We start from the raw sequence: 144,179 nt of genomic DNA on the forward strand, positions 1-144,179 counted from the left end.
GGGGTGGGGTGAATGTTCCGGGAGAATGATGTTCATTGCTAGCGATCCGGCAGGGAATGGATGTCAGGTCAGAGCTTATGAAGTGGAGAGATGATGATCAGGACCAGGTCTGCAGATAGCTGATGAGATGCAGGTGCGGGTAATCGAGAGATCTCCTGCCTAGCTTCGTCGCCCGGCAACAAGACAGGGTGCGTTCAGGAACCTCAGGAAACAGACTCCAAGACAGAAAACAGGCAACTCAGGCAGAAAACAGACTCAGGAAGTGGGATTCATGACAATTATAGACTGATCATTTCTTTGTAAGTGGGCAAACGTACAAAATCAGCAGGGGATCAAATACTTTTTTCCCCACTGTATATTTAGAACCAAATACTTTAAGTATCAAAAGTACATGTAATTGCTACAATATACTTAAGTATCAAAAGTAAAAGTATAAATAATTTCAAATTCCTTATATTAAGCAAAGCAGATGGCACCATTTTCTTGTTTTTAAAATGTATGGACAGCCAGGGGTACACTCCAACAGTCAAACATAATTTATAAAGAATGCATTTGTGTTTAGTGAGTCTGCCAGCTCAAAGGCCTTAGGGATGACCATGTGTTATCTTGATAAGTGCGTGAATTGGACCCTTTTCCTGTCCTGCTAAGCATTCAAAATGTAACGAGTACTGTTGGGTGTCAAGGAAAATATATGGAGTAAAAAGTACATCATTTTCTTTAGGAATGTAGTGAGGTAAAAGTAAAAGTTTTCACATTTGGAAATGGTAAAGTACAGATACCCCAAAAAACTACTTACGTAGTACTTTAAAGTATTTTTTACTTAATTACTTTACACCACTGCCTAATGAATATGACCCAGGGGCAAGGAGATGCTTCTAATCATATTTTCTTCGTGCCCAACACACACACACAGAACTCTTGTCGTTGTATGTTTTAATCACGGCAGGTTCACACACCCATATCTCCTCTCTCCCTCCACGTATTCATTTTTGTTTGCGAAAAAATCACTTCACTGAACAACCATAAATCGGGTTGTATGGACGTGGTCACGCAGGAAACTACAGCTTCTTGAACAACACAAACACACACACATCAGTGACAAAGGACCCTAAACTCTCCCTCCTTTGTCTGAAAGAGAGACACCACTTGGCCTGTTTTCACTAACTGTGTTTGAACAGCAATTAGACACGGTCATTTACACCCGTACAGCAGCTCTGTCAGAAAGAGATTAAAGAGGCTCCTTGGGGTCCTCAGAGGGTTCGGAGGGGGGTGAACTAGTGCCCATTCTCCAAACTTTAACAGACAAGTTTTGGCATTGGGACATTAAATGGAGGGAGAACAGAGTGGAATGGAGTTCCATAACCTTGTGGTTTGGCTTAGTATTAGTAGTCATTACATGATGCTGCAAGACACATTGTTGCATGGAGTATTTCTCGTCCGCTACTTCCCTGATGCCAACATGGTGGCCATCACAATTCTAAAATCTCGGCTCCATATGGCCAAAGTCTGCCTATCTTTGGCTCTGGTTATTGCTATTGACAGGTAGCAATTATCAGGGTTGGGCTAGTCTGTGAGCCATAAGGGATATGAGTGTGAGCAAAATGGACGAGTGGGACAGGGGGGCAGGGGTGTTGATTGGTAGAAGGGTGAGTGAAGGATTTGGGGAGGGTGAGGGGTTTATGGGGGAGAGTGTGGATAGGATTGGCAAGGGTTGCATGACGGTTCTATCTGCCAGCTTCATCAGTCAGCCCCCCCCCCCCCCCCCCCCCCAATCTTGTAGTGATTACAGTGAATTAACAGCTTTAGAGACATTAGAGACACACCAGCAGACAGCAGGGCCAGCCATGCCAAAGCAAGACCCAGTGTGGTGTGGTGTGTGTGTGTGTGTGCGTGCGTGCGTGTTTAACTATACTTCTGGGGACATTTTGTTAGTCCCCACAAGGTCAAATGCTATTTCTAGGGGGTTTAGGGTTAAGGTTAGAATTAGGGTTAGAATTAGGGTTAGGGTTAGGAGCTAGGGTTAGGAGCTAGGGTTAGGATAAGGTTAGGTTTTTGGGTTAGAGTTAGGCTTAAGGTTAGGGTTAGGGTAAGGGTACAGTTTAGGTTTAGGTTTAGGGTTAGGGGTTAGGGAAACTGTGTGTGTGTGTGTGTGTATGCGTGCACGTTCGTGTGTGCATGCACTAAACTGAGACCTTCCTTGCCTCTAGGGCCCAGGAGTTAAACAGACTCCAGTCATGCCAGAACCAGGACTAAATAAAAGGGGCTTGATGCCAAAGTAAACAACGGCCGACACACCTCTTGATGCCACAGGGATGAGGGGAAAGATGTGGGGGATGGAGGGAGACCCACCTCCCTAACCTAGCCAGAGGATGGTTGTGGGGGGAGATGGATAGACAGAAGAGGAAAGGTTAAAGAGATAAAATTAGTGAGGATCGGGAAGATGGGAGAGATTGAAAGAGGGAGGGAAGGGACCAAGATGGTGTCCTTTTTTCTGGACATCTGTTAGAACTTCAGAATTAACGCTGATTCGTTCTGTCTGACCAAGTAGCTGTATGTCCCACAAAAGTCTGTAGTTAAAAATAATCTCTTCAAAGTTTGATTGAATTAGCACATTTAGGTCACATTTAGTGCCATGTGCTTTGAAAAATGTAATTAGTAACCTAAAATATGCTCTTAAATTGACAGGAAATGTCAAACTCGCAAACAGAATTCACTTTAAAGCATGTTTGCATAAGTGACTTGGACAGACTCTCAGTACCCTTATTCACATTCCAACACTATTTTTGTTTCTCACTTGAAAGGCACAAACAGTACCCAGCTAGCACAGTGGATCTGGGCCGATTCTGGCTGAGAGTCGGGGCACTCGGCTGAGAGTAAGACTCAGCAGACGTCATGTGGCCCGAGAGTATGTGACACGGTCACCAGGTATATGGTGTTTCCTCCAACACAAAATGTTTTTTTGTGGATGGGTATAATTTGCATGTATAAAATGTATAATAGTAATATTTAAAATAACTAAATCGGGTAATTTTGTGTGCATTTATTAAAATTTGCATCGGGCTGCTTCTGGGGGGATTCTGGTAAGATGCCGGCAAAGTCAGCTGAATTCCGGTAGACGGAAACAGCCTGATGTAGTTGGGCCAATTCTGGGCAAACATTCATTTTGATTCCGGGCCGAGTCCGACACCCGATTCCGGGACGATTCAATCAGTTACGGCCCCCCAGAAGAGGGCCGCTCCTGGGCCGATTCCTCATCGCTAGCTGGGTAGTGAACAAAAGCTATTAGCTGAATTAGTCTAGCAAAATGTTTCACATCTCATTTGCATTACACACACATCACAACACATTTATCTGCCCTTGAAGAGATTACACAGCAATTTTACACTCACCAACGCTATTAACTCAATTACTGGGCTACATATTTCCCATTCTGTTGGGGGTTTTAATGTGGGGAACAGTTTGGTTTGACTTGTTTTTCACGTCTCTCTCGCCTTCTTTTTCTCACTCGTTCTCTCTCTCTCTCTCTCTCAATCTCTCACACTCTCTCTCACTCACACCCTTGTCAGTGTGTGAGTTGTAGACTTGGTTCCTTACCAGAAATGAAAGAGGCTGTCTATCCTACCGCAAGTGGAGTGGGGCTAGGAGCTGAGACTGTGGCGGTAAATACACAGTTAAAACACATGTGCAGAGGACATCTTCTCTTTCTGTGGCGGCAGGCCAATGGGCTGCTACATTTAGAAGTAAACCAAGACCCCTTCATGTCACAGACTCTGGTCACTGATGTAAAATGCAAAACATGAGACGCCGACGAATGGTTAAAAGCAGTGGGTGGTCGTGGTGTGTTAGCGATCACCTGCTGGGTGTAGGCGAACAGTGCTGATTCAACATGTATAGTTGTCTCTTTCTGCCTCTCTTTGTCTCAATCTAATCTCTCTCTCCCTCTTTCTCTTAGGTAAGCATCGGCTAAAGGGGCTTATCTCTAGTCTCAGTTCTCGGGACTCACAGTTGCATCCCTTCTTTCACTGTTATAGAGCTCAGCTCCTGTAACCCATCTAAACAATGCATTAAAACAATATGACCTCACTCCTCTAATCTATTCTAACTCCCATAGCCCAGGTTTGTGGCACTAGTGTTAAGTAGACAGAGTAGGACCAGGCCTATCTCCAAGTCAAGGCACTGAGATATCGAGTGATGCAGAGAGAGATCGATGGTTGGAGAGGTGGACATCCTCTATACAGCAGGCAGCAGAAGCAACAGATGGAATCCCGACAGTCTTAGCTGACAATAGAAGAGGAGTGGTCACCACTGCATAGACCCATCTGGGATAATGATGTGATGCTTACAGTCTTCATAACTGTCTTTCTCCCAGGCCTGAGAAGCTGGAGATAGATAAAAGCTGTACGAATATATGAATATAGATGAATATATGAATATAGATAGGGAGAATACACTATTGCCATACATTTGGCTGGGAAACTAGTCTGAAGATTTGGCCCCTGTCCCCCTGTGCTGGCCTGGCCTTTTTGTGTGAGAGGTCATTAATGACACTGGGGCTCCGATGGGAGAGGAAGGGGGATACAACCACAATGGCAGAACTGAAGGAAGAGGAAGGGCCGAAGTCTAGGTGTCCCATCACTTTAAATCACTGTGCCCAAGCTGTGTGGCCTGAGGGAAGCATTCGATACCATACCAACACACACGCGCGGTACGGCCGCACGGTACGCCCACACACGGCCGCACGGTACGCCCACACACGGCCGCACGGTACGCCCACACACACGCACGGTACGCCCGCACGGTACGCCCACACACACACACACACACACACACACACACACACACACACACACACACACACACACACACACACACACACACACACACACACACACACACAGACACACACACACACACACACACACACACACACACACACACACACACACACACACACACACACACACGCAGGCAAACAGGCACGCACAGACGTACCACCATAATTGAGTCAGACATGTGGAGAGAATTATTTTCACATCAGTGTCGTACACATCAGAATGGTGAATATGTCTGACAACAGAGTCTGAAATTATTTTTTTCACCAATGTAGTCCTAGAGCCATTCTGAATTTGCCTTTTCAGCAAATTCATACCTACACATCACACTGTATATCTTTATTGAAAAGAGAGGGAGAGGGAACTATCTTTACTTTACTATAAATCAGGTTGATATATCAACTGTTAGTGTCTGAAATTCTGTTTTTTTTCTCTGCCAGTGCGGCACCAGGGTCTTGGCCATTTCAGCAAAATAACTTTGATACACCTGCTGACCTGCAACAATTTGAGACTAGCAGGTGACACATGATAAAGGCTAAGCTGAAACATTAACCATATAGGTCAATGTTTGTATGGTTGTTAAGGAAGATATTCATGTCACCTTTATTTAACAAGGAAATAACCTTGAGGTTAAAAACATATTTTACGAGGCCGACCTGGCAAGAGGTCAGCAGGAAAAATAGACACCAGGACGGATACTGTATGTGTGTATATATAAAGTTTACATCTTTTATTGTCACGTGCACTAGTACAGTGAAATGCCTTTCTTGCTTGCTCTTTCCTAACAATGCACTAATCGATATCAGTAGTTGTATGAAAAAAGTCAAGTAGAACAAAAACACATGAGAAATATATTGAACAAAAACATAAATGCAACATGCAACAGTTTTAAATATTTTACTGAGTTACAGTTCATATAAGGAAATCAGTCAATTTAAATAAATCATTAGGCTCTAATCTATGGATTAGATTAGTCAGCATAGCTAATAGAACTAACAACTTAGTAAACCCGCTACAATTATGCAGTAATGTTAGTGAACAGACAGTAATTAGTTACACCGGCGGGCCTCGGTGGCAATAAATTAGTAATTAGTAATACCAAAAGCTTACCTTGTCCTACCTTGTCTTCCAGTGATGTGTTGGAAAGTCATAGCCAGATAGCTAACATAGCATCCCTCTGTTTGAGCAGGGTGTTTCAGTAGGCTGAACTAGCTACAGTGCCCTCCATTAATATTGGCACCCTTGGTAAAAATGTCTTTATTGTTTATCTTCTTGGTCTTTCATACAAAATATTCACAAAAATCGAACCTTTAATTAAAGTCAAAGAAATGAAATAAAAAATACATTCTTATCATAAAACAAATATTTTTCTCAAATATATGTGTGCCAAAATTATTGGCACCCCTTATAGATAACAGCTCTGAGTCTTCTCCTATAATGCGTAATGAGGTTGGAGAACACATGGCAAGGGATCTGAGACCATTCCTCCATAGATAATCTCTCCAGATCCTTCAGATTCTGAGGTCCACGCTTGTGCACTATCCTCTTCAGCTCATCCCACAGGTGTTCTATGAGGTTTGGTTCAGGGGACTGGGATAGCCATGGCAAAACCTTGATTCTTTGGTCAGTGAAACATTTTTGTGTTGATTTTGGGGTGTGCTTCGGATCATTGTCAGCTGTCAGAGCAGCTCACAGATCACTGCATCTGTACATAGCCCATCTATAATTTAGCCCAAACTACTACCTCTTCCCCTACTATATTTATTTATTTTGCTCCTTTGCACCATATTATTTATATTTTATCTCTGAACTTTCTTCAAACTACAAATCTACCATTCCAGTGTTTTTCTTGCTATACTTTATTTACTTTGCCACCATGGCATTTTTTTGCCTTTACCTCCCTTATCTCACATAATTTGCTCACATTGTATATAATCTTTTTTTTTTTTCTTATTATTTTTTTTTTCTACTGCATCATTGATTGTATGTTGTTTTACTCCATGTGTAACTCTGTGTTTTTGTATGTTGTCAAACTGCTTTGCTTTATCTTGGCCAGGTCGCAATTGTAAATGAGAACTTGTTCTCAACTTGCCTACCTGGTTAAATAAAGGTGAAATAAAATAAAATAAATAAAAATAAATAAATTGTCCTGCAGGAAGATCCAACCACGGCCCAATTTAAGCTTCCTAGCAGAGGCAGTCCGATTTTGATTTAATATCTGCTGGTACTTGACGGAGTCAATGATACCGTGTATCCAAGGAAGTTATCCAGGGCCTTTGGAAGAAAAACAGCCCCACAACATCAAAGATCCACCACCATACTTCACAGTGGGGATGAGGTACTTTTCTGCATGGATATCTTTCTGTCTACGCCAAACCCACCTCTGGTGTTTGTTTCCAAAAAGCTCTATTTTGGTCTCACCTGACCATAGAAACCATTCCCATTGAAAGTTCCAGTAACATTTGGCAAACTGTAGGCACTTGAGTTTATTGTTTGATGACAGCAAAGGCTTTTTTATGGCAACCCTCCCAAACAACTTGTGGTTATGTATATGGCTTCTGATTGTAGTTTTGGAGACCTTCTGACCCCAAGACCCAACTAACATCTGCAATTCTCCAGCTGTGATCCTTGTAGATTTTTTGGCCACTCAAACCATCCTCCTCACTGTGTGTGGGGTCAATATAGACACACATCCTCTTCCAGGCTGATTGTTAACATCTCCAATTGCATTAGACTTCTTAATTATTGCCCTGATAGTGGAAATGGGCATTTTCAACCGTTGAGCTATTCTCTTATGGCCATTTCCTGATGTGTGCAGCTCAACAACCTTTTGCCGCACATCATTACAGTATTCTCGGGTCTTTCCCATAGTGATGGAAGACTATGTGAACTTGGCCTGTGTGTGACCTCATATTTCTACCCCAGTGAAACAGGAAGTAATGGCTTACCACTTAAATGTTCCTAATCACTCAGGTGAACTTAAAAACATAAAATATGAATGGGAATATACTTAAGTTAGATTTTACTCATAAGAATTTCTAGGGGTGCCAATAATTGTGGCACATATTTTTGGGAGAAAAAAATGTATTTCATTTTTTTCACATTTATTTTTTTCAATAATTTTACTTCAATTAAATGTTTGATTTTTGTGAATATTTTGAATGAAAGACCAAGAGGATAAACAGCAAATACATTTTTTTTGTCAAGGGTGCCAATATTAGTGGAGGGCACTGTTGCTGCATTTGCTAGCTAAGTAAGTGAAAGTGAAAAAAATGACAATCTCTCTCTCCCTATTTCTGTGTGCCAGATGTGTTGTTACCTACCCTTACCACCTGGGGGGCGGCCCGTCAGGAAGTCCAGGATCCAGTTGCAGAGGGAGGTGTTTAGTCCCAGGGTCCTTAGCTTAGTGATGAGCTTTGAGGGCACTATGGTGTTGAATGCTGAGCTGAAGTCAATGAATAGCATTCTCATGTAGGTGTTCCTTTTGTCCAAGTGGGAAAGGGCAGTGGGGAGTGCAATAGAGATTGCATCATCTGTGGATCTGTTGGGTTGTTCATTCAACATGCTGCAATAGAAATAAGGCCATGCTCATAAAAATGTCATGCTCATACATTTTTATCAAATAATCCTCCCGCATCTTAAATGGCACTGAGTACCAAAAGTCCTCACAAGAATAGTAAACCAACTAAACATCTGAAAAGTGAGGACATTTTGCAGGTTATCACTTGTAAAAAGGCTATTTTAAGCTTAGGGGTTAGGTTTAGGGTTAGAATTAGGGTTAGGGATTAGTGGGTAAGAGTTAGGTTTAGGTTCAGGGGTTAGAATTAGAATTAGGGTTAGGGGTTAGTGGGTAAGAATTGGGTTTAGGTTTAGGGTCAGGGGTTAGGTTTAGTGTTAGAGGTTAAGGAAAATAGGATTTTGAATGAGAATCAATTGTTGGTCCCCAAAAATTCCTCACAAGTATAGTAAGACGTGTGTGTGTTTTTGTGTGTGTGTGTGTGTGTGTGTGTGTGTGTGTGTGTGTGTGTGTGTGTGTGTGTGTGCGTGTGGGAGGTCATGGGAGTCTTGGGGTTGTGTGAAATCAGTTTGGAGATGTGGGTGGGTTCCCTTCATTGGAGTATTCTCCATCTCTTGCCATGCTGACTAATACCCATTCGTAGACAAATATGAGGTGAATCTTTGGCTAATTGTCCATTTTAGACAAAGCATAGCAGTAGTTGTCTGCATCATCATTTCCTCATAGCAGAATGAGTCAGGATAGTCACACAGATGTCTTGTTAGGTCATAGGTCTGTCAAATTGATTTAAAAGAACATGTCTTCATCATAATGAATGTGAAACTTGAGAAACTACACAGTAGGACACGGTAACTGAATAACTGTAGAAAGAACTGCTTTGCATCTGTAGAAATGTTGTTGCAGTTTTTCTTGATCGCATACAAGCATTTCTTTGAGCAATGTTTTCGATTTTCAAAACAGTGTTCTCAAGACACAGAACTGTGGCCTTTTGCAAAACAGTAAATGCATTTTCAAAATGTAGTTGCCATCTCAAAACATAAATACATTCATCAAAACTGTATGATACTGTCAAAAATACGTTCATCACAAGAACACGGCGATCTGCAAAAAGATTAACACAAACATACATTTCTCTCAAGTCCAAGCAGGCAAAACAGAAAGTTCTATTTCATTTTTTTTCATCCAGTAGATCATTAGATTTTCTTTGCAGTCACTAAATCATGATGATCAAATTGGGAATACAATCAAAAGGTGCAGAATTATGTGAAATTACTCTCATTTTATGCATTTTTCACCAAACAATTTCCTACATCAAATCAAATATAATTCCTGGTCAAAAAGAAAATGGAAAATAAACACATTGTGTGCAGGAATCATTCATCGGTAAAATCACACTCCAATTACATGTATTCATTACAAAGACTGGTCTCATAGGTTAGTAGACTTTCATCAGCAAGCAGAAACACAATCCCCAATAGAAATAAGGAAAGGTGAATACAGTGAAGGAACACAATATGATATGAATGTACAGTCGTGGCCAAAAGTTTTGAGAATGACACAAATATTAATTTTCACAAAGTCTGCTGCCTCAGTTTGTATGATGGCAATTTGCATATACTCCAGAATGTTATGAAGAGTGATCAGATGAATTGCAGTTAATTGCAAAGTCCCTCTTTGCCATGCAAATGAACTGAATCCCCCAAAAACATTTCCACTGCATTTCAGCCCTGCCACAAAAGGACCAGCTGACATCATGTCAGTGATTCTCTCGTTAACACAGGTGTGAGTGTTGATGAGGACAAGGCTGGAGATCACTCTGTCATGCTGATTGAGTTCGAATAACAGACTGGAAGCTTCAAAAGGAGGGTGGTGCTTGGAATCATTGTTCTTCCTCTGTCAACCTTGGTTACCTGCAAGGAAACACGTGCCGTCATCATTGTGTTGCACAAAAAGGGCTTCACAGGCAAGAATATTGCTGCCAGTAAGATTGCACCTAAATCAACCATTTATCAGATCATCAAGAACTTCAAGGAGAACAGTTCAATTGTTGTGAAGATGGCTTCAGGACGCCCAAGAAAGTCCAGCAAGCGCCAGGACCGTCTCCTAAAGTTGATTCAGCTGCGGGATCGGGGCACCACCAGTACAGAGCTTGCTCAGGAATGGTAGCAGGCAGGTGTGAGTGCATCTGCACGCACAGTGAGGCCAAGACTTTTGGAGGATGGCCTGGTGTCAAGAAGGGCAGCAAAGAAGCCACTTCTCCCCAGGAAAAACATCAGGGACAGACTGATATTCTGCAAAAGGTGCAGGGATTGGACTGCTGAGGACTGGGGTAAAGTAATTTTCTCTGATGAATACCCTTTCCGATTGTTTGGGGCATCCGGAAAAAAGCTTGTCCGGTTAAGACAAGGTGAGCGCTACCATCAGTCCTGTGTCATGCCAACAGTAAAGCATCCTGAGACCATTCATGTGTGGGGTTACTTCTCAGCCAAGGGAGTGGGCTCACTCACAATTTTGCCTAAGAACACAGCCATGAATAAAGAATGGTACCAACACATCCTCCGAGAGCAACTTCTCCCAACCATCCAGGAACAGTTTGGTGACAAACAATGCCTTTTTCCAGCATGATGAAGCACCTTGCTATAAGGCAAGAGTGATAACTAAGTGGCTCGGGGAACAAAACATTGATATTTTGGGTCCATGGCCAGGAAACCATGGCCAGACCTTAATCCCATTGAGAACATGTGGTCAAGCCTCAAGAGGCGGGTGGACAAACAAAAACCCACAAATTCTGACAAACTCCAAGCATTGATTATGCAAGAATGGGCTGCCATCAGTCAGGATGTGGCCCAGAAGTTAATTGACAGCATGCCAGGGCGGATTGCGGAGGTCTTGAAAAAGGAAGGGTCAACACTGCAAATATTGACTCTTTGCATCAACTTCATATAATTGTCAATAAAAGCCTTTGACACTTCTGAAATACTTGTAATTATACTTCAGTATTCCATAGTAACATCTGCCAAAAATATATAAAGACACTGAAGCAGCAAACTTTGTGAAAATTTATATTTGTGTCATTCTCAAAACTTTTGGCCACGATTGTATAGGCCTCAATGCACACCAAAGGAAAGCTCTATAATGGAAGGTCACAATGTTGGATATGATGACTTAGGAGTAACCCAAAGTTACTCAGAAGTAACCCAACTTCATTCTCTGCATCTCTGCATGCCCGAATGTTGTCAAAAATCATAAAGATTTGACAGTCTCTGTTGCCTAGATCTTTCCCTATATTGTACCTGATTGACTACAGATAAAGCTACTATATACAATTTGATTGCCGGAAACATTGAACACATTTGCAACCTCTTCTCTTCTGATGAAAACAACGTGTGTGTGTATGTGCGTGCATATTCATAGTGAAACATCTATGACCAAACTGGCTTTGACAGGTGCATTGAAAACACTACCATTGCATAATCATAAGGTGAATGGTATAGACTTCTCAGTTCAGTCCAAACCAACTGACGCTTCCCCATGCATCATTATCTCTGTAGGAACTGTAAGAGTCTAAATATTGCCATCTCCTCCTCCTACCTATTTCATCACCATCCCACATTGAATAACCCTCCGAGACCTCTACCCAACTAATACCCCTGCTTGCCCAACGTCCACACCCTGCCATCTACCCCACTGCCCCCTTACCTGATCCATCTCCCTCGTCTTTCCCACACTTCCAGCCCAGTGCCCCTGGATGCGGCTGGCATCTCTCTGGGATCTAGAGGCTGGGTCTCCACTGCCAACTGCCAAGCCCATGCAGCGCCATGCCCAACGTGCTAGCAGTGCCAAAAAGGCGCCCGGCCCTGCCGACAGGGTGCGTTGTTTTAGAAGCCAAGGGACCATCGGGCCCCGAGGGATCATGTGCTGTGTCAACATGTCTGCCTGGACCCAGTTTCTCCCTGGCACAGGACAATACCAACAGGTGGACTGCGGCTGGGCTGTAGTGGGCTCTGTTTTGCCCTGTGCCAACTGTACTAAAGAAACAAAATGGAGGGTGGGTCTCTGCCAGCTTCCTGCTCCCATGGTTGCAGCAACACAGACTGGCAGATATCTGGCTGCTTCAGTCACATGCAGATAGGGATGGCAGTCAGAGGAGAGTCTCCAAAGTCTTTAACTCTGGTCTTTCTTGAGTCATTTTATATAAAAACAAAATGAGCCAAAATATCCCAGTAGAAAGAGGTGAAGTCCTCATCATCGCTAGCTGTAATGTTACTGTGGAGCCGCTGGGGGGAAGTCTGTCTTCTCTCAACGACCTGTGACCGCGACCAACAGGACATCCCTTCTAGACACCTCCTAACCCCACCTGCCCTTCACCAACCTCAGTCTATAAATAGCCATAGTTTCATAACCACTAGCTTTGTTGAAGGGTTGAGTAATGATCACAAGAGCCCTGGGAATTGGAATGTCTATTTCAATATGTCTGTCTACGCCCCACAGAGCTGTGTACAGAGCTGCACAGACACCAACAGCAGGTCACTGACTACCACTCATAGAAGTCATAGAGACAGGGACACAGAGGGACACAGTCCTTCAGTGCCAAGGCGGTGGCCAGTGACCAGCTGTCACTCAAACTCAAACTCCCCCCAATATAGCCTTGTTAAAAGGGAGACCAATAAAGCAAGCAGGGGGTAAAAACGAGAAGAGATATTTTAAAACAACAATATTTCATTTTAATATTCTCTGGTAGGCAATTGATATTAGCTGTATTCAATACATTGTGTTGCATTCCAGTTTTTCAGAGTTAATCCAGATTTTAGTTTGCATTCGTTAGAAGCATCAAACATCTCAACTTCAGTCAACGTGTGCCAAACCTTAAACTTATCATACGCTTTTTAATACCAAGGCAATAGAATTTGAAACAATTATTATTTACACAGATACAAAAATATATTTCACAAAAAAGTATTATTGATACATTTACAATGACCAGCTCTATACAATTACAAATATACTTATATAGTAAAAAGCAATTTCTTAAATACTCTTCCAGCTCAAGTTTTGTATAAAGGACGCACAGCCTGTCCCGTGTATGTGAGATGGTGTTTGTCTGTCTAACAGTGTTCCAATACTTTTACAAAGCTTCCTTTCCTTGTCTCCTTCCTAATCTCCTAGTCTCCTCTAGTCTCCTCTCTTCCATGACTGCTAATAGTTTATAAACTGGGGCTGCGTACGAAATATCACTCTATGCCAAATAGTGCAATAGAACATGAGGTTCCATTTCAGATTTGCCCATTCTTACCGTGCAAACCTAGAAAAAACAATCCAGTCCAATCAGCTCAGATCAAGAGGGAAATGAGACGAGGAGAAGGAAAGGAGACAAGGAGATGACGCTGTCTTATAATATTGGGACACAGCCTTGAGATGAAGTTGTTCAGCAAGTCTGACGGTCACTGTGACTGTCCCTGTGCTATGTTCACAGCACTCCTGGTGTGTGTGTGTTCTGGGGTGCTGGACAGGGAGTCCCCTCCTCGCGATGGCTACTCTCCTAAAAAGGTTCTCTGCCACTTCTCTCCGGCTCCGTGTCACATGCCTAAGGAGAGACAGACAGACGTTTGATTAGTAATGGACTGTAGACTCCTCTACGTGCCTCAGGACAGACGGACAGACAAATTCCCACACACACAGTGCTTAGCAGTAGCCTCTCTGGCTCCTTGGCAGTCCAACACTATTCTTAGTTAGGAGATGTGGTCAGTTTTACTTGGCAGCCATCATTAACACTGCAGTCCCTAATAAAAATGTCAGGCTCTGCTTAACCTGAATGACAAATAACTGACTGTCCCTTTACTTTATGTGGCTTGCTGTCCCATCGCGAAATGTGACTGAATGACTAACCGTCCCATTGGTTTGAATGAGGAACATTCAGTACTCTAACCGCCTGGTTAAGAAAAGCACCGGAACACTTCCATTGGTAATTCCAATTCCGAAGCTAACGTTTACAGTTGATATTCCAGCCCAGGTTTTACGTGGGCACATTCCAATGTAACCGCCCTGATGCAAGTTCCAACACTCTGGACTACTGTAGTAAAGGATCGGTCCAAAACAAATAAACTGAGCTATGTTGGTCTGTACCCGCCACATAAACTAGGCTCTCTCTCTGGTTACATTCTTACATAGGCTGCTGCGTGTGTGTGTGTGTCAAGACATAATGACATGAGTGACAGCTGAAAGGGATATCTTCCCTTTCCCTCGAGGCCTTACATGGTCTATCCATACATCCTCATACATCCCCATACCCCAACCCTGTTTAGAGCTGACAGCTAAGAGCTCATTGTTTCGGAGAAACAGCAAGGCGTGACAATCATGTATTGGTGGTTAGCATATCTAACATAGTTAGCATAGAGAACACACTCCCTTGATTGAGTACATTGTAAAATAAGTCATTTGTTCTGCTACCATTTTTGTTTTGTGGAAACCCGTTGCCTAAAACCAACTCAAAATATTTCAGTGTTCAATACTTAAAGTAATAAAGTCACATCATCACCACCCATATTGTTATCTTTTGAAGTTGTAAATACTTAACTGGTTTGTGTTTTATGAGCTTTTTGGCATTAAATTGTATTATGTATTCTGAACTATAATGCTTGAAGTTACTTGAACATGAATATTTGTTGTAGTAAACATTAAATTGTAGGGTCCCCTTTACTTAAATGATTAACCTTCGTTACAATTTTTGTTCAAGGTTAAGTAGTAAGTCGTTCTGATGAGTCATTTTCAGTGATCGTGTCTTAATGTTTAACATTGTTTTATGTCTTTGACGATTTGTCATTTTAACTCACCTTAGCCAGCATTGTTGAGCACAGTACTCATATCAGTAACTGGATATAGAGCTTTAAGCTCTGTCATTAAGACCGGCGCACATGACCTTGTTAATGGTGGGAATGGCTTGTCTCATTATTGAACATCAATTTGTCCGACGGTTTTGATATCTGTTCATCATGATCAATTACATCTCATAGCACCATAAACTGCTTAATACTATATACTAGAAATTTATTTTTATTTCTTCGAACGTGCCTACAGCATTGTGTACAAGTATCATAAATCCTCTAAAATCAAAGCCAAGTGGCACTATAAAGTATTCATAACGTGCAAAAACGTAATAATTCTATATCAGCACAACACAGATAAATCATGTTTTTTACTGAAATATCAATGTGTCTGACTATTACTTCATTATTTTAAGTAAAGACGTAAAACACAATAGAATCAAGTAAGATCAACTTAGTTTTTAATAAATGTTATACTGACTTTAAAATATTAAATCACAATAACTTCTAGAAATGGAATAACTAGATTAGCGGAACATAAATAAATACAGTTATATTTTTTCAATCACCTAATATTTGTTAACAGTACTCAAAAACATTAAGTGATAAGAAATCTTATTGACATCTGAGTTAGTACTACTTTTATGATTTGAGTTCTACTGACCATTGGAGATGTTTGAGTTGCCACTACTTAATGTCTTTAATGAGTTAGGCAGTTACTTTCTACAGTGTACTGTGAATGGTGTAAGCTATTAGAGCTTACTTGCTAACGTCTTGTCAAGGTCAGCAATGAAGTCCTCCAGTTCTTTAGTGTCTCCCAGTTTGGCTGTAAACAACATAGAGAGAGGGTCAGATGATAGAGTAGAACTGTATTGTCCACCTGCAATTGCATAACCTCAAATGAACATGCATCATGTATTATGTGAATTGAACATTACATGGCATTATCTACTACAAATATACACACACCTACTACAATACTAAATAAGAAGAATGAGTCACTTGAACGCTAATAGGTTAATAGGTGGCCTATTGGAATAGCTGAGGATAGCTGAGGTGCTCTAAGCCTAAGGCAATAGGGCTGCCTATTGTAACATTTGACTTGAATCCTGCATCTATCCTTCTGTCTAAACAGGAGTGATACTGAGCTGCATTTTGGCAAATGCTTCCTATTGTCAAACTGGGACAAGACTTTGCATACAGTATAGAAAAGTTGTAGGCAGAATGACGTGTGTGTGTGTGTGGAAAGGTGAGAATGCTGACGGTTGTGTGTGTTGCGCGCTTGCATTTTTGTGTCTGCGAGTGTGTGCGCGTGCATACGTGTGTGGGTCGAGGCTCACCTTTGGGTGATGTGAGAGGTGGGGGGGAGGTGGGAGAGGGAGAGAAGACATTGGGAGAGTTCAGTCTCTCATCGCTGATACTGAAGCTGTTCCTGTTGAGCGACTCAGCACCTGAGAGAGAGAGAGGAAGAGAGGAAGAGAGAGGGGGAGAAGGGGGAGAGAGAGAGAGAAAGAGAGGAAGAGAGGGGGAGAAGGGGGAGAGAGAGAAAGGGAGAGATTAAAAGACTGATCACCTTTCTGTATGGCCGAAGCAGCTGTAGGGCCTATTGCCACATCCATATGTTTTGCACACACACACACTTGCTCACACACACACACACACACACACACTAGCAGACTGACTGTGGGTTCCCTAACTCATAAGTTGACAGAAGTCATCTGGTTAGTGTGAAAGGGTCAGAGCAGGGACATGAGTAGAGGGTGGTGGGAAGTCAATGAGGGCCCCTCAAACAGGGCCAAAACAAAATACCGCTGTTTAACAGCGGTATTTTAACAGCGGTATTCTATCTATCTATGTCTCTTTCTCTAGCTCTCTCTTTAACTATTGAGATGTAGCCCTAACCCTAACTCAGAGAGGGACATATTTCTCCTGTGTGATAAATAGTGTGTGCTTGATTTAACTCTGCCACGTCTAGTACACACACACGTTACCCCTCTCCCTCCTGCATTCCCCACAGTGGTAAAACTGGGTAAGTCAGGCCCTATGTGGTCAAAGCGTTGACTATGTGATTGCATAAGTGACATAATGAACACTTTGATTCCGCCAGTAGATATTTCAGCCGGCCACAGAACACGACAGATCTGTATCACTGTTTGTTTTTTTTCCAGGAAAGGAATGGTGTTGGGAGAAGGAGAGAGTAAGAGAACAGTTGTTTCTCCTCCGTACAATATAGAAATGGGCAGTATAGTGGAATTCATTTCAATTCTACACAGCTCAGTTTTGTCCGACTATAAAGTATGTTATAAAGTCAGGGTGGGTACTGTAGATGGATAGACGTCCCAAAAACGAGTTGTTTTACTATGGTCATTTTCAACAGAAATGCATTCAGTTCCCTGTGCTGTCTCCAATCCAAAGGTAATCCAAAGGAACTCCTTTCTCAAGTCCTGCTTAGATTGAGGTCTGCTGGTCTGCTACTTAATCCTTGTATTAACACTCTTGACAGGTCTGACTAGGAGTATGAGGCTAACTACTACAGCATAAGCAGCTTAACCGGCAAACCTCAAAATATCTTTCTCTCTCTCTCTCTCTCTCTCTCTCTCTCTCTCTCTCTCTTTCTCTCCTCACTCAAGAGTTCCACTGGACCCTGACAGAGTGGCTCTGATGTACAGCACATACCTAGAGTAACCCCTGACCTCCACCTCTCAGCACCACATGCAAGTACACACACACACACACACACACACACACACACACACACACACACACACACACACACACCCACACACACACACACACACACACACACACACACACACACACACACACAAAAAAAAAACCTTGATCTAGGTCCAGAGATCTTGGATTTAGATTGAGCTACTGCTGCATATTTGGCACACAAGCCCCCATATTCCAAGCCAGCCATGTCTCTGTGATAGCCTATACGCGCTTAGATTTCATTGTCATAAGCAGCTATGAAGTCTCCCAGACGTCAAGCAGTGCATTACCATACGGGGTGTTTGTGTGTGTGTGTGTGTGTGCTACGCCTCGGGCCCTAACCCAAATGTGATAACCTCACACAGTTACACATAGACAGAAATATGCTCCCGCTCCCCAAGCGAACACTGATTTCATTTCCCAACCACATGTGAGTGGGTTGGGATTTCTGTAGGAAGATGTGAAAGGATAACTTCATGGTGCTCTGTAGTGTGTTCTACAAACTCCACGTCTGCAGAACGAGTTAGGAAGGATGGTGTCCAGTTTTGCATGTTTAAGACCGGGGCCTGGCATTCACAGAGAGAGTTACTATTTCATTTATCTGTTTTAGTAATAACTCAAAGAGTACGTAATAATAGGTTCAGTTAACGTTTTTAACTTGAGTAATTACAGAATAACTATCGCATAACTCCTGCACACAGATTTTCAGAGGAACCTAATGTGAAGAGTTACCAGAACATGTTATCTACAGACGAGTGTAAAAACGTTAGGTCTAGGATTCCTGTGTTGGGTCCTGTCCTCCCCATGGTAGTGCATTGAAGAGTGACCTGTCTCACGCAGGGGAGAGCTATTGTGTGTTAGGACTGATGGATGCATGGCTGAAAGAGAGCTGCACCTCAGAGTGGGAAACAATAACAGAACTGTCAGTCTGTGATGTAGGTTAGTGAGAAGGCATTCTGAACATGAGGAGAGGCTGGCAGATACTCTGATCTGGGGAGGGAGGGAGGGAGGGAGAGAGAGAGAGAGAGAGAGAGAGAGAGAGAGAGAGAGACCACTCATTCAGTTGCACTGAGTGAGGATGGTTAGGGTTAGAGAAAGCATTTCCAGAGGCATCCACCGAGGCATGGTCTGTCTGAGAAATTGAAAGTTTCCAGTTCCAAGTCAAACACTGATGCTTATCAGGGAGTGTGTGGCTGTAGGGAGTGTGTGTGTGTCTGTCTGCCTGCTATAGGTTTTCAGCAGACCGGGAAGAGCACTTGTGGGACACATGACAATGTATAATCTAGCACGAATGGCAATTCAGTCTGGCACTATACGGAGTAAAGGGAATTGTGAGCCTCAAAGTGCAAACAGTAACATATCTAGGCTTCTGATAGGTCCTGTCACTGCTTGAGAATGTTTCTACTGCTACTGTTGCCGCCTTGTAGGCTATGTAATTGCAGTCTCTGTCAGGCCTTGTAGCTGAAAGGTCGTTGGTTCAAACCCTGTTGCAGGCATTCCAGCACAATTGCTACACTGTCTTTCGGGGGTACTAGGAGAACTGTGTGTGTGTCTGTGCGTGCAAGGTTCACTTACTTTCTGAGTCGCTGATGCCACTGTCACTGACGCTGGCACTGCTCCGTCTCTTCACCGTCTTCAGGTGCTCGTCGTACTGGAAGTGTCTCTTCTCCATCGGGGAAGTGAAATCCTCGATCACCGCGTCGAACTCACACAGCACGTCAGACAGATCATCCTCCTCAAGGAATTTAGCTGAAATAACGGAGGGAATAAGCATGCGTTACTATACTGGACTGATTAATAAAATAAATAGCTCGCTATTAATTTAGCCTATCCCATGCAACCTATCGACAGTCTATGTTTTTGTGTCATTGAAATATGTGCAACACACATGTTAGATTGAAACATTGTTACATTGTAACAGCTGTTGAATAAGAACCACACTTGCACGGTTTCACATAACTTCATGGCTCCCTTTCTGAAAGGTCCAATAACGCCGTGCCTGGTCAGTGTGCAGTGCATTGTCCAGTGGAAGTCGACAGAACAACATATGAGATGGTCTAACTTACATTTGCCTTGAGACTTCAACTTTGGAGACTTCATTTTTCTTGTCTTTTGAATCTCAAAAGTATCCAGTATAATGAACTTGTTCGGAACGAAGTAAACTCCGCGGGTATTTCCAATAACAACGTGTTTGCACTCTGTGTGCTCCTGTCCACTACTGGTCCGCTAAAGCAAAGCGCTGTCCCTCTGACAAAGTGTCCTGCGTCTCAAGACTGGTTTTAAACTCTCCCCTTACCCACATCAGGGGGGGTGACTCCGAGGAGGCGGGAGAGAGAGAGGTGGGAGAGAGAAATTCTTATTCTTTTGGAATTTCTGTGTGAGTGTAATGTTTACTGTTCATTTTTATTGTTTATTTCACTTTGGTATATTATCTAATTCACTTGCTTTGGCAATGTTAACATATGTTTCCCATGTCAATAAAGCACCTTGAATTGAATTGAGAAAACGCAACATGCATGATTTTACGGTATAGGCCTATCAGTGACCGTTTTCTATTCCTATGGTGATGTTCCGCTCTCTCGCGTCATCCCCGGTAACTGTGTTTGTAAACAACTTGTGTGTCACTAAGCGGTCAAAGATGTAATGCTTACCGGGCGTACAGTACGTGCAATACTTTCAGGTTTTATTTATATCCCTGACCCTGAGATTTCCGTCTTCTATCACTGGGCAGTTTTTGAACAGAATGTGGTAAAACACTGTTAACTAATTAAACTAATGAACAATTTATTTAACAATGTATTATTTGAAATGTGGACAATGCCGATCTTATTCAAGATTTGTTTATAGTCTCATTCATAAGTACAAAAAAGTTTAATCTTGTGGCCTATCATAGCATGAAATGTATTCCTAAAATAGACTCCGGTCTCTGTGCGGTATCCCCTTTCAATATCTTTGTGTGGTCTTTGTCAGAACGGACTGGAACTGGAATTACACATAAATCCGGCAACCTAATTGAGTTTCTGGTAGTAGGCTAATAATAATTTGGAGCGACACCATGTGGTGTGAAGTAGAGTTGCAGCCCCTGAAGCTGGCCCCTCTAATAAAATACAGTACATCAAGAATCTGACTGAATATTCATATCCTATGGTATCTGATGTGAAATACGGTGTGATAAGTAGGATAAACAGTATTTCTGATATTCTGTGTTTGTTCTAGGGTAAGATTTCTTGCCCCTCATTTGTAATTAACCAAACTCATGATGATTTTTGATGGATCTTTAATGCAGTACAAAACACTTTTTTTACATATCAAATCAATACATACATCATAGCACTGTCAGTACACATTTTCGGATCGCTTATGCACCACTGCATCATAAAAATACTTGTCTTCATTAAGCTATATACTGTATAACATAGATCAACCTACATTGTATTGGCTTTTCACTTTGAAGTCTTTGCATGAGTGGCAGCAGCAAATATATCAGGTCTCAGAATGTGAAGATAGGCTAATTTGCTCAGCCACTTGGGCATCATTTGCGTTGGAGAGCTGTGACAATGTCTGGGAGCCAGCCGTGTTTCTCCTCCTTACACAAACGAAAATGCTGAGTAGAATAATTATGGCCACCGTGGCCAGTGGAGCTGACTTGACATAAAGACCCACTCTGTCCATCCCAGACTCAGGTATCCAGCTGACATCCAGCTTGTTGTCCAGACTGAGGTGGGAGGTGGTGCAGGTGTAGTTGTGTCTCTCTCTCAGCTCCTCTGTGTTGACCTCCAGACTCTTTCTCATCTGGTAGGTCCCGTCTCCATTGGGCAGCAACTGGCCCCCAGTCATCTCCTGTTCTACTATTGGCTGGCCGTCTCTCAGCAGGGTCAGGTTGATGTGTCGGGGGTAAAAACCAAACGCCAGACAACTCACACAGGCACCTCCTGACATGGCTTTCTGTATGAGCCTGACTCTGGGACGCACTTTACGCATCACAAAGTTCTTCAATCTCTCCAGAAATCTCTTCAATGTTTTTATGCAAACGGGTAGGTAAATGGTCTGATAATGCCATTTTGTATATGTTTGATGCACCTCACTCCATGGCGACAGTAGGTTTCCAGAATTGTATGAATAATGTGTCATGTTGTAATATATTAAATCAGCTAAAATTGCATTGAAAGCATCTGTGGACAGAATAAGGCCGGGTTCACCAGTATCCAACATCTCACAGCCAGCCATTCTCTGCTGAACATCTATATTCCCTGTGGAATTAAAGCGATACCTCAGGTCTGACAGTCGCCTTTTCATGCTGAGGAACATGTGTCCAAACACATAAGCTGCATCTTGGGCTTCTTCAACCTCCGTTTCGTCTGGGGCGTAAGGTCCCTTGTGGATAAACTGCTCCTTGTTGGAGTCAAAGTAGCCAACTTGAATGTCATCCTGCATCAACACAACACTACACTCAGGGAAAGGTGCTTCTCCTGAGATACAAGTTGCGAATGCCCACAGAGAATGAGATCCTGAATGTGAATGAAGGTGAAAACAAGATCCGTGAATATTTTTACAATGTCTGAAAAGCTCCTGAAAATATTTTACTCGGTTTTCCTAAGAGTTTTGGGTGCACTCTCTACAGTATGGTACTAAACACCACCTAGGCTGGTGCTCACACTGCTCCTAGAATCAAGATGTATACTAAATGAGATATGACAGAGAATAAAAAGTACATTTTACCTGCGTTTACGATGGTGTAAAGTGAAAGCAAAATCAAAAAGAAACACAGTTTTGCCATGGTTCTGAATGTGTTCAATACTTTTCTGTACGCTCATATGCTTCTAGGGCAGCTCTCAAATAATTTGGCACACTTTCACTTTCACTAAGCCTTACACACTTTCACTTTCTTGGCAAACACCTAGTATATGCTGTCATTGGACAAATCTGCAATAAACTGTTTCTCAAACAGAATTAGGGATTTAAATAATGATAATTTAGGAGAAAAAACATGTTCGGTCTGCCTATTAAAGTATTTTGTGTGTTCCAAGCTATTCTTTTGTTAAATTAGGCTCTCATTTTACAAAAACTCTCCTGTGTGGATTCTTATGTTTTGTATCACTGTTTGATTTGATCCAATTGCCATTTCATGTCAAATGATTTCTGAGAGCTTGCCTAAGGAAATTATTTCACAATCTGGCCTTGTGTCCAGAGCCCAAGCCATGAAAACTAGACAGCTGCGCTATAGTAACTCCCTGTCATCTCCAGGCTGACCAGGGGCGGACTGCCATCTGGCATTTCGGGCAAATGCTAGATGAGCTGGTCCATTTCTAGCCAAGTGGGCCTGTCTTACTTAGATTTTTTTTTCAAAATGATAATTATCTCGCTAATAATGGGGGCCTTAACAAATAAAATTGGCTGGTGTGGGGGCCTTGAGAACAATATGGGCCATTGTGGGGCCTCAAGGAAATAAATTGTCCGGTGTAATAAAAATGCCAGAGCCGATTTCTGGTCACAGTCCGCCCCTGAGGCTTGTCTATAGAATGATGCTGCAATGGATAGCTGCTATTTTGTGTATTTTTTTGCGCTTATCTTAACTTTTTTTGTACATAATGTTCTACTTCAGTGAGTCGGCAGCATTGGATACACTGCTCACAACAGACCAGGTCCTAATCCCCAAAACTCGTAAAAGGAAAATACGGCATAAGAGAGGCCGACGTGTGGGCAACCTGACAAAATAACTTTTAGTGAATAAATAATCCACCTCTACCCTCCACTCTATTGTCGAACGTACAATCACTGGAGAACAATCTGGATGAGCTCTGTTCGAGACTATTATATCAACGGGACCTGAAAAACTGTAATATGTTTCTCTGAGTCGTGGCTGAACAAGGACATGGATAATATACAGTTGAAGTCGGAAGTTTTACATACCACTCCACAAATGTCTTGCTAACAAACTATAGTTTTGGCAAGTCGGGTAGGACATCTACTTTGTGCACGCCACAAGTAATTTTTCCAACAATTGTTTACAGACAGATTATTTCACATACAATTCACTGTATCACAATTCCAGTGGGTCAGAAGTTTACATACACTAAGTTGACTGTGCCTTTAAACAGCTTGGAAAATTCTAGAAAATTATGTAATGGCTTTAGAAATTTCTTGACATCATTTGAGTCAATTGGAGGTGTACCTGTGGATGTATTTCAAGGCCTACCTTCAAACTCAGTGCCTCTTTGCTTGACATCATGGGAAAATCTAAAGAAATCAGCCAAGACCTCAGAAAAAAATTGTAGACCTCCACAAGTCGGGTTCATCCTTGGGACAATTTTCAAATGCCTGAAGGTACCACGTTCATCTGTACAAACAATAGTACGCAAGTATAAACACCATGGGACCACGCAGCCATCATACCGCTCAGGAAGGAGACGCGTTCTGTCTCCTAGAGATTAATGTACTTTGGTGTGAAAAGTGCAAATCAATCCCAGAACAACAGCAAAGGAACTTGTGAAGATGCTGGAGGAAACAGGTACAAAAGTATCTATATCCAGAGTAAAACGAGTCCTATATCGACATAACCTGAAAGGCCGCTCAGCAAGGAAGAAGCCACTGCTCCAAAACCGGCATAAAAAAGCCAGACTACGGTTTGCAACTGCACATGGGAACAAAGATTGTACTTTTTGGAGAAATGTCCTCTGGTCTGATGAAACAAAAATAAACTGTTTGGCCATAATGACCATGGTTATGTTTGGAGGAAAAAGGGGGAGGCTTGCAAGCCGAAGAACACCATTTCAACCATAAAGCACTGGGGTGGCAGCATCATGTTGTGGGGGTGCTTTGCTGCAGGAGGGACTGGTGCACTTCACAAAATAGATGGCATCATGAGGAGGAAAATTGTGTGGATATATTGAAGCAACATCTCAAGACATCAGTCAGGAAGTTAAAGCTTGGTTGCAAATGGGTCTTCCAAATGGACAATGACCCCAAGCATACTTCCAAAGTTGTGGCAAAATGGCTTAACTTCTTCGGGATAGGGGGCAGTATTCGGAAGTTTGGATGACTGAGGTGCCCAAAGTAAACTGCCTGTTACTCAGGCCCAGAAGCTAGGATATGCATATAATTGGTACTATTGGATAGAAAACAATGTGATGTTTCTAAAACTGTTAAAATAATGTCTTTGAGTATAACATAACTGATATGGCAGGCGAAAATCCGAGGAGGATCCATCTGGAATATATATTTTTTGAGGTGTCTGCCCATTCAAATGCTTGTTTATTGGAAAATCAAAGGAATACCTCCCAGATTGCTGTTCCTAGGGCTTCCACTAGATGTCAACAGTCTTTAGAAAGAGTTTCAGGCTTGTTTTTTAAAAAATTTGCTAGAATTTGTAGTTTTTCTAGGTGGCTCTCATTTTGACTGTAGTCTTGTGGCGCGCGTGGATGAGGGCGCACACTTCGTTATTTATCTCCGGTAATAAACATACTATTCTCTGTTTTAAATTGTATCGTTTATTTACATATTAGGGTACCTGAGGATTGATTAGAAACATAGTTTGACTTTTTTGGATGAAGTTTATTGGTAACTTTTGGGATTCCTTTGTATGCATTTTGAACGAGGGGAACAGGTGGATTACTGAATCAAGCGCGCCAACTAAACTTTTTTGGGGTATAAAGGAGGACTTTATCGAACAGAATGACCATTTGTTATGTAGCTGGGACCCTTGAGATTGCAAACAGAGGAAGATCTTCAAAGGTAAGTGATTTAATTTAAAGCTATTTCTGACTTTTGTGACGCCTCTGCCTGTTTGGAACATGTTTTTAATGCTTTTGTACACAAGGCACTGTCCTCAGATAATCGCATGGTATGCTTTCGCCGTAAAGCCTTCTGGAAATCTGACAAAGCGGTTGGACTAACAAGATGTTAAGCTTTTAAACGATGTAAGATACTTGTATTTTCATAAATGTTTAATATTACCATTTTATATTTTGAATTTCACCGGATGTTGTCGAGATGGGGCGCTAGCGCCCCACCTTTCCCAAAGAGGTTTTAAGGACAACAAAGTCAAGGTATTGGAGTGGCCATCACAAAGCCCTGACCTCAAGCCTAAGACAATTTGTGGGCAGAACTGAAAAAGGGTGTGCGAGCAAGGAGGCCTACAAACCTGACTCAGTTACACTAGCTCTGTCAGCAGGAATGGGCCAAAATTTACCCAACTTATTGTGGGAAGCTTGTGGAAGGTTACCCGAAACGTTTGACCCAAGTTAGGCAATGCTAGCAAATACCAATTGAGTGTATATAAACTTCTGACCCACTGGGATTGGGATTTTAGCACTAACTGCTAAACAGAAGTTGATGTGCTTTATCCGGGTAGCCAGAAAGTAGAGCATTTCAGAAGGTTAATTTAGAAGTGACACAGGCATGGATTAGCTTTTCTGCATAATTTTTTGACAAAAAGTTTCAGATTTTTGCAATGTTACGAAGATGGAAAAAGCTGTCCTTGAAATATTCTTGATATTTTCGTCAAAAGAGAGATCAGGGTCCAGAGTAAAGCCGAGGTCCTTCACAGTTTTGTTTGAGATGACTAAACAACCGTCAAGATTAATTGTCAGATCCAACAAAAGATCTCTTTGTTTCTTGGGACCTAGAAATAGCATCTCTGTTTTGTCCAAATTTAAAAGTAAAACATTTGCCACCATCCACTTCTTTATGTCTGAAACAGGCAATTTTGGGGCTTCATCATGTTTCATTGAATTGTACAGCTGTGTATCATCCGCATAGCAGTGACGTTAACATTATATTTCCGAATGACATCACCAAGAGGTAAAATATATAGTGAAAACTTTATTCTGACTATTCTCTCATCATTGATTACATTTACTTATTTCAGCAATTTGAGGGTTTTAATGTTGGTGAGGCATATTATTCTGCTTTAATGTTACACCTGAATCACTATGATAAATATACTCGTTATTCTTGAGTGTTTTTTTAACAAAGCTGAGATGTGTAGGAATACAGGTGAAATTAGTCACTGACACAGACATTGTGGCGCAACAGGACGATTTGACTGCAGTGAACCAAGGAGTTGTGAGTTCAAATCCCAGGTAAGGACATATTGAATAATAATTTCTGTATTAAAAAACATGCACGATGTAGTCAAATCTGTAAGTTGAAAACACTGTGTGTATCATAACACATTTTTGTTTGCAGGGTATCACCTGTGAAATCTCATGTTTTTATCAGCGTGAAACTTCATGTGATATATCACATAAAGTATTCCAAAAACACACAGTTTCACATGATTTCACATGTGCAAAAGATGTGGAATTTCTGTAAGGAATCACATACTCTGCTGTTACTGTTAATTATCTATCCTGTTGCCTAGTCACTCTATTCCTAGTTATATGTACATATCTACTTCAATTACCTCATACCCCTACACATTGTCTAGGTACTGGTATCACGTGTATATAGCCAAGTTATCATTACTCATTGTGTATTTATTATTACTTTTATTATTACGTGTTATTACTTTTCTATTATTTCTCTATTTTCTATCTCTGTGCGTTGTTGGGAAGGGCCTGTAAGGAAACATTTCACTGTTAGTCTACATCTGTTGTTTACGAAGCATGTGACAAATACAATTTTATTTTATTTGGACAGTTTCAAAGCTCTCTCCTGTCTGGTTCTTTTGAAGACCCAGCTCTGGCTGAGACTTTCACACTTCTGGTGTCTCTTTTAGCAGGCAGGCAAATGGACAAACAGGGCCTGTGTTTGCAGCTGCACTTGGCTGTTGACTCTGGGGCTCCGAGGTGTGACATATACCGCCACAGAGGGGATTATCAGAGGTGCAAAAGGGGACACCTTCACCCCATGGGCTGGGAGATCTCTCCTGTTCACACGCCTACAATGACAGGGAGTCTCTACCATCCACCTTTTCTCTCTGTCAACTCACTCCCTCGGGGTTGGGGTCAATTCAGAATTTGACCAAATGATAGCATGGTAGAATGTAGTATTTGGAAAAAGTATGTTTTATTATATAGGAGGTACTGTATGTTTTATGCTTCCACAGTTTCATACAACGTGCCACAATCCTAGAATGAGGCACAGTGACTGACAAAATATGAGCAACAATAGATTTTTTATTGACAAAAACTCATTAAATACTCTGAGTACTACTTACATTATTTACATTACATTCATGTTCAATTATGACACAACATACAAAGTATAAAGACGACATACAGCAATATGTATTTTACTATCTGCTAAGCTTTAGGCTACTTTCTTATGTATAAAGCACTATTATTGTCTGTATCCTATATGAGCTAAGAGCTGAATCCCAATCTGAGAAACGTGTACATAACTCATACTTCCCTCAAATTTCCCTTTGACATCATTTATGTGATGGTTTGGGTTACTGTGCGCACCTGACATTTGGATGTGCGTGAAAGTCTTAAAGTAGAAATGTGATTCTTGCATCTTGGATGTGTGTGTGTGTGTGTGTCCCTCATTCAAAGTCACAGCCCAGCAGTTCTATCCTGAGCGTGATGGAGGACTTCCAGCTCTGAGGGATGACTCTGATAAAGCGAGAGAAGATTGGAGGATAGATGTAGTTCTTCACATGGCCATTGTTATCCGTGTTGCCGGGGAAAGTCTTCCGGGAAGAGTGGAAGACAGCATGTCAGTATTTTGAAATCTCCATGTAATAATATTATCAGATTAATACTTATTAGCGATAGCTTGGATAGAGAATTAACAGCAGGACTGTAAAATAACCCTCAATACCATCGCTTAATACCATTGCATAACCCTGTTGCCTGACAATCCTACCTTTGACATGATGTCATCATCGTCAGTGTACTTTATCCAGTGTAGTCCATCATCGCTGTACTCCAGAGTGTAGCAGATGACGTACATCTCCGTGCCCAGGGACTTGGCCCCCTGCGTTATGATACCTGTGATCTTCTTTACCTGGGCCAGCTCCACCTGCAGCCACTGGTTCTTGTTGTTATTCTGGGGAGAGACGGGAGGGGGACAGAGGGATGACTGACCTGGAATGGTGTGTCCACATTAGTTTGCACATAGTGTGTGTGTGTGTGTGTGTGTGTGTGTGTGTGTGTGTGTGTGTGTGTGTGTGTGTGTGTGTGTGTGTGTGTGTGTGTGTGTGTGTGTGTGTGTGTGGTGTGTGTGTGTGTGTGTGTACATGTGCCTACATGGATTTGTGTGTGTTATCGTACCTTGGCCTGCCATGCGTTGATGGTGCCCTGTGTGTTGAGTCGTGCCAGTGAGGCTTGCCAGGAACCAGAGTACCAGCTGGAGGCTGTAGAGCTGGCAGTGATACGATGGTCTTCTATCCGCCTGCTCTCCATACCCAGGGGCACCGAGCAACCTGACGGAGGGAATTACAATACATTCACTTTATTGCACGTTTATTGGGAAATATTTGTGCTCAAAACATAGGCTTGGATGCTAACATCACATTAAACAGTACGAAATGCTACCCATCATCATTATCATCATCATCATCATCATCATTGCTCACCGTCCAGCTCACAGCCGTAGTACTCCATGCGGACCATGGCCGAGTTGTGGGAGTGGAGAGGGTGAATTCTGATAAACCGACCAATCAGGGGAGGGAAGAGGGTGTTGACCTTCACCTGATGAGCTTCCTCGTTACCAGTGAACGTCTGGAGAATGGAAGAAAAACATTTGGATTAAAAACATATATAGTCATATGTACTGTATCTCTGTATATTTAGCAGTCATAGCAATGAACAAATTCAAAAGTATCTATCAAAAGTATAATTTCAGATTACCAGAAGTATCTCTGATTTTTGAAAATGTAAATATAACGCAGTACATATAACTAGAATAACAGCAATGTTAGAATGTAAATACATAATCCCGTTACATGTATTCCATTGCTCTCCAACCATGCTGTTCTATAGATGTACTCCTCACCATCCTGAACTCGTTGCTGTCTCCCTTGTAGTAGATCCACTTCTTCTTGTCCGTGCTGTAGGATATGGTGTAGTTGACCATGTAGTGGGAGGAGAACATCTGCTTGGCGCCCTGTGTCGCTACCTGACTGATCACCACAGGCCTCTGAAAGTCTACCTACAGGTCAATGGTCACAGTAGGCATCACTACAGGTGTCACCAAATAGGTATCCCCACCCAGGCCTAAGTTGAGACACATAAACCTCACCTATCGAGTTTACAGGGTCAGGAAATACTCAGGACCAAGGCATGACACTCATGTGACCCCACATCAACAGAGTGTATCCTCACAAAGACGCTGTAATGATATGATTATGCTGTCACCTGTAGGAAACGTTGAGGAATACATGCTCACTGCTCACCAGCTACATAATATTGCAGACACCACATGTATTCCCTGGGAGGTGAGGTTATGTACCTGTATCCAGCTGCCTGTCTTGTCTGTACTCCATGCATTGTATTTGCCTTGGTTGTTCAGTCTGGCCAGATGGGGCTCCCAGTAGCCTGCATAAGGAGAAACAAGTTAGTTAGAGGGTCAAACCAGCGGAGGCTGGTGGGAGGAACTATTGGAGGATGGGCTCATTGTAATGTCTGGAATTGAATAAATGGAACGGAGTCAAACATGTGGTTTCCATATGTTTGATGTGTTTGAAACCGTTCCATTATTCCATTCCAGCCATTACAGTGAGGCCGTCCTCCTATAGCTCCTCCCACCAGCATCCTCTGGGTAAAACACTGCAACTGTTAAAGTGGCACTCCAGTCTCATTTTCACCTCATGTAGCCCTTTCCTGCAGTCAAATGACCTAGTGGCCTCATGGGTGGAATGTTATTAATATTTTTCATAATTTCATCATTAGTAAACATAAAATAAAATATAACGCAGAAAATCCGGTGTTTCTGTGTCAAACGGTTTTGTTACATTTCAGTCTTCTGTGATGTATATCAAGTGTAATATTGAGACGCAAACTCAAAATGTAATACATTTGAACTCCATATCTGACATGGTACAGGTGTCTTCTTCGTTTTAAGCCCATAACCATGTGTGTGAGGTGTTCACTTTTGTTTCAAAGTAGATTTGTTTAAGACTACTAAGTGTGACCCTGATTTAGCCCATTTACTAAACAAAAGGCACATCTCAATAGGTGGTCCAGGTATGTCATGGCACAAGTGGGGGATGGGCAATTCCTCTTTTGTGATCTATTGTTCCTCAAGCAAGCAGGGAGGCTGATGACATCATGGATTCAGACCAATTCCTTGAAGTGTCTAAAAAACACTATTTTGCTCAAAACACTTTTTAAAAATTCTTTAGTGTGTATACTTTACTGTATTTATACTTGGAATGTTGCTTTTTCAACAGTACAAGTAAAAACATCACTGAAGGACATCTAACTTGGAAGGCTAGATGTCAGTTGGTAGTATTATTTCTAATTAAGCACCCAACATCTAGAGGGCGGAGGGATACTGAGTGTAAGGATACCTCTTTTGTCGTTCGCTGTGATCTGGTTGTCTTTGACGCTCCCAGAAATCAGACCCAGTGGATGGTTACACTCTGGAAAACACAAATAGATTTTATTATGGGACTGATTCTTTGGGATAATGACTGTTGATATGACTTGGCTTGAGTCAATTCACTCAATAAGCATTGACACTAGCAGTAAAAATGACTCTCTAGGAGTTGAGATGGACATCCCACCTTTGCTGTTACATGTGGCATTGAGAAATTGGTACCATTAGCATAAGTGCTTTTGAGTGGGTCGTACTATTATCTAGAACCAGGAAGAGGGTCTGCATCCCTCTCTGTTGGGAGAGTCCAACCTCTGACTCCAGCTGCCACAGCCCCGGCTTGGAAGGCAACATCTCCAGAGTTGCAAAGCCCCCTGGGAAACAAAACCAGAGCAGGTTAGTAGTGTTGAGGAAAACTCTTTCCAAGGATCAAGTAGGGATAATTATCCAGTTAATAAGAGTTTATTCAAGCAATTGCAGATGAGATCACACTCGGAGAGGAACTCAAAGGATACAGAGTCACAGTCATTATATACTTCTTCTACACAAAGAGCTGCTTGCCTCTCAGAGGGGGAGGCAAGGTTACACGAGAGATAGCAGGACTTGGCTCCACTTCTTTCAAGCATTGTACAAACAAGAACAGGTTCTAATCAGTTCTCACAGCCTACGCGACTAAGTTAAACAACAGTGTTTCCCACTCAAATACATACAGTACATATAATACTTTTCAACTCAAGCATTTACCTAGCATTAAAACCATTTTGCCCTAACAGTAGCGATGTGTCACATAAATGGGACAAAACATGTCATCTATCCATCCAGCAAAGTTCTCACCAGGCAGCAGTGGGTAGACAGCCTGGGTGTGGTCCCTGATCTGTTTGTGGATGAAGGTCTGGCCGTGGAAGTGGACACTGTGGAGGTCTCTGGGAGACCCCATGTTGAAGAGGTGCCAGCTGACCGTCTGGTTAGTGTACATCCTCAGACCCTTCAGACTGAAGATGATTCCGTTGATGGCTGCCCCCCCACATACACATAACCCCCCAAAAATTAACGATTAAACAATCTCTGTTTTGTAAATTTATCTCTGTTGTTCATTACTCATATCATGATTTTACAACCAAAAATCCAAAATCAAGACTCGATCCAGGAGGGACCAGCCATGACCCACTAGTCAGTTGTCCTACCATCACCTTTCATTTAGTCAAAATGGTGTTAGATTAGAAGGTGCCTACCGCAGAACTTGAGGTTATCGTTGAAGTCATGGTCCATCACCCTGGCTCGTTTGTTCTTCCTCTCCATTATCTCATGGTTCTTCTCGTAGTACCAGCTCTTGGACTCATCGAAGGTCATGAAGAGGAGCATGAACTCCCTCACGTCCACTGCCTTCCTGCTCAGAGTGCCCTTACGACACACCAGCAATGGCCCAATCAGACCAGAGTTTATATCTTTCTCCTGGATGAGAGGAGAGAAAACAAACAATCAAACACTAGATTATTGGAATATCCCTCAACAGATCACAAAAACACACCAGGTTAGTGTAGGAGGTGCTTCAGAGGACAAGACATCACACGTCAACACAGAGTTATCACATGAAATACCTCAGAAGCACAAAAGGGACTATACATAGAAAACAGTGGTGTTGCATCAGCTACGTTAATTAACTAAACCATCAGAAGGTAAGTGTTTACTCACAGGGTTAACCCCAGAGTAGTAGGCCCAGGTGCGACAGTCAGCCTCGTCTCCGGTGGGCCCGACATTGGCGTTGACCTTCCAGAGGTATGTGTATGTGGTGTTGGGCTGGACCTCGTTGTCATACTTGTACCAGTACTTGGACTCGTCGTCGTAGGACAACCCCTCTGTCTGCTTGGTGTAGGAAACCCCATTGGCATGCAAGGAGTACGGGCGGCTGGCCAGGTTTCTGAAAAATACCTACAGACCAAGGACACACATTTAATTTCCTGAAAAATACCGTAATACCTACAGACCAGGAACATCAGTTTGATTACATAGTCCATTAATCATGATCATGGGCACAACTCACCTACAGTAGATTCATGCAAAAATTAGCAAAAGGTAGCCCTCAGGGTTTCCTGTCTTACCATTATGGTCTGTCCAACCTCTGCCTTGATGACTGGCCCCAGGATGCCCAGGTGTTCGTCCATCTCCCCCCTGATGTCTGGCGTGCTGAACGTGCTGTCCAGGTAACCTCGGAACACTACCTTGGAGAATCTTGTGGACCTGTTGGCTTTCTGTGCCTTATCCATCCTCCTGTTGTGGAGAGACAAAAGACAAAGGTTTTATTAAACAAAAAAGGAGGTATGCATAATTCCAATCAGAAAAATATCATTTGAGCACATAGAACAATAAACAAGGGACATTACATTTTCCCAATACATCCCACACCTCAGCCCCATCCACTATTTTGTCCTTACTTATGTCCATAGCCCCCGTAGTCCCACTGCACCTCCTCCGCAGTAATAAAGTATGTCCTCACGTTATCTCCCGCCATTTTGAGGAAATATTTTGCATTATCATCCAGAGTTAGGTCATGCATGTCCTCCTTCTCTTTGTATGGGTCAATGTAGTCAACATACTCGTATTCCTCTGCAGCATTAACCGCTGTCATGTCTAGGACAGCATCCGGGTCATCACCGCCGTCACTCTGGACATAAATCTCATAGTCGCTGAAGTCGGGTCGTGGCACGCCAATCACAATGGCGTTGTTTGAGAAGTCCTCCTCGCTGGAAATGGGTCGAGTCCCTCTGGGGGTTTGACCGGTGATAGGAGGGGGTTTGAAACCCCTGGGGGAGAAACTGCGGCCTCTCGGAGGTTGGGGCTTGTACTCCTTCTTCTTCTTAGTTTTCATGGCATAGCCTTTACGGGGTCTTTGTCTGCGGTGGACGACCTTGATGTTGGGTTTCTGCATTTCCGGAGTTGGGCTTGGTTCCAGCGTATTTGGCGGCTCTGGGAGCTCATTTCCAATATATTTCGTCATGTGATCTGGCATCTCCATTGGGACCATCCCGTGTGTCCCTTCATAGCCCCAGTGCTCCCCCTGCAGGTCAACGGAGATGGTGCGGATGACCTCACTCCTGTTGTTTCTCAGGTAGATTACCACTTCCTCCTTAGAGCTCTCGGAACTCTGGGATAGAATCTCCTCCGAGCTGCTGTCTGGCTGCTGATTGGTTGACAGTGACAGATTGGCCGCAGCAGGATTAGCGTCAGTAGTCTCATTAGAGAATTCTGAGCTTTCTGAGGACAACTCTACAACGGCATCCGGCACAGCGGTGTTCTTTTTACTCTCAGAACTTGTCTCCTCTGATGAATTCCAGTGGTTCAAACCAGAAGTGTTTGCTGTGCCATTTTGTTTGGGCACTATGTCAGAGAATGTTTCAATGTCTGATGGTTGTTTGCCATTTTGTGGTACCACACTGCTGAAGTTGCCAGGTGTGGACGTGGCGTCAGAGAAATAGGTACCATTTCCTTGCTCAGTGGTGGTGTTGGTGTCCAATGAACCATTCACAGTTATGTTACCACTATCCTCAGTTTCAAGGTCAAAGTTGGTCATGTTGTGTTCTTCCACCAAGGTAAAAATTAACTCTGCAACTTCAGCACTCACCACACTCTCTGATTGGTTGGTTATATTCAGAGATGAATTTGAAGCTGTACCGTTTTCATTGGATGAAGCAGTTGTAGACTCTCTGCCCAGGAGTACAATATCGTTGGCGTCAATCCCCTTGTTCTCTTCTGTAGTGTTGGAAGAGGGGTCGGGAAGAGGCACAGAGTAAGAGAAGACATCGCCTCGAGTAATCCTTCCCTCTAACTCTTCCACTAATGCTTCAACTTTTGAGGTGCTATTCACAGTGGCCCAATCACCTCTGATCTGCATCACTCTCTCACTCTCAGCCTTTAAGCCCTTGTTGAACGGACCTGCTGTAACTTCTGTACTATTGGTACTTACTGAAGTGATGTTGCTGTCTACAAATGATAAACTGTTGTTATGAACTGTTCTGTTCTTTAATTCAGTCTCAGCCATTGAGGAGCTGTTAAGATTTGAGTCTAACTGATCTGTAGTAAAGTTCAGCGCTTCTGTTGCATTCTCAATTATGCTCTTGTTCAACAAAGCCTTTGTCGTAAAGTTGCCTCCGTCAATCGTCTCCCTCTCGGCCAATGACGTGTTTGTAGGTGCATCATAAGAGGATGAGGTGTGGTTTGCATTCGCGTCTCCGTCGGGATCAGGCACGTCAACGCTATCGTAGTCGTACTTAGAGAGATCCAACATCTCCACGTCCGTCTCATTCGTCTTTTTCTTGATTGACCTAAGATCCAGAAAATCAGCCCAGCCTGCTGTATAATCATCAATCTCCACCGTATTCTTTTTCTCTTTCACCTCATCCTTCTTCTCCTTATCTTTAGCCTCATTAATATCCATGGGTTTCCAGATGGAGAAGTCAGCGCTGACCTTCGGATCCGTCTCTGTCTCCGTCATTGTCTCGTCTTCGTATTCATAGACGTAGTCTCGGAAGCACTCCACGTCTTTGAACTTCATACGCATTCCCTTGGTGGTCTCATGAGAGTTCATGGAAGCCAGCAGCCAAACACCTAACAAAAGAACAGACCATATTTAGTCTTTGAATCCTAACAAAAGGAAACATTTGACATAATCTTAATCCTGTATTGTGCCTGCTGTAGAGTTGACGGTTGAAGACCCAAATGCATTTTCCACCACTAACCTATCTATTGTATCTTGTAGAACTAAGGGTTAGAGGTTTGGGAGTTGAGTGTGTGGAGTGTATGGCCAGTTAACCCATTAACCACTGACTCACCAACGTTATCCATGTTCATGGTGATGGTCTCTCCAGTCATGGGGAACAGGCTGAGGAAGTCCTCAGTCTGATCGTTCAAGTCGAAAGTGTGACCGTAGAAGGTTGCAGTCTGGATGTAGTCCTGCTCTCCAACACTGGACACGTGCCACGTCACGATCTCACCATTGCAGAAGCCCAGCAGCTGACCACTCTCGAACACGTAACCGTTAATCGCTGGGGGAAGAAATTATACCATTTAAGTCAATAAAGGAAGCGGTCAAATTTGAGGAAAATTATTATTCTGAATATGAAGCACTGTTGTTGACAGTGATAGGCAGTTGATTTTTATGAGTGTGATTCTTCTATGTGGAGTGCATTCTAGATAGGAGGAAAGATTTAGTATATGATACATTTTCTCAATTTCAATAATCTTCTGGCTGTACCAGACCATTCCTGTCTCTAAAATGTATGAATTGTATTGATGAAGGGGAGTGATACTCACTATGCATGACGTTTGATTTATAAAACTCTGGGTCTTCTTTCTTGACCTTTGCTGGTTCACTGTACGATGCAATGTTGTCATCTAGATACCAGCTCTTATTCTCATCAAAAACAGTAAACATGGCGTGCTGTTCTTTGTCTGATTTCAGCTGCAGAGACAAAGCTTAATTTAACAGTGTACATCCAAAATCTGTAAAAGTACATTGTATTAAATTCTGTTCTGGCATTAGTAGAGAAGAGAGGCCAGTTGCAGTACCTATGTAGTAGTAGTAAAATGTTATAGTAGTGCAGTAGTAGTAATGAAGTAGCAGTAGTATAGTACCTGCATGTTCCTTAGAAGTAATGTATTAGTAATTGAGTAGAAGTTGTATCAGTGTAGTACCTGCACATTCCTCTTGTTGAGGGACTGGCTCTTGCAGATGAGCAGAGGTCCAACTAGGCCTGAGGCGATGTCTCGGGGTGTGTTCACTGCACTGTGGTACATACGGGTCAGGCATTGCGAGTCGCCTGTCAAAGGTTCATCCTCTTCGATCACCTGCCACACATAGGTATGCGTCTCGCCAGGCTGAACCCCATGGGTCTGGTTACCTCCTGCTGGGTAGTTGGCCCCCTCTGCTACTTTGTCGATGGTCAGTCCGTGTGGGTAGATGCTGTACGGCCGTGTGGCCATGTTCTTAAAGACAATCTGTGAATGTGGGGAAAGGATACTTGAGAAGGCACTGGCAAAAGACAATTGTGGACACACAGTTTAGTGTTCATGCATTTTTTTAATTTCACCTTTATTTAACCAGGTAGGCAGGTTTAGAACAAGTTCTCATTTACAACTGCAACCTGGCCAAGATAAAGCAAAGCAGTTCGACACATATAACAGCACAGAGTTACACATTTAGTAAAACAAACATACAGTCAATAATACAGTAGAAAAATAAGTCTATATACAATGTGAGCAAATGAGGTGAGATAAGGGAGGTAAAGGCAATAAATAGGCCATGGTGGCGAAGTAAATACAATATAGCAATTAAACACTGGAATGGGAGATTCGACAGTAGATGAGTGTGCAAAGTAGAAATACTGGAGTGCAAAGGAGCAAAATAAATAAATAAATAAATTCAGTAGGGGAAGAGGTAGTTGTTTGGGCTATTTATAGATGAATATAAATGAATATTTATAGAGAATATATATCTTATTAACAACTTAAGAATTGGGCACATGAAAAAAGTGGGCATTTGCAAATAGAACATTTGTATCTCACCTTGATGACATCATGGATCTGCGCCCTGATGACAGGGCCAATGATGCCCAACTCCACCTTCCTCTGTTTCTTTTCGGCCCTCTCAGTGAACTTGGCATCTTTGTACAGTGTGTACACTGCCTTCTTATACTTCTGGCCTATACGCTCTGGGCTTCGCTTCAGATACTTGAACTTGAAGTCTCTGAGAGAAACAGGAAGAGAAAAGGATGTGATGTCACAGGAAGTCAGGTCACACTGAGACTAGTCAACAGATTAATGGAGAATGTCAAAGTGGCAATCATGTCACAAATACAACGATGGTATTATCTATTACTGCATTAAGCTGAATTTGTTCCCAATTCTAAATTGGCTGAATTTAGTTTAGATTGATAAATAATTGTGGGCTAAAGTAAAGTGAAATGAGTAAGTCAATAAATATCTGTAAAGCTGTTTACCCGTCAATGTATTCTGGCATTTTTGGTGCATAGTCCCAGACAACCTCCTCAGCTGCGATATAATAGGTCCACTCCTGGCTCTCTCTTTTCTGCTTGATGGTCAGCTTACGTTTGGGAGGGTTAAAGCCTTCGCAGCTCCTCACTTCTACAAAGCCATGCATACCAGCTACAACAGCAGAGAAGTTTGTTTGTTCAGGAGGGTCATGTTGATTTAACATGTTGGGAATAGAACATTACACATTCAATCAAACTTCATTCAAAGTGCATTTCAAAATGTCAATACACTACAATACATCTGAATAAACTTCAATCTGCTCTGTGCTCCATCACAGTAAATCTCACACCACACGTATTCTCAGAACCCATATGCAAATATAATACTGGCTACACACTTAGAAAAAAACGTGCTATCTAGAACCTAAAATGGTTCTTCGGCTGAATCCTTTAAAATAACATTTTTTGGGGTTCCAGGTAGAACTCTTTTAGGTTCTATGTAAAATCCTTTCCACAAAGGGTTCTACATGGATCCCAAAAGAGTTCTACCTGGAATCAAAAAGGGTTATTCTATAGGGACAACCAAAGAACTGTTTTGGCACCCTTTTTTCTAAGAGTGTAGCTCGGTTATATGAATGTCGTCAAGCCATTGACACATACCCTCTAGATGCTTGCTGGTGTGTGAGGAGAGGAGCCAGCGGCCCGTGTTGACGGCGGTCATGTTAGCGCTGGTGGCAGTGCCAGCGATCAGGCCCACCGAGGAGACCCGATGGTCAGCCTGCTGCAGGACCTGCCCGTTGATGTGCACCGAGAACAGCTCAGGCTCTGAACTCATGCCCACCAGGTGCAGGCTGACAGAGGTGTGGGCGCAGACAGTCAGACCTGGGGGGAAGGGAGGGACAGGAGGAGGAGATGGAGAGAAGACAGGGAGGGGGACAGACTTGAGGAAGGAATGAGCCCACTACATGCCCTATACCCATAGAATCTGAGTAAGGATTAGGTTGAAGCAATAGTTCCAAGCAATAACCAGCTGGGATGGAACAGCTAAAGCAGACAACCTAAACTACTTAAAGCACAACAACCAGTATCTGCAGATATCAGCAGAACTCAGAGTGATGAGAGAGGATCTGACTGACTGACCTGGCACTGATCCGTTGGTGTATCCATTGATTGTGTGTTTGATGTGGTTTTGAGTGGCAGTGGCCCTGTCCATCTTTGGCATATACCAGCTCTTACTCTCATCCAACACTCCCATGAGGAAGACGTATTCCTGGTGGAACATCACCTGTTCTCCAGACACGTCAAGGCTACCTGGAGGGAGGTTCAGAGGGTGGTTCAGTTGATTTCTTTCTGGTTACTTACTGACATGGTTGTTTTGGTACTTATGGCACTGTGTCAGGAACAGGTCTCATACATTTCACATTTACATTTACATACCTGCTTTACAGATGAGCAGGGTGCCGATCAGTCCTGAGTTGTAGTCCTTGACAATGTCAATGTGGGAGAGGTAGGTGTAGGTGAGACAGGAGGGGTCTGCGGCCCGTGGGACAATGTCTGATGTCACCTCCCAGTAGTATGTGTGTTCACCTCCAGGGGGCACCGCATCATCTTCCTTCTCAAATTGAGACGTGTTGTCAAAGTACAGGGAGCCTAAAGGGAGACATGTTTGTTTCATAATAATAAAATAAAGCAGAATGAGAAAGAACTTAATTGCCATTTAATGATCAGAATTTGTCTTGATGTTGTACAAGGTTAAAACTTGGTCACCTGGCCTGATTCGCCTATACTCCAAATAAACGTACAATTTACAGTGACCCCAGTTAACATTTAACAAATGACTAATCTCCAAAATATGCTAACCATCTTAATAAAAAATGGTAGAATTTAGGAAAATCTGGGGAATTTAAGAGTTCTATTTACTGCCATCTTGTTACAATATTACATAACCTTGCAATGGCACAATTCATTTTGAGTTAAGAATGAATTAAAGAGTAATAATACTACATCCTGTGCATTTACAAAACTCATCTCTCAACCCCCTAAGGTTTTATTAGGGGAAATCATGGATTTCCACAGGTTTTAGAGAGTATCCTTTGGACTTTAGTACTGGCTTGTATGTTAATCTGTCTGTCCTGGTTAATATTAATGAAAAGGCCAAACACAGCTGCTTGTGTTGCACAACATGTGTACTTAACTGAATGAATAACATCCAAAATGCCCCAAGTCCCCTTTTCCAACCACATCAATGACTGTCTAGGCCACAGGATGGGTGAATCTGTCTGGGATAGAATACCTCACTGTTTCCACATAGTTACCACAGTCATAATGACAACAACCATGTAAATTGTTGGACATTTCCGACAGATTTTAATGAATTATATCTGGAGAATTCTGGACGAGAACACTTAGTGGGAATACCTGTCAAAAAAAATCCCAATTTAAAAGTAACTACCAATGAGCTCTGATAGGCCAATTAATACAGACGACATCATTGGTTTGTACCCACCCTCTGACTGCTTCCCGTAAGCGATCCCGTGGGCGTGGAGGCTGTAATGGAGATCTGCCATGTTCTTGAACATGACCACAATGGTCTCTCCCTCTTGACCACGGATGGTGGGCCCAAGGAGCCCTGCAAAACACAACAAAAACATATTGGTTAAGAGGGATGTTCTTTCTGCTAATTTAGTTACTTTTCTGAACAGTCAATATCATGTTTTCATGAAATTGGATGATATTTGGATGAAACCAGATCAAAGTATGATGAGCAAAGTATGAAAAAGGACTGTTGCTTCTAAACTGATAAAGTTTGACGATAAAGTTACTGGTCCCATCCCCCATGTCAAACACTTGGATTCATTATTAGGGTGACATCACCCTAACGCTCATTTTAATACACCTATGGTAACATGATATTCTCTTACCTAATTTAAATAAGTAACACCTTGTAACCAACATCAGAGATAGCGTCTTTGCAGAGGGGAGTGGTTTATATAGTTCTATAGCTACCCTACTGGTGTCAAAATTTGACTGTAGGGTGTCTGCAAAATAAAAGTTTACCATATTCATCTATGGCAAAGATACTTATATGTTTCCCCTTTCATCTGTGTCTGGTGTTTGCTAGTTACTGGCTAGCTAGGTCTTTAGCCAGCATGGAACAAAAGGGAGGAAGGGTCGTTCAAAACGCTGACGCAGTTGTTAAGTTAACACATCCGTCAGTGCTTCTGTGAACCGCATCACAATAGACATGCGAAATGGGAGATGTTTGAGTTGCTTTGTGCATCACCAAATTTACATGATGATTTTACCGCAACACTACTTACTTCATCCAAGTTGCTTGACACAGGTGTCTCATAGAGCTCATGAATATAAGCTCCCTGCCACTCAGCCAGTCTTTTGAACTTCCTGGTAGTTAGCCAACGAAGAAAAAGTACTATCCAAACCAATATTATTGGTGATATTTTAGTCACTCAAAATTCTGTTTTACTTGGGAATCAGAGTGACTGTTCGGGACCTTTAAAAGCCTACGCATTAGTGGTGGTGGACTCAATATCATCCCATACAATGCAAAGCACTTTGTGACTAAAGGCACTATAGCACACAGCAAATTGGCCAGTGTTTATTTTTCAGTATAACATTTCTAGTCTTTATTCAGGAGTTACATTCGCACTGTAAGAGTGACATTAACACTCAGTGTTGGTGTTAATAACCATAGTTATTGTTCTATACTGTGGAGATTAAAACGGTCCCATCAAAACCACACCTATCATTATCATATTTCCCAGCATGCTACGGCAGCTAGTATTTTTTAGGATTGTTTTTAATATCTGTGCATTTGCATGTACAGTACCAGAAAAAAGTTTGTACACACTTACTCATTCAATGGTTTTTCTTTATTTTGACTATTTTCTACATAGTAGAATAATAGTGAAGACATCAAAACTATGAAATAACCCATATGGAATCATGTAGTAACCAAAAAAGCGTTAAACAAATGAAAATAGATTCTTCAAAGTAACCACCCTTTGCCTTGATGACAGTTTTGCACCCCCTCTGCATTCTTTTCCAACAGTCTTGAAGGAGTTCCCACATATGCTGAGCACATATTGGCTGCTTTTCCATAAATTTGAACAAGTCATACCGTTTAATTTAAATGCATTCCAGGTGACTACCTCATGAAGCTGTTGAGAGAATGCCAAGAGTGTGCAAAGCTGTCATCAAGGCAAAGAGTGGATACTTTGAAAAATCTCAAATATAAAATATATTTCGATTTTTTTAACACTTTTTTGGTTACTAGATGATTCCATATGTGTTATTTCATAGTTTTGATGTCTTCACTATTTTTCTACAATGTCAAAAATAGTAAAATAAAGAAAAACCCTGGAATGAGTAGGTGTCCAAAGTTTTGACTGGTACTGTACGTTGATTGATTGCTTAATCTTATGCTACACAAAGATAAATAAAATAAATGTTTCTAAACTAATCCAATCAGTTAGATGTATTGCACCTGTTACTGAAATGATTGTTCTGCTATAAATGGTTTAAGTAGTGTTTTTCATGAAGTGTCCAAATCCTGAAAGTTGTCCTGAATGCAAGTTGCAGGTGAATAAAAATTCCAACCATTGGATATCTTAACTCTGGCTGGATTCCTATAGGTATTACATATCACTTTACAAGCCAGCATAATGTGACTTGCAGGCCTGCTGTGGCTTGTAAACCAGAAGTTTCATAACACCACTGTGTTAGGATAAAACTAGGTAATCAAGTAAGCCAATAAATAAGTGCTTATGATATATGTAATGTATAGTTATGGTTTAATTTTAATGATGACGTTTATCCAGGAAATCACTGGTGAAAACCACAGGCCTTTAGTAGGAACTAATTCAACAACCATGTCTCTGCCTCTAACAAATACAGTCATGGGTGTTAACTCTACAATTTACTCAAAAAGAAAAGAAAAGGAACCCTGGGAAATATGCAAATTAGACTTTACACCATACAGTGTTAAAACAACAGCCAAAAATTATTTACTGTAAAACTTCAGGTGTTCATTTCTTACACTGAGAAAGTGTAACAGAGTCAGCACTTAGCAAAGGGAGTCCATTTTACGCCAAATCAAGTGTTATGTTTTACACTGTAGGTGTTGCGTATTACGCTACAGTAGAGCTAAGTAAACACCAGAATCGAGTTCCTTTGAAAACTTTAAAAGTAAAATGGGGAACACTGCAACAGAGTTAAATCTTTAAAACTTTCTAAATTATTATTTTAATACCAGTTCAGTTCATTGACAATAGTGTACATTTGACACGTTCAGAGTTAAATTCACACCATTGATTTTGCTGAGCAGTTAAAGGTGCTATTACAGAAATTCAATTCATCATTCAACATGATACATTGTCATTGGGTCAGAAAAGAAGATGGAGTAGAAGGTCCAATAAAAATGTAATGTCCTCTTTATTCCAACCACTCTGAAAGACACACATACAGTACATGCAGACAGGAGTAAATCTATCTTATCATGTTTATTATGTTTATCAGTCATGAGGGAACATGAGGTGGGGTTGTGACTGTATGGGGAAACAGGAACATTCACTAATGAAAGACAGACTGTATGTGGGATAGCCCAGACTCATACACATAATTTACCCGACAACGATGAAAACACCAAAGCATAAACATAATTTACCTAGCCAGGAAGGATGGGTCTTGGCCTGCTTGAATCCCTTCTCATACTCCCTGTACACCACTTTCCTATAGGAGGGGCCAGACCTAGACAACAATGGAAAAACACAAACAGTGAATGAACAGAAAAGGACCCAATATAAAACATACAGTGGATGATATAGAAAGACAAATTCTACACATAATTCAGTAACTTAAATACATAATTATCATGTACATCCTTTTATATTCCCCAGTCTAGGTTCACATCATAAAGGTGATAATAATCAAGAACTTGACTGGAGATTGTAAATGTATTGACTTTACGTTAAAACATAAAACATAATTATTAAAGCCTAACTTTTTCCAATGAGGACAATATTGCCTTCTAACCAGACTGTACTCGTCACATAATTGATAGAGATACATGACATATACACAATGATATAAAGAAAGAACAGTAAGGTTTCATTTTGTCCCATGTTCCATTCATGTGGTGCTACCATGACCCATCCACCAGATCAAACAATTACACGATACACCCTCCAAGAAGACAAGAGCCAAATCAACTCAGTAAATCTGTCATGTAGTCAACAGCATATGCCAAACACTTGAATTAACACTACTCTTAGCGAGGTCAAAGAGATTCAACTTCACATGCAGGACCCAACACAAAGACAAAAGGTCACAGAAAAAAAGGAATATAGTAAATCTCATATAAAGCTATTAACTATTTTTTTGTTTTACCTGTGTGGTCCATTAGATGTGTAGTCCCAGTCTATGTTCACAGCAGCAATATAGTAGTATCTATTTCTGTCTGAGTGCTGCTCTGCTGTAGTGTGGGACAGTAGAACTGAGAAGAGCACCAGGAGAGGCAGGAGACGGTGAGTCCATTCCCAGGAATGAAGCCTCATGTCTGGGGTTGGAACGCCAGGTGTGGACAGTCTGTCTGTTCTGGATGACAGGAAACTGTTATCTGACAAGAAGAGTCCACTCTGTGCTTTATCACAGGACACAGACAAAAGCACGCACGCACGCACGCACACACAGACACACAGACACACAGACAAACAAACAAGTCCCAGCCAGGACATTTCGCAGTGTTCCAACATATTTTTTCAATCTTGTTAATTGAAACCACATGATTTACTGTTAGTCACTCCTAGTGAAGCAATTTCCTTCACACATGTTACTACGCACTGGAGATGACACTCTTGTTTTGATATGTATTCAGAACTGTTTCAGACCTCAGACTTTAAGATAATATTTAATTCCTTACTGTGCACCATGGGTGTCCCACAGATGCTTTCCCAAAAAGTTTCCATGATAAGCCTGGTCCTGTTCACTCATCACCAGGGACAGATAGTTCAGCAATAGACCATGCACGACAATGGTTGGAGAAAAAGGGAAGAATGGTAAGTGTAGGGAACCAGGTCAAAATTCAACTAAAAGGCAACCAGCGATTTCTCCCCCGGTTGTCATATCTGTGTTATACCTGAGCCTGTGTTACTACCTGCACAAATTCCTATGCAATGAGTATACAGAACTTACTAAAGTTGAATAATCAGTCATATATTTTTAAACAAAAGGAAAGACAATGGCAAACTTGCACTCATACATTTGTATAACTATTTTGGTTTCTTGCTAGACAGTGGACCTACTAAACAGCACAGTGTTGGCAAGGGATTGCATAATCACAGACATTAGTCTGAATTTTAATTCAGTATACCAATCATAGTATGCAATTAAGCTGCAATGCATACCTTCTTGAGTGACCAAACAAAATTCACATAAATGTAGTTATAGATATGTCATTCTCATTGAAAGCAAGTCTAAAAAGTGGTAGATCTGTTCTATGTGCGCTATTTCTATCCGTCCCGTTTTTAAGTTTCAATTTTGTGTATTTAACTTTTGGTTTTGTACACCAGCGTTAAACAACTGAAAATACAATATTTTTGGTTATGGAAAATATATTTCACAGCGGTTTAGATTATACAATGATTCTCTACACTATACTTGCTTGTTTTGCCACATAAACTGAAATTAGGTGAACTATTAGAATTTTAGCAACCAGGAAATGGCGAGTGATATCTGAATAGTGCATATTCTAAATACGTTAAAACATGACGTCGCCAAGCCCCGTTTCATACCCATTGCGCTTGCGCGCGTCCAAGGCTACCAGGAAGCAAAAACCCGAAGCAGTTTGACTGTCTACAATATGTAGACAGAAAGCTGTAGAAAATGTACGATTTCTATTAGCTAAGTACAAACTGTTGCTTTTGGTTGAATTTTAGCACCAGGATTTCGTAGCCTACTCTTCATAGCGAAACTTTAGTTTTTGTGGAAATTTTCGAGTGAGTGACACAGTGGCAGTGCTCGACTGTGCTGTATGCGTTGTTTACATTCTTGAGACAGCACCAAGAAATCAAGCAGCTGGATGAAGCTAGCTAGCTAGTTAACTAACTAACTAACTAACTAACTAAGTAATGTATCTAGTTAATTGCTATTGTGGTGACAGTTTATGTGAACAATCAAAATACAGCTTGATAAATTTATGACTTGTATGTATGACTAGGCTAGCTAACTATCCATTTTAGTTTGTGATAGGCGTTTGATGACTTGCCCATGCACCTGCATTAGCTAGTGTAGCCCTGCCTGCATTTAACAGATTGTCCTAAAGTACAGTAAGCCTATTGCCATTACATTTGGCTATATGCAAACATGCCATGCACACATTAGTCTTCATATACAACTTGTCCTATAACAGGGTGTTTTAATGCAAATGTAGCATGACCTCTATTCAACATTTAAAATAGCCACAATGTGACCTTTTGTTCATTTGTTTGTTTTGGTAAACACTACACATTACTTTAGCAACCATTTCAGCTAATGTAATAATAACTGCAGTTGAACTGTGTAACTGTACTCTGGAAGAAAACCCTCTGTGTTTGGCCCTGTCTGGCTCTCACATGCTTCTAATCAGCTTGACAAACAGGAAGATTCCGCGAAGAGGTGATAACCGTGGCTACTTTAAGGACAACACTAGCTACTGTATATAGCCTAGGTCATGTCCTGTGGCTTTTAGAGAGGGGCAGAATAGCTCGACCTGTTTGGGATGTTGTGTTTGTAGAGGGAGACTGGAAGGAGTTAAATGTGGCTACTATCTAGGCCTAAATGTATTGCTGTCGTCAACTGTATGGAGAGTGATGTGAAACTAGCAGGGTTAGAGAAGGGTGGGTTAGGCTGTGAACAGTTTCTCTCAGCACTGTGGTGTGTGCTGCGGACACACCACAGTGTGACACTGCTGTTGTCTTTGTTTTCTCTGCTCTTACTGGGTTTTTTTTTCTTATTATTTTCCCACCTCTGCGTGCTCTGCCTACATGTCGGCTCTTGGCCTGCACTCATATACCAGCTCACAGTGGTTTTGTTGTATTTCAGTGAGCCGTGAGCCCACACCATGGTGTGCTGCCGTGTGTGCTCCAGACTGTGTCCCAGGCTGTGCTCCCGCTCCTCAGCGTACACTCTGGCCCTGGGCTTGGGCTTCGTCACCCTGGGCACCTCCCGCATCCTGCTGCTCAAGTTCTCTGCCAACACACGTTAGTACTACATTATCATTCATGGACTTCAGTTTGAATCAATGGTTTTATGTAACTGTTTTTTCTCTTTGACCTATAGAGAACAAGTATGACTTCCTCCCTGCGTCTGTCAACCTGCTGGCAGAGGGGCTCAAGCTGCTCTTCTGTCTTGGCATGTCTCTCAGAGTCATGGTCAGAGGTAAGAGACGGCCACTGAGGGAGAGGACGCCATCTTGTCCAATGTCATAATTCAGAATGTTTAGAGTTGTTGTTGTCGAGCAAGAAAGTACCTGAGAGAAGGGAGATTAAAGTGTATATATTCCAGAGGGTCGTTCATGCCGAGAGCTGGGCTGCTCCTCGGGCTCTGCCTTCCTGAGTTTCATGAAGTGGTCGGTCCCCGCCTTCCTTTACTTTCTGGATAACCTCATCATCTTCTACGTCATGACCTACCTACAGCCTGTGAGTTTAATAATAACACACTGCAGTGTTTTAAATGCTAATGTTAAAGCCTCAGTTGTCTCTGATTCCTTTCCCCCACAGGCCATGGCAGTGTTGTTTTCCAATTTTGTCATCCTGACCACAGCTATCCTGTTCAGAGTTGTGCTGAAGTAAGTCACAGTTTTGTTCTGGACATAGTGTTCTGTGCTGGATCTATATGTTTGTTTACATAGCTGATAGGGAAAACTTTTACCTCGAGTGCCACTAACTACTGATCTAGGATCAGCTTACCCTGACACACCCCTAACCAATGCAGCTGTTTTTATCTCTATCAAATCATTTCTGGGTAACAATTAAGTACCTTACTGTGATTGTTTTCTATTAAAATGGTCAAAAAGAAACAAATAGCTTTTTAGCAAGGAGCAATTTAACTAGGACTGTCTGGGAATGGTGAGGGGAAACTTAGTTGTTATTGGCAGAGAGGTTTGGTACTCTTTCTTATTGGTCTATTAACTAATTTACCACCTGATGATGTCACTAGACAGTTCAAAACTACATCCCACCACAACTGGCTGAAATTTCAGGCGCTTTTCAAACAGATCTTAGTGGCGCTCCCGAGTGGTGCAGCGGTCTAAGGCACTGCATCTCAGCGCTAAAGGTGTCACTACAGACCCTGGTTCAATTCCAGGCTGTATCCCAACTGGCCGTGATTGGGAGTCCCATAGGGCGGCGCACAATTGGCCCAGCGTCGTCCGGGTTAAGGTTTGGACGGGGTAGGCCGTCATTGTAAATAAGAATTTGTTCTTAACTGACTTGACTAGTTAAATAAAAAAATGACACTTTAAAGGGCATTATTGTCATTTTCACAATTTCACAGTATTACTCCCAACAGGAAAATCATGTTTTTGACTGCATTGGTCCTTTTTAAAGCTGGAATCTGTACTTTGTGAATCTTGCACTACCGTTTGCGATATTACAACAACAAAAGTTATTTCAAACAACATTTTTAAGTTTTTTTTTTTACCACAATACTGGATGCACCTCTCTTCCGTTTCATTAACAAAAACAATAACAGCTTTAACCATTATTGAGGAAAAATCGTAAACTGATTTCAGATCAGCATTTAGGGTCAGCCTATGTCGAAGGGCTCATCTCTGACCTCTGCTCCCCTAGGAGACGCCTGTCCTGGGTGCAGTGGGCCTCCCTGGTCATCCTCTTCCTGTCCATTGTCTCCTTGACGACGGGGTCGGGAGGCAGCCAACGGGCCATAGCGATGCCGGGCCTCCACCCCAGCCCCCTCTCCCCACCCACCAACAGCTGCCTGCTCTACACACAGCTAGAGGAGCAACGAAGGAACGACAGGTTGTCAGAGCGATGGATGGGAGGGAAGGAGGAAGGGAGGCAGTCAGTGTTGAATTCAGCACTCCTCTGTACAGTGTCTGTATTAGGACATCTTCACCCATCCTACATGACACCACAAGTCTCCTTTCCCTGTCAATAAGTCAGTCTAAGTAAGTGTTCCTGCTGTCTCCCTCCCTCCCTCCCCTCCCTCCCTCCCTCCCTCCCCTCCCTCCCTCCCTCCCTCCCTCCCTCCCAGTAACTCCAGCACATGGAGCTCAGTGCTGCCGGGACAGGCTGAGGCGTGGCGGGGGAGGCTGATGGGGACCCTGCGCTCTCTGGGCATGGGTCACATCCTCCTGGTGCTCCAGTGTTTTATCTCCTCCATGGCCAACATCTACAACGAGAAGATCCTCAAGGAGGGAGACCAGCTCCAAGAGAGCATCTTTATCCAGAACAGCAAACTGTAAGAACTCATGTGAATGTTGGCACACACATGCATGAATGCAGACATATGACACACACGCACATATTCACACAGCTTTCAAACATCCCAATAACCACCAAACTACACACAAACACCCACACCCCATCTGTCTAAAAACCTGTGTATGTGGTTGCAGGTACATGTTTGGCATGCTGTTCAACGGTCTGACTCTGGGTCTAGGGGGCGAGGCGAGGGGTCTAACCGTCCGCTGTGGCCTCCTCTACGGTCACAACGTCTACTCACTGGGACTGGTGCTGGTCACTGGTAGGACACATGTACACACTGGCGCTACTGTTGGTGAATTAACCCCATACAATGTAAAGGACTGGTTCATTCATTAGCATGAATGGGTACAGTATATACTGTGTATATGGTATATGCATTATTATTGATACACTATTCATTACTAATATATTGATCCATTATTCCTGACAGCTAGGGTCTGTCGGTGGCATTCATCCTAAGGCTAATTATTAGGAATGCATTATTATTGATACATCATTATCAATATAAACATTATTATTAATACATTACGAAATGTATCAGTAGCTTCCCTGGGCCTGTCAGTGGCGTTCATCCTGAGGTTGATTTATTATGAATGCATTATTATTGATCCATCATTATCAGTATGTACATTATTAATATATCAAATGTTTTATCCCAAGCTGCCCTGGGCCTGTCGGTGGCGTTCATCCTGAAGTTCAGAGACAACATGTTCCACGTGCTGACAGGCCAGATCACTACAGTCCTGGTCACGGCCCTGTCCCTCTTCCTCTTTGACTTCCACCCCTCGCTGGACTTCTTCCTGCAGGCGCCCGTGGTGCTGCTCGCCATCTTTGTCTACAACGCCAGCCGGCCCAAAGATCCTGAGTACGTCCTGCAGCGCGAGAAGCTGCGCGTCATTAACGGAGAGGTGCTGCAGAGGTCGCGAGGGGTGAGGACATGCTTGAATGTATAAAGTGCAGTCGGAAAATATTCAGACCCCTTGACTTTTTCCACATTTTGTTACATTACAGCCTTATTCAAAATTGATTGATTAAATCGTTTTCCCCCCTCATCAATCTACACACACTACCCCATAATGACAAAGCAAAAACAGGTTTTTAGACATATTTGCAATTGTATTCAAAAAAAAAAACACTGATACGACATTTACATAAGTATTCAGACCATTTAATCAGTACTTTGTTGAAGCACCTTTGGCAGAAATTACAGCCTTAAGTCTTCTTGGGTATGACACTACAGGCTTGGCACAGCTGTATTTGGAGAGTTTCTCCCATTCTTCTGTGCAGATCCTCTCAATCTCTGTCAGGTTGGATGGGTAGCATCTCTGCACAGCTATTTTCAGCTCTCCAGAAATATTTAATCGGGTTCAAGTCCGGGCTCTGGCTGGGCCACTCAAGGACATTCAGAGACTTGTCCCGAAGCCACTCCTGCGTTGTCTTGGCTGTGTGCTTAGGGTCGTTGTCCTGTTGGAAGGTGAACCTTCACCCCAGTCTGAGGTCCTGAGCACTCTGGATCACGTTTTCATCAAGGATCTCTCTGTACTTTGCTTCGTTCATCTTTCCCTCGATCCTGACTAGTCTCCCAGTCCCTGCCGCTGAAAAACATCCCCACAGCATGATGCTGCCACCCATGCTTCACCGTAGGGATGGTGCCAGGTTTTCTACAGACGTGACGCTTGGCATTCAGTTCAATCTTGGTTTCATCAGACCAGAGAATCTTGTTTCTCATGGTTTGAGAGTCCTTTAGGTGCCTTTTGGCAAACTCCAAGCGGGCTGTCATGTGTCTTTTACTGAGGATTCGCTTCCGTCTGGCCACTCTACCATAAAGGCCTGATTGGTGGAGTACTGCAGAGATGGTTGTCCTTCTGGATTGTTCTCCCATCTCCACAGAGGAACTCTGGAGCTCTGTCAGAGTGACCATCGGGTTCTTGGTCACCTCCCTGACCAAGGCCCTTCTCCCCCAATTGCTCAGTTTGGCCGGGCAGCCAGCTCTAGGAAGAGTGTTGGTGGTTCCAAACTTCTTCCATTTAAGAATGATGGAGGCCACTGTATTCTTGGGGACCTTCAATGATGCAGGCATTTTTTTGGTAGCCTTCCCCAGATCTGTGCCTCGACACAATCCTGTCTCGAAGCTCTACGGACAATTCCTTCGACCTCATGACTTGATTTTTGCTCTGACATGCACTGTCAACTGTAGGGCCTTATATTGAAAGGTGTGTGCCTTTCCAAATCATGTCCATTCAATTGAATTTGACATAGGTGGACTCCAAGTTGTAGAAACATCTCAAGGATGATCAATGGAAACGGGATGCACTTGAGCTCAATCTTGAGGGTCTAAATACTTATGTGAATAAGGAATTTCAAAAAAACTGTTTTTGCTTTGTCATTACGGGGTATTATGTGTAGATTCATGAGGAAAATGGTTTATTTAATCCATTTTAGAATAAGGCTGTAACCTATCAAAATGTGGAAAAAGTCAAGGGGTCTGAATACTTTCCTAATGCACTCATTCAAGTGTTTTTATTTTGACTGTTTTCTACATTGTAGAATAATAGTGAAGACATCAAAACTATGAAATAACACATATGGATCGTAGTAAACAAAAAAGTGTTAAATAAATCAAAATATAATTTATATTTGAGATTCTTCAAGTAGGCACCCTTTGCCTTTATGACATCTTTGCACACGCTTGGCATTCTCTCAACCAGCTTCACCTGGAATGCTTTTCCTACAGTCTTGAAGGAGTTCTCACATGCTGAGCACTTGTTGGCTGCTTTACCTTCACTCTGTGGTCCGACTCATCCCAAACCATCTCAATTTGGTTGAGGTCGGGGGATTGTGGAGGCCAGGTCATCTGATGCAGCACTCCATTACTCTCCTTCTTGGTAAAATAGCCCTTACACAACCTGGAGGTGTGTTGGGTCATTGTCCTTGAAAAATGATAGTCCCATTAAGCGCAAATCAGATGGGATGGCGTATCGCTCCAGAATGCTGTGGTAGCCATGCTGGTTAAGTGTGCCTTGAATTCTAAATAAATCACTGACAGTGTCACCAGCAAAGCACCCCCACACCATAACACCTCCTCCATGCTTTACGGTGGGAAATACACATGCGGAGATCATCCGTTCACCCACACCACGTCTCACAAAGACACGGCGGTTGGACAAATTTCCACCTGTCTAATTTTTATTGCTTGTGTTTCTTGGCCCAGGCAAGTCTCTTCTTATTATTGGTGTCCTTTTATTAGTGGTTTCCTTGCAGCAATTCAACCATGAAGGCGTTATTCACACACAATCTCCTCTGAACAGTTGATGTTGAGATGTGTCTGTGAAGCATTTATTTGGGCTGCAATTTCTGAGGCTGGTAACTCTATTGAACTTATCCTCTGCAGCAGAGGTAACTCTGGTTCTTCCTTTCCTGTGGCGGTCCTCATGAGAGCCAGTTTCAACATAGAGCTTGATGGTTTTTGCGACTGCACTTGAAGAAACTTTCAAAGTTCTTGAAATGTTCCATATTGACTGACCTTCATGTCTTAAAGTAATGATGGACTGTCGTTTCTCTTTGATTATTTGAGCTGTTCTTGCCATGATATGGACTTGGTCTTTTACCAAATAGGACTATCTTCTGTATACCACCCCTACCTTGTCACAACACAACTGGTTTGCTCAAACGCATTAAGATGGAAAGAAATTCCACAAATTAACTTTTAACAAGGCACACCTGTTAATTGAAATGCATTCCAGGTGACTACCTCATGAAGCTGGTTGAGAGAATGCCAAGAGTGTGCAAAGCTGTCATAAAGGGTGGCTATTTGAAGAATCTCAAATATAAAATATATTTTCATTTGTTTAACACTTTTTTGGTTACTACATAATTCTATATGTGTTATTTCATAGTTTTGATGTCTTCACTATTGTTCTACAATGTAGAAAATAGTAAAAATAAAGAAAAACCCTTGAATGAGTAGGTGTTCTAAAACTTTTGACAAGGTGTGTGTGTGTGTGTGTGTGTGTGTGTGTGTGTGTGTGTGTGTGTGTGTGTGTGTGTGTGTGTGTAAACCCAAACATAAACACAACCCACTCTCACACATATTCGGTGTGACACAGGCAAACACACATGCACACTGAGGGCAACCATGATTCTCATTTGTGTGTAATAATGATTTAGACTGTGGGGAAACCAATGGGATTCTGTGTAATGAACAGAGTTTAGATTCCCACCACAGCCTTAGCCCTGGTTAACTGCATTACAGTAGGTACATAGATGTCTTAAATTAGGTTGGTTAGAGTATGATGATCAGTAGGAGGTTGTCTGTCTATGGAGGCTCTGTGTGGAAGTTGCCTGTAGACATAAATCTAGGATCAGCAAACCTTCCTCAAATCCTTAGTGTGGAAATGGCTATTAGGTAAACACAGAAATGTGAAAAGACATTACATAGACTGTGTTGTGAGAATCCCTCATAAAGAGGGGAAGCACACCAGGGCAATGGACGGTTAGGGTACTTAAAAACAGTGTGTGGCCGTCCTATCGCCTCTCATCGCAGAACACCGCCTCTGGACGTTAATTTCCTGTCGATTCTACTAAGGATGGGCACGGTTAATCGAATATCAGGATATCTGAACATACGTTAGCATTCGATTACTTGAGTGAGTGTTCATTTACATTTTTTATTTATTGTAGCCCTATTTTGAGATTGAAAAGGCTTTGTTATAAATGAAATTAGATTATCCTTGTTACCTACAAGGATATAGCATGACATTTTAAATACTTCATAAAATAAACTTTTGAATGTTGTTTTTATAACTGTGCGTTGCCACTTTTCGCCACTTCAAATAGCAATTACTGGCGAGCCCCTAACAGTTTCCAGAAGACCTGACACAGATCAATGCAAAACACTCACCAGAACCTTTTTGTAAGACAATAAGTTCTATCGTCTCTTTTACTGTTGCTTTAACCCAAAACTACGGAGAAAAACAGCCTTCTGCTGTTTTACCTCTGCATTTGTGTCATTCTAATTGACCAAAAGAGTCATTATTCAGTGGGGGGAAAAAGTATTTGATCCCCTGCTGATTTTGTACGTTTGCCCACTTACAAAGAAATGATCAGTCTATAATTTTAATGGTAGGTTTATATGAACAGTGAGAGACAGAATAACAACAAAAAAATACAGAAAAACGCACGTCAAAAATTTTATAAAATGATTTGCATTTTAATGAGGGAAATAAGTATTTGACCCCTCTGCAAAACATGACTTAGTACTTGGTGGCAAAACCCTTGTTGGCAATCACAGAGGTCAGACGTTTCTTGTAGTTGGCCACCAGGTTTACACACATCTCAGGAGGGATTTTGTCCCACTCCTCTTTGCAGATCTTCTCCAAGTCATTAAGGTTTCAAGGCTGATGTTTGGCAACTTGAACCTTCAGCTCCCTCCACAGATTTTCTATGGGATTAAGGTCTGGAGACTAGCTAGGCCACTCCAGGACCTTAATGTGCTTCTTCTTGAGCTACTCCTTTGTTGCCTTGACCGTGTGTTTTGGGTCATTGTCATGCTGGAATACCCATCCACGACCCATTTTCAATGCCCTGGCTGAGGGAAGGAGGTTCTCACCCAAGATTTGACAGTACATGGCCCCGTCAAATGATGCGATGAAGTTGTCCTGTCCCCTTAGCAGAAAAACACCCTCAAAGCATAATGTTTCCACCTCCATGTTTGATGGTGTAGATGGTGTTCTTGGGGTCATAGGCAGCATTCCTCCTCCTCCAAACACGGCGAGTTGAGTTGATGCCAAAGAGCTCCATTTTGGTCTCAGCTGACCACAACACTTTCACCAGTTGTCCTCTGAATCATTCAGATGTCCATTGGCAAACTTCAGATGGGCATGTATATGTATTCTTGAGCAGGGGGACCTTGCGGGCGCTGCAGGATTTCAGTCCTTCACGGCGTAGTGTGTTACCAATTGTTTTCTTGGTGACTATGGTCCCAGCTTCCTTGAGATCATTGACAAGATCCTCCCGTGTAGTTCTGGGCTGATTCCTCACCGTTCTCATGATCATTGCAACTCCACGAGGTGAGATCTTGCATGGAGCCCCAGGCCGAGGGATATTGACAGTTCTTTTGTGTTTCTTCCATTTGCGAATAATCGCACCAAATGTTGTCACCTTCTCACCAAGCTGCTTGGCGATGGTCTTGTAGCCCATTCCAGCCTTGTGTAGGTCTACAATCTTGTACCTGACATCCTTGGAGAGCTCTTTGGTCGTGGCCATGGTGGAGAGTTTGGAATCTGATTGATTTATTGCTTCTGTGGACAGGTGTCTTTTATACAGGTAACAAGCTGCGGTTCGGAGCACTCCCTTTAAGAGTGTGCTCCTGATCTCAGCTAATTACCTGTATAAAAAGACACCTGGGAGCCAGAAATCCTTCTGATTGAGAGGGGGTCAAATACTTATTTCCCTCATTAAAATGCAAATCAATTTTTAACATGTGTTTTTCTGGATTTTTTGGTTGTTATTCTGTCTCTCACTGTTCAAATAAACCTACCATTAAAATTATAGACTGATCATTTCTTTGTCAGTGGGCAAACGTACAAAATCAGCAGGGGATCAAATTCTTTTTTCCCCCACTGTAATTATCCTGATATTCCCAAAAATATCCTGATATTATTTGAATAGTGAAATAATGTAAAATGCCCTTCCTTAGATTCTACATGGTTTTTAATCGCTGTTGTTCACCGACACCCAGCAGGTAAACGCTAACACACCACATCCACCCACTGCTTTCAGATGTTCGTCTTTCTGGTGTTATTCCTCTCTAATCTCCACCATGGTTCCTTTGTGTTTGTGTAGGATGGGGAGGAGCTGGAGAGGCTGACCAAGCCAAACACAGACAGTGAATCAGAGGAGGAGTCTGTCTAGCCTCCCATTATGACCTCACAATTGCTCAACCCTGTGATGTCATCAGAATGCCTGGCTCTGTGACATCACAATGGACAAACTGTCAGTCCTGAATTATGACTTTGCTATAACCTGGCCTGTGACATCTTCAGCCTTTGACATCAGAATGGACATGCTGTGTATTATGACATCAGAGCAGCTTGGCCTGTGGTTTTGTTGGCCTACTGTGATTGTCATAATTTATTGTACATCATAGATGCGGTAAAGAGGTCAATGGAACTTGACACAAACATGGAAATGCCATGGAAACGCATGGGGAAAAGATCCTGAGTCTCCTCATTGCCCCCCAGCAAAATTATCCTACATTTAGGCTATTGTTTATGTGTATTCCACACTACTGTATGTTGAGTATAATGCGTGTATGGATGTCAACCCCAATACATGTTCATGTCATTGTCACCAATCAACTGCAGTGCAGTTAAAAACGACTTTGACTACCATGACCGATTTTTATACGCTAGCTATGCTACCAGCTTATACGAATGGGAGTTAGCATTCACTTCTTTTAAACTTGAAAATGAACAACTTCTGAATGTTATTCTGCGAAAACAGGCAAATATATCAAAATCCAATTTTAGTAACCACATTGTGGGGCCTGTTCACAAATATTCACTTTGTTAGATAGACTTGTTGAATGTGCGCCAATCCGGCGTCCTTCTTCTATCCCCCAAGGTCTGCGTTCCATTGACCTCTTTACTATTCAGAAATGTGCTTGTTTGTGTATGAAGTATGCTATACAAATAATATTGTAATGGAAGAAATGCTAAATATACAATTTTGTATATGTTGTTGTATTTAAAATAATGCTATTGCTGTTATTGACACAGTGGCAAGGGTTACAGCTGTCAGATGTTGAGAAGTTCATATCTGCCAGTTATGATCTTATTTTGTCTCTGTTTTTCAAAACCAGTTTTTATTATACATTTGTTTGCATTATGTTGGTGGTTATTAAGAAATCTACTGAAGGCTGTTGGATGTTTGGGAGCTAAATTAGTTTTTCTAATGGCCAACTACTCAGTTTGTCTTACCGTTATTAAGTACTCACAAAGACCATACAGTACTAGCACACGGACCATGTGATTTGTTCTGGTCTCAGTCCATTTTACGTTCAGAAAACCCAATCTGGACGGTAAAACATGTAAGATTGTGTTTCACATTACACACTGAAAGATAATTGGCTTCTTTAGTGGTTTACATGTGTTCAACAGTGTTACTCCTCTCCGGTCCATGCTTTTTGTGCCATATAATTTACACTTCTATCATGTAATCAAAATAGATACTTGTGAAATAAAGTTTATGAATTCAGTAAAATTATGTTAAGCTGTAAGGCAATTTACACCTGGTTCTTTATATTACTATTCTTATGACACAGTGCATAATTACAATTTCTCACACAAACAGTCAACCAATTATTAAATGAACATTAAAAACTACTGCCAAAAATACCATATTTTGTCTAGCTTACTGACACCCAGCAGGTAAACGCAGATTCTGTTGATCTGTGTCATGTTCAAATTTAACCAACAGGGGGTGGTGTAGTATAATAAATGGTTACTGTGTGCGTAAAGAACCTCTGACTAGACATTTATACAAATTACTGAGATGTTTATTAACTCCGAGAAACTATTGATAGTAAACAAAGTTTTATTTGTCATAAAGCACCACAGAGTATAAATAAGAACAATGTGTAGCAACAGGAAACTTTACAAACGAGATGAAAATTCATCTTAGAAACAGACAGTTATAGCTCTGATATTGATAGCCTCAAATAAAACCGCCTCAAATACAAAATCCAATAAATACAAAAATGTTTACTTATCTTTACGTTTGTATCTACAATAAGGTCAAAATTAACATTTGGTCAGGAATGGAATTGAAGTCGACTGATCGAAAATGTGAAATGTTGAAAAGTTTTCAATTGTAATTCTTAATACACAAGAACAAGACTGATATAAAGAAAGATTGAGATTGATGACATCGCTATCGAATCCTTTATTTCCTTCTAGTACAAAACCAGGAAGTACAGAGCTAACCCCTTACCCTTTAACCCTGTGCATAAACTTCCTGAAAACACAATCCACTAATAAGGAGGCGAGACAAAGTTTATACACATGCCCCTCACACACACATGCCCAATTTTAATGAAATCCCTTTCCTCTAGCCCTAGATACTTACTGCTAACTTGTAGATCTGATTCAAGCAACATGGTGAAAATCCCATCTAGACTACCAGAGGGCTTGCTTACACCCATCTGATCCATTCAAATCTACAAAGTGCCATCAAGAAGCATCTATGAGATTAGGCAACATACTCCTTAGTAACCATATCATTGCTGATAGACTATTGACACCCTCTCCCCGACCCCTTTAGTAACCGTATCCCTGGTGATAAGCATCCTGGTAACCGTCGTAGCCATTGTGATGGTATCCGTAGCCCCCATACTCGTCTTCGGGGCAGCGCATGCCCAGTGACTGCTGGATGGCCATCTCCTGCCTGCGGAGCTGCATGGAGTCCACCAGGTCGTAGATGTTGGCCATGGACCACATGGGGCTCGGGTACCACGACTTGACGTTGCCGTCCTTTCCCACCAGCAGCATGGAGAAGTACTCTGGGCTGATCTGGAAGTAGTTGCGGATGTCTTTGACCAAGGCGGCCGAGAGGCCCTCACGTTCCACCGTGGCGCTGCCTGGAAGGGGGAGAGAGAGATGGAGAGAGTCAGTCAATAGGCTTTGGTATGTTTGATATCTTTGACTAACGAGGCATTCTCGCTCCATGGCCAAGCTGCATCTCTAGAGTTAGAAAGGATTAGCTTGTGTTAATACTGCTATGGAAGAATTTAATTTCATATTATCCATTTAATGCGAAAGTGTGTGTGGATTCATTTCATTGTCTTTTGAAGGTTTTCCGCTAAATTCAGCACCTCTGCTCAAGCCCCGGCCCAGTCATCTTCCCCTGCAAAACTACCACTTCACTCAAGGAAAGCATTGACGGGTATTCCCAGTCTTTTCAGTGAGCCGGATGATTTGGCTCCGTTTAGCTAAAAGAAACCTTTATTTAGCTCGCAAACAGCTCTTTGTTCAGTAGTGCTTAAAAATACCAAATCCATTATGTAAAGCCTAGAATGTTGCCTGCAATTATGTCACATCATGATATGCAAGTACAATTTTTACCTGACCTGCAAAAATAAATGATGAAATAAAATGGAATGCCTCTGCAAAAATATGTATAGACCAGAATGAGGCTCTCTCCTCACTACCAATTTTTAATGCAGTAAGGAATTGCAATCTTCAGAAAATGTTTTTATAACGTATCTGCAGATAATCGTTACCGGGAGCTCAAAAACCAGTAGTAACAGTTTGTAAATGAGGGAGCCAATTGAATGGCTCTCACAGATGCGATTCGGTTCCCGACGTTCACCAAAAAGATCAGTTCAAAAAGAGCTGTTTGTTCGCGAACGACCCATCACTAAAGGAAAAATCCATAAAGAGCACATAGAAATACTATTTGGCAGGCTAGAGAAATTAAAGGGAGGGTTTACATATTTCCTCCCTAACACTCCGGCCACAGCAGCTGTCTGTGTGCTTGTGCAGCAGTGAGGGGTGTATGGATGGAGGGCCGTGTGTGTGGTGTAGGCAGCAGCATCAGCAAGTTTTCTAGGTTGGGTCCCCTACCACAGAGGAGACATCAAACAGGTAGCATGTAGAGAATACAGAAGAAGCAGCTGGGCTATAGGGACTTGGACTGGGGGAAACAGCAGGAGTTAGGGCTGAGGCTGGCCTACCTGCCTGCTGTGTCAATAAAACAACATCAGAAATTCAACATCATGGCTGTATGAACTGAAGATTAAACTAAACATAACACATACAGCCCCATTGACCTTCCACTTGTCTTGTTTTGTTTTGTTTAATCTTCATACAGCCATTTCCCGTATGCAATTTGATACAGTTGAAGTCGGAAGTTTACATACACTTAGGTTGGAGTCATTAAAACTCGTCTTTCAACCACTCCACAAATTTCTTGTTAACAAAATATAGTTTTGGCAAGTCGGTTAGGCCATTTACTTTGTGAATGACACAAGTAATTTTTCCAACAATTGTTTACAGACAGATTATTTCACAACTCACTGTATCACAATTCCAGTGGGTCAGAAGTTTACATACACTAAGTTGACTGTGCCTTTAAACAGCTTAGAAAATTCCAGGAAATTATGTCATGGCTTTAGAAGCTTCTTGACATCATTTGAGTCAATTGGAGATGTAGATGTATTTCAAGGCCTACCTTCAAACTCAGTGCCTCTTTGCTTGACATCATGGGAAAATCAAAAGAAATCAGCCAAGACCTCAGAAAAAACATTGTAGACCTCCACAAGTCGGGTTCATCCTTGGGAGCAATTTCCAAATGCCTGGAGGTACCACATTCATCTGTACAAACAATAGTACGCAAGTATAAACACCATGGGACCACGCAGCTGTCATACCGCTCAGGAAGGAGATGCGTTCTGTCTCCTAGAGATGAACATACTTTGGTGCGAAAAGTGCAAATCAATCCCAGAACAACAGCATAGGACCTTTTGAAGATGCTGGAGGAAACAGGTACAAAAGTATCTATATTCACAGTAAAAAGATTCCTATATCGACATAACCTGAAAGGCCGCTCAGCAAAGAAGAAGTCACTGCTCCAAAACTGCCATAAAAAAGCCAGACTACGGTTTGCAACTGCACATGGGGACAAAGATCATACTTTTTGGAGAAATGTCCTCTGGTCTGATGAAACAAAAATATAACTGTTTGGCCATAATGACCATCGTTATGTTTGGAGGAGAAAGGGGGAGGCTTGCAAGCCGAAGAACACCATCCCAACCGTGAAGCACGGGGGTGGCAGCATCATGTTGTGGGGGTGCTTTGCTGCAGGAGGGACTGGTGCACTTCACAAAATAGATGGCATCATGAGGAAGGGAAATTATGTGGATATATTGAAGCAACATCTCAAGACATCAGTCAGGAAGTTAAAGCTTGGTCGCAAATGGGTATTCCAAATGGACAATGACCCCAAGCATACTTCCAAAGTTGTGGCAAAATGGCTTAAGGACAACAAAGTCAAGGTATTGGAGTGGCCATCACAAAGCCCTGACCTCAATCCTATAGAAAATTGAAAAAAGCGTGTGCAAACAAGGAGGCCTACAAACCTGACTCAGTTACACCAGATCTGTCAGGAGGAATGGGCCAAAATTCACCCAACTTATTGTGGGAAGCTTGTGGAAGGCTACCCGAAACGTTTGACCCAAGTTAAACAATTTAAAGGCAATGCTACCAAATACTAATTGAGTGTATGTATACTTCTGACCCACTGGGAATGTGATGAAAGAAATAAAAGCTGAAATAAATCAATCATTCTCTCAACTATTATTCTGACATTTCACATTCTTAAAATAAAGTGGTGATCCTAACTGACCTGATATTTTTTACTGAGATTAAATGTCAGGAATTGTGAAAAACTGAGTTTAAATGTATTTGGCTAAGGTGTATGTAAACTTCCGACTTCAAGTGTACATATAGGTGGTGTGGAGACAACAGGGTTCTTACCGTTGATTGGATAGAGCTCTAGGACTCCTCCCTGGTCCACTGCCTCCATGCCAACCAGCTTCAGGATGGAGATGTGTCTCAGGCCTGGGTCACCATGGAAACCACCACCACATAGATGAACACACAGCAGAGAGGACATAATAGCACATTAGAACAACAAAATACCATTTGCATTGTCCACCCCTTCTTTTTCGCCTCTGCTACTCTCTGTTATTATCTATGCATAGTCACTTTAGTAACTCTACCTACATGTACATATTACCTCAACTAACCGGTGCCCCCTCACAATGACTCTGTACCGGTACCCCCAGTATATAGTCTCGCTATTGCTATTTTACTGCTGCTATTTAATTACTTGTTCCTTTTATTTTTTATTCTTATTCGTATTTTTTAAACTGCATTGTTGGTTAGGGGCTTGTAAGTAAGCATTTTACTTTAAGGTCTACACCTGTTGTATTCGGCACATGTGACTAATACAATTTGATGTGGTTTGATTAGTTTAGAAAAATGTATGTTATTTATCTTTGTGTAGTCTAAGATTAATCAACCAATCACTATACATGCAAAAACACAGATATTGAAACAAACAATTCTGAAAATCAACCTGCAATAGAGCATGCTGGGAAATATGATAATGATGAGCATGGTTTTGAGTGTTTTACTCTACACAGAGTATTGACACACTCACAATCAACTCTGTGTCACGACTTCCGCTGAAGTCGGTCCCTCTCCTTGTTCGGGCGGCGTTCGGCGGTCGACGTCCCCGGCCTTCTAGCCATCGCCAATCCACTTTTCATTTTCCATTTGTTTTGTCCTTGTCTTACACACCTGGTTTCTATCCCCCAATTACTTGTTCATTATTTAACCCTCTGTTCCCCCATGTTTGTTTGTGAGTGATTGTTTATTGTATTGTGGTCCGTTATTGTGGCCTTGGATTTATTGTTGTGTATTGTGATTATTGTTGAGTAAAATTGCGTACATTACTCATATCTCCTTTTCTGCGCCTGACTCATCTACACCTTTTATACACAGAAACATTACAGAATCACTCACCAGAAATGGAGTCAGCAGAAGCAGACGGCCCCCCTTTGGCGGTCGAGGAACGCGTCCAGCAGCACGCGACCACGTTGCAACATCTGGGCACCGCCATGGATCGCGTGCTGCAGACGATGGATAGATGGGAGAGAGAAGGAGGTCTTCCAACGCCTCCACCAGCCCCACTACAGCAGGCCCCACTGTCCACCCCTCCTTCACCGGGTTCCAGCGGGATTTGGCTCGCGCTCCTGAGGGAGTATGATGGGACGGCTGCCGGATGCCAGGTGTTCCTACTCCAGCTGGAACTCTACCTGGCGACCGTCCACCCGGCTCCTTCGGGACGTGAGAGCGTGTCCGCTCTCGTCTCCTGCCTCTCAGGCAAAGCCCTGGAGTGGGCCAACGCCGTATGGAGTGAGGGAGACGCGGCGTTGGACCATTACGCAGAGTTCACCCGCCGCTTTCGGGCAGTTTTCGACCACCCGCCTGAGGGTCGAGCGGCGGGTGAACGTCTGTTCCACCTGAGGCAGGGGACGAGGAGCGCGCAGGATTTCGCTTTGGACTTCCGGACCCTGGCCGCCAGAGCGGGATGGAACGACAGGGCCCTGATCAATCACTAGCGGTGCAGTCTGCGCGAGGACGTCCTTCGGGAGTTGGCCTGCCGAGACACCACCCTCACGTTGGACCAGCTGGTGGACCTGTCCATCCGGCTGGACAACCTGCTGGCTACCCACGGACGTCCGGATCGGGGCCTGTCAGTTCCCTCCCCAGCAACTCCGCTCCGACACCCATGGAGCTGGGAGGTGGTGTGATTAGGGCGACCAGAGGAGGGGCCATTCCCTGCACCATCTGTGGCCGCAGAGGGCACACTGCTGGTCGGTGCTGGGGGGGTTCCTCTGGGAGTCGAGGCAGCAGGCAGGGCACTATTGTGTCACCCCAGGTGAGTCGGCACCAGGCTCACCCAGAGCCCCCTGTTGCTCATATGTATGTGTTTATTACATTTCCTGAGTTTTCCCCGCATTCCCAGCATAAGGTGCTCGTAGGTTCAGGCGCAGCTGGGAATTTTATTGACCGTTCATTTGCCCATAGTTTAGGGATCCCCTTGTTCCTGTGGATATGCCCTTCCCTGTGCACGCCCTAGATAGTCGACCATTAGGGTCAGGGCTCATTAGGGAGGCCACCGCTCCACTAGACATGGTTACGCAGGAGGGTCACAAGGAGAGAATCAGTCTCTTCCTTATTGTTTCTGCTATGTTTCCCGTGGTGCTGGGCCTACCCTGGTTGGCCTGTCATGACCCCACTATTTCGTGGCAACAGAGGGCTCTCAAGGGGTGGTCACGAAAGTGCTCAGGGAGGTGTGTAGGGGTTTCCATCGGTGCGACTACGGTGGAAAGTCCAGACCAGGTCTCCACCTTGCGCATCCCCTCAGAACATGCCGATTTGGCTCTCGCCTTCTGTAAGAAGAAGGCGACTCAATTACCACCCCATCGACAGGGTGATTGTGTGAATAATCTCCTGGTAAATGCAGCACTTCCCAGGAGTCACATGTATCCTCTGTCACAGGAGGAGACGGCGGCTATGGAAACATATGTCTCCGAATCCCTGGGGCAGGGATACATTCGGCCCTCCACTTCACCTGCCTCCTTGAGTTTCTTTTTTGTGAAGAGAAGGATGGTGATCTGCGCCCGTGTTTTGACTATCGAAGTATCAACAAAATCACTGTGAGGTACAGCTACCCACTGCCTCTCACCGCCAGTGCGATCGAGTCAATGCATGGGGTGCGCTTCTTCACAAAACTGGATCTCAGGAGCGCTTACAACCTGGTGCGTATCCGGGAGGGGGACGAGTGGAAGACGGCATTTAGTACCACCTCAGGGCACTATGAGTACCTCGTCATGCTGTACGGGTTGATGAATGCTCCATCAGTCTTCCAGGCCTTTGTTGACGAGATTTTCTGGGACCTGCACGGGCAGGGTGTATCGGTGTATATTGATGACATTCTGATATACTCCGCTACATGCGCCGAGCATGTGTCCTTGGTGCGCAGGGTGCTTGGTTGACTGTTGGAGCATGACCTGTACGTCAAGGCTGAGAAATGTCTGTTCTTCCAACAGTCCGTCTCCTTCCTAGGGTACCGCATTTCCACGTCAGGGGTGGAGATGGAGAGTGGCCGCATTTCAGCCGTGCGTAATTGGCCGACCAATACTGAAGTTCTCATGCACCACTGATTGTTCGTTTTTTTAATCGCTTTGGTGCTATTTTCATGTGGTGAATTTTCAAAACTCTTAGTACGACACTCCAAACTGGTAATGCAGCCAGTCTTACATTCAAAACCTTGTATTGTGCATTCATTTTGTTTGCAGACATGTTCACCACACACCGAAAATATAATGAGTACATTGGGGAAGGACTGCCCTTTCCATAATCTCACCATCACGGTGGACAACTCCATTGTGTCCTCCTCCCAGAGTGCTAAGAGCCTCGGCGTGACCCTGGACAACACCCTGTCGTTCTCCGCTAACATCAAGGCGGTGACCCGATCCTGTAGGTTCATGCTATACAACATTCGCAGAGTACGACCCTGCCTTACACAGGAAACGGCGCAGGTCCTAATCCAGGCACTTGTCATCTGCCATCTGGATTACTGCAACTCCATGTTGGCGGGGCTCCCTGCCTGTGCCATTAAACCCCTACAACTCATCCAGAACGCCGCAGCCCGTCTGGTGTTCAACCTTCCCAAGTTCTCTCACGTCACCCTGCTCCTCCGCACACTCCACTGGCTTCCAGTTGAAGCTCGCATCTGCTACAAGACCATGGTGCTTGCCTACGGAGCTGTGAGGGGAACGGCACCTCCGTACCTTCAGGCTCTGATCAGGCCCTACACCCAAACAAGGGCACTGCGTTCATCCACCTCTGGCCTGCTGGCCCCCCTACCTCTGCGGAAGCACAGTTCCCGCTCAGCCCAGTCAAAACTGTTCACTGCCCTGGCACCCCAATGGTGGAACAAGCTCCCTCACGACGCCAGGACAGCGGAGTCAATCACCACCTTCCGTAGACACCTGAAACCCCACCTCTTTAAGGAATACCTGGGATAGGATATAATAATCCTTCTAAACCCCCCCCCCCCCAAAAAAGATATAGATGTACTATTGTAAAGTGGTTGTTCCACTGGATATCATAAGGTGAATGCACCAATTTGTAAGTCGCTCTGGATAAGAGCGTCTGCTAAATGACGTAAATGTAAAATGTTGAATCACCAAAACACAACATAATGACATCTTCTCAATGTAGTTATTTTAACAACCAGTTAATCCAGTAGCAACACATTTAAGACCCATGTTTCAAAATGTCCCTTTGAATGTAGTATGCTAAAGAACATTAAATTACAGTACATTATACTGTTTTCACAATAAAATTTTACTCAACATCAAATTTCCATCTCATGTGTAATCAAAGGTGTGATCATTGAATACATCTTTCAAAATGTAATCAAATGAAAGAAATGAAAGAAACAATGTTTAGCAAGCATTAGTTTGTATCAAGCATGTCTTGAACATTTGGCCATAGGTTGTCATCGAAATCGCAGTTAATACCATTGTTGGTTAAGGGCTTGTAAATAAGCCCTTACAGCCCTTACACTACAGCCCCTTATAAGGGCTTGTAAGTAAGAATTTCACGGTAAGGTCAACACTTGTTGTATTCGGTGCATGTGACAAATACAGTTTGATTTGATTTGTTCATGCATCCCAGAAAAACCTTTTCGCATGGCGATTCCTAGCCTGACATACAGTACCAGTCAAAAGTTTGGACACATCTACTCATTCAAGAGTTTCTTTATTTTTACTATTTTCTACATTGTAGAATAATAGTGAAGACATCAAAACTATGAAATAACACATATGGAACCATTTAGTAACCAAAAAAGTGTTAACAAATCTAAATATATTTCATATTTGAGATTCTTCAAAGTAGCCACCCTTTGCCTTGAGGACAGCTTTTCATAGTTTTGATGAAAGCCTCCACTCAGGTCTGAGTGGAGGCTGTTGTACATCTAATATGATTTGCACATACTTTAAACCACAGGGAGCAGTGTGTATGTATGTGTGTGTGTAACAACCCCTAGGCACTAGACTAGGCACTTCCTGTAGATGGGATAAATATTGTTTATGGCTAGGGGGCGGTATTCGGAAGTTTGGATGACTGACGTGCCCAAAGTAAACTGCCTGTTACTCAGACCCAGAAGCTAGGATATGCATATGCATTGGATAGACAACACTCGGAAGTTTTCAAAACTATTAAAATAATGCCTGTGAGTATAACAAAACTGATATGGCAGGCGAAAACCCAAGGAGAATCCATCCAGAATTCTTTTGTTTTGAGGTCACAGGCCATTCAAATGCTTGTCTATGGAATATTCAAAGGAATTCCTCCCAGATTGCAGTTCCTATGGCTTCCACTAGATGTCAACAGTCTTTAGAAAGGGTTTCAGGCTTGTTTTTTGAAAAATGAGTTAGTAGTTGTAGTTTTTCAATGTGGCTCTCATTTTGACTGTAGTCTTGTGGCGCACGTGGATGAGGGCGCGCACTTCGTTATTTATCTCCGGTATTGAACATACTACATTCCGTCTTGAATTTTATTGTTTATTGACATATTAGGGTACCTGAGGATTGATTAGAAACGTTGTTTGACTTCTTTGGACGAAGTTTACCGGTAACTTTTGGGATTGCTTTGTAGCCATGTTGAACGAGTGGATTACTGAATCAAACGCGCCAACTAAACTGACTTTTTGGGGATATAAAGAAGGACTTTATCAAACAAAACGACCATTTGTTGTGTAGCTGGGAGCCTTGGGATTGCAAACAGCGGAAGATCTGCAAAGGTAAGTGATTTATTTTATTGCTATTTCTGATTTTTGTGACACCTTTGCTGGTTTGGACAATGTTTTTAATGCTGGTGTATGCAGGGCGCTGTCCTCAGATAATCGCATGGTATGCTTTCGCCATAAAGCCTTTTTGAAATCTGACAAAGCGGCTGGATTAACAAGAAGATAAGCTTTTAAACGATGTAAGACACTTGTATTTTAATGAATGTTTAATATTATGATTTTTGTATTTTGAATTTCGCGCTCTGCAATTTCACCGGATGTTGTCGAGGTGGGGCGCTAGCGTCCCACCTAGCCCAAAGAGGTTTTAAGGAATATGATAATAACTCAACAATTCTTTCTTATACTCACCCAGGTTGCAGGCTTGGCTGGTCAGGGCATAGAGTTGCTGCTGATAGGCCCATTCCTCATCGTTGGGGGCGGAGATTACAAACAGCCGACGCCTCCAACGGAACCTGAGAACCCAAAGACGGAACTAGGATGAAAGATGGAGGACGATTATACAGTCATGTCATCAACCAAGTCACTTTCTGTCCAAACTCCAGACCCTTTGTCTCACTGTCATCAGACTGGAATTTAGTCTCTATTGCAACAAATCACAGTCAATCTGTTGAAGACAGAAATATAGGACCATAGTCAATCAATCCAAGACAATGGTGTTAACGTAGAATACTAGAAGTACAGGCTCGCACATACTGTCCACCATCAGAGCCAAGTTTAGCTCATAAAGAACTGTTGAATTTGTGGTGCAGGTGATTTAGTGTGAATATTCATGTTGACCACAACCTCCTCAACGAGACCCCTGCCTGGCTTGAGACAATATTCTCACTGGCTATGAGCTAATGATTGTTTAAAATTCCAGACGCTGCCACAGCCATCAGCAAGAGCCACGTGCACACACACTACCTGGAGAGGAAGTTCTCCAGTGATCTGGGTTTGTCCTCCTTCTTGCAGACCACTCCGTCTCTCTTCTGCTGTTCCATCTCTCTGATGCGAGAGGAGAAGGTGTCGATGTAATCAAACACAGCCTTCATGGCGATCGGTACCTCGTAGGATTGCTGTTAGAGGGACAAACACACATCATCAAGACAGAAAAAAAGAGTTGTGAGTGTTATATCTGATTCTAGTGGGGTTAACGCCAGTGGGATTGAAATTGACACCACCTGCGGTGAATAAATGGGATTGAAATTGGTGTTACTCGACTGTTGAGTTAATTTCCGTTAACTCTCTCAGAGTGAAAAAGACATGGGAGGGGCCTCATTATTATATTTCCCAGCATGCTTTGTTGCAGGTTGCTTTTTAGAATAGTTTTAATATCTATGTTTCTGCATGCACAATTGATCTTATACTGCACAATTTATCTTATACTACACAAAGATAAATAACATAAATGTTTCTAAGAAAATCCAATCTGTAAGTGGTTGGATTTATTTAACCCGTTATTGAGATGGTTTAGGTAGTCTCATTGATCAACCTTTCCTACGTTGGCAGTCATTCTAACTGCAGGTTGCGGATGATAAAAGTTCAAATTCTTCAATAGCCTATGGCTGGATTTGAATAGGAATTATGTAACAATTTGGAAGCCAGCATAATATGACTTGTTGATGTGGCCAGCAAACCAGGAGTTTCAGACAACTGTGTTAGGGTAAAACTTGCCTGTTGAAGTATGGTATGGTCAAAAAAGTAATTTATTGTGATAAATAATTACATTTTGCTGATAAAATGTAAATTTAGGCACTCACTGAAAGCTACGGGACTGAAAGCCATCGAATGCAACAATCATGTCTCTGTCACTAGCAAACACAGTCATGGGTGGTACAGGTACCTCTAAAATTAACTTGCGTGGCACCCTGGAAAATAAATATGCAAATAAGGCTTTACACCCTAGTGTTAAAAGAACAACAAAAAAATGAGTTACTGTAACACCACAGGTGTTAATTCCATAACACTGAGGAAGTGTATCAGCATCAGCCCTAATAAAGTGTTAATTTAAGTCCAAATTTGCAACACCCATGGTGTTAGGGACACAACACTCTTGGGGTCTTAGTTCATCAACACTTTGAAAAGTGTTAGTTTAGCACTAATTCGGTGGGTCACATATATACACACTAAGAAAGTGTTACATTTAACACTGTGGGTGTTAAAATTCGGATCTCAAATTTGCTCAGTTCAGAACGTGATATTCCCCAATGCAGCATTACACACTCACAGAAGCACAGGCACGCACACTTTCTAATGGATCAGGTGAGGGTCTGCTGCCATGGATACAGTCTCCCTCTGTCACTTCCTGACCATAAAGAGCTCTTATTTTCTATGGCAGAGTAGGTCAGGGTGTGACTGGGGGTTGATATAGTTTATGTATTTCTATGTGGGGTTCTAGGTTTGATTTTCTATGTTGATGATTTGTATGATTCCCAATTAGAGGCACCTGGTAATTATTGTCTCTAATTGGGGATCATATTTAAGTAGCTGTTTTTCCCACCTCTGTTGATGGAATATTGTTTTGAGTTAGTGCACGTAGCATCGCTGTAGTCACAGGTCGTTTATTTATTCTTTGTTTTTGTATTTTGTTAAGGTTCACTTTCTAATAAAGATGTGGAACGCTACTCACGCTGCGCCTTGGTCCGTCTATACACACGAACGTGACACCCTCACTGTTTTTGGCATTCCCTGTCACTCCCCTCTCTCTCTCTCTCTTACCCACACCATGTGCCCTGTAATGTTAATAGAATTTCCTGTCTGTACTGACAGCATTAGAGGGTTGCTTGCACACTGGCGTCTTTGTTTAATCCGTCTGTAACAGCCTGGTGGTTTACACACACACAAACACAGCTGTTGGGAGAACGTCATGATGTGTGAATTAAACCAGTGTTTAATCACGGCAGGATGTTTACAGTATGGTGCAGGCAGGTCAGCCAACATGAGTCTATGTCTAATTGGCCAAACAGAGAGGTTAGGTGTATGTGCTCCATTTAGCTCACTTGGCAAGATGGTTGGGTCGAGTACTAGACTTTAGTTCTAAACGGAATGGTCCAAAAGTGCGGACTCCAACAATCCGGTGTGCCAGATTGCTAAATAATGCACACCTTGTAAGACAGAGAGACAGAGAAAAAAAGAGAGAGAGAGAGACAAAACCCACCTTGGCTCTCATGTCAGTGTCAGTGAGAACCATGTAGAAGTCGTTAGATGTCATATAAAACTCCTTCCTGAGCTTTGTGATCAGATCCTGGTTCACCAGGTCCTCCTGACGAAGACCCGTCATAGGCTTGTCGTTCTCTGGGAGGGGAAGAGAAAGAGAGGGGAGGCGAGGGGAGAGCGAGAGAGCATTGAGAAACAGACAACCAATTAAAATTGAGTTTAGTACAATTTAATAGACTCCTGTCCAGAGCAACTTACAATAATGAGTGCATTTTCAGTTAAGGAAGCTAAAACAACCACATAGTACAACCAGAGTCATGGGGAAACAGGGATTGGACATCCCACTTCCTACCAGAGACTGGATGGGTTGACACATGACTGACCAGAAGGCGTGTTTCCCTCATAATATTTAGGAAAGGTGGAGTCATGGCCTTATTAGTTATTATCGGTTATACCTATCCCTGTCTCTTCAGCTCTGCAAACATAGAGGTAGGGTAATAAGGGGACTACTAGGGGAATCGACTAGGGGTTGATTTTGGGTGAGCATCTGTTTGAGGTAAAATAGATCTACCACCCAAAAGGAGGGTGATGGTGTGTTTACTCTCGGCTTACTGCTTCCTCTGAGAAGACACACACACACACACACACACACACACACACACACACGAGCGCGCACGCACACACACACACACTGAGGCCATCTCTATTACCAAGCATTGGCAATATTCTGTATCAAACAGAGTGAGAGGGAGATGGCTGAGGAGGAAGAAGCCAATCTAGATTGTTTGTCTTATTTTTATTTCCTTCAACTCTTTGGAATGTCTCACTCCCTTTCAACATGGATTTTCCTTCTAAAAAAAAATACATTCAACCATACTTTTGCATCTTTTGCATCTCAGACTACATTCCAGATCTCGCTCTGTTTTCCTTTGTTTTGATTGGAATCCCACCCAAAAGACAACAGCTCTCTTCAACATGAGGGAATGACAGAGGCCATTTGTTGTCTTACTGTATGTTTTGACTGGAAACCCATGTCTCCACACCAAGGATTTTTTTTAAACCCAATGTTTCCTGATATGATTGAGAGGATAAGGACTCCAAATGTCTGCTTTATACTATAAACAGAAGTGGTCACCTTTTGAAAGCATACAGCAATATATATGAAGATGTTTTCAATCCAAAACCATCCCCCTTTCTACAGAAAACAAATGGTGTCCTATCCTATGGATTACATATACAGTATCTGTAGCGCCATGGTTTCTAAAGCAAAGCGGTGATCCATCTATCTATCCTGAACAGGAATATACTCAGGCAGGAAGTTGGCTTGATCACATGGCTTAGAGGAGCTAACACAGCTAGCACATTTGGTTCCTTGGAAGTTGTGGGAACGTATGTTTTTGGTTTCCCATTGGTACTGGGAATGAAGCCATACGTTTCCTGACTTTTTAGGATGCAGGGAGGTTCTGAGAACGTTTCACTATGGTTCCCTGAAAGTTTTCTTGAGAAGTTTTCTTAACATTCTGATGACGAAAATTATTAGTTATTTGAAGGTAATTAAATAACATTCTGAGAATATGTTTCCATAAGACTTTTAATAACACTGCTAGCTTAATTTGGGTTAACTGTTCTGAACTCCAAGCACAGCTAGGACACATGGAAATTCATTAACTTAGGCATTAATCATGCAAACCCATTACTTTTTTATTGTATCAAAGCCTCAGTGAGATTCAAACCTACGATCTTCTGTTCTCTATCCATGGAATTAGTCCACTGCGCCACCAGGATGGAGCTAGCATGCCATGTTTTTTTAGCTGTTCATTTTTGTCTATTCAAACAGTCCCCATTTCAAAGGAAACAAGCACTCATTGAGAACAGGTGTGGCCAATTAGTGGGCACGGCAAACACACCTGGAAACACTTAACAAGATACACAGAGGATAGAGAGAGTTTTGTTGACACTTAGAACGGAATGTACAGGTAAATGTTTTTAAATAACATTCTTAGAATGTTCTTGTAACATTACAAATGCTTTTTCGTGTTTTTTATGGAAAGTTGTCTTTAAATAGAACCATGAGGAAACCTGCAGAAACAGTTATGCTGAAGTACTGAAATTCACACAGAAGCACGTTGTTTCTTAACGTTCTCTAAACAATTTGAGAACATTACTTTAAATAGAACCATGAGGAAACCTGTAGAAAACGTTATGCTGAAGTACTGAAATTCACACAGAATAATGTTGTTTCTTAACGTTCTTTAAACAATTTGAGAACATTACTTTAAATAGAACTATGAGGAAAAGTGTAGGAAACCTTATGCTGAAGTACTGAAATTCCCACCTAAGAAACATGGTCCTCAGAATGTCATGTGCAATCTGGGTATCCTGCACCATTCCCAGAACATTGTGCGAAGGCTGTATGCAAAATAACTATCGGATAACCCCACTCCAAGAAACAAATGGTTCTTGAACATTATGTGCTAGCTGGGACTGTAGCTACCACTTACCCAGCCCACAGCTATAGCCCTTAATCACAGCACCCTGTACACAGACACACACCCTGTACGCACACACACACAAACAAACACACCGACCAATGCCTCAAAGTCTGCATTACACTCAAAGGTAAGGATTATGTCATCCAACACAGGCAAACTTTTTCCAGCATACAGCTGTGAAAGGACCATTTACACATGGACACACACGCTCACCCGCACGAACACACAGCCATTAACCCATGGAGCGATTCTCGAAACATAATTGGGCACGGCAAACACACCTGGAAACACTTAACAAGATACACAGAGGATAGAGAGAGTTTTGTTGACACTTAGAACGGAATGTACAGGTAAATGTTTTTAAATAACATTCTTAGAATGTTCTTGTAACATTACAAATGCTTTTTCGTGTTTTTTATGGAAAGTTGTCTTTAAATAGAACCACGAGGAAACCTGCAGAAAAAGTTATGCTGAAGTACTGAAATTCACACAGAAGCACGTTGTTTCTTAACGTTCTCTAAACAATTTGAGAACATTACTTTAAATAGAACCATGAGGAAACCTGTAGAATACGTTATGCTGAAGTACTGAAATTCACACAGAATAATGTTGTTACGAACCGTCCGGTAACATGGGTGGGGTGTGACATCACCTCAAAACTTTCTGGCATTCCGTCTGTGGAACCATGTCGTTGTGTAGAATCAGAGAGAATAATAAAGTTTTATACAGTAGGGCTGTGTCCTGACATTAACACATCCTAACTATAGGCTAGAGGCAGGGTTCAAATCTCCATTCACTACAAATATTGTCGCTTGCCAAGCCCAATTTACAACACAAATCTCATAAGACGCATTTGTAATCTTGAGCCATCTGAATAAGTAGCTTTGAAGAAAATTAACAAAAGGGAGTCTCTCATTCATCTTGAAGATAAGCCATGTAAGCTAACCCAAGACACATGAGTGTGTGGTGAGCTGTGTGTGTGTGTGTGTGTGTGTGTGTGTGTGTGTGTGTGTGTGTGTGAGAGAGAGGTGAACTAACTCTCTAGCTTACACATTAGCTACAGAGGAAGCAGACTTTCCCCATGTCAACGATGATAAACTAGGAAGGTATTCAGCCGGGATCGCCCCCTACTACACACACACACTGGCGGACTTACCATTAGGCAGAAGAGGCAATTGCCTCAGGCCTCACATTATCAAGGGGCCTCATGAGCTGGGCGTTAAAAAAATATATTTAAAAAATATATATTTATACAGTTGAAGTCAGAAGTTTACATACACTCATTAAAACTCATTTTTCAACCACTTTTTCAACCACTCCACATATTTGTTGTTTACATACTATCGTTTTGGCAAGTCGGTTCGGACATCTACTTTGTGCATGACACAAGTCATTTTTTAAACAATTGTTTACAGAGAGATTATTTCACTTAATCACAATTCCAGTGGGTCAGAAGTTTACATACACTAAGTTGACTGTGCCTTTAAACAGCTTGGAAAATTCCAGAAAATTATCTCACGGCTTTAGAAGCTTCTGATTGACTAATTGACATAATGTGAGTGAATCGGAGGTGTACCTGTGGATGTATTTCAAGGCCTACCTTCAAACTCAGTGCCTCTTTGCATGCCATCATGAGAAAAATCAAAAGAAATCAGCCAAGACCTCAAAAAAATGTGTAGCCCTCCACAAGTCTGGTTCATCCTTGGGAGCAATTTCCAAACGCCTGAAGGTACCATGTTCATATGTACAAACAATAGTATGCAAGTATAAACACCATGGGACCACCCAGCCGTCATACTGCTCAGGAAGGAGACGCGTTCTGTTTCCTAGAGATGAACGTACTTTGGTGCGAAAAGTGCAAATCAATCCCAGAACAACAGCAAAGGACCTTGTGCAGATGCTGGAGGAAACAGGTACAAAAGTATCTATATCCAGAGTAAAACGAGTCCTATATTGACATAACTTGAAAGGCTGCTCAGCAAGGAGGAAGTCACTGCTCCAAAACCGCCATAAAAAGCCAGACTACGGTTTGGAAATGCACACGGGGACAAAGATCGTACTTTTTTGAGAAATGTCCTCTGGTCTGATGAAACAAAAATAGAACTGTTTAGCCATAGTGACCATCGTTATGTTTGGAGGAGAAAGGGGGAGGCTTGCAAGCCGAAGAACACCATCCCAACCGTGAAGCACGGGGGTGACAGCATCATGTTGTGGGGGTGCTTTGTTGCAGGAGGGACTGGTGCACTTCACAAAATAGATGACATCATGAGGGAGGACAATTATGTGAATATATTGAAGCAACATCTCAAGACCTCAGTCAGGAAGTTAAAGCTTGGTCGCAAATGGGTCTTCCAAATGGACAATGACCACAAGCATACTTCCAAAGTTGTGGCAAAATGGCTTAAGGATAACAAAGTCAAGGTACTGGAGTGGCCATGACAAAGCCCTGACCTCAATCCTGTAGAAAATTTGTGGGCAGAACTGAAAAAGCATGTGCGAGCAAGGGGGCCTACAAACCTGACTCAGTTACACCAGCTCTGTCAGGAGATTTGGGCCAAAATTCACCCAACTTATTGTGAGAAGCTTGTGGAAGGCTACCCGAAACATTTGACCCAAGTTAAACAATTTAAAGGCAATGCTACCAAATACTAATTGAGTGTATGTAAACTTCTGATGAAATAAATAAAAGCTGAAATAAATCATTCTCTCTAGTATTATTCTGACATTTCACATTCTTAAAATAAAGTGGTGATCCTAACTGACCTAAGACAGGGGATTTTTACTAGGATTAAATGTCAGGAATTGTGAAATATATATATATATATACAAATATTACAACAGTTTCTCTGCTTGAGGCCCCCCCATACTCCGCTCGAGGCATAATACATAAATAATAATAAAAATCCCCTTCAAAAGCTGTCTGTTTAAGCTAGAGATATGCATGGGCTGGATCTTAATCCACTGCATCCGCCGATGTCTGCCTTCCGCATCGGTGGTGGAACGTGGAACGTTTATCTCATGAAAACGTCTGTAGCGATCGAACGGGTTGGCCAATAAATTATTATGCCCCCTCTATGGAAAGGTGATACTATCACAAACACAAAGCCTCCCTTCCGATCCGTGTGGGCACATGCGCGAAGTACTCATGGCGAAGCAGTGAAAGCCTTTGTGCACCATTAGCATTCATGTCTGGGACCCAGGAGTCTTTGGCACTGTCACCACATTGTGTCTCACCAAAGTGTCTTTGCAATGGTAGTGTCATCCTGTTCACAGTGTTATTGTTTCGAGCCTCTCTTATTGTTTGCTGCAGACTCACTCCAGACACCTACTAGACTTCTGTTCTATCAGAGGAGTTTAGGATAGCAGAGGTAAAATCAGGACAGGGCAGTAACAGCAATACAGGACACCTACTGTAACTTAAGGGCTCAATTCAATCCGTATAGTTCAGCGCTATAGCGTGTTTGAAATCTAAAGGCAATGTTCCCACGTTCGCGGAGACTGCATTTACGGTATGTCGCCTGAATCAGATATTACCTTTACATTTCAAGTGTACTATAGCCAATACGGACTGTTCTGTCCTGTACAGGCTACGTGTAGTAACAATAATAATAATACATTCTATTTATATAGAGTTTTCAAGGACCCAAAGTCACTTAAACTTTTCCTGCAATAGTGTGTTAGTAGAGATGTGTACCTACCCAGCTGGTAGTGATCTATCTTCATGGTGGAGTTGGTGACAGAGCCAAAGATGGTGATGATGGAGACTTTCCTGATGGCCATCTCACACACCGTCTCCAGGTACTCATCCCTCTGCTGCACATACATAGTGCTCTCCTCACTGGGGGCCGTTATGATCTGGAGACACACACACAGAAAGAGACTGGCTTAGACTGGGTTACACTCACACACTCACTGCTGTGGAGACTGTGTTTATACTAGACAGCGGGGAGGGAGAGGATGGGGACTGATTTCACTACCCTGCCCTCGGCAACACTGCTGTGATAAGAATCTAGACAGGCTGCAAAACACTGGTACTTACCACAAGTCGTCTCCTGTTCTCAAAGTAGTCCAGGAAGGAAGCCAGGGAACCCTTAGGAGGCGGAGGCTTCTTGGTGGGTTTGTGGTACTCCTCTTTCTCGTGATTCTTCAACACCTTCTTTCCGTTCTTCTTCCCGTTGTTTTTTCCCTCCTTCCCCACCTTCGCTCCTCTCCTCTCTGCCTTGTCCCTCTTGGTGGCCTTTTCCGGTTTGCCCTTCTTTTTCTTCTTCTTCTCAGTATTGTCGTGTTTTCCCTTGCCCCTCTTGGTTGGGCTGACCTCTGTGTTGACCTCTGTCTGTGTCTCTGGGTTGCTGGCGGTGGGCTGGCTTGATTCATAGTTCTCCTCATACTCATTATTCAACACCTGGAGAGAAGAGAGGAGAGAAGAGAAGAGGAGAGGAGGGAAGAGAAAAGGAGAGGATAGGACAGAATAGGAGAGAAGAGGACTTTATTGATCACCAAAATCAAGCCTGCAACAAATGCAACAGAGAACAACATACAGCAACATTCTGTCTCAACATCAATGTAATAAGTGAAATGTAATAAGTCAACTGCATACCTTCCCATTCTTCCTTTTGGTAGGTTTGCCCTTGGTGGGTTTGTGCTGGGTGGGTATCACTCCGGCCGGCTGACGGCCGTTGTGGTCCTTCCCCTCCTTGTCTGTTCGGTTGTCCCCAGACGTGGTGGTCTTGGGCGGGTACCTCGCCCTGTCTCTCCCCTTGTCTCTGCGGTTATAGGGCTCAGGCGTGGTCCTAGGGGCAGGCAGCCAGTGAGGGGTGGTTTGGGCTTTTGTGGGTCTCTGGGTTCTGGTGGTAGTGGTCTGTCGTGTGGTCACAGGGCGTTTAGTTGTGGTTGTTGTGGGCTTTGGTGTGGTTGTTGCTTTCGTTGTTGTCGTGGTGGCTTTTGTCGTGGTCGTCGTGGGTCTTGTTGTTATCGAAGTTGTCGTTAGCCTCGTTGTTGTCGACCTCGTGGCAATGGTGGTGGTTGTTGTGGGTCTCCTCATTGGCTTCCTCGCAGGCGGCTTCCTCTCTGGGGTCGGGTCTACCTGTCCACCTGTTTCAACTTCCATCCCTGAGTCTCCACCCCCCCCACCCACTTGGCCCTCTACTCCCGCCTCTTTACACTTCTGGACGAATCCCTTCTGTCGGATCTTCTCCAGCTTCCTCATTGGTGCCTGGTCGATGACCTCGTACATGGCCTCCAGCCTGACTGGATAGGGGTACCTCTCCTCCACTTGCAGTGTTTTCCTCAGGAGCACCATACCGAACTTACCTGGACAGGACAGGAGGACAGGTATCATTTACTGAGTAAAGTAGACTAGCTAATATGGCTTTGGCCACAAGCAACATGCCGAAATTAGAAAAATTCAGCAAGCATGCTGTAAGCATCCCAAACGTACCTGTAAAGACTCAGATTTATGTTATTGCCCTCACAAATTCATTTTCACTGCTTGTCAGCATAAAACATGCAGTAAACATACACATAGCCAACATCACACCAAGCACCCCCATAACCCCCACTCCTAACACCAAGCACCCCCATAACCCCCACTCCTAACACCAAGCACCCCCATAACCCCCACTCCTAACACCAAGCACCCCCATAACCCCCACTCCTAACACCAAGCAGGTGTTGACAGATCTGAATGGTAGGTTCAATCTAGCCCCCCACAGAGATTCTCTCAGATCTGCTAACACTGAAGGAGTAGGGTTAGGGGATGTTTCCAGGTGGGCCAAGCCTACCTTTCTCCAGTTTGAGGAAGGTCATGAGGCGGGGGATAAGCACTTTGTCCAAAGGTTCCTCCATCACCTTCCCCTCGCTGGTGATCCGCCTCACCTTCCCACCCATCTCCCCCTCCTGGTGGAATATCACGATCTGTTGCACGTGCCTCTCTGCCAGCTCGCAGTACACGTCTGGCTTCAGCAGTGTCATCATCAGCCGGTAGTAACCATCTGAGTCATGTGGAGCAGAAATCACCAGGACTCGGTTTTTCCCTGCAAAGCTCGCCAGGAGGTTAGGCGAACCTGCGCTGCTTGGCATTCGGGTCTGTCTGGCCCTCGCCCCGGGAGTGCCTTCATCCTGAAACATGCCAGACTGGAGTGGAGCCATCTTCCCAGCTACCCTCCTCCCTGCTGCCCTTGCCAGCGCTCCACCTCTCCTGCCCTGACCAGACCCAGTCCTGGGCTGAAGAACAGAGACCTGGTCCGCTTGCATGTCCTCGTCGCGCCTGGCGCTGATCCCGGAGGGCACCGAGGGGGAGCCGGGTCCTGGGCGGGTTCCTCCCACGCCGACAGTGCGCTCTCTGCCGGCTGCGCCGAGCTGCAGACGCCCGGTATTGAGTTTGGTGCGTTGGCGCAAGGGAAACTGTCTGAGGTGGGCCTGTTTGTCGGCGTGTCCTGCCCACGCTAGCAGACACAGCAGGGACAGACCCAGAACAAACTCTCCCCGCATTATTGTAAACTGTTAGTTACAATAAACAACCAGAAAGAGAGAAGAATATCCAATAGTGGACATGGGACCTGTGTGCGTCTTTAGAGCATTTATGTTCAATAAATAAGAAATAAAAAAAGTTTTAAAAAAACTTGAGTGCAAGAGAAAGACTTTATTACTGTGTTTTAAAGCATGCCTTTACTTTTTGCAGTGGAACACCAGCCAAACCCAAACGCCACTTCACCAGCCTGCGATCAACCTGAGAGCCAGGTGAAAACGCAGACAGGAAAAACTCACCAGAGAGGTTCTAAAATATCCAAACCAGGCACCAATTGACGGAGTCAGCAATTCCTGAAAAACATTCCGGGTATTTAGAAACCGTTAATCCAAACTTCCAACTTCAGCTCTCAAAATAACCACACAAATTAGGAAAATACGGTGACTTTGCCAATTCTGGAAAAATGTTGCATACCATTTATACACTCCGAGTGTACGCGACATTTTAACATCCACAAGTAAACAGATATACAGCACTGTCTCGAAAATAAATCCGTGTTATTTTATTCTCGGACCTGACCATTATTTTAAAAGATAGTTTTTTCCAACTATCAAAATAATCCAACTAAAAAGCAGGGCGTTTTACGCACAGCAAGCCTAGTCCGATTTCAAGAGGAAAACCTGCACAGAGTCGCTCTTCTGTCTGGGAAATACGTCTCCCTCTTCTTTCTCCCGACTCCCCAACCTAAACTACAGAAGCTATCCCAGTAATGTCGACACCTTTAAGCCTGCCCTGCCTCAGACTCTCCTCGCTGGCGCAGTGGCGCTATACCAGCCCGGTCTCATAGACTAGACGTAACATAGTAAATGTAAATCTAGGAGACAAACATTTGTGTCAAATGAAATCAAATTGTATTAGTCACATGCGCCAAATACAACAGTTGTAGACCTTACAGTGAAATGCTTACTTATGAGCCCCTAACCAACAATGCAGTCTGAAAAAAAAGAAGATAAGAATAAGAGATAAAAGTAACACGTAATTAAAGAGCAGCAGTAAAATAACAATAGCGAGACTATATACAGGGGGGTACTGATACAGAGTCAATGTGCGGGGGCACTGGTTAGTTGAGGTAGTATGTACATGTATGTAGAGTTAATAAAGTGACTATGCATAGATGACAACAGAGAGTAGCATTGGTTTAAAGAGGGGGAGGGGGGTAATGCAAATTGTCTGGGTAGCCATTTGACTATATGTTCAGGAGTCTTATGGCTTGGGGTTTGAAGCTGTTTAGAATGTTTGTAGGCTTATGTAGCAAAATGTATCTATGATCGTACGCTATCCATTTATGTTTTTTGTATGCTATTTTAATATGAGAATTAACCAATGATATCAGGCCACACCCGGCCATGATTACAAAAAATCAAATCAAATTTATTTTTATATAGCCCTTCGTACATCAGCTGATATTCTCAAAGTGCTGTACAGAAACCCAGCCTAAAACCCCAAACAGCAAGCAAAGCATGTGAAAGAAGCACGGTGGCTAGGAAAAACTCCCTAGGAAAAACTCCCTAGAAAGGCCAAAAACCTTGGAAGAAACCTAGAGAGGAACCAGGCTATGAGGGGTGGCCAGTCCTCTTCTGGCTGTGCAGGGTGGATATTATAACAGAACATGGTCAAGATGTTAAAATGTTAAAATGTTCATAAATGACCATCATGGTCAAATAATAATAATCATAGTAGTTGTCGAGGGTGCAACAAGCACGTCCGGTGAACAGGTCAGGGTTCCATAGCCGCAGGCAGAACAGTTGAAACTGGAGCAGCAGCACGGCCAGGTGGACTGGGGACAGCAAGGAGTCATCATACCAGGTAGTCCTGAGGCATGGTCCTAGGGCTCAGGTCCTCCGAGAGAAAGAGAGAATTAGAGAGAGTATATTTAAATACACACAGGACACCGGATAAGACAAGAGAAATACTCCAGATGTAACAGACTGACCCTAGCCCCCGACACATAAACTACTGCAGCATAAATACTGGAGGCTGAGACAGGAGGGATCAGAAGACACTGTGGCCCCATCCGATGATACCCCCGGACAGGCCAAACAGGCAGGATATAACCCCACCCACTTTGCCAAAGCACAGCCCCCACACCACTAGAGGGATGTCTCCAACCACCAACTTACCGTCCTAAGACAAGGCAGAGTATAGCCCACAACGATCTCCGCCATGGCACAACCTAAGGGGGGGGCGCCAACCCAGACAGGAAGACCACGTCAGTGACTCAACCCACTCAAGTGACGCACCCCTCCCATGGACGGCATGGAAGAACACCAGTAGGCCAGTGACTCAGCCCCTGTAAAAGGGTTAGAGGCAGAGAATCCCAGTGGAAAGAGGGGAACCGGCAAGGCAGAGACAGCAAGGGCGGTTCGTTGCTCCAGCCTTTCCGTTCACCTTCACACTCCTGGGCCAGACTATACTTAATCATAGGACCTACTGAAGAGATAAGTCCTCAGTAAAGACTTAAAGGTTGAGACTGAGTCTGCGTCTCTCACATTGGTAGGCAGACCATTCCATAAAAATGGAGCTCTATAGGAGAAAGCCCTACCTCCAGCCGTTTGCTTAGAAATTCTAGGGACAATTAGGAGGCCTGCGTCTTGTGACCGTAGCGTACGTGCAGGTATGTACGGCAGGACCAAATCGGAAAGATAGGTAGGAGCAAGCCCATGTAATGCTTTGTAGGTTAGCAGTAAAACCTTGAAATCAGCCCTTGCCTTAACAGGAAGCCAGTGTAGGGAGGCTAGCACTGGAGTAATATGATCAATTTTTTTTATCTGTGTGTCTTTTGACACTATGTAAATGAGTCATCCCGCAGTGTTTGTCATTATACCCTGATGAAGACAGCTTGTCTCTCGAAACGTTGGAAATAAATATTTTTGCATCTGAGCTCCTAGAGTGTGTGGCTCTCCTTTATTTTTTTAGAAGCCTCTTGGACCTAGACTTGGCGCTCTGGTGCCGCTTGCCGTGCGGTAGCAGAGAGAACAGTCTATGACTAGGGTGGCTGGAGCCTTTGACAATTTTTAGGGCCTTCCTCTGACACCGCCTGGTATAGAGGTCCTGGATGGCAGGAAGCTTGGCCCCGGTGATGTACTGGGCCGTTCACACTACCCTCTCTAGTGCCTTGCGGTCGGAGGCCGAGCAGTTGCCATACCAGGCAGTGATGCAACCAGTCAGGATGCTCTCAATGATGCAGCTATAGAACCTTTTGAGGATCTGAGGACCCATGACAAATATTTTCAGTCTCCTGAGGGGGAATAGGTTTTGTCGTGACCTCTTCATGACTGTCTTGGCGTGCTCGGACCATGTTAGTTTGTTGGTGATGTGGACACCAAGGAACTTGAAGCTCTCAACCTGCTCCACTGCAGCCCCATCTATGAGAATGGGGACGTGCTCGGTCCTCTTTTTCCTGTAATCCACAATCATCTCCTTTGTCTTGATCACGTTGAGGGAGAGGTTGTTGTTCTGGCACCACATGGCCAGGTCTCTGACCTCCTCCCTATAGGCTGTCTCGTCGTTGTCTGTGATCAGGCCTATCACTGTTGTGTCATCGGAAAATGTAATGATGGTGTTGGAGTCGTGCCTGGCCGTGCAGTCATGAGTGAACAGGGAGTACAGGAGGGGACTGAGCATGCACCCCTGAGGGGCCGCTGTGTTGAGGATCAGTGTGGTGGATGTGTTGTTACCTACCCTTACCACCTGGGGGCGGCCCGTCAGGAAGTCCAGGATCCAGTTAGAGAGGGAGGTGTTTAGTCCCAGTGTCCTTAGGTTATTGATGAGCCTTGAGGGCACTATGGTTTTGAACGCTGAGCTGTAGTCAATGAATAGCATTCTCACATAGGTGCTCCCTTTGTCCAGGTGAGAAATGGCAGTGTGGAGTGCAATAGAGAATACATCATCTGTGGATCTGTTGGGGCGGTATGCAAATTGGAGTGGGTCTAGGGTTTCTGGGATGATGGTTTTGATGTGAGCTATGACCATCCTTTCAAAGCACTTCATGGCTACAGACATGAGTGGTGCGGGTCGGTAGCCATTTAGGCAGGGTACCTTAGTGTTCTTGGGCACAGGCACTATGGTGGTCTGCTTAAAACATGTTGGTATTACAGACACGGACAGGGAGAGGTTGAAAATGTCAGTGAAGACACATGCCAGTTGGTCAGCGCATGCTCGCAGTACACTTCCTGGTAATCTGTCTGGCCCTGCAGCCTTGTGAATGTTGACCTGTTTAAAGGTCTTACTCACATCGGCTGCGGAGAGCGTGATCACACTGTCTTCCGGAACAGCTGGTGTTCTCATGCATGTTTCAGTGTTATTTGCCTCCAAGCAAGCATAGAAGTAGTTTCGCTCATCTGGTAGGCTCGTGTCACTGGGCAGCTCTCAGCTGTGCTTCCCTTTGTAGTTTGTAATGGTTTGCAAGCCCTGCCACATCCGACGAGCGTCAGAGCTGGTGTAGTACGATTCGATCTTAGTCCTGTATTGGCGCTTTGCCTGTTTGATGGTTCGTCGGAGGGCATAGCTTGATTTCTTATAAACTTCCGGGTTAGAGTCCCGCTCCTTGAAAGCGGCAGCTCAAACCTTTGGCTCAGTGCAGATGCTGCCTGTAATCCATGGCTTCTGGTTGGGGTATGTACTTGCGATCACATATAATATTTTATGTTTGTTATGGTTACATAAGGCAAAAACAAAAGTAGGGTGGTTGGTCAGAGCATATAACATGAACTTCTAGCAATCTAAAGTTTGTGTGTTTGAATCTCATCATCGACTTTAGCATTTTTGTTCATTAGCAACTATTCAACTTCTTACTACTTTTTAGCTATTTTGAAACGACTTAGCATGTTAGCTAACCCTTCCCTTAACTCTTAACCATTTAACCTACCTTCTAACCCCTACCCTAGCCCTAACCTTAACCCTTAACCCCTAGCCTAGCTAACGTTAGCTACCTAGCTAACATTAGCCACAATGAATTGGAATTGTAAAATATCATATATTTTTCAAATTCGTAATATACCATATGAATTATAATTAGTAACATATCATACAAATGGATGATGGACGTCCACAAATGAATACATACCATACTAATTGGAGTGTTCCGGATATACCTTTACTATGTTATATCTACCCATGAGTCCAGGTTGGCTATACCTGACCAGTCCCTGGACACCTGGTTGCCAGTAGCAGTCTAAATTCCATTCACTGGAAATGTTGCAGTCTTTCTTTTAGTCTTTTAGAAAATCCTTAGTGAAAAAACTACTTTTGTAAAACACCAAATGATACACAAAATGCAATTTGTAATTTATGAATTAAGTTTACATTTACTGCTAAATTTACTGACTTCACCAGAACTGGCAACCCCGCTGGAGAAAGCTCTCTGGGAAGATAACTGACCATAGAGAAACTATTTATTTGTTTTGGTATGATTTTATTTTTCCAAACAATATTAACATAGACAGAAAAAAGACAACAGACAGATCCACACAAACATCAACGACATCACCCTTGCCCAGACCCACATGCTCCCACCTCCTCCGTCTCCAGCGCCTGCAAGACTCTGTTCCACATGACCACTCTTCCCTTCTCTGTCTCCCACACCCTTTCAATATTCAAATAACAATGCATTTGACTCTTCCACTGACCCAACGATGGAGGATCACTTGATTTCCATAGCAAATCTCAAAGTCAAGTTCCTCCCATAAACTCTAACAAGGGACAGCTTATATTTCCCTCCCCTTGCCCACAACATCCATTCCCTTTGAAATGTTCCAAAATAGCCGGTGCTTTCCCCACACAGGACTTGTTCCAAATGGTAGCATAATACATAAGCGATGCATTAAAGTTGGATGGACTTGGGTCATTTAAGAACTGAAAGCTGTGGTAAATTTAGGCTCTGAGACTTTGGCAGTTCATCTTTTCTCGTCGAAACGGTATATATTGTTACTGTAGGCATACACAGAGTCAAGTTGTATAGTTAGGATAAAGTATCATTACAGTGCATTATAACTTCTTTATATGATTCTCATTTACTCCACAGTCGTTTTTCCAACCGCTCAGCTCATTGACCAACCTGATTTGTAGCCACGTTTAGCCTCACTTCTCACGAATCCCTTAGATATACATTTTGACTATAGCCATCTATACTTCCATAAGTGTTTCAAGACCTGTTCTATCAGACAGTATAAAAGAGCAACAGAGTTTTTATAGCAAAGGACACAATTATTGACCTCAGTACAAACACATAGGCAGATGTTCTCTATCATTATTTATCCTGATAATAGTAGTAGGACTTTATCTGTTTAAGAATCCTGATGCTCATTGTAGTGACAAAGGGGGAAGCAGCTGGGAATGATGAACATCAGTCTCCTGTCTTTTCCACTGATGCTGAACTAATTCAAACTCTCCCAGTGAACCGTCTGATATGGGCCAAACATATACCCCAATATGACCACTCTGAAACTCAATACACAAACACACACACACATGCACGCATGCACACACACACAGATGGATGGGCAATGGGAAAATATAGAGCACTTTATCATTGAGTCCTTGGTTCTCATGCAAGGTTACTTATGATGTGATAATGTAGTTTGGTGAACCATCTATACTATGGATAGCACACTGAACCACCAAACTCCATCCTTGCTCTTAAACGTCAGATGTACAGTCTATACCCCTATATGTTGCTAGTCTAGTATAAGTAAACAGTCATAAAAACACACATTCCTTAAGGGTTGGAAAGGAGAGGGGACCTGATCTTGTGGTCCACATCAAACACACTTTTACATCCACTGAACCAAGACCATCTTAAACGGAGGTATGTAGGGCAAACACACTCACATAAACACACATAAACACACTTCCCATGCTCTGCTGACCAGTGTAAAAGTTTTATAGAGGATATGAATGGAGACTATCAGTATCCTGACTAAGAGTTTTATTCACCAGCACTAAATCTAAGCAAGAACTGGGGATGTCAGCACACACACACACGCACGCACGCACGCACGCACGCACACACACACACACACACACACACACACACACACACACACACATAAAAGACCCTGAGTAAAACATGAGAAGCGCAGATGGTGGTGTGTGTGATTTATGTGTGGTGTCAGTAGTAGGGAACAGTTTGATTCTAACACAGGATTTGTAGAAGACAGAAGCCAACCAAAATACTGTCTTCATCCACCTCCATTATCTCAACCAAAACATACACAGATGTAAAGAGCACACTGAGATGTAAGAGAACAGCAGGGTAGTGTTAATTTGGGCATACCGTAGCAAAACGTTTCAAAATGGAAAATGAAAACGAACATTTCTTATAAGAGAAGTTCATATGGTATCTTCTTGTTTCACTCCATTTCCAAGGACTTTACCTAGAGAACCTGACCCAGAACCAATGAGAGAGAATCATGCCATGTCCCTGGCATCCCAACAAGATCTCACGGTTTGACCGATTTTACTTCAGATTCCGATGTTTGTCCACGTTTCTCCAAAAGTCACATTTCGAAGTTGGACACCCTGGGTTGCTCCTCTTGCTGGACCATGGATGGCATTATTCCAAATGGCTAAGTTAAAGACATGCTCCGGAACTTTGGCGACTAGTAAGTACACTGAACAAAAATATAAACACAACATGTAAAGTCTTGGTCCCATGTTTCATGAGCTGAAATAAAATATTCCATAAATGTTCTGTACACAGCAAAAAAAAAATCTCTCAATTTCTTTGCACAAATTTTTTACATCTATGTTGGTGAGAATTTCTCTTGTGCCAAATAATTCATCCACCTGACAGGTGTGGCATATCAAGAAGCTGATTAAACAGCATGATCATTGCACAGGTGCACCTTGTACTGGGGACAATAAAAAGCACTCTAAAATATGAGTTTTGTCACACAACCCAATGCCACAGATGTCTCAACTTTTCAGGGAGCATGCAATTGGCATGCTGTCTGCAGGAATGTCCACCAGAGCTGTTGCCAGAGAATGTAACGTTCATTTCTCTACCATAAGCCGCTTCCAACTTCGTTTTATAGAATTTGGAAGTATGTCCAACCGGCCTCACAACCGCAGACTACGTGTAACCACGCTCATCTGCATGCTTGTCTTCCTCAACAGGGTCTTGACCTGACTGCAGTTCGGTGTCATAACTGACTTCAGTGGGCAAATGCTCACCTTTTGATGGCCACTGGTACGTGGGAGAAGTCTGCTCTTCACAGATGAATCACGGTTTCAACTGTACTGGGCAGATGGCAGTAGTCATTTAGGCAGGTTATCTTAGTAACTCGTGTGGGTGAGTGGTTTGCTGATGTCAATGTTGTGAACAGAGTGCCCCATGGTGGCGGTGGGGTTATGGCATGGGCAGGCATAAGCTACGGACAACAAACACAATTGCATTTTATCGATGGCAATTTGAATGCACAGAGATACCATGACGAGAACCTGAGGCCCATTGTCATGCCATTCATCCACCTCCATCACCTCATGTTTCATGGAAGGCCCCATGTTGCAAGGATCTGTACACAATTCCTGGAACTGGCCTGCATACTCAGACATGTCACCAATCGAGCATGTTTGGGATGCTCTGGATTGACGTGTATGACACTGTGTTCCAGTTCTGGCCAATATCCAGAAACTTCGCACAACCATTGAAGATGAGTGGGACAACATTACACAGGCTTCAATCAAAAGCCTGATCAACTCTATGAGAAGGAGATGTGTCACACTGCATGAGGCAAATGGTGGGAATTGGGAATTAAAGTACATAGTTCAGTTGGAGTCGATATAGGCTGATTCAAGGTGTGTTTGCAGTCTCTTACAGTAAGTGGGCTGAAAACCCAGCGATTCTCGACTACATGCTGGTTGTAATTACAGAGTAAGGCATGGAGAATTCTCCTGATGGTCTCCGTATGTTTGATTCTAAAGAGGAGGAAGGAAACAAGCCTTTGGATTTTCAACAGGTCAGCACAACAACATGAAAGCTTTAATATGGGTTGTCCCGTAGTGGTATCAAACATATGGCCTTCTGGCCTGTGTCAAGGTTGACTTGCTATCCACAGACTCACTTTCTGAAATGGAATTGAGTGTACTATATAGAGAATAGGATGTAATTTTGGAAGCAGCCATCGACATGTTGACCTTTTTAGTGTCCAATCAGCTTGAGTAATCCACAGTGATCCGCAATAACACATCAACAGCAGTAATTAGGTTTTGTTGACCCATCATGTCTCTTTCATATACATTATGAACTTTAATTTCACTCTTTAATCCCTGACCTCTCCTGCTGTCCAACCTAACCCCTGGCACATCAGTGAGAAGGGACTACTTTCAGTATAAAACACACAAACGCAGCTTTTTCCAGCTCACGGGGCTATAACAGTGAGTAGTACAGATGGGTATTTACCCTGTAAAATTATCAGTTTGTTTATAGTGCCAGTCTGCCTGCTGTTAAATGTGTGTGTGTGTTATCCAGATTTTACTGCTGTCTGCATCCAAATATATTTTACTGCATCATCAACCTACAATGGGGCATTGTGTGATTGACTGGCTTTGAACCAGGGTCACATGTGTGCCACGTGACAGTGTTAGCCCGGGGAGCTGAAGCCCAGGCATTAGCTTGGGGAGCTAATGCAAATCTTCAGGACTCAGGCAGGATTACCCCACCCAAAAAAGAAAAAAGAAAAAAGAATACAAATGAAAAATAAAAAATGTGTAATTATATTATAATTATAATTATATATCTATAATTTATATAATTTATAAACTAAAGAAATAAAATAAATGTATGCATTTATAAATAAATACCCCCCCCCCCCCAAAAAAAATATATAGATACATTTGTCACATGGTTCGTAAACAACCTGTGTAGACTAACAGTGAAATGCTTACTTAATATAAATGCATTACCTGTATTTTGTACTTTATCTATGGAAAGTAGTCAATGATAAACTATTTCTAGGTATGTACCACAACAATTCACATATATGTACTGCTCTTCCCCTCATTCATAACAAGCTATAGAGAGAGACTCAGAACACAACTGGTCTTTTCTATATGTCATCCTTTTGTAAATCTCAGCATTAAACATTCTGGTTTATATTAGAAATATGCAGTTTGATCAAATTCAGACATCTGTGGAATTTCCAAAGATCAAGGTGGAAACTCACATTATCCCCCACTTTCTTTCTCTCATTCCCTCTCTCTCATTCCCTCTCTCGGTCTCTCTCTCGGTCTCTCTCTCGGTCTCTCTCTCTCTCTCTCTCTCTCTTTCTCGGTCTCTGTCTCCGCCTCTCGTTCTCTCTCTCTCACTCTCTCTTATTATTTTTTCTTTGTATCTCCATATCTTTCTCTCCATATCTTCCCCCTTCTCTCGCTCTCCATATATTTCTCTTCATCTCCCCCCTCTCACTTTCTACATTGTTCATTGGAGAGATCTTGCCCTATTTTTCTAACTCAATCTGTGTGTGACACTTTTTCCACTACTGCAGATGACCTCATGTGGGAACACAGAACAGCTCAGTGTGTGTGTGTGTGTGTGTGTGTGTGTGTGTGTGTGTGTGTGTGTGTGTGTGTGTGTGTGTGTGTGTGTGTGTGTGTGTGTGTGTGTGTGTGTGTGTGTGTGTGTGTGTGTGTGTGTGTGTGTGTGTGTGTGTGTGTGTGTGTGTGTGTGTGTGCATTTACAGTGCATTCGGAAAGTATTCAGGCCCCTTGAATTTTTTTACATTTTGTTATGTTACAGCCTTATTCTAAAATTGATTAAATAATTTTTTTCCCTCATCAATCTAAACTTCACAATGTAAGGTAACACTAAGTAGTTTAGTCTCCTCAACAGCCACACCATTCATTACCAAATTCAGCTGAGGTCTAGAATTTAGGTAATAATTTGTACCAAATACAATGCTCTTACTTTTATAGATGTTCAGGACCTGTTTATTACTGGCCAACCATTCCAAAACAGACTGCAACTCTTTGTTAATGGTTTCAGTGAATTCATTAGCTGTGGTTGCTGATGCATACTGTATGTGTGTGCGTTTGCTAAGTGTCTGTAAGGGTTCTGTGCCCGGTTTCCTGATACCGATTAAACTTAGGCTTACAAGTGTTTTAACATACATCTTTCCAACAACGGCCGAAGAAGTAACACGCGTTTCCCAAAACACCACAGAGAAAGAACGTTTGCTAGGTGCGTCATTGGAAAATGTTTTAATACTGTTAGGATTTAAAGAAAGGCACATTGTAAGACATTTCCTGTAAAATGTACAGTAACTTACTGGCAGAAATTGGCCAGTTAGTTTCTGTAATTTATCTTACGGTACAGCTACTGTAATCCATTTTCTGATAATGTTACCAAAAATGTTACTGTCATCTAATTTACAGTATATTCCTAATGTAATTACACGTTTGAAAGTCACCTGTGAATTACCATGTTGACAACTCAAACCAAAATCTGACCTTGTTACATGTACTGTAACTACAAGGTGCCACTACCATCAAATCCACATGTAATATCAGGGTTGATAAATAGGCTAGGATCTAGTAACAACAATTGTAACAAGGCACACAACAGTCATTTTCAATTAGCTTAGCTCAAAGGCTATACCAAATCAAGTGTAATGTAAGAACAATGTGGTTACATAGGATCTACTTGTAATTATCATGTACCTCCCCAGGAGCAAGCGACTTAATGTAAAGTGAAACCCAGTAAGGTATAACCATTATAATGACTATGTAGTTATAGTGTAACAACCTTTGTAGTTACAATGTAACAACTTTTGGCATACAATAGGCTAACCAGGAGAAATTAGGAGACAGGAAAAAATTAGGTATAACCCATTTAGTTACTGTCGTGGAGATTATCACCAGTCAATCTTAAATTAATCGTTCTTTATTATCAGCAAGCTGGAGAGGTACCAACAAACTTAATGCACAATAGCACACGTTGGTCGGGAGCTCCGTCGGGGCAGTCCCGTTAGTTCTCTTATATACTGCTTACACAGGCAGGTTATATTTGCATGATTTACATTATTAATTATTAATCATTAATTCATCATTAACGTTAGGTTCATGCATGTGACTGACCAATACCTCACAAGGCTTCCTCTCTCCAAGCTGAGACCTTGACCCGTAGCACTCACGTCCGGTGCTATGAAGTGCTTTGAAAGGGTGGTAATGGCTCACATCAACACCATTATCCCAGAAACCCTAGAACCACTCCAATTTGCATACCGCCCAAACAGATCCACAGCTGACGCAATCTCTATTGCACTCCACACTGCCCTTTCACACCTGGACAAAAGTAACACCAACGTGAGAATGCTATTCATTGACTACAGCTCAGCGTTCAACACCATAGTACCCTCAAAGCTCAACACTGGAGCCCCTCAGGGGTGCGTGCTCAGTCCACTCCTGTACTCCCTGTTCACCCATGACTGCGTGGCCAGGCACGACTCCAACACCATCATTAAGTTTGCAGACGACACAACAGTGGTAGGCCTGATCACCGACAACGACGAGACAGCCTATAGGGAGGTCAGAGATCTGGCCGGGTGGTGCCAGAATAACAACCTATCCCAAATGTAACCAAGACAAAGGAAGACAAAGGAGATGACAAAGGAGATGATTGTGGACTACAGTCATAGACTGTTCTCTCTGCTACCGCATGGCAAGCAGTGCCGGAGCGCCAAGTCTAGGACCAAAAGGCTTCTCAACAGTTTTTACCCCCAAGCCATAAGACTTCTGAACAGGTAATCAAATGGCTACCGGACTATTTGCATTGTGTGTCCCGCCACCCCCCAACCAACCTTCTACGCTGCTGCTACTCTCTGTTTATCATCTATGCATAGTCACTTTAACTATACATTCATGTACATATTACCTCAATTCGCCCAACTATCCGGTGCCTGTATATAGCCTCGCTATTATTATAGCCTCGCTACTGTATATAGCCTCGCTATTGTTATTTTCACTGTCTTTTTACCTTTGTTTTTATTTCTTTACTTATGTATTGTTCACCTAATACCTATTTTTTACTTGAAAATTGCACTCTTGGTTAGGGCCTGTAAGCAAGCATTTCACTGTAAGGTCTACACCTGTTGTATTCGGCCCACGTGACTGTCAGATTCGTCGTAAAAAGTGGACCAAAACGCAGCGGGTATATGAATATTCATCTTTTATTAGAAGGAACCCAAAACAAAACAACGACGACGAAAAACAGTTCTGTAAGATACTATAGACTATACAAAGAACAACTACCCACAAAACCCATGGAAAAACACCCCTACTAAATAGGACCTTCAATTAGAGGCAACGAGGAACAGCTGCCTCCAATTGAAGGTCAGCCCAATAAACTTAACATAGAAATATAAGAACTAGAACGAACATAGAAATATATTAACATAGAACATAACCCCAAAAACCCAGAAACACACAAAACAAACACACCCCTGCCATGTCCTGACCAACTACAATAACAAAATGACCCATTTGCTGGTCAGGACGTGACAGTACCCCCCCAAAGGTGCAGACACCGAATGCACCTTAACCATATGACACAAACAAAACCCCCACAACAAAAACCCCAAAACTACAGGGAGGGAAGGGAGGGTGGCCACCGTCACCGACGGTTCCTGTGCAAACACCCCCCCTTCCCCAATACTCCCCCCTGTGGAGGTGGCTCTGGTTCTGGCCCTAGTCCCCAACTTAACCTGTCCATCCCCGCTGAAGGCTCAGAGCTAAGGCACGTCGCTGGAGACCTCGGGCTGAGGCACGACTCTGGAGACCTCGGACTGGAGGGCGACTCTGGTTGCGCCGGTTCCGTACTGGAAGGCGACTCTGGCCGCGGCGCGTCGCTGGAGACCTCGGGCAGAGGCGCGTCGCTGGAGACCTCGGACTGGAGGGCGACTCTGGCTGCGCCGGTTCCGGACTAGAGGGCGACTCTGGCTGCGCCGGTTACGGACTGGAGGGCGACTCTGGCTGCGCCGGTTCCGGACTGGAGGGCGTCTCTGTCGGTTCCGGACTGTGGGCCGTCTCTGTCGGTTCCGGACTGTGGGCCGTCTCTGTCGGTTCCGGACTGTGGGCCGTCTCTGTCGGTTCCGGACTGTGGGCCGTCTCTGTCTGTTCCGGACTGTAGGACGTCACCGGAAGCACTGGACGGGCACTGTCGCCGGAAGCTCTAGACGGGGCACTGTCGCCGGAAGCTCTAGACGGGGCACTGTCGCCGGAAGCTCTAGACGGGGTACTGTTGCCGGAAGCTCTAGACGGGGACTGCGCACTATAGGCCTGGTGCGTGGGGCTGGCTTTGAAGGCGCCAGACTAGGGACACGCACCACAGGACTAGTGCGAGGAGCAGGAACAGGACGTACTGGACTGGGCAGGCGCACTAAAGGCCTGGTGTGTGGGGCTGGCTTTGGAGGCGCCAGACTGGTGACACACACCTCAAGGCTAGTGCAAGGAGCAGGAACAGGACGTACTGGACTGGGCAGGCGCACTGGAGGCCTGATGCGTGGGACTGGCTTTGGAGGCGCCAGACTAGGGACACGCACCTCAAGGCTAGTGCGAGGAACAGGAACTGGATACACGGGGCCTTGACTACACACTGGAGGTCTAGAGCGCACAACCTGCACAACCCGTTCTGGCTGGATTGTTACCATAGCCCGGCATGGGCGGGGTGCTGGCACAGGGCGAACTGGGCTGTGCTGAGGCATGATGGCTGCCGTGCGTATTTCCGCATAGCTCGGTGCCTTTATGATCCGTTGCTCCCCATAATAAGCACGGGAGTTGGCTCAGGTCTATGACCTGACTTAGCCATACTACCCGTGTGCCCCCCCGCCACAATTTTTTTGGGGGGCTGCCTCTCGGGCTTCCTTGCTAGCCGTGTTCCCACATAACACTCCCGGTCCTCTCCAGCCTTCCTCCATGGTCCTTCTCCAGCTAGTATCTCCTCCCAGGTCCATGACTCCCTATAGCTCCTTTGCTGCTCCTTTCTCCGCTGCTTGGTCCTTGCTTGGTGGGTAGTTCTGTCAGATTCATCGTAAAAAGTGGACCAAAACGCAGCGGGTATATGAATACTCATCTTCTTTTATTAGAAGGAACCCAAAACAAAACAACAACGACGAAAAACAGTCCTGTAAGGTACTATAGACTATACAAAGAACAACTACCCACAAAACCCATGGAAAAACACCCCTACTAAATAGCACCTTCAATTAGAGGCAACGAGGAACAGCTGCCTCCAACTGAAGGTCAGCCCAATAAACTAAACATAGAAATATAAGAACTAGAATGAACATAGGAATATATTAAGATAGAACGTAACCCAAAACCCCCGAAACACACAAAAAAAACACACCCCTGCCACGTCCTGACCAACTACAATAACAAAATGACCCCTTTGCTGGTCAGGACGTGACAGTGACAAATACACTTTGATTTGATTTGATTTAAAACTGAGATACCCCCCTTCAATTCTCAAAGAAATGTTCTGGGTGTACTTCCAAATTGCTTATCCTTATAGTGAGGATTCCTCCTAAGCACGCTCAATCAGTCACTTGCATGAAACCAGTCTAATTAGTTATTAAAAATTATTCTTATTATTCTTACAATTGTATTTTATTTGTTAGGATCCCCATTAGCTAATGCCAATGGCAACAGCTAGTCTTAGTGTTGTCCGACACATAACGAAAAATACATTACAGACAAAATATTTGACAATTTACATACATTTAAAAACATGAACATGTAGTGTGTGTGCATCTATCAGTTACACGTGCATGTCATTACATACACACAACAAGTAGGTCACATGGGGGAGAGGCGTTGTGCTGTGAGGTGTTCCTTTATTTGTTTTTTTAAACCAGGTTGGTTTTCATTTGCGCTATGTAAGATGGAAGGGAGTTCTATGCACTCATGGCTCTATAATACTGTACATTTTTTTTAATACAAGAAGTGACGCAGTCAGTCTTTCCTCAACTCTTAGCCAAGAGAGACTGGTATTACTATTAGCCTTCTGATTACAATGAAGGAGCAAAACATGCCACTCTGTTCTGTGCCAGCTGCAGCCCAACTACATCTTTCTTTGCAGCGCTTGACCATATGACTGGCAGTGGTGTAAAGTAAATTAAGTCGTTGTTTGAGGTATCTGTAATTTACTATTTATATTCCTTAAGAAAATATTGTACTTTTTACTCCATTCCTTGACACCCAACAGTACTCATTACATTTTGAATGATTTGCAGGACAGGAAAATGGTCCAATTCACACACTTATCAACAGAACATCCCTGGTCATCACTACTGCCTCTGATCTGGTGGACTCACTAAACACACATGCTTAGTTTGTAAATGATTTCTGAAAGTTGGAGTGTGCTTCTGGCTGTGCGTAAATTTAAAAAATAAGAAAATGTTGTCGCCTGGTTTGCTTAATATAAGGAATTTGAAATGATTTATACTTTTACTTTAACTTTTGATACTTAAGTATATTTTAAACCAAATACTTTTAGACTTTTACTCAAGTAGAATTTTACTGGGTGACTTTTACTTGAGGCATTTTCTATTAAGGGATCTTTACTTTTACTAATGTATGACAATTGGATACTTTTTCCTCCACTAATGACTGGACAATAATCAGGATAAGATAAAACTAGAGCATGCAGGACTTGCTTTGTGGAGTGTGGTGTCAAAAAGCAGATTATCTCTATATTAATGACAGACCTCTCCCCATCTTTACAACCATTGAATCTACAGTTTACAATCTAAGGTAACACCAAGTAATTTAGTCTCCTCAATTTGTTCAACAGCCACACCATTCATTACCAGATTCAGCTGAGGTCTAGACCTTAGGGAATGATCTGTAAAAAAATACAATGCTCTTAGTTTTATAGATTTTCAGGACCTGTTTATTACTGGCCACCCATTACAAAATAGACTGCAACTCTTTGTTAAGGGTTTAGTGACTTTATTAGCTGTGGTTGCTGATGCGTACAGCGCATTCCGAAAGTATTCAGACCCCTTCACTTTTTCCACATTTTGTTACGTTACAGCCTTATTCTAAAATTGATTAAATCGTTTTTTCCCCTCATCAATCTACACACACACACACAATACACCATAATGACAAAGCAAAAACTTTACATTTTATTTTTAGCAAATGTATTAAAAATAAAAAACAAAAGTATATAATTTACATAAGACCCTTTACTCAGTACTTGAAGCACCTTTTGCAGTGATTACAGCCTCAGCACATCTGTATTTGGGGAGTTTCTCCCATTCTTCTCTGCAGATCCTCTCAAGCTCTGTCAGGTTGGATGAGGAGCATCGCTACACAACTATTTTCAGGTCTCTCCAGAGATGTTCGATTGGGTTCAAGTCCGGGCTCTGGCTGGGCCACTCAAGGATATTGAGAGACTTGTCCTAAAGACACTCCTACATGGTTTTGGCTGTGTGCTTAGGATCGTTGTCCTGCTGGAAGGTGAACCTTCGCACCAGTCTGAGGTCCTGAGCGCTCTGGTGCAGGTTTTCATCAAGGATCTCTCTGTACTTTGCTCTTTCCCTCGATCCTGACTAGTCTCCCAGTCCCTGCCGCTGAAAAACATCCCCCCAGCATGATGCTGCCCCCACCATGCTTCACCATAAGGATGGCATTGGCCAGGTGATTAGTGGTGCCTGGTTTCCTCCAAACATGACGCTTGGCATACAGGCCAAAGTGTTCAATCTTGGTTTCATCAGACCAAACTGGAAACCGTGCTGGTACAGGACTGGAAACCATGGGTTGGTGCTGGGTCTGGTGTTGGGACTGGGGACCGGGAACCAGGAACTGAGAACCGGGGACACTGGGGCTGCTGCGGGTGCTGGGTTGGGATCTGGGTCTGTAGAGGGGAGGAAGGACAACCTGAGGAGCAAGCAGACGTGCATGTGCACACACACATGCACATGCACGTATACATACTTGACACCCAGCACCATTCAGAAGGCTCAATGTTGTAACGTCCATTATTGGAATGAGACCAAGGCGCAGCGTGGGTTGGGTTCATCATACTTTAATATAAATGGTGAACCAGCAAAAACCAAAACAAGAAGCAACACAATGAACAAACAGTTTCGCAGGCTACTCACAGCAATGCAAAAACAACTTCCCACACTGACAGGTGGAAAAGGGGCTACCTAAGTATGGCTCCCAATCAGCGACAACGATGTCCAGCTGTCCCTGATTGAGAGCCATACGAGACCAAAACACAGAAATACAAAACATAGATAGGGAACATAGAATGCCCACCCCAACTCACGCCCTGACCAAACCAATATAGAGACAAAAAAAGGAACTCTAAGGTCAGGGCGTGACAGTACCCCCCCCCCCCCCCCCCCCCCAAAGGTGCGGACTCCGGCCGCAAAACCTAAACCTATAGGGGAGGGTCCGGGTGGGCATCTATCCGTGGTGGCGGCTCAGGGCGGGATGCAGACCCCGCTCCACCACTGGCTCACCCCACTTTGGTGGCGCCTCTAGAGCGGGGTCCCTCGTCACCGACCCCGGGCTGGGGACCCTCGCAGCGGGCCCCGAACTGGAGGGCGACTCTGGGAGCTCCGGACAGGCGGCGACTCTGGCTGCGCCGGACAGGCGGGCGACTCTGGCTGCGCCGGACAGGCGGGCGACTCTGGCTGCGCCGGACAGGCGGGCGGCTCTGGCGGCTCCGGACTGGCGGGACTTGCAGTAGTCCTGGCTCTGGGAGCAGGCACAGGACTCACCAGACTGGGGAGACATGCAGGAGGCCTGGCTCTGGGAGCAGGCACAGGACTCACCAGGCTGGGGAGACATGCAGGAGGCCTGGCTAAGGGAGCAGACACAGGATTCACCAGGCTGGAGAGACATGCAGGAGGCCTGGCTCTGGGCGCAGGCACAGGACTCACCAGGCTGGGGAGACATGCAGGAGGCCTGGCTCTGGGAGCAGGCACAGGATAGACCGGATCTCGAAGACGTACTGGAGGTCTGGAGCGCACAGCCTGCACAACCCGTCCTGGCTGGGTTGTAACTGTAGCCCTGCACGGGCGGAGTGCTGGCACAGGGCGAACTGGGCTGTGCTGAGGACTGATGGCTGCCATGCGTAGAGCAGGCGCAGGGTAGCCTGGGCCTAGGAGACGCACTGGTGGCCAGATGTGCTGCGCAGGCATACTCCCTCTTGGCTGGATGCCCACTCTAGCATGGCACTTGCGGGGGGCTGGTATCGACCGCACCGGACTGTGCGTGCGGATGGGCGAGACTGTGCGCACTTCAGCATAGCACGGTGCTCTCCACGCCAAACGCTCCCCATAATAAGCACAAGGAGTTGGCTCAGGTCTATTGCCTGACTTAGCCAATCTCCCCGTGTGCCCCCCCCAAAAAAATATTTTTGGGGCTGCCTCTCAGCCTCCTCTTGCCGTGCCAGCCGATCCTCCCAGAAACGCCGTTCTGCCTTCGCTGCCTCTATCTCCTCCGGCGGGTGACGGTATTCTCCCGCTTGTCTCCAGGGTCCCTGTCCATCCAGAATCTCTTCCCAAGTCCATGACTCTAGATAGCTCCTCTCCAGCTCCTTACCCCGCTGCTTGGTCTTCTTGTGGTGGGAAGTTCTGTAACGTCCGTTGTTGGAATGAGACCAAGGCGCAGCGTGGGTTGGGTTCATCATACTTTAATATAAATGGTGAACCAGTAAAAACCAAAACAAGAAGCAACACAATGAACAAACAGTTTCGCAGGCTACTCACAGCAATGCAAAAACAACTTCCCACACAGACAGGTGGAAAAAGGGCTATCTAAGTATGGCTCCCAATCAGCGACAACGATGTACAGCTGTCCCTGATTGAGAGCCATACCAGGCCAAAACACAGAAATACAAAACATAGATAAGGAACATAGAATGCCCACCCCAACTCACGCCCTGACCAAACCAAAATAGAGACAAAAAAAGGAACTCTAAGGTCAGGGCATGACAAATGTACATAGTTTGAAAGATTATTCAAATTATTTGAGCTATGCACATTACACAGACATCCATCTAACTCATTTGGAAACGTTTTCTCAATGACCCCTGCATAGTTTGCGGAAATGTGATCCTCAGCATCTGTAGGGGAGGAATACACACACACACACACACCACTATCTTTGTGGGGACCAAAACAATTGATTCCCATTCAAAATCCTATTTCCCCTAACCCTTAACCGAACCCTAATACTAATCCTAACCCTAATTGTAACCCTAACCCTAAACCTAACCCCTTAACCTAAAATAGCCTTTTTCCTTGTGGGGAACGGCAAAATGTCAGAATGTTCCTAGTTTTTACAATCCTTTTGAGGACTTCGGGGACCGAAGTAAAAAAAAGAATAGTAAAACCAAAAACACACATACAAATACACACACTGTTGAATAACAGAGGAATAACTTAGTTAAGTACCGTGTCATCTGAATGACCTCCCCTGGCCACTGTAATACAGCTGGAGGAAAACAGAAAAAACGAATGTTATGATCCGTCTCTCAAAACAAAGTGTGTGTGTGTGTGTTTGTTGTGTGTGTGTGTTTTGTGCATGTGTGTAAAGTACTTACACTAATGTTATGATCCGTAACTCAAAACACGGAAGGACAAAGAACATTCCTGAATTCCATTAAGTGGGAATAAGGAAGAGGACGAGAATGTTATTGTTGCTGGATATCTCTCTGGTATAGAAATATTACAGATGGATAACAGAGATCTAAAGATATTGGAGTTACAGGATAGATTTCATGTCTGGTGTTAAGGGCTTGATAGTCAAGGTGGCACAATGAAAAGCCTAGAATAGAATAGAATAAATACATTGTCCACACAATGTTGGAATCCAATTTATTCCATTGAAATTGGTCCTTAGGCTTACAGTCAATCAAACGCTTCCCCAAATGGTGATATTAATTCTAGGCATTCCATTTCTATGCCCAGGAGAATAGTTATGTTGCTGCACAGATTGAATAATGACTAGCAAACTTCAGATCACTGGAATTATTAACCTCGGGTTGGAGTGAGTCACACACACACACACACACACACACACACACACACACACACACACACACACACACACACACACACACACACACACACACACACACACACACACACACACACACACACACACACACACACACACACACACACACACACACACCACCTCTGAAACTACTATCAGCAGATGTGTGAGGCAGATGATCAACAAATCAAATCAAAGTTTATTTGTCACGTGTGCCGAATACAACAGGTGTAGTAGACCTCACAGTCAAATGCTTACTTACAGGCCCTAACAAGTAGTGCAATTTTTAGGTAGAAATGAGGTATTAGGTGAACAATAGATAAGTAAAGAAATAAAAACTGTAAAAAGACAGTGAAGATATACAGTAGCGAGGCTATAACAGTAGCGAGGCTATATACAGGCACCGGTTAGTCAGGCTAATTGAGGTAGTATGTAAATGTAGGCATGGATATGCATATATGCATATATGATAAACAGAGAGTAGCAGTTGCGTAAAAGAGGGGTTGGCGTGTAGTGGGTGGCGGGTGGCGGGACACAATGTAGATAGTCCGGGTAGCCAATGTGCGGGGGCACCGGTTAGTCAGGCTAATTGAGGTAGTATGTACATGAATGTAATGTTAAAGTGACTATGCATATATGATTAACAGAGCGTAGCAGCAGCATAAAAGAGGGGTGGGTGGGGGGGGGGACAATGCAAATAGTCCGGGTAGCCATTTGATTACTTGTTCAGGAGTCTTATGGCTTCGGGGTAAAAGCTGTTGAGAAGTTTTTTGGTCCTAGACTTGGCGCTCCGGTACCACTTGCCATGCGGTAGTAGAGAGAACATTCTATGACTGGGGTGGCTGGTGTCTTTGACAATTATTAGGGCCTTCGTCTGACACCGCCTGGTATAGAGGTCCTGGATGGCAGGCAGCTTAGCCCCAGTGATGTACTGGGCAGTATGCACTACCCTCTGTAGTTCCTTGCGGTCGGAGGCTGAGCAGTTGCCATACCAGGCAGTGATGCAACCAGTCAGGATGCTCTTGATGTTGCAGCTGTGGAACCTTTTGAGGATCTGAGGACCCATGCCAAATCTTTTTAGTTTCTTGAGGGGGAATAGGCTTTGTTGTGTCCTCTTCGAGACTGTCTTGGTGTGTCTGGACCATTCTAGGTTCGTCGGCGGGCATAGCAGGATTTCTTATAAGCTTCTGGGTTAGAGTCCCGCACCTTGAAAGCAGCAGCTCTACCCTTGAGCTCAGTGCGAATGTTGCCTGTAATCCATGGCTTCTGGTTGGGGTATGTACGTAGTCACTGTGGGGACGACGTCCACGATGCACTTATTGATAAAGCCAGTGACTGATGTGGTGTACTCCTCAATGCCATCGGAGGAATGCCGGAACATGTTCCAGTCTGTGCTAGCAAAACAGTCCTGTAGTTTAGCATCGGCTTCATCTGACCACTAACGATTTAATTAGCCTACATGTCTTTTTAAAATATATGATCAACTGTTACTAATGATCCTCAGCAACAATCCCACAGCCATGTCTGCGTTTACAGAGGAAACTGAAGGGAACTAACTAGACATTAACCTCCCTGATCTTTGTGGTTAAATCTGTTTGAAATTCACTGCTCAACTGAGGGACCTTACAGATAATTGCATGTGTGTTGAGAGAAGGGAGGAGTGGGGAGAGAGAAAAATAGAATAAAGAGGGGGAGTGTAGAGAGAGAGCGACCGTATGGATTGAATAAAATAATCACTGAATATTGGACACAGACTGTGACATTGATTGGGGTTGGTTAAGATTCCTCTCTCAAAATTAGGCTACTTATGAAACTTCCTCTCAGCTTTTGGTCCAGCAGCATGGGCAGAGAGAGAGAGAGAATTGGGTACTACTCAGTCATGCTTTGTGGTGGAAATCAGATCAGATTGGAAATGTTTTTACAGTGAAATCATACATCATTGAGACAGAGGGAGAGAGGGAGAGGGGGAGAGAGAGAGAGGGAGAGAGATATTTTCATTATCTCCCTCTTGGATGTGAGCAATAGCTGCCAATGAAAAGGAGGAATACGTTGGAACTTAAATTAAACGCTGAGTCTCAAATAGCCACCTGTCCCTTTTAACAGCTGGGCAACAGCACACATTTCAGCAAATAAACTGCCGTTTCAAATAAACGCTGTGTCTAAAATCTTTTTTTACAAAGTTACCATGAATTACTTATTTTTTTATGAGGTTTAATGTTTGATATGTTCGATTAAATTATTCAGTAATGACTCAAAAATATATGTTTTTATTGCCAGTTAGAAACTGCTAGCTTTGGCTGCTAACAGTAGGCCTAATAACATTACATATTCAACTAACAATTAACTTTTTCTATATGCTTTTAACAGTGGAAATGAAGCTAATGAATTCGCTAGCTGGGCTGATAGGACAGTGGATGCGCAGGGATTTCTCAGATGGAACAGAAAACAAAATGCGCATTTTTGCGTCATAGGCTTACCAGTGCTAAACAGATTTTTTAGTATGGCTTAGAGAGCGTATCAACCAATCACAATGCTTGTTTTGACCAACCCATTGTAGAATGAGGCTTCAGAGGTGGTCCTGGGAGAAGCAAAGGAGGACTTGGTTCTTTGAGACAGATATAATTTCATTAGAGTGAATGGCCTACAGCGAGAGTGAATTTTCAGCTGTGGTAGATCTGTACTCACTGGTCAGATGTAAAGACCACCTTGAAAGACAACTAATATTGAAATAGGACGTTTTGAAGAGTTCCAAAACCATGACAGTATTTAAAACTTGCATACGTGTGTGTGCGCACGCGGGTGCCTGTGTGTTTACGTACGTACGGACCACAGTGTTTAAACAGGGCATTCCACAGCCAGGCATAAGTATAACATTCCTTGCATGCACAGCTATTGGGGGGACTGACCACAAGCACCTCAATACCCACCAACCTACAGTAACAACCTACAGGCCTCCTTCACAGTAACACACACACAAGCATGTTGCCACATGTTTATACAGTCCATATGGAATAGTAAGCTAGACATTATTAGTAGTCATTGGCCACTTGTGCACTTGACCACTTAGGCTATTACTTTTTCATGACATTGGTCAGTGTGTGTAGTTATGAAAGAACTTGATCGGTGTAAGTACAATGGTGATGCTCCACTTACCCTTCCAATAAGAGTTAGAGATCTGCTGCTTTATTGCTTATGCCTCTCCAATTCATTTCGGTCTGGAAACATTGAAGGGCTTGTACACACACGGGCAGACAGATGGAGGACCTTGTAGCTGGCCTCTGCCTGTCTGTTGCTATTTCATGTTTCATAGTTGGATCTCTGAGCTCCTACTTGAGATCTCAGCCTTCACCTCTGTCTTCTTGACAGGTCATTGGAAACACAAAGAAAACATGCAAAACAGAAAATTGGATATGGAGTTTCACAGGCTGTGCCCGGTGCACATAAGAATAACTGGACTGATAAAAATGGTCAACATTCTATAAATATTTATTAAGCTATAAAACAGATGGGTTGAAAGAGGTTAAAATACAGACCATGCTAAAACATAATTAAAACAACAAAAACCTTTCCTGCAGAGCATATAGCATGTTGACCTCTTCCAAGCATTTTTTGGCCAATGTTCAAACAGACCACCTTTCAAGACACGAAAAAACAATTAAAAACAAAGACAAACTACATTTATTAAAATGGCGGCAGAAGAAATGGCAGCAGTTTTACGGGCGCCTAACCAATTGTGCTATTATGTGTTTTTTCTTGCGTTATTTGAAACTTATGTTGTACACAATGTTTCTGCCACCATATCTTATGACAAAAAAAGAGCTTCTGGATATCAGGAAAGCGATCACTCACCTCGGCTTAGATTAAGATTTTTTCTTCAACAAGCAGGACGCACAGGATGTACTTCGAACACCCGATAAGGCCAACATTCCCGTCATTGGCAAGAGAAATAGACGCAGGTACAGAGGACACAGAGCGGGGTGCCTCGTAACGATCCGCAGACGGCGAGTGGGAAAGCTGCCATTACCGTCAATATTACTTGCCAACGTGCAATCACTTGACAATAAATTAGACGAGGTACGATCACAAATATCCTACCAACGGGACATCAGAAACTGTAACATCGTATGTTTCACGGAATTGTGTCTGAATGATGACATGGATATTCAGCTAGCGGGAATTACGCTGCACCGGCAAGATAGAACAGGCAATTTAGAACAGCACACTCTGGTAAGACGAGGGGGGGTGGTCTGTGCATATTTGTAAACAACAGCTGGGGCATGAAATCTAAGGAAGTCTCTAGATTTCTCTCGCCTGATGTAGAGTATCTTAAGATAAACTGTAGACCACAATATTTGACAAGAGAGTTTTCATCCATACTTTTCGTGGCTGTTTATTTACCACCACAGATGGATGCTGGCACTAAGACTGCACTCAGTCAGCTGTATAAGGAAATAAGCAAAAAGGAAACCGCTCACCCACAGGCGGCGCTCCTAGTGGCCGGGGATTTTAATGCAGGGAAACTTAAATCAGTTTTACTTAATTTCTATCAACATGTTAAATGCGCAACAAGAGGGGAAAAAAATCTAGATCACCTGCACTCCATAGACAGAGATGCATACAAAGCCCTCCCTCGCCCTCTGACCACAATTCTACCCTGCTGATTCCTGCTTACAAGCAAATATTAAAGCAGGAAGCACCAGTGACTCTGGTGGTCAGATGAAGCAGATGCTAAACTACAGGACTGTTTTGCTAGCACAGACTGGAACATGTTCCGGGATTCTTCCGATGGCATTGAGGAGTACACCACATCAGTCACTGGCTTTATCAATAAGTGCATCGAGGACGTCGTCCCCACAGTGACTGTATGTACATACCCCAACCAGAAGCCATGGATTACAGGCAACATTCGCACTGAGCTAAAGGGTAGAGCTGCCGCTTTCAAGGTGCGGGACTCTAACCCGGAAGCTTATAAGAAATCCTGCTATGCCAGCCAACGAACCATCAAACAGGCAAAGCGCCAATATCGGGCTAAGATTGAATAGTACTACACTGGCTCCGACGCTCGTCTTATGTGGCAGAGCTTGCAAACTATTACAGACTACAAAGGGAAGCACAGCCGCGAGCTGCCCAGTGACACGAGCCTACCAGATGAGCTAAATCACTTCTATGCTCGCTTCGAGGCAAGCAACACTGAGGCATGCATGAGAGCATCAGCTGTTCCGTACGATTGTGTTATCACGCTCTCCATAGCCGACATGAGCAATACCTTTAAACAGGTTAACATTCACAAGGCCGCGGGGTCAGACGGATTACCAGGACGTGTGCTCCAGACATGTGCTGATCAACTGGCAGGTGTCTTCACTAACATTTTCAACATGTCCCTGATTGAGTCTGTAATAGCAACATGTTTCAAGCACACCACCATAGTCCCTGTGCCCAAGAACACTAAGGTAACCTGCCTAAATGACTACAGACCCATAGCACTCATGTCCATAGCCATGAAGTGCTTTGGAAGGCTGGTAATGGCTCACATTAAAACCATTATCCCAGGAACCCTAGACCCACTCCAATTTGCATACCGCCCAAACAGATCCACAGATGATACAATCTCTCCATACTGCCCTTTCCTATCTGGACAAACAGAAAACACTTATGTGAGAATGCTGTTCATTGACTACAGCTCAGCGTTCAACACCATAGTACCCTCAAAGCTCATCACTAAGCTAAGGATTCTGGGACTAAATACCTCCCTCTGCAACTGGATCCTGGACTTCCTGACAGGCCGCCCCCCAGGTGGTGAGGGTATGTAGCAACACATCCGCCACACTGATCCTCAACACTGGAGCCCCTCAGGGGTGCGTGCTCAGTCCCCTCCTCTTCACACACGACTGCATGGCCAGGCACAACTCCAACACCATCATTAAGTTTGCAGATGACACAACAGTGGTAGGCCCAATCACCGACAATTACGGGACAGCCTATAGGGAGGAGGTCAGAGACCTGGCCGGGTGGTGCCAGAATAACAACATATCCCTCAAAATAATCAAGACAAAGGAGATGATTGTGGACTACAGGAAAAGGAGGACCGAGCACTCCCCCATTCTCATCGATGGGGCTGTAGTGGAGCAGGTTGACAGCTTCAAGTTCCTTGGTGTCCACATCACCAACAAACTAGAATGGTCCACACACCATGATTGTCTTGAGGGCACAACAAAGCCTATTCCCCCTCAGGAGACTAAAAAGATTTGGCATGGGTCCTCAGATCCTCAAAAGGTTCTACAGCTACAACATCGAGAGCATTCTGACTGGTTGCATCACTGCCTGGTATGGCAACTGCTCAGCCTCCGACCGCAAGGCACTACAGAGGGTAGTGCGTACAGCCCAGTACATCACAGGGGCTAAGCTGCCTGCCATCCAGGACCTGTACACCAGGCGGTGTCAGTGGAAGGCCCTAATAATTGTCAAAGACCCCAGCCACCCAAGTCATAGAATGTTCTCTCTTCTACCGCATGGCAAGCGGTACCGGAGCGCCAAGTCTAGGACCAAAAGGCTTCTCAACAGTTTTTACCCTGAAGCCATAAGACTCCTGAACAAGTAATCAAATGGCTACCCGGACTATTTGCAATGTCCCAACCCCTCAACCCTTCTTTTACGCTGCAGCTACTCTCTGTTAATCATATATGCATAGTCACTTTAACTATACATTCATGTACATACTACCTCAATTAGCCCGACAAACCGGTGCCCCCCACATTGGCTACCCGGACTATCTGCATTGTGTCCCGCCACCCACCACCCGCCAACCCCTCTTTTACGCAACTGCTACTCTCTGTTTATCATATATGCATAGTCACTTTAATCATACCTACATGTACATACTACCTCAATTAGGCTAACTAACCGATGCCTGTATATAGCCTCACTACTGTTATTTTCACTGTATTTTTACTGTTGTTTTTATTTCTATGCCTATCTATTGTTCACATAATACCCATTTTCTACTTAAAAATTGCACTGTAAGTAAGCATTTCACTGTTATGTCTACACCTGTTTTATTCGACAAATAAACTTTGATTTGATTTGTCTGACTGTTGAGAAAGAAGTTGATGGTTTGAATAATGAAACCGTTTTGGGCCCAATTAACACACAAGTAACAAAATCACACATTTAAAAGGTTTAACCTGTTAGGGATAGGGGGCAGTATTTTCACGTCCGGAAAAAAAACGTACCTGATTTAATCTGGTTATTATTCCTGCCCAGAAACTAGAATATGCATATAATTAGTAGATTTGGATAGAAAACACCCTAAAGTTTCTAAAACTGTTGGAATGGTGTCTGTCAGTATAACAGAACTCATATGGCAGGCCAAAACCTGAGAAGATTCTATATTTAGAAACTTTAGGGTGTTTTCTATCCAAATCTACTAATTATATGCATATTCTAGTTTCTGGGCAGGAGTAATAACCAGATTAAATCAGGTACGTTTTTTCCCCGTCTGACCATTTCTTGGCCTTCTGTAGCCTCTTTATCGAAAATACAGGATCTCTGCAGTAACGTGACATTTCCTAAGGCTTTCATTGGCTCTCAGAAGGTGCCAGAACGTTGAATGATAACTCTGCAGTCTCTGGGCGAAAAACAGTAGGTGTTTTGGAGAAGGGTACTTCTGAGAAGAATGACACTGGTGCGCGCGTGCAATGTTTGAACGGATACAACGTCTCCCGGTTGGAATATTATCGCTATTTTACGAGAGAAATCGCATAAAAATGGATTTTAAACAGCGTTTGACATGCTTCGAAGTACGGTAATGGAATATTTTGACATTGTTTGTCACGAAATGCGCCGGCGCGTCACCCTTCGGATAGTGACTTGAACGCACTAACAAAACGGAGCTATTTGGATATAACTATGGATTATTTGGAACCAAAACAACATTGGGTGTTGAAGTAGAAGTCCTGGGAGTGCATTCTGACGAAGAACAGCAAAGGTAATCCAATTTTTCTTATAGTAAATCTGTAAATGCAGCACTAACCTTTGATGATCTTCATCAGATGACACTCCTAGGACATTATGTTATACAATGCATGCATGTTTTGTTCAATCAAGTTCATATTTATATCAAAAACCAGCTTTTTACATTAGCATGTGATGTTCAGAACTAGCATACCCACCGAAAACTTCCGGTGAATTTACTAAATTACTCATGATAAACGTTGACAAAATACATAACAATTATTTTAAGAATTATAGATACAGAACTCCTTTATGCAAACGCTATGTCAGATTTTAAAATAGCTTTTGGCGAAAGCACATTTTACAATATTCTGAGTACATAGCCCGGCCATCAAAGGCTAGCTAATTTGACACCCACCAAGTTTGGGGCTCACTAAACTCAGAATTACTATTAGAAAAATTGGATTACCATTGCTGTTCTTCGTCAGAATGCACTCCCAGGACTTCTACTTCAACAACAAATGTTGTTTTGGTTCCAAATAATCCATAGTTATATCCAAATACCTCAGTTTTGTTCGTGCGTTCAGGTCACTATCTGAAGGGTGACGCGCGAGCGCATTTCGTGACAAAAATTCAAAATATTCCATTACCGTACTTAGAAGCATGTCAAACGCTGTTTAAAATCAATTTTTATGCTATTTTTCTCGTAAAATAGCGATAATATTCCAACCGGGCAACGTTGTATTCATTCAAAGGCTGAAAGAAAAAACTGGAGAAGTCTCGTGAAAGCGCATCTCAGTCTCACTGTCCCCAGGCTGACCACTTACAAACTCTGCTGCTGTACCTTGCCCAGAGACAGCAGACACTACTTTCCACTTTCTGGCGGCTTTAGAGAGCCAACGGAAGCCTTAGAAAGTGTCACGTTACAGCACAGATGCTGTAATGTTGATAGAGATGCAACAGAAGGACAACAAATTGTCAGACAGGGCACTTCCTGTATGGAATCTTCTCAGGTTTTGGCCTGCCATATGAGTTCTGTTATACTCACAGACACCATTCAAACAGTTTTAGAAACTTTAGCGTGTTTTCTATACAAATCTACTAATTATATGCATATTCTAGTTTCTGGGCAGGAGTAGTAACCAGATTAAATCGGGTACGTTTTTTATCCGGCCGTGAAAATACTGCCCCCTATCCCAAAGAAGTTAATGAGCAAGCCTTCCTTCATGAACTGGCCTCTGTAAAATGGCATAAAATCAGCTTGATGCCTTCTGTCGAAGATTCTTGGACCTTCTTTTTTGATATTTTCAATGGTATTGTTAACAAACATGCCTCCATAAAGAAAATAAGAATTATAAACAGGTTCAGGCCCTGGTTCGACCGTGATGTTGCAGAGTTACTCCACCTCAAGAATTGCATTTGGCGAAATGTTCGACACACGCATACTCAGGCTGACTGGCTCTCGTTCAGGCAAATGAGAAATAAATGCACTTACAGTGAGGGAAAAAAGTATTTGATCCCCTGCTGATTTTGTATGTTTGCCCACTGACAAAGAAGTGATCAGTCTATAATTTTAATGGTAGGTTTATTTGAACAGTGAGAGACAGAATAACAACAAAAAAATCCAGAAAAACGGATGTCAAAAATGTTATAAATTGATTTGCATTTTAATGAGGGAAATAGGTATTTGACCCCTCTGCAAAACATGACTTAGTACTTGGAGGCAAAACCCTTGTTGGCAATCACAGAGGTCAGACGTTTCTTGTAGTTGGCCACCAGGTTTGCACACGTCTCAGTAGGGATTTTGTCCCACTCCTTTTTGCAGATCTTCTCCAGGTCATTAAGGTTTCGAGGCTGAAGTTTCAAACCTTCAGCTCCCTCCACAGATATTCTATGGGATTAAGGTCTGGAGACTGGCTAGGCCACTCCAGGACCTTAATGTGCTTCTTATTGAGCCACTCCTGTGTTGCCTTGGCCGTGTGTTTTGGGTCATTGTCATGCTGGAATACCCATCCACGACCCATTTTCAATGCCCTGGCTGAGGGAAGGAGGTTCTCACCCAAGATTTGATGGTACATGGCCCCGTCCATCGTCCCTTTGATGCGGTGAAGTTGTCCTGTCCCCTTAGCAGAAAAACACTCCCAAAGCATACATTTTCCCCCTCCATGTTTGAGGTGTTTGAAGACAGGATGGTGTTTTTGGGGTCATAGGCAGCATTCCTCCTCCTCCAAACACAGCGAGTTGGGTTGATGCCAAAGAGCTCCATTTTGGTCTCATCTGACCACAACACTTTCTCTAGTTGTCCTCTGAATCATTCAGATGTTCATTGGCAAACTTCAGACGGGCATGTATATGTGCTTTCTTGAGCAGGGGAACCTTGCGGGCGCTGCAGGATTTCAGTCCTTCACGACGTAATGTGTTACTAATTGTTTTCTTGGTGACTATGGTCCCAGCTGCCTTGAGATCATTGACAAGATCCTCCCGTGTAGTTCTGGGCTGATTCCTCACCGTTCTCATGATCATTGCAACTCCACGATTTGAGATCTTGCATGGAGCCCCAGGCCAAGGGAGATTGACAGTTCTTTTGTGTTTCTTCCATTTGCGAATAATCACACCAAATGTTGTCACCTTCTCACCAAGCTGCTTGGCGATGGTCTTGTAGCCCATTCCAGCCTTGTGTAGGTCTACAATCTTGTCCCTGACATCCTTGGAGACCTCTTTGGTCTTGGCCATGGTGGAGAGTTTGGAATCTGATTGATTGATTGCATCTGTGGACAGGTGTCTTTTATACAGGTAACAAACTGAGATTAGGAGCACTCCCTTTAAGAGTGTGCTCCTAATCTCAGCTCGTTACCTGTATAAAAGACACCTGGGAGCCAGAAATCTTTCTGATTGAGAGGTGGTCAAATACTTATTTCCCTCATTAAAATGCAAATCAATTTATAACATTTTTGAAATGCTTTTTTCTGGATGTTTTTGTTGTTATTCTGTCTCTCACTGTTCAAACAAACCTACCATTAAAATTATAGACTGATCATTTTTGTCAGTGGGCAAACGTACAAAATCAGCAGGGGATCAAATACTTTATTCCCCTCACTGTATTTCTATTTCGCCCTGTTTATCAAAAGTGCTGGAAAAACATGTCAATAATCAACTGACTGCCTTTCTTGATATCTATAGTATTATCTTGGGTATGCAATCTGGTTTCAGCTTAGGTTATGGATGTGTCACTGCAACCTTAAAGGTCCTCAATGATTTCACCATTGCCCTTAATTCTAAGCGCTGTGTCTCAAAGAGTGCAGTGTATAAAGTCAGAAGATCTGCTGTCTCAGCCACTGCCTGTCACCAAGGGAGTACCCCAAGGCTTGATCATAGGCCCCACGCTCTTCTCAATTTACATCAACAACATAGCTCAGGCAGTAGGAAGCTCTCTCATCCATTTATATGAGGATGATACAGTCTTATACTCATGGCCTCTCCCTGGACTTTGTGTTAAATGCTCCACAACAAAGCTTTCTTAGTGTCCAACAAGCTTTCTCTACCCTTAACCTTGTTCTGAATACCTCCAAAACAAAGGTAATGTGGTTTGGTAAGAAGAATGACCCTCTCCCCACAGGTGTGATTACTACCTCTGATGGTTTAGAGCTTGAGGTAGTCACCTCATACAAGTACTTGGGAGTATGGCAAGACAGTGCACTCTCCTTCTCTCAGCACATATCAAAGCTGCAGGCTAAAGTTACATCTAGACTTGGTTTCCTCTATCGTAATCGCTCCTCTTTCACCCCAGCTGCCAAACTAACCCTGATTCAGATGACCATCCTACCCATGCTAGATTACAGAGACGTGATTTATAGATCGGCAGGTAATGGTGCTCTCGAGCTGCTAAATGTTCTTTCCCATTCGGCCAGCAGATTTGCCACCAATGCTCCTTATATGACACATCACTGCACTCTATACTCCTCTGTAAACTGTAAACCTGTCGCAAGACCCACTGGTTGATGCTTATTTACAAAACCCTCTTTGGCCTCACTCTCCCCTATCTGAGATATCTACTGCAGCCCTCATCCTCCACATACAACACCCGTTCTGCCAGTCACATTCTGTTAAAGGTCCCCAAAGCACACACACATCTCTGGGTCGCTCCTCTTTTCAGTTCGCTGCAGCTAGCGACTGGAACGAGCTGCAACAAGCACTCAAACTGGACAGTTTTATCGCAATCACTTCATTCAAAGACTCAATCATGAACACTGTTACTGACAGTTGTGGCTGCTTTGTGTGATTTATTGTTGTCTCTACCTTGTTGCCCTTTGTGCTGTTGTCTGTGCCCAATAATGTTGGTACCATGTTTTGTGCTGCTACCATGTTGTGTTGCTACCATGTAGTTGTTATGTTGTGTTGCTACCATGCAGTGTTGTCATGTGTTGCTGCCTTGCTATGTTGTTGTCTTAGGTCTCTCTTTTTCCTTTAGGTAGGCCGTCATTGTTAATAAGAACTTCTTCTTAACTGACTTAAATAAAGGTTAAATAAATAAAATAAATCAATAAAATGATGCAACCCTGTACCTTAGAGGATACTGCCCTATATACAGCATATAGACTTGGATTCACTGGCCACTTTAATAATGGAACATTAGTCACTTTAATAATGTTTAAATAATGTTTACATACTGCTTTACTCATCTCATACGTATATACTGTATTCTATTCTACTGTATTTTACTCAATGCCACTCCGACATTGCTCGATCTTATATTCAAACTCAGCAAAAACGTCCCTTTTTCAGGACCCTGTCTGTCAAAGATAATTCGTAAAAATCCAAATAACTTCACATAACTTAATTGTAAAGAGTTTAAACACTGTTTCCCATGCTTGTTCAATGAACCATAAACAATTAATGAACATGCACCTGTGGAACGGTTGTTAAGACACTAACAGCTTACAGACGGTAGGCAATTAAGGTCACAGTTATGAAAACTTAGGACAATAAAGAGGCCTTTCTACTGACTCTGAAAAACACCAAAAGAAAGATGCCCATGGCCCTTGCTCATCTGCGTGAATGTGCCTTAGGCATGCTGCAAGGAGGCATGAGCACTGCAGATGTGGCCAGGGCAATAAATTGCAATGTCCGTACTGTGAGATGCCTAAGACAACGCTACAGGGAGACAGGACGGACAGCTGATCATCCTCACAGTGGCAGACCACGTGTAACAACACCTGCACACCATTGGTACATCCAAACATCATACCTGCGGGACAGGTACAGGATGGCAACAACAACTGCCCGAGTTACACCAGGAACACACAATCCCTCCATCAGTGCTCAGACTGTCCGCAATGGGCTGAGAGAGGATGAACTGAGGGCTTGTAGGCCTGTTGTAAGGCAGGTCCTCACCAGACATCACCGGCAGCAACATCGACTATGGGCACAAACCCACCATCGCTGGACCACACAGGACTGGCAAAAAGTGCTCTTCACTGACGAGTCGTGGTTTTGTCTCACCAGGGGTGATGGTCAGATTCGCGTTTATCGTCGAAGGAATGAGCGTTACACCGAGGGCTGTACTCTAGAGCGGGATCGATTTGGAGGTGGAGGGTCTGTCATAGACTGGGGCGGTGTGTCACAGCATCATTGGACTGAGCTTGTTGTCATTGCAGGCAATCTCGACGCTGTGTGTTACAGGGAAGACATCCTCCTCCCTCATGTGGTGCCCTTCCTGCAGGCTCATCCTGACATGAACCTCCAGCATGACAATGCCACTGCTCGTTCTGTGCATGATTTCCTGCAAGACAGGAATGTCAGTGTTCTGCCATGGCCAGTGAAGAGCCCAGATCTCAATCCCATTGAGCACGTCTGGGACCTGTTGGATCGGAGGGTGAGGGCTAGGGCCAATCCCCCCAGAAATCCCCCGGAACTTGCAGGTGCCTTTGTGGAAGAGTGGGGTAACATCTCACAGCAAGAACTGGCAGATCTGGTGCAGTCCATGAGGAGGAGATGCACTGCAGTAGATAAGGCAGCTGGTGGCCACATCAGATACTGACTGTTACTTTAGATTTTTACCCCCCCCTTTGTTCAGGGACACATTATTCCATTTCTGTTAGTCACATGTCTGTGGGACTTGTTCAGTTTATGGCTCAGTTGTTGAATCTTGTTATGTTCATACAAATATTTACACATGTTAAGTTTGCTGAAAATAAACGCAGTTCACCGTGAGAGGACATTTCTTTTTTTGCTGAGTTTATATATTTCTTCATTCCATTCTTTTACTTTTAGATTTGTGTGTATTGTCGTGAATCGTTTTTAGATACTACTGCACAGTTGGAGCTAGGAACAGTAGCATTTCGCTACACCTGCAATAACATCTGCTAAATTTGGGTATGCGACCAATGACATTTGATTTGACATGATTTAATAAGAAAACCTCACTTTCACATGTGGAATTGCATTTTCACATTTGCAGTTTCACATGTAAAAAAACTCCACATGTGAAAATCTCACTTGGTTAAGTTCCCCCAAATCAAGAGATAACATGGATAACTAAACTGTGATGAATTTTCTGATAAATTTTAATTAATAATATAATTTTTTGGACCGAAGGATTTAAAAAAAGTATTTTTACCATTTACATTAGTGTGTACATTAGCTAGCTAAGTGTTTTTTTACACATGATTTTGCACATGTTTTTGTTCATGTGTTTTTTTGTAACGGTGTGTGCTTTGCCAGAGAAACAATAACAGCAGACATTTTCAGAGAGCCTATTTATTCTCAGTAACATTTCCTTGGCAGGGCCTGGGTACACAAACTAAAAACACAGTAAAAGTAAACATTTTTAGGGTGTGTGTAAAGGATGTGAAAATATTAAGTCTCATCCTCTCTACAGAACCGTATGTTGACCAAGCCTATGTTGGCTACTTGATAAAATGCTCATAAATTTGCTTGTAGCTTCACGTGTTTTCTTTCCACCATAGCCACAACTTTCAAAAGGAATGTCAAATATAGAATAAATATAGAATATTTACATTATATAGAAACAACCACATTAACCATTTCAGAGGAAGGAAGGGAGTTGCTGACTGACACTCTCTTCCTGTGAACCGAGGACTCATCAGACAGTGACAGGTTTACTTTGAAGGGGATCAAACACACACATACACACGGACGAATGCTTGCACCACACACACACACACATACTCTCTTCCCAGAGCCTTAACCAGTGCCGCCGAAGGATAACAGTTTGACTTTGAGGCGGATTAAGCATGATCTGTTTGCCCAGGCCAGTCCAGAGCCCCACACAGAAAAAAATCAATGGTGTACCTTTAACTCTGTAAGTGTAAAATGTACACTATTTTCAGTGAACATATGAGTCCCACTGTACGGGTGTTAAAATAACACTTTTGAAGGTGCTCAAGATTTTACTATGTTGCAGTGTTCCCCATTTTACTCTTAAGAATGACAATATTGTGCTATTCACCCACTATTTGTTGGGCGGTGGAGATGAAAGAAATGAAGGTGTGGCGGATGTGTGTCTACAGATACTCTGTATTCTGACCTTGATTTAATTCCCTCATAATTCCACCACCTTTAAGCGAGATGAAATTATGAATAAGGTCGAGCAACCTGTGGGTTCCAAGTGGAACAACATCTACTTTATTTTTTCTGATAGAAATAACACCATTCTCCATGCACTGTAATTTACTAAGCTTACATATGGAATTGTTTTAAGATGGTCATACCAAGTGTCACGTCCTGACCATAGTATGATGTTATTTTCTATGGTAGAGTAGGTCAGGGCGTGACAGGGGGTGTTTTGTGTTTTTCTATGTTCTGTATATCTATGTTTAGGTTCTAGTTTTTATATTTCTATGTTGTTGTTTTTTGGGATGATCTCCAATTAGAGGCAGCTGGTCCTCGTTGTCTCTAATTGGAGATCATACTTAAGTAGGGTTTTTTTCCACCTGTATTTGTGGGTAGTTATTTTCTGTTTTGTTATCGGTTACCTGACAGAACTGTTGGCTGGTTGTTGTTTTGGTGTTCTGAGTTAAAATAAATATTAATTATGAGCACTCAACACGCTGTGCTTTGGTCCCCTCTCTACGACAGCCGTTACACCAAGGATCATTTAGCTGTTTGATTTGGAGTTTTAGGACCCCTTATTAAGGTATCAAAAAAATATATTATTTGATGCCAATTTTTATTTGTCGTTATTGCTATTAGTCCATAGAAAAACATTGAATAATAGCTTCATACATGGATAAACAGATAGTCAACAAAAAAAATCGAAAGGAAGTTTGTTCTGAAGTGTCTTGCCTATAACTGAGCGATATAAGAGAGATCAGGAAACAATTTTATAAAAATTATTTATATAAAAAATAAGATGTCCTTATTTTAGGCACTAAACTATCTCCATGTATACTGTGTATACAAAACATTAAGGACATCTGCTCTTTCCATGACAGACTGACCAGGTGAATCCAGGTGAAAGCAATGCTCCCTTATTAATGTCACTTGTTAATGTTAAATCCACTTCAATCAGTGTAGATGAAGGGGATGAGATAGGTTAATAAAGAAGGATTTTTAAGCCTTGAGAAAATTGAGACATGGATTGTATATATGTACCATTCAGAGAGTGAATAGGCAAGACAAACAATGTAAGTCTCTTTTAACGGGGTATGGTAGTAGGTGCCAGGCGCACCGGTTTGTGTCTAGAACTGCAACACTGCTGGGTTTTTCACACTCGACAGTTTCCCATGTGTATCATGAATGGGCCACCACCCAAAGGACATCCAGCCAACTGTGGGAAGCATTGGAGTCAACATGGGCCAGCAGTCCTTTTATCTACCAATCGGTGCTGAAAATGAGATGAATATGTTTGTGCATGACATCAGCAGCCTGGGGGTCCAAAATAACATAACTTGTGTATTTTAACACCAATAAATGAATTTCGTATAAGTCAGCCTAGCAAACCAGGCAACTAAAAGCAACTTTCTAAACAATGTTTTGGTTCGTTTCTAGCTTGTTAACTGGCTAGCCAGTTTAAATAATGACCATATCATAGGTGACAGCATCTTCATTTGAGCTAATTTGTATTAATTAATACAGGAAAATAAACTCACAACAAGATCATTATTTACAAATTAATGGCAAGATAATTAAAGAAAGTGGCTGACGGTTGTGAGTGTGATGAAAATAAAATCAGGGCATTCTACCAGAGAATTCTAGAACATGGACACTGTCTCGTTGGCCTAACACTATATCCTAATTTGACTTTGGTGCAGGTCATGTTGTTCTTCACATTACCGTCTCTGGTAAACACACACTATATCAAATAAAATCTACGTTTATTTGTCACAGGCACAGGATACAGAAGATGTAAATGGTACAGTGAAATGGTTACTTATATAGTGGACTCTTTTGTTTAGACATCTAGCTAGCTAAACAATTAACCATAATCCCAACTCATAACATTACTACCATGCATGAATCTGCAGGAAGCTAAAGCTAACCAACTAGGTTTAATGTTAGCTAGCTAGCTAACATTAGGCTATAACTAGCAATGCAAATGGATTTCTGAGATACAAATATTACTCCACAGATCATACACATAACGTTAGAAACGTTTAACATGCAATGAAAATGTATAATATCTGAAAATGTAGCTAGCTAGACTCGCTTACCCATATCCATGGAGGAACGCTTCTTCCTCTCTGTCACGGATGCCACGGTTGCCCTTAGAAGATGTAATCCGGAGACAGGTGTTTTATACAACAGCCTTCTGTGTGTTCTCATATTGACTCCCTGTGCATATTTGCAATCAAACACCAGAATTTTCAAAATCTCCTTAGGTATCATTCTCTGCTTTCACCAGGAATTGCACTGATTTCTAAACACTTTTGCAGTTCTTTGAGATATCTTTCAAAAAAGCTGCGTTAGAAATGATTACCTACACATAATGAGCAGCTCATGTTGTAGACAGAGGCATGCTACATGGCAGACCAATCCGAACTCAACTCTCGGCATGTCCGGCCAATCCATTATCTCAGCCAATCATGGCTAGCGTGAAGGTTCTTGGCTTTTTCTGTGGCTAGAGCAACTAGGCTCGTAATTTAACAATTATATTCGTATTTGTAGATGGCATACAAATGTGTTATTAAGGCACATGAAAGTTCACATGTTCCAGAAGGCATTTCTGCCAAAAAATGCATAAAAAAGGTTTATGTTCAAATGCCTATCCTGTGAAGTAGTGACGTGCGACATATGCCTAATTTCCTGAAATGACGTATGGCTTTAGATAAATGTACTGAAACCCCTATTGAATGAAAACACCATAAGAATATCTGTTTGCCAGCAAGTGGGAGGGTTTTCAACTGTTTAAATAACATTTTACTGCCTTGGGCTAAATCAGAGTCACACAGTGTTTCTTGGTAGTTTTAAACAAATCTACTTTGCAACATAAGTATACACCTCACACACATGTTCATGGACTTAAAAAATAAGACCTGTACCATGTCAGATATAGAGTTGAAATGTATTACATTTTGAGTTTGCATCCCAGTATTACACTTTATATACATCACAGAAGACATAGAAGTTTGACATAGAAACACTGGCTTTTCTGCGTAATAAAAAAAGTGTATTATGAAATTATGAAAAATATTATTAACATTACACCCATAAGGCCATGGAGGGTGTTTTGGTCTATTGACTGCAGGAAAGGGCTACATGTATTCAACACGCGTAAGGGAACCATGCCTGTAAAACCCATTACTCACCTGCATAAGGTAAGTCTGAATACCCACTACTGAGAAGTTTTTAGGGAAGGTGTACATTTCCTGTCTGAATCAGGCCCATGGTGAATAGGTCACTCCACTCATACAGACTGATGTCTGGGAAAAGTGAATGGGGCCCTAATACCATCTTAATGAGAGGAGAGAACGAAGAGAAAACACACAAATGTATGCACGTATGTATGCAAGGTTCACACACAAACAGGCAGACATTGCACCCGGAGAAGATGGCAGATTGTGTTTTTTTGTTTGTTTATGTGCGTTGTTAGTAACTTATATTTTTACTTATTTTGTACATAATGTTGCCGCTACCATCTCTTAGGACCAAAAATAACTTCTAGACATCAGGACTGCGATTACTCACCACGGACTAGCAGAATCCTTTTTTCCTTTCACGACTCTGACGAGCCTGAAGCGAAGGATACACTGCTTCCTTGGGAACAGGCCCCGATTCCGTGATCTGAGTGAAGAGGAGGCAGAGAAAGAGGGGCCGAAGGTCGCGCTGTCTTCTGAGAATTCGGTAGGTAACAACACATCCGCCACACTGATCCTCAACACAGGGGCCCCTCAGGTGTGCGTGCTCAGTCCCATCCCTGTTAACTCATAACTGCATGGCCTGGCACGACTCCAACGCCATCATTAAATTTGCCACTGACACAACAGTGGTAGGTCTGATCACTGACAACAATGAGACAGCCTATAGGGAGGAGGTCAGAGACCTGGCTGTGTGGTGCCAGGACAACAACCTCTCCCTCAACGTGATCAAGACAAAGAAGATGACTGTGGACTACAGGAAAAGGAGGACCGAGCACGCCCCCATTGTCATCGACGGGGCTGCAGTGCAGCAGGTTGAGAGCTTCAAGTTCCTTGGTGTCCACATCACCAACAAACTATCAAGGTCCAAGCACACAAAGACAGTCGTGAAGAGGGCATGACAAAACCTATTCCTCCTAGGGAGACTGAAAAGATTTGACATGGGTCCTCAGAACTTCAAAAGGTTCTACAGCTGCACCATCGAGAGCATCCTGACTGGTTGCATCACTGCCTGGTATGGCAACTGCTCGGCCTCCAACCACAAGGCGCTACAGAGGGTAGTGCAAACGGCCCAGTACATCACTGGGGCCAAGCTTCCTGCCGTCCAGGACCTCTATACCAGGCGGTGTTAGAGGAAGGCCCTAAAAATTGTCAAAGACTTCAGTCACTCTGGTCATAGACTGTTCTCTCTACTACCGCATGGCAAGCGGTACTGGAGTGCCAAGTCTAGGTCCAAGAGGCTTCAAAACATCTTACATTTACATTTTAGTCATTTAGCAGACGCTCTTATCCAGAGCGACTTACAGTAGAGTGCATACATTTTATTACATTTTAAATACTGGTCCCCCATGGGAAACGAACCCACAACCTTGGCGTTGCAAGCGCCATGCTCTACCAACAGAGCTACAGTGGGACTATTTTAAAATAGCTTTACGGCGAAAGCAAATTTTTCAATATTCTGAGTACAGAGCTCAGCCATCAAAGCAAGCTATACAGTTACCCGCCAAGTTCTGGAAACTAAACTCAGAAATAGTATTAGAAATCTTCCCTTACCTTTGCTGATCTTCGTCGGAATGCACTCCCAGGACTCCCACTTATATATTTGTTTTGTTCGATAAACTCCATATTTATGTCCAAATACCTCCGTTTTGTTCGCACGTTCAGATCACTAATCCAAAGGCATAACGCGAGAGCGCAAAACCAGAGACGAAAAGTCAAAAAGTTCCATTACCGCTCATAGAAACATGTCAAACGATGTTTACAATCATTCCTTAGGGTCTTTTTAACATAAATCTTCGATAATATTCCAACCGGACAATAGCGTATTCATTACAGAGGAAAAAGAAGGAAGGGTGCGCCTGCGTGCTAGCGCAGTAAACAACTCACTGGTCCCAGGCTTGAGTCAGCTCCTATTCTCTGCCCAGCAACAGTAGAAGCATAAAACAAGGTTCTAAAGACCGTTGACATCTAGTGGAAGCCTTAGGAAGTGCAAAATGACCCCACAGACACTGTAGTTTGAATAGGGATTAGATAGAAAAACGTCACTTCCTGGTTGGATTTTTTTCTCAGGTTTTTGCCTGCCATATGAGTTATATATCATATATCATATCTTCTACCCGCAAGCCGTAAGACTCCTGAACATCTAGTCAAATGGCTACCCAGACTATTTGCAGTGCCGCCTCTCTCACCCCCTCTTTACACCACTGCTACTCTCTGTTGTCATCTATGCATGGTCACTTTAATAACTATACCTACATGTACACACTGCCTCAACTAACCGGTGCCCCCGCACATTGACTCTGTATCGGTACCCCCCTGTATATAGTCTCGCTATTGTTATTTTACTGCTGCTCTTTCATTACTTGTTACTTTTATCTCTTATTCTTATCTGTATTTTTTTTAAACTTCATTGTTGGTTAGGGGCTCGTAAGTAAACATTTCACTGTAAGGTCTACACCTGTTGTATTCAGCGCATGTGACTAATAACATTTGATTTGGTTTGATTTGAAACAGGCACGTAAACACACACATACACACACTCATACACACGCCTACTCTCGTCACAAACACACACACACACACACACACACACACACACACACACACACACACACACACACACACACACACACACACACACACAAGGAGGTGTAAAAACTCAATGTTCAGCCAAGTGCTACAGAGGGATTGTCCCATCATCGGTCTCTCATGAAAAGTGCTCTTTCCATCCTCTTAGGTCTTAGCAGGGCAAGCCCTGAGTTGTCACATTAGATTATGTACTCTGTAGATTTAAGAGACAAGCATGTGTTTTTGCCAGGGGTACATATTTAGTAATATGAATGCTCTGTATTCAGTGGCCTTTAGAGACCGTGGGTTTGGAAATGAGAAACAGACTGAAGTCAACAATATAGCTTTATCTATTCTGTGTGGTCCAAAGCATAATTTATTAATTCATTCATATTCAACAACATGTTATTAGGCTCCTAGTTTACACACCACATAGATTCAGCCCATTCACCCCTCCTGTTGTTGTCCTCAGCATAGGTGTCTGGTGTTTTCTCATGTGTTCAGTCCTGGTAGAGAAAATGACAACATATGTCCAGCAGGTCCTGAGGCAGTCTGAGGGCTAGATTCAGGTTTGATAAATCAGTCTCTTTGATGAATCGGCTCCTTTCTTTTCTTTGATAAATCTGCCCCATATATACTCTTATCTCCTCCCAACCATAAATTCATGACCCATACAGATTAAGGATTACCCTGTTGCAGGACAATATTCCTGAAATGAAGAACATGCAAAACGTGTAGTGTATTTGAAGTTTAAAAAGGCTTCTGAAGTTTGTAATTGCAACTGAAATTTCAGACTGTATCAACCCCTACAAAAATGTCCATTAAATATAATCAACATAATATTTCACATTTCCTCTTGCTGCAGGATTATTTTTCTACTGTAGCAAACGGGCTCAAATTAAGATCCTACATTTGTATGTAGTCCTCTTTCCCCTCAGCAACACACCTGCCCCATATTGTATTGTACTGTATGTATTCCTCTCTCCCCTTAACCCCAAATACCTGACACATACGTTTCTCACTTACACCCCAAATACCTGACCCATAGTGCAGGTTATGTGCCCTATACCGAAACCCCACATCTGTACTCCTCAAAATGCCTGGTCCATATGTGTTCGCCTCAACCCCAAATACCTGCCTCATTCAGCACCACATGGCAAGTGTACGGATGGATGCTTGGGGTATATGTGGGTCATTCTGTTTTCACACAGGGATGCCGTCTGACCTGGCGGCCAGTGAAAGTGTTCCCAACTGGGCTAGAAATGTAGGAGATGTCTGGCTATTGGGCCACAGCTTGGGCCCTGATGTTGCTTATGATAACCCACCTGTTATGTCGGAGCCAGTGAAATTGATATTGTGTTTACGAATAACATCATCGAGAAATAGCATATATAAATATAACTGTAGCGGTCCATTAACAGAGCCTTGAGGAACTCCAAAACTTGTTAGATTTGTCAGAGAAATTTCCATAGAAACAAATTGATACCTGTATATCAGAAATGATCTAAACCAAAAATCCAATACTACATATGGTTGACTCTACATCTGTTAAAATACTGACGCTACAGACAATTTTGTTAGATGACCGATTTTCAGGATATCTGTACAACCACTGTGATTATTATTTGACCTTGCTGGTCATCTATCAATGTTTGAACATCTTGAAGAACAATCTGGTCTTAATGGCCATGTACTCTTACAGTGAGGGGGAAAAAGTATTTGATCTGCTGCTGATTTTGTACGTTTGCCCACTGACAAAGAAATGATCAGTCTATAATTTTAATGGTAGGTTTATTTGAACAGTGAGAGACAGAATGATGATATGAGACCTGGTATGATGACTCCTTGCTGTCCCCAGTCCACCTGGCCGTGCTGCTGCTCCAGTTTCAACTGTTCTGCCTGCGGCTATGGAACCCTGACCTGTTCACCGGACGTGCTTGTTGCACCCTCGACAACTACTATGATTATTATTATTTGACCATGCTGGTCATTTATGAACATTTTAACATTTTAACATTTTGACCATGTTCTGTTTTAATATCCACCCTGCACAGCCAGAAGAGGACTGGCCACCCCTCATAGCCTGGTTCCTCTCTAGGTTTCTTCCTAGGTTTTTGGCCTTTCTAGGGAGTTTTTCCTAGGGAGTTTTTCCTAGCCACCGTGCTTCTTTCACATGCTTTGCTTGCTGTTTGGGGTTTTAGGCTGGGTTTCTGTACAGCACTTTGAGAATATCAGCTGATGTACGAAGGGCTATATAAAAATAAATTTGATTTGAAATTTGAGAATAACAACAAAAAAATCCAGAAAAAAGCATTTCAAAAATGTTATAAATTGATTTGCATTTTAATGAGGGAAATAAGTATTTGACCCCCTCTCAATCAGAAAGATTTCTGGCTCACAGGTGTCTTTTATACAGGTAACGAGCTGAGATTAGGAGCACACTCTTAAATGGAGTGCTCCTAATCTCAGTTTGTTACCTGTATAAAATACACCTGTCCACAGAAGCAATCAATCAATCAGATTCCAAACTCTCCACCATGGCCAAGACCAAAGAGCTCTCCAAGGATGTCAGGGACAAGATTGTAGACCTTCACAAGGCTGGGATGGGCTACAAGACCATCGCCAAGCAGCTCGGTGAGAAGGTGACAACAGTTGGTGTGATTATTCGCAAATGGAAGAAACACAAAAGAACTGTCAATCTCCCTTGGCCTGGGGCTCCATGCAAGATCTCGCCTCGTGCAGTTGCAATGATCATGAGAACGGTGAGGAATCAGCCCAGAACTACACTGGAGGATCTTGTCAATGATCTCAAGGCAGCTGGGACCATAGTCACCAAGAAAACAATTGGTAACACACTACGCCGTGAAGGACTGAAATCCTGCAGCGCCAGCAAGGTCCCCCTGCTCAAGAAAGCACATATACATGCCCGTCTTGAAGTTTGCCAATGAACATCTGAATGATTCAGAGGACAACTGGGTGAAAGTGTTGTGGTCAGATGAGACCAAAATGGAGCTCTTTGGCATCAACGCAACTCGCCATGTTTGGAGGAGGAAGAATGCTGCCTATGACCCAAAAACACCATCACCACCGTCAAACATGGAGGTGGAAACATTATGCTTTGGGGGTGTTTTTTTGCTAAGGGGACAGGACAACTTCACCGCATCAAAGGGACGATGGACGGGGCCATGTACCATAAATCTTGGGTGAGAACTTCCTTCCCTCAGCCAGGGCATTGAAAATGAGTTGTGGATGGGTATTCCAGCATGACAATGACCCAAAACACATGGCCAAGGCAAGAAAGGAGTGGCTCAAGAAGAAGCACATTAAGGTCCTGGAGTGGCCTAGCCAGTCTCCAGACCTTAATCCCATAGAAAATCTGTGGAGGGAGCTGAAGGTTCGAGTTGCCAAACGTCAGCCTCGAAACATTAATTACTTGGAGAAGATCTGCAAAGAGGAGTGGGACAAAAATCCCTCCTGAGATGTGTCCAAACCTGGTGGCCAACTACAAGAAATGTCTGACCTCTGTGATTGCCAACAAGGGTTTTGCCACCAAGTACTAAGTCATGTTTTGCAGAGGGGTCAAATCCTTATTTCCCTCATTAAAATGCAAATCAATTTATACAATTTTTGACATCCATTTTTCTGGATTTTTTGTTGTTATTCTGTCTCTCACTGTTCAAATAAGCCTACCATTAAAATTATAGACTGATAATTTCTTTGTCAGTGCGCAAACGTACAAAATCAGCAGGGGATCAATACTTTTTTCCCTCACTGTATAATCTCCACCTGACACAGCCGGAAGAGGCCTGCCACCCCTCAGAGCCTGGTTCCTCTCTCGGTTACTTCCTACGTTCCTGCCTTTCCAGGGAGTTTTCCCCCTGCCACTGTGTTTCTAAATCTGCATTGCTTGCTGTTTGGGCTTTTAGGCTGGGTTTCTGTATAAAAATAAGAACGCAAGGCTTTGCCATTGGGTTTTTTATAGACATTTTTGGTGATCAACTAGGAATGCCTTGGAGATCAATCAGTCGATAATGATCGACCGGTTGATGACCACTGCTTTTGATGATATCATAGAAGCAGTGTTCTGCTAATATAACAATGATCACCATTCACCTTTCATTGTCATTCCCAGCTAATGCAGATACTTTGCCTATCACCATTTTATCTTTTTGCAAGGGTCTACCTTGGCAAACATGTCAGAGTGGTCATACCTTCCTATGTGGTATCCTGTATACAACCAGAGTTCCCTGATCCTGGTGCAGAATGCAAAGGGTTTCTTCCTACCCATATCGACTGATACCATTCAATTCAATATGTAAAAAATGCAATACAAGTAAAAGTTTTGTCTAGTAAAATGTTTATGCCGAGTGCCAGATCTCTCTCCATTTAGATACATTAGTATCATGCACGTCTGTCAGTCTGGACTTCACATCATCTTGCAAGTCTCCATGTTCTGGCTCCATACATGTTTCTGTGAACACATACACAAATAGTCACAGTTATATTACCAATGGCAGTTAGGATAGGTAATATCTCACACAAACAGGTACTATGTTGAAGTTTGAACAGGTCAGATAAAGCCTACCCAACTCAAACGACCATGGCTTGCATCTGGCAAAAGCATCTACAGTCCTCAATCTGTAGAAATAGGCAGAGTAGAGGCAGAGTTTATAAGTGACACATATAATGAAAAGGTGGTTGCAAATACTGGACATTTCTGTTCTACTGTATTATTAGTAATCACCTTCATTCCCACATTGTGGATGTGTTGAGTGCCAGGTCTCTCTCCATTCAGAGACATCAGTAGAATTGCGCAGGGGGAGATGGCTGCCGTTTTACGGGCTCCTAACCAATTGTGCTATTTTGTCGCATTGTTAGTAACTTATTTTGTACATAATGTTGATGCTACTGTCTCTTATGACCAAAAGGAGCTTCTGGATATCATAACAGTGATTACTCACCTCAAACTGGCGGAATATTTTTTATTTAATGAGTCGGACACGAACACGAACGTTGCTCCCAGACAAGACCCAAATCCCCGTCATCCTCATGAAGAAAAGAAGGAAATACAGGGGGCCTTGTGAGAGTTCGTTTACGAGTGTGTAACCCACCTCTAACATCCATTCTATTAGACAAATTGCAATCACTGGAGAACAAAGTGAATGAGCTCCATTCAAGACTATCCTACCAACGGGACATTAAAAACTGTAAGATCTTATGTTTCACTGAGTCGTGGCTGAACGACGACACGGATAATATACAGTTGGCTGTGTTTTCCATGCATCGGCAGGACAGAACAGTCTGGTAAGACATGGGGTGGGTGTGTGTGTCTATTTGTCAATAACTTGGGCGCGATGTCTAATATTAAGGTAGTCTCGAGGTATTGCTCGCCTGAGGTAGAATACCTACTGAGAGAGTTTTCATCTATATTTTTCATAGCCATCTATTTACCACCACAAACCGATGCTGGCACAAACACCGCACTCAAAGAGCTGTATAAGGCAATAAGCAAACAAGAAAATGCTCATCCAGAAGCGATTTGAAAGGCTGGTTATAGTTCACATCAACACCATCATCCTGGAAACCTTAGACCCACTCCAATTTGCATACCGCCCCAACAGATCCACAGATGACTCAATTGCACTCCACACTGTCCTTTCCCACCAGGACAAAATGAACACCTATGTGAGAATGCTGTTCATTGACTACAGCTCAGCGTTCAACACCATATTGCCCACAAAGCTCATCACTAAGCTAAGAACGTTGTGACTAAACACCTCCCTCTGAAACTGGATCCTGGACTTCCTGACGGGCTGCCCCCAGGTGGTAAGAATAGGCAACAACACATCTGCAATGATGTGTTGTTGGGGCCCCTCAGGGGTGTGTGCTTAGTCCTGTTGTGGAAATTGCAAGATTATGTTATAATGCTTGTATTGCATTATAATGGTTGTTTTATTCGACAGAATAGAGTGTTCTGTTAACTATTGTGTGTGTGTTCTACTGAGGAGGGCCTCTATGAGATAATACTGACAGAGGAGATTTATGATGTCTTTGGGTGATAAAAACTAAAGAGTATTCCCGATAACATGAGGTAATATTTTTGTGCTATACCGTACCAGGGTGTGACGGTTCCAGTTTGGAGTACGAGGACCAGACACTGGTCTATACAATGAAAACTGTTGACACAGCAGTTGCTGTCTGCTATGTATTATAGATACCTTTCACACAAATCTTAACCTTGTGACCATTCTATGTATCTGTTGTTCGTCATGTAGGTTGAGAGGGGTGTATCTTGGCTATAACAGATCTTTTGTGTTGTCACTTTTCAATGGTTCATTAGAAGTGGTGCATCATTGAAAGTAATTGCTATTGCAAAGCTCTTATTATTAAAGATGTACTGTAGTTTAAGTATAACTCTGACTCGTGTGTTAAGTTTAACTCTCCTCATTTGGTAATACAGAAATTAACCACCACAGTCCCCTCCTGTACTCCCTGTTCACCCACGACTGTGTGGCCAAGCACGACTCCAACGCCATCATTAAGTTTGCTGATGACACAACGGTGGTAGCCCTGATCACCGACAACGACGAAACAGCCTATAGAGAGGTCAGAGACAACAACATCACCCTCAATGTGAGCAAGACAAAGGAGATGATCATGGACTACAGGAAAAGGAGGGCCGAACACGTTCCCATTCACATCGACGGGGCTGTCGTGGAGCAGATCGAGAGTTTCAAGTTCCTTGGTGTACACATAACCAACAAACTATCATGGTCCAAACACACCAAGAAAGTCGTGAAGAGGGCACGACAAAGCCTTTTCCCCCTCAGGGGACTGAAAAGATTTAGCCTCAAAAAGTTCTAAAAATGCACCATTGAGAGAATCCTGACCGGTTGCATCACCGCCTTGTATGGCAACTGCTCGGCATCCAACGTAGAGTGCTACAGAGGATAGTGCGTAAAGCCCAGTACATCACAGGGGCTAAGCTTCCTGCCATCCAGGACCTACAGTGGGGAGAACAAGTATTTGATACACTACCAATTTTGCAGGTTTTCCTACTTACAAAGCATGTAGAGGTCTGTAATTTTTATCATAGGTACACTTCAACTGTGAGAGACGGAATCTAAAACAAAAATCCAGAAAATCACATTGTATGATTTTTAAGTAATTAATTTGCATTTTATTGCATGACATAAGTATTTGATACATCAGAAAAGCAGAACTTAATATTTGGTACAGAAACCTTTGTTTGCAATTACAGAGATCATACGTTTCCTGTAGTTCTTGACCAGGTTTGCACACACTGCAGCAGGGATTTTGGCCCACTCCTCCATACAGACCTTCTCCAGATCCTTCAGGTTTCGAGGCTGTCACTGGGCAATACGGACTTTCAGCTCCCTCCAAAGATTTTCTATTGGGTTCAGGTCTGGAGACTGGCTAGGCCACTCCAGGACCTTGAGATGCTTCTTACAGAGCAGCTCCTTAGTTGCCCTGGCTGTGTGTTTTGGGTCGTTGTCATGCTGGAAGACCCAGCCACGACCCATCTTCAATGCTCTTACTGAGGGAAGGAGGTTGTTGGCCAATATCTCACGATACATGGCCCCATTCATCCTCCCCTCAATACGGTGCAGTCGTCCTGTCCCCTTTGCAGAAAAGCATCCCCAAAGAATGATGTTTCCACCTCCATGCTTCACGGTTGGGATGGTGTTCTTGGGGTTGTACTCATCCTTCTTCTTCCTCCAAACACGGCGAGTGGAGTTTAGACCAAAAAGCTCTATTTTTGTCTCATCAGACCACATGACCTTCTCCCATTCCTCCTCTGGATCATCCAGAGGGTCATTGGCAAACTTCAGACGGGCCTGGACATGCGCTGGCTTGAGCAGGGGGACCTTGCGTGCGCTGCAGGATTTTAATCCATGACGGCGTAGTGTGTTACTGAGACTGTGGTCCCAGCTCTCTTCAGGTCATTGACCAGGTCCTGCCGTGTAGTTCTGTGCTGATCCCTCACCTTCCTCATGAACATTGATGCCCCACGAGGTGAGATCTTGCATGGAGCCCCAGACCGAGGGTGATTGACCGTCCTCTTGTTGCCTTCTCACCAAGCTGCTTGCCTATTGTCCTGTAGCCCATCCCAGCCTTGTGCAGGTCTACAATTTTATCCCTGATGTCCTTACACAACTCTCTGGTCTTGGCCATTGTGGAGAGGTTGGAGTCTGTTTGATTGAGTGTGTGGACAGGTGTCTTTTATACAGGTAACGAGTTCAAACAGGTGCAGTTAATACAGGTAATGAGTGGAGAACAGGAGGGCTTCTTAAAGAAAAACTAACAGGTCTGTGAGAGCCGGAATTCTTACTGGTTGGTAGGTGATCAAATACTTATGTCATGCAATAAAATGCAAATTAATTACTTAAAAATCATACAATGTGATTTTCTGGATTTTTATTTTAGATTCGTCTCTCACAGTTGAAGTGTACCTATGATAAAAATTACAGACCTCTACATGCTTTGTAAGTAGGAAAACCTGCAAAATCGGCAGTGTACTTGTTCTCCCCACTGTATATAATAGGCGTGTCAGAGGAAGGCCCAAAACATTGTCAAAGACCCCAGTCAGCCAAGTCATAGACTGTTCTCTCTGCTACCGCACGGCAATCTATACCGGAGCACCAAGTCTAGTTCCAAAAGACTTCTTAACAGCTTCTACCCCAAGCCATAAGACTGCTGAACAATTAATCAAATGGCAACTGGACTATTTGCATTGACACCCCCCCCCCCCCCCCCCCCCTTTGTTTTTACACTGCTGCTACTCGCTGTTTATTATCTATGCATATTCACTTTATCTTGACTACCCTGTACCGCTGCACATTGACTCGGTACTGGTACCACCTGTATATAGACTCATTATTGTTATTTTATTGTGTTACTTTTTTATGTTAATTGTATTTTTTATTTCGTTTATTTAGTAAATATTTTCTAAACTCTATTTTCTTAAAACTGCATTGTTGATTAAGGGCTTGTAAGTAAGCATTTTACGGTAAGGTTTACACCTGTTGTATTCAACGCATGTGACAAATACAATTTCTGTCAGTCACAACTCCATCACATCCTCTTGCAAGTCTCCAAGTGCTGGCTCCATAGCTGCATCTGTGAACACATGCACATTTACTGTTCTATTACCAATGGCAGTTAGGATAGGTGACGTCTTACAAACACAGTGCATTCAGAAAGTATTCAGACCCCTTCCCCTTTTCCACATTATGTTACGTTACAGCCTTCTAAAATGGTGTTGAATTTAAAAAAATTCTCATCCCTCAAAAAACAGAAATACCTTATTTATATAAGTATTCAGACCCTTTGCTCTGAGACTCAAAATTGAGCTCAGGTACATCCTGTTTCCATTGATCATCCTTGAGACGTTTCTACAACTTGATTGGAGTCCACCTGTGGTAAATTCAATTGATTGGACATGATTTGGAAGGTCCCACAGTTGACAGTGCACATGCTGGGGAATATGATAATGATGGGTGTGATTTTGAGTGTTTTACTCCACACAGAGTTAAAATGACAAAATCACACTCAACTCTGGTTATTAACACCGTCACTGAGGTTCTTTTACACCTGTCAAGGATTCTAGGAGTGGTGGTTGGAGTCAGGTGCAGAGAGCAGAGGTAAAGTATATCGTCTTTATTTTCTCCGGCACAAAACGGTCACGCCAAAACAGAAGGGCGCGTAATAATAATGACCAACCCAAAACACAGGGCAAAACGGTCCGGAGAGAAAAATAAGACGTCAGCCAGCACGTCCAAAATACAAACAGCGAAATAAATATATTCACACGGCCCACCGTCCTGAGTGGACAATAAACAATCCCGCACAACACCCCAACTGAAAACACACACTAAATAAGGCCCCACTAATGACAGACACAAAACAGGTGCGGAACAGACAGACAAAACCAAAAGACACAGAAACAACGATCGGTGGCCGAGCGCCGCCCGACCGAGGAGGGGCGCCACTTTCGTTGGATCCTGTGACAACACCACTGAGTGTGTAACACCTGAATCAACACTAGAAATGTTATACTGAAAAGTCAACACTAGGTAAAACTGGCCAAATTGCTGTATACAATAAAATACACTACTGGTTCATAGTCTTCTACTCTCTGCTCAATAAAGTCACTGAAAATACTAATTTGAACGACAGATCATGGCAAATATATCACCTATGTCAGTACTATATATGTACAATGATTAAGGGAATACCAGATACATGCATAAATATTCCCATTTACAGTTTAAAACATTCTCACACCTATTCTTTTAAATGTATCAGATTCCTCAAACTCCTGACATTAAAGTTTGAGGTAAACATTAATGCTCAGGCACAATTGAAAATAAAGGGGGACAAAAATACAATAAAAAGCTTATTCAGATTCATAAAGGTTCTACTCTACATATTTAAAATACATGTAACAGAAATACTGTCCATCTCTGTGTCTATATATCAATCCAAGGCTGAGGTTACCATCTGGTCATTAAAACACAGTTCTATAGGAGAAGAGTTGGCCAAGGAGACAGGTGTTACTTCACACAGTTGTCAACCATTGCCAACACAAGCATGCTTTTGCCTGGAGTCAGACATTTATATGATATGAAGACTTACATTTGTCCTCTTACAGTTCTTACAGCACATTTCAGTTGCAATACTCAGCCAGAAAATGCAAAGAAGTGCATTTCAGAAGGTGTCAATCACGAAAAAGTCACTAAAGCATCAAACATTTAAATACATTTGAACAACTCCCAGCACTCCAGTCCCTTTCCTTGCTGTAGCGGTCCTGGTTGGAATGCCAAGATTCCTGAGGGTGGATTGGCTGTAGCAGGGAGGAGTGGGTGGGTTATTCCCGTACTGAGTATTTTCCTGGACTTTTTCCCCTGGTTCCCAGGAAGCTAGCAGGCACTGGCTCTGCAGTCTGGAGCTGGTGGATGTGAAAGACCAAAGTTCTCTGAAAGGATCATTTCACTTTCCGGAGAGGAAGAAAGAGACGTTTCTTAAGCCATTCACTACCTGTCAGGGTTCTGAAAGGATACTACTCTAAAGCACCCTACTCTGAAGTTCATACTCTTCAATTCTAGTCTTTGAGTATACCTGCACTATTGAATTTATAACCCAAGGATGACCGCCGGTCAACGCCACAGTCGGGGGAGAATTGTCGACTGCAGTTGAAAATCCTCTGACTAACACAGTCATTTATCTGTTCTGACATCCATATTAAGAAGAAGAACAAATAAGAAATCTGTAGAAACATAGCCTCTATGAGAGGACCTGTGGGTCGTGGACTTCTATCCAATAGCGTCTCAGTCAGAGTCGGGCATTAGTCCAATCACATCTCTCTCAGGCCTGTGACTCGAGCCATTGTAGACTGGGAAGCCAGTTTGGCAAATGTCAGCAGCAAAATCCCCACAGCAGCAATGTGACAGACAGTGCACCTGCCCTGGATGGACAGATTGAAGGGTGGTGGAGGAGAGGAGAGAAAGAGGAAGAATGTTGGGCACTTTCCATGTCATGTCTCTCCCATCGCCGCCAGTAACAAAAACACAGATGGATGGTTGTGCTGATTATCTGAGACACAGAGGCAGACGGGTGATTCACTGGTTCAATAAAAAGCCTTTTTGTATTTCAGAATGAGTTTCACTTAGCTACTGATTGTACAGCCATTATTTTTAAAGCCATGCTTTTTTTAAACGTTAGTTGGCAACACATATAGTATTTCACTCAGGTCCTGTATTCACAGTGTCTCAGAGTAGGAGTGATGATCTAGGACCAGGTCCTCCCTGTCCATGTAATCTTATTCAGTATGATATAAAAGGGAAAACTGTTCCTAAAGTATGTTTTCCTTTGATCAGCATTTTCAAGCTTTTGCCTCTATTTGAGTGTGGGCCAACCGAACACCCAAGTCTTCAAAGACTAGTGAGCTAAATGTGATTGTGGATTCAACATAGCCTGTGCTATATGGGTAGGACAAACACACAGTCACAGACACACACACACACACTCACAAACATGCATAAAGGGAACACATACACACAAGCTGGTCGGAAGTTTACATACACCTTAGCCAAATACATTTAAACTCAGTTTTTCACAATTCCTGACATTTAATGCTAGTAAAAATTCCCTGTCTTAGGTCAGTTAGGATCACCACTTTATTTTAAGAATGTGAAATGTCAGAATAATAGTAGAGAGAATTATTTATTTTAGCTTTAATTTCTTTCATCACAGTCCCAGTGGGTCAGAAGTTTACATACACTCAATTAGTATTTGGTAGCATTGCCTTTATATTGTTTAACTTGGGTCAAATGTTTTGGGTAGCCTTCCACAAGCTTCCCACAATAAGTTGGGTGAATTTTGGCCCAATCCTCCTGACAGAGCTGGTGTAACTGAGTCAGGATTGTAGGCCTCCTTGCTCGCACACGCTTTTCAGTTCTGCCCACACATTTTCTATAGGATTGAGGTCAGGGCTTTGTGATGGCCATTCCAATACCTTGACATTGTTGTCCTTAAGCCATTTTGCCACAGCTTTGGAATTATGCTTGGGGTCATTATCCATTTGGAGGACCCATTTGCGACCAATCTTTAACTTCCTGACTGATGTCTTGAGATGTTGCTTCAATATATCCACATAATTTCCCATCCTCATGATGCCATCTATTTTGTGAAGTGCACCAGTCCTTCCTACAGCAAAGCACCCAAACAACAGGATACAGCCACCCCCGTGCTTCACGGTTGGGATGGTGTTCTTCGGCTTGCAAGCATCCCCCTTTTTCCTCCAAACATAACGATGGTCATTATGGCCACACAGTTCTATTTTTGTTTCATCAGACCAGAGGACATTTGTCCAAAAAGTACAATTTATGTCCCCATGTGCAGTTGCAAACCATAGTCTGGCTTTTTTTATGGCGGTTTTGGAGCAGTGGCTTCTTCCTTGCTGAGCGGCCTTTCAGGTTATGTCGATATAGGACTCATTTTACTGTGGATATAGATACTTTTGTACCCGTTTCCTCCAGCATCTTCACAAGGTCCTTTGCTGTGTTCTGGGATTGATTTGCACTTTTCGCACCAAAGTGCGTTCATCTCTAGGAGACAGAACGCGTCTCCTTCCTGAGCGGTATGACGGCTGCGTGGTCCCATGGTGGTAATACTTGCGCACTATTGTTTGTGCAGATGAAAATGGTACCTTCAGGCGTTTGGAAATTGCTCCCAAGGATGAACCAGACTTGTGGAGGTCTACAATTGTTTTTCTGAGTTCTTGGCTGATTTCTTTACATTTTCCCATGATGTCAAGCAAAGAGACACTGAGTTTGACGGTAGGCCTTGAAATACATCCACTGGTACACCTCCAATTGACTCAAATTATGTCAATAAGCCTATCAGAAGCTTCTAAACTCATGACATCATTTTCTGGAATTTTCCAAGCTGTTTAAAGGCACAGTAAACTTAGTATATGTTAATTTCTGATCCACTGGAATTGTGATACAGTGAGTTATAAGTGAAATAATCTGTCTGTAAACAATTGTTTGAAAATTACTTGTGTCACGCACAAAGTAGATGTCCTAACCGACTTGCCAAAACTATAGTTTGTTAACCTAAGTGTTTGTAAACCTATACACAGCTAAATACAGTGGCTTGCGAAAGTATTCACCCCCCTTAGCATTTTTCATATTTTGTTGCCTTACAAACTGGATTTAAAATAGATTTTTGTGGGGTTTGTGTCATTTGATTTAGACAACCTGCCTACCACTTTGAAGATGCAAAATATGTTTTATAGTGACCCCCCCAGCCAGCTTATGCAGCAATTACAGCTGCAAGTCTCTTGGGGTATGTCTCTATAAACTTGGCAGATCTAGCCACTGGGATTTTTGCCCATTCTTCAAGGAAAAACTTCTCCAGCTTCTTCAGGTTGGATGGGTTCCGCTGGTGTACAGCAATATTTAAGTCATACCACAGATTCTCAATTGGATTGAGGTCTGGGCTTTGACTAGGCCATTCCAAGACATTTAAATGTTTCCCCTTAAACCACTCGAGTGTTGCTTTAGCAGTATGCTTAAGGTCATTGTCCTGCTGGAAGGTGAACCTCTGTCCCACCTTAAATCTCTGGAAGACAAACAGGTTTCCCTCAAGGTTTCCCTCACCCAATGTGGTATGGATCTGCAATTTTCTATACTTTATAACTGGAACTTACAACAGCAGCTAGCCAGCTAACTAGCTACTAGCTAGTAGTCAGCTAGCCACTGCTAGCGGTCTTCAGCTAACCTTAAGCTCGGACAACTCCTGCCAGTCTGCTCAGCGAGATTCAACCCATAACTTATCGGACTTCTTTTTCTCCTTATCTCCGGATTCCTTCCGCAAGATCTGAACCTCTTCACCTGGATCATCGCAGCTAGCTTGCTGCTATCCGATTGGCCTCTCCTGGCTAACGTCTCTGTCCCAAAGCAAGCACCAATTAGCCTGGAGCTAGCCTATGTTAGGCCCATCTCCCGGCTAGCTGAAGAGGTCCATCAGCCACTCCTTGGGCTACAATACCTATTTTGCCAATTGGCCTGGACCCCATTTATTGCCGATACGGAGCCCCGCCGATCCATCATGACTGGACTACCGATGTAATCCGCCTGAGGGTTTTTTTTCAACGAGCTCCTCCGTCGCGACGTCCCCTGAATGCCCATCTGCTAGCCTGCTAGACACGGCCCGCTCGCTGTCTAGAGCATACAGGACTGTTAGCTGAAGAGGTCCATCAGCCAATTTCTTGGGCTACTTTTGCCAATTGGCCTGGAGCCTTTTACTACACGGACCACTTCTGATCCATCACAACTGGTCTGCTGACGTAACCGCACGAGGTGGCTACTACAGACTTCATCCGTCGCGACGTCCCTCTAAGGCCCTTCTGCTAGCCTGCTATCCCCGGCCCGCTAGCTGTCTGAAACACCATGTCTCCAGCCCGCCCAGCTACTCACTGGACCCTTATGATCACTCGGCTACTCATGCCTCTCCCTAATGTCAATATGCCTTGTCCATTGCTGTTTCGGTTAGTGATTATTGTTTTATTTCACTGTAGAGCCTCCAACCAAATATGCTGATAATATGCCTCAGCTAACCCTCTTGTCCCACCTCCCACACATGCGGTGACCTCACCTGGTTTAATTGATGTCTCTAGAGACAATACCTCTCTCATCGTCACTCAATGCCTAGGTTTGCCTCCACTGTATTCACATTCTACCATACCTTTGTCTGTACATTATGCATTGAATCCAAACGTGCTAGACGACCAGTTCTTATAGCCTTTAGCTGTACCCTTATCCTACTCCTCCTCTGCTCCTCTGGTGATGTAGAGGTTAATCCAGACCCTGCAGTGCCTAGCTCCACTCCCATTCCCCAGGTGCTCTCATTTGTTGACTTCTGTAACCGTAAAAGCCTTGGTTTCACGCATGTTAACATGGGAAGCCGCCTCCTATTTACTGCTTTAGCACACTCTGCCAACCCGGATGTCCTAGCCGTATCTGAATCCTGGCTTAGGAAGGCCACCAAAAACCCTGACATTTCCATCCCTAACTATAACATTTCCCGAAAAGATAGAACTGCCAAAGGGGGCGGAGTTCCAATCTACTGCATAGACAGCCTGTAGAGTTCTGTCTTACTATCCAGGTCTGTGCCCAAACAATTTGAGCTTCTACTTTTAAAAATCCTACTTTCCAGAAACAAGTCTCTCACTGTTGAAGCTTGCTATAGACCACCCACTGCCCCCAGCTGTGCCCTGGACACCGTATGTGAATTGATTGCCCCCCCCCCCCATCTATCTTCAGAGTTCGTGCTGTTAGGTGACCTACACTGGGACATGCTTAACAGCCATCCTACAATCTAAACTTGATGCCCTCAATCTCACACAAATTATCAATGAACCTACCAGGTACAACCCCAACTCCGTAAACACAGGCACCCTCATAGATATCATTCTAACCAACCTGCCCTCCAAATACACCTCTGCTGTCTTCAACCAGGATCTCAGCAATCACTGCCTCATTGCTTGCATCCGTAATGGGTCTGCGGTCAAATGACCACCCCTCATCACTGTCAAACACTCCCTAAAACACTTCAGCGATTAGGCTTTTCTAATCGACCTGGCCCAGGTATCCTGGAAGGATATTGACCTCATTCCGTCAGTAGAGGATGCCTGGTTATTCTTTAAAAGTGCTTTCCTCACCATCTTAAATAAGCATTCCCCATGCAAAAAATGTAGAACCAGGAACAGACATAGCCCATGGTTCACTCCAGACCTGACTGCCCTTGACCAGCACAAAAACATCCTGTGGCGTACTGCATTAGCATCGAATAGCCCCCGCGATATGCAACTTTTCAGGGAAGTTAGGAAACAATATACACAGGCAGTTAGGAAAGCAAAGGCTAGCTTTTTCAAACAGAAATTTGCATCCTGCAGCACAAACTCCAAAAAGTTCTGGGACACTGTAAAGTCCATGGAGAATAAGAGCACCTCCTCCCAGCTGCCCACTGCACTGAGGCTAGGAAACACTGTCACCACCGATAAAGCCACGATAATTGAGAATTTCAAAAAGCATTTCTCTACGGCTGGCCATGCTTTCCACCTGGCCACCCCTACCCTGGTCAACAGCCCTGCACCCCCCACAGCAACTTTCCCAAGCCTCCCCAATTTCTCCATCACCCAAATCCAGATAGCTGATGTTCTGAAAGAGCTGCAAAATCCGGACACCTACAATTCAGCAGGGCTGGACAATCTGGACCCTCTCTTTCTAAAATTATCACCCGAAATTGTTGCAACCCCAATTACTAGCCTGTTCAACCTCTCTTTTGTATCGTCTGAGATCCCCAAAGATTGGAAAGCCGCCGCAGTCATCCCCTTCTTCAAAGGTGGAACAAATTGCAAAAATCACTGAAGCTGGAGTCTCATATCTCCCTCACTAACTTTAAGCACCATCTGTCAGAGCAGCTCACAGATCACTGCACCTGTACATAGCCCATCTGTAAATAGCCCATCCAACTACCTCATCCCCATACTACTTTATGTGTAACTCTGTGTTGTTGTTTGTGTCGCACTGCTTTGCTTTATCTTGGCCAGGTCGCAGTTGTAAAACAGAACTTGTTCTCAACTTGCCTACCTTGTTAAATAAAGATGAAATTAATAAATAAAAATAAAATCTGGTAAAATACAAACAAAGAAAGAAAACAGTTTTTTTGTATTTTTTTGTTCCATTATCTTTGAAACGCAAGAGAAAGCCATAATGAATGATTTTAGCCCAGGCTCAATTTAGACTTTGGCCACTAGATGACAGCAGTGTATATTCAAAGTTTTAGAGTGATCCAATGACCTTTTGCATATCTATTCAAAATGTGGTATCAAGACTGCCCAAATGTGCCTAATTGGTTTTTTCATACATTTTCAAGTTCATAATTGTGCACTCTCCTCAAACAGGTCAAACATGGTATTATTTCACTGTAATAGCTACTGTAAATTGGACAGTACAGTTAGATTAACAAGAATTTAAGCTTTCTGCCCATATCAGATATGTCTTATTACAACCACATGCTAATTACATTAGCCTACATTAGCGCAACCATCCTGAGGATGGGACACCGATCCTGTAAAGGTTTTAAGCACAGGCAAAATCCTAGAGCAAAATTTGCTTCAGTCTGCTTTGCACCAGACACTGGATAGGAATTCACCTTTCAGCAGGACAATAATAGTGGCCTACCAAGAAGACAGTGAATGTTGCGAAGTGGCCAAGTTACATTTTTGACTTAAATATGCTTGAAATACTATGGCAAGACTTGAAAATTGCTGTCTAGCCATGATCCCCAACATTTTGACAGAGCTTGAAGAATTTTGAAAAGAATAATGAGCAAATACTGCACAATCCAGGTGTGCATAGCTCTTATGAGACCCAATAAGTCTTACAGCTGTAATTGCTGCCAAAGGTGCTTCTTACATGTATTGACTCAGGGAGCTGAATACTTATGCAATGACTATATTTTACATATTTTATTTTTATTAATCTTACAAAATATATATCATTTTTCTTCCACTTTACAATAGCAGTTTGAGAACATTCCAAGATTTGGAGACACATACACATTACCAGGAAACTAGTAATGTTTATGTTTTCCCTTGGGAAACCCAACTACCGAACCATCCAATGATGGGATTTATAAATCAATTATCTGGGCTCCCAAAAAGACTGAACTCTATAATATATACAGTACACATTCTGAGCTAGCCGTTAAAAAAGTATGATCCACGGATATACAGTGCCTTCAGAAAGCATTCATACCCCTTGACTTATTCCACATTTTGTTGTTACAGCCTGAATTTTAAAAAAAATTCTCACCCATCTACACACAATACTCCATAATGACAAAGCGAAAACATGTTTATTGAAAACGGAATACAGAAATATCTTATTTACATAAGTATTCACACCCCAGAGTCAATACATGTTAGACCTTTGGCAGCGATTACAGCTGTAAGTCTTTCTGGGTAAGTCTCTAAGAGCTTTGCATACCTGGATTGTACAATATTTGTCCATTTAAGGGTTGGATGGAGACATATTGGCCTGGGGGGAATGGGATGGGGAGTTGGTGGTGTAGGCCCTTTGTGTTTCTCTTTTCTTTACATACCAATTTTATTATTATAAAATCCAGTGTGATCAATATGATAATTTCTCTGTATGTATTTCTTACTTTTTATTTTGTTTGAGTTGAAGTACATGAATATTTTACCTGTATCGCCAAATAAAAACTTGGTAATTTTTTTTATAATAATGCCAATTTGACATTACAAAGTAATCTGTGTAGATTGTTGACCAAAAAGATGACAATTAAATCAATTTTAATCCCACTTGTAACACAAACACATGTGAAGAAATCCAGGGGCCCTGAATACTTTTGCAAGGCCTAGGGTTTCAAGCTCTGGTTGATGTCAAATGTAATGATGTTTAGTGATATCGAATTGTGTTTGGTTGTCAATACAACCAAACATCAACATTTGAAGGAGATTTGTCTTCTGCTTAATTCCAGTTTGTTTTCAAATTAGAATTTGATATGTTGGATTCTCTTCTCCATCTCAACCAAAAATACAAGTTAAAGAATGGGATTAAGCCAGTTGCTCAGATGGAACTATCAAAGCCGTAGATACATCTCCTTTAAATGTTAATATTTGGTTGCATCAAACACAATTCCATATTACTTTTGTAATACAGTAAATAACCTAAAGTTAAGGCTATCTTAAAAAAACGAATGTAACATTAAACCTTAAAATGAGTAACACATCCATGGCCACATTCTTAGGTTACTGTAACTATAAATGAATTCTTATGTAGGTAATCATGTAAAGCGTGCATTTTCAAGATAGCATGTATCTTGCATCAGTGGAGATCTTCACAATTGCTGTAATAATCTGTGCAGAATCTCGAACAGCATTGATCACTTGCACCATGTACTTTTAATGTAATCGCAACTGCAATCCAGGTCATTTCATTCTGCTATTAGACGAAGGACAGTGATAAGTGGCATATTAATCTGACATTGCAGACCTTATCATGAAATGCTTAGTTACAAGCCCTTAGCCAACAATGCAGTTCAATAAATAGAGTTAAGAAAATATTTACTAAATAAACTAAAGTAAAAAAAATTATAAAATAAAAAAGATACAATGAAATAACAATAATGAGGCTAACCTGTACCCCCGCACATTGACTCGGTACCAGGGAGTACAGGTTAGTCGAGGTATCCAAGAAAGCCAAGGTAACTGAACTAAATGACTATCGCCCCGTAGCGCTCACTTCTGTCATCATGAAGTGCTTTGAGAGACATGTCAAGGATCATATCACATCCACCTTACCTGTCACCCTAGACCCACTTCAATTTGCTTACCGCCCCAATAGGTCCACAGACGATGCAATCGCCATCACACTGCACACTGCTCTATCCCATCTGGACAAGAGGAATACCTACGTATGTAAGAATGCTGTTCATTGGCTACAGCTCAGCATTCAACACCATAGGACCCTCCAAGCTCATCATAAGCTTGAGACCCTTGGTTTAAACATCTCCACTTCGATGATCCTCAACACCGGGGCCCCACAAGGGTGCGTGCTCAGCCCCCTCCGGTACTCCCTGTTCACCCATGACTGCGTAGCCATGCACGCCTCCAACTCAATCATCAAGTTACCAGACGACACAACACTGAGTAGGCTTGATTACCAACAGCGACGAGACAGCCTACAGTGAGGAGGTGAGGTGTCAGGAAAATAACCTCTCACTTAACATCAACAAAACAAAGGAGATGATCGTGGACTTCAGGAAACAGCATACGGAGCACCGCCTTATCCACATCAATGGGAGAGCAGTGGAGAAGGTGGAAAGTTTTAAGTTCCTCGGCATACACATCATGGACAAACTGAAATGGTCCATCCACACAAACAGTGTGGTGAAGAAGGCGCAACAGCACCTCTTCAACCTAAGGAGGCTGAAGAAATTTGGCTTGTCACCTAAAACCCTCACAAACTTTTACAGATGCACAATTGAGAGCGTCCTGTCGGGTTGTATCACGACAACTGCACTGCCCACAACCGCAGGACTCTCCAGAGGGTGGTGCGGTCTGCACAGCACTTCACCGTGGACAAACTACCTGCCCTCCAGGACACCTACAGCACCCGATGTCACAGGAAGGCCAAAAAGATCATCAAGGACAACAACCACCCAAGCCACTGCCTGTTCACCCCACTACCATCAGAAGGCGAGGTCAGTACAGGTGCATCAAAGCTGGGACTGAGAGACTGAAAAACAACTTTTATCTCAAGGCCATCAGACTGTTAAACAGCTATCACTAACACAGAGAGGCTGCTGCCTACATACAGACCTGAAATCATTGGCCACTTTAATAAATGGAACTCTAGTCACTTTAATAATGCCACTTTAATAATGTTTACATATCTTGCATTACTCATCTCATATGTATATACTGTATTCTATACTATATCTATTGCATCTCTGTCATTGCTCATCCATATATTTATGTTTATATATTCTTATTCCATTACTTAGATTTGTGTGTATTAGGTATCTGTTGTGGAATTGTTAGATATTACTTGTTAGATATTGCTGCACTGTCGGAACTAGAACACAAGCATTTCGTTACACTCGCAATAACATCTGCTATCCATGTGTATGTGACCAATAAAATTGGATTTGATTTTTATTTGTTGTTGTACATGTAGGTAGGGGTCAATGTAAATAGTCTGGGTGGCCCTTTGATTAATTGTTCAACAGTCTTATGGCTTGAGGGTAGAAGCTCTTAAG

The 144,179-nt window shown here is 43.0% G+C and overlaps 5 protein-coding genes across 10 annotated transcripts; 1 reads left to right on the forward strand and 4 right to left on the reverse strand.

The window, feature by feature from the left end:
- Positions 1–13,054: 13,054 nt before the first annotated feature.
- Positions 13,055–20,160, reverse strand: rgcc (regulator of cell cycle). Its single transcript, NM_001146584.1, is given in 5 exon segments — positions 13,055–13,933; positions 15,934–15,996; positions 16,511–16,621; positions 19,461–19,634; positions 19,952–20,160. Coding segments are annotated over 5 exon segments (390 nt in total). The 5' UTR covers positions 19,986–20,160; the 3' UTR covers positions 13,055–13,925.
- Positions 20,161–21,145: 985 nt separating this feature from the next.
- Positions 21,146–22,731, reverse strand: LOC106581890 (major histocompatibility complex class I-related protein 1-like). The gene is made up of 2 exons (XM_014164327.3): positions 22,605–22,731; positions 21,146–22,393 (listed from the first exon to the last, which is right to left on the reverse strand). Exons 1-2 carry the CDS (start codon positions 22,660–22,662, stop codon positions 21,369–21,371), a joined length of 1,083 nt encoding a protein of 360 aa, XP_014019802.1. The 5' UTR covers positions 22,663–22,731; the 3' UTR covers positions 21,146–21,368.
- A 5,252-nt stretch (positions 22,732–27,983) lies between these two features.
- On the reverse strand, positions 27,984–45,410 carry f5 (coagulation factor V). The gene is made up of 25 exons (XM_014164456.3): positions 45,291–45,410; positions 44,759–44,965; positions 44,037–44,119; positions 40,860–40,982; positions 39,791–40,003; positions 39,494–39,664; positions 39,014–39,235; positions 38,360–38,525; positions 37,926–38,106; positions 37,056–37,358; positions 36,675–36,822; positions 36,194–36,406; positions 33,800–35,969; positions 33,467–33,635; positions 33,060–33,296; positions 32,600–32,819; positions 32,202–32,381; positions 31,625–31,741; positions 31,342–31,413; positions 30,282–30,367; positions 29,826–29,981; positions 29,407–29,551; positions 29,102–29,253; positions 28,695–28,877; positions 27,984–28,518 (listed from the first exon to the last, which is right to left on the reverse strand). Exons 1-25 carry the CDS (start codon positions 45,359–45,361, stop codon positions 28,372–28,374), a joined length of 6,135 nt encoding a protein of 2,044 aa, XP_014019931.1. The 5' UTR covers positions 45,362–45,410; the 3' UTR covers positions 27,984–28,371.
- Positions 45,411–46,149: 739 nt separating this feature from the next.
- On the forward strand, positions 46,150–58,253 carry slc35a5 (solute carrier family 35 member A5). Of its 5 annotated transcripts, none has more exons than XM_014164309.3 (10): positions 46,150–46,254; positions 47,450–47,607; positions 47,687–47,785; positions 47,912–48,045; positions 48,127–48,194; positions 49,198–49,386; positions 49,631–49,828; positions 49,986–50,113; positions 50,515–50,783; positions 56,698–58,253. In XM_014164309.3, exons 2-10 carry the CDS (start codon positions 47,469–47,471, stop codon positions 56,764–56,766), a joined length of 1,293 nt encoding a protein of 430 aa, XP_014019784.1. In that variant the 5' UTR covers positions 46,150–46,254; positions 47,450–47,468; the 3' UTR covers positions 56,767–58,253.
- A 178-nt stretch (positions 58,254–58,431) lies between these two features.
- On the reverse strand, positions 58,432–81,166 carry ccdc80 (coiled-coil domain containing 80). 2 transcript variants are annotated; one of them, XM_014164460.3, is made up of 10 exons: positions 80,872–81,165; positions 79,712–80,750; positions 78,529–79,241; positions 77,971–78,333; positions 77,630–77,786; positions 71,441–71,577; positions 69,208–69,359; positions 68,653–68,756; positions 62,388–62,471; positions 58,432–59,491 (listed from the first exon to the last, which is right to left on the reverse strand). In XM_014164460.3, exons 2-10 carry the CDS (start codon positions 80,418–80,420, stop codon positions 59,172–59,174), a joined length of 2,739 nt encoding a protein of 912 aa, XP_014019935.1. In that variant the 5' UTR covers positions 80,421–80,750; positions 80,872–81,165; the 3' UTR covers positions 58,432–59,171. The 2 variants fall into 2 exon arrangements, with proteins under 2 accessions (XP_014019935.1, XP_014019934.1); XM_014164459.3 differs by having other exon boundaries at positions 79,712–81,166.
- Positions 81,167–144,179: the final 63,013 nt, after the last annotated feature.

The sequence above is a fragment of the Salmo salar genome, chromosome 21, assembly GCF_965601325.2.
Source record: "Salmo salar chromosome 21, fSalSal1, whole genome shotgun sequence".
Lineage (NCBI taxonomy): Eukaryota > Metazoa > Chordata > Actinopteri > Salmoniformes > Salmonidae > Salmo > Salmo salar.

Coding starts and splice junctions, on each gene's coding strand:
- LOC106581890 (XM_014164327.3), bottom strand. CDS start 22,662: ATGGCAAAACTGTGTTTCTTTTTGATTTTGCTTTCACTTTACACCATC. Junction 22,394..22,604: donor TTACACCATCGTAAACGCAG/GTAAAATGTACT, acceptor ATTCACATTCAG/GATCTCATTCTCTGTGGGCA.
- f5 (XM_014164456.3), bottom strand. CDS start 45,361: ATGAGTGAACAGGACCAGGCTTATCATGGAAACTTTTTGGGAAAGCAT. Junction 40,004..40,859: donor TTACGGGAAGCAGTCAGAGG/GTGGGTACAAAC, acceptor GTCTCCCTTTAG/GCTCCCTGTACTTTGACAAC. Junction 33,636..33,799: donor TACGGGGGCTATGGACATAA/GTAAGGACAAAA, acceptor TCTCCACAACAG/GAGGATGGATAAGGCACAGA.
- slc35a5 (XM_014164306.3), top strand. CDS start 47,469: ATGGTGTGCTGCCGTGTGTGCTCCAGACTGTGTCCCAGGCTGTGCTCC. Junction 47,608..47,686: donor CAAGTTCTCTGCCAACACAC/GTTAGTACTACA, acceptor TTTGACCTATAG/AGAACAAGTATGACTTCCTC. Junction 48,195..49,197: donor CTGTTCAGAGTTGTGCTGAA/GTAAGTCACAGT, acceptor CTGCTCCCCTAG/GAGACGCCTGTCCTGGGTGC.
- ccdc80 (XM_014164459.3), bottom strand. CDS start 80,420: ATGCGGGGAGAGTTTGTTCTGGGTCTGTCCCTGCTGTGTCTGCTAGCG. Junction 79,242..79,711: donor CTTCCTCAAACTGGAGAAAG/GTAGGCTTGGCC, acceptor TGTCCTGTCCAG/GTAAGTTCGGTATGGTGCTC. Junction 77,787..77,970: donor AGAACAGGAGACGACTTGTG/GTAAGTACCAGT, acceptor GTGTGTCTCCAG/ATCATAACGGCCCCCAGTGA.